Genomic DNA, 144179 nt, shown 5'->3' with positions numbered 1-144179 from the left:
CCGACTCCTGCACGTCGTCGACCTTCAGGGACCACGTGGCTGCAGAGACAAGCTGCACCTTTCTTCCTGTTTGCACCCGACATCGCCTGGTACCCACCTGGTGCCACGCTGGTCACTGGCTAGTGACTGTGAACACTGTCCCCTCTGCTTACAGGTCTTCTACAACTCTGATCCACTCTTGGATCCACCGCATCCCTTCCGGACCGATCGCCTGCAGCATCTTTGTCTTCAGGCTCCATTGAACAGATAGAAGAAACCCGACGCACTTTGAGACCTATGCACCCGCTTCCTGTGGGTGAGGTAAAGCTGGCACTCCGGTGCCCAAGTGTAGAGTATCATCTCTAGTGTCTGTGTTTCCAATCTTGAGTCCATAGTCCATCCGGAAGATCCTCTTTGCAGTAACTTTGTAACTTTTACGCACCCATTGAAAACCTATGGGAGCTCGCGAGTGACTATTTGCTCTGCACATGCAACCCGTGGACCTCCTGGTCACTAACTAAAGTTAGCTCCTTGTAGGCCCAGCGATTCTAGAGGCCCTAGGCCTTTTCCCTTTTCTGTTCGTGGTACTTATACCACTATTTTAGTATATGGTTTGAGCGGCCACCAGGGCCTATCCATATAAAGTGCAACTTCTGTGTATTCTAACGTATTCTTGTTTAACGATTTGTGCTCCTGTGCTCATAAAGAGTCTAGGGGATACTTTGAGAAATAAATACATATATATTTTCAATATATATCTGTGTGGTGTCCTTTCATTGGTATAAAAGGGGGTTACATTTGGTAAAACAGCCGGCTTAACACGTTTCACGAGTTTAGCCTCAAAGACTGCTTAGCCTGCGCTACCACTAGGGCAGCTAGTCCGAAAAGGTTGACTTACAACCACACCATAAGGGTTGCTTGGCATGGTACAAGGTGGTCACTTTAACTAGTGAACATCATATACCAGGCCAACTTCTCACATTGGTGAGCAGCGGTTGGATTTGAGCTTGCTGTGTTTTACCATTGTAATCTCTTGGTTACCAATTGAAAGATCACATAGGTACCTGTAGGTACATATAAAACAAGATTAGATATACTTAAGTTCTACTGAACTTAGTTGTTGTAGAGCAAAGGGAGTAGCACACCCTGACTACAACTACTAGATAGGTTTAGTAGGCAAACCCAAGTGTAGGTAGATTGCAACACATCCACCCACACTTAAGAGCAATGGCTGGGGCAGAGGGGTCCAATGTACCCATCTCTGTTGAGAGTGACCCCCAGAGGGCATCATCCATCTTTGCTACCCTAAACCAAAATGAGCTCAGGCAGTTGGCAAATATCAGGGGCCTTAAAAAGCCCAAGAATCCTACTTCTGCTGAACTCAGAGAGCTTTTACAGGCTGATGAAGATCAGAAAGCTCTCAGGAAAGCCTCCCAGTTAGGCCCCTTAGGGACAGGAACAGGAGGCCCCCCTTCTGAAGATGCTACTGAAGTACCCCTTTCCAATGGTCATCCCTTAGAGGAGAATCATACTACAGAGGAGGAAAGTGGTGGGGATACAGAAGGTAGTGAGGATGAAGGGAGAACTAGCCCAGTGCCAAGTGTTATACGTGGCCCAGCTAACTTAAGGCTATTGGGGACTGACAATGGGATCACCCCATTAGATCTCCCCAGTGGACTTAACCAGGGGGCTGGAAGGCAAAGGAATCACTCAGGTGAATCTAATGCTTCTCATACCTCTAGAGGCTCTCAAAGTCACTCCAGGAGAAGGATGACCACCCCTCAGAGGAGGGAGCATGAGGCCAGAATGCAAGAAGCCCAGCTGAGGATCAGGAAGTAGGAGCTAGAAGTAGCTCTGATGGAAGAGAAACTGAGCAAGGCTAGGCAGCATAAAGAGAGTGGGTCTATACCCACTGGTGGCAGCATTGTCCCTAAGGACAAAGATAGGGTCTTTGATAATAGGAACCTGTCCAAGGTTGTGCCCCCCTACAAAAGTGGGGATGACATCCACAAATGGATGACTGCTCTTGAGAGAGCCTGCAAAGTGCAGCAGGTTCCTGAAGACCAGTGGGCAGCAATCTTATGGCTCTCCTTTGAGGGGAGAGGCAGAGATAGACTCCTCACTGTTAGAGAAGAGGATGTCAGAAATTACAGAGTCCTGAAGAGTGTCCTAGTTGATGGGTTAGGCTTAACCACTGAACAGTACAGGTTAATGTTCATAGACACCCAAAAGACACAGACTCAGGACTGGTCTGAATACATTGAATGTGCCACTAAGGCTTTGGAGGGTTGGTTGCTGGGAAGTAAGGTATCTGAATATACAGGATTGTACAATTTGATGATGAGAGAACAGATTTTAAATAACTGTCAGAACCAGCAACTGCATCAACACTTGGTTGACTCAGATCTGACCTCTCCCCAAGAATTGGGAAAGAAGGCAGACAAATGGGTCAGAACCAGGGTTAAGCAAAAGAACCAGAACCAGGGCCAAGGGGGTGATCAGAAGAAAACAGACCAAAAGGGTGGAGATCAGAAATCTAAAGACCAGAAGTCTTCAACAGGGCCCCAAACTAGTACTAAAGAGGGTGGGTCCCAGCCTAAAGGGAAGAAGAAAGAAGGTCAAAATAAACCCTGGTGCAACTCTTGCAAGAATACAACTCACTGGACTAGTGATTGTAAAAAGGGTGGAGCCCCCAACACTGTTGCCCCTAAGGCACCTGCTCCCAGTACTACTGTTAGCAGTGTTGGTCCCCAGACAAAGGGTGTGGTGGGAATCACTATGGGAACTGAAGGAGATTCTGACTTAGACAGAACCCTGACACAGGCAGTCCTGATCTGTGATGGGGACATTGATTTGTCCCTGACTGTGAGCCCCAGTAACCTGGGCAAGTACAGACAGACTCCTTTAATTAATGAAAAAGTGGCTCAAGCCTACAGGGACACATGTGCCAGTGTCACCATGGTGACACCAGGCTTTGTGGACCCTGGACAGTACATACCAGGTGAGAATTACCTGGTGACCAATGCCAGCAATCCCACTACTTCACATAGAGTGGCAGTTGTTAACTTCTCATGGGGAGGGGTAACTGGCCTCAAAAGGGTTGTGGTTAGTGCAGACCTCCCAGTAGAATGTTTGTTGGGCAATGACCTAGAGAGTTCTCTATGGTCAGAAGTGGAGTACAGGACACATGCAGAGATGTTAGGTATATCACCACATGTCCTTGCTGTGACCAGGTCACAGGCCAAAAAGTGCCTTACTGAACCACAGGTCTTGGATCCTGGAACAATGGACCAAGCACCTACCAAGAAGAAGAACAGGAGGGTCAAGGCTGTACCTTCCCCCCTGCCTCAGAGTGATGATCAACCTTCCCAGGAAGCTGATCCAGAGAACCCTGAAGGAACTGTCCCTGAAGAGCTTGAACCTGATCAGGTTGAGTTTCTGGGGACAGGGGGACCTTCCAGGGCTGACTTGAGGCAGGCTCAGTTATCCTGTCCCTCTCTTGAACCCCTCAGACAGCTGGCTGCTGCTGAGGCTGCTGGGAATGCTCAAGGTACCCATAAAGTGTATTGGGATGATGGGCTCCTTTATTCAGAGGCTAGAGACCCCAAGCCTGGTGCAACCAGGAGGTTGGTTATACCTCTGCAACTTAGGGGCTTCCTTCTTACCTTGGCCCATGATATTCCTCTAGCAGGACACTTAGGCCAGAACAAGACTTGGGACAGGCTTGTCCCTCACTTTCACTGGCCTCACATGAATGAAGATACCAAGGAGTTTTGTCGCTCCTGTGTAACCTGCCAAGCCAGTGGCAAATCAGGTGGCACAACAAAGGCCCCCCTAATACCACTACCTGTGGTGGGGGTTCCCTTTGAAAGAGTGGGGATTGATATTGTGGGTCCCATGGATCCCCCCACTGCATCTGGGCACAGATTTATACTGGTGGTAGTGGATCATGCCACCAGGTATCCAGAGGCAATTCCCCTTAGGACCACTACAGCAACTGTTGTGGCCAGGGCCCTGCTGGGAGTATTCTCCAGAGTGGGGTTTCCTAAGGAGGTAGTTTCTGACTGAGGTACCAACTTCATGTCAGGATACTTGACAGCTATGTGGAAGGAATGTGGTGTCAACTACAAGTTCACCACCCCTTATCACCCACAATGCAATGGGCTTGTTGAGAGGTTCAACAAGACCCTAAAGGGTATGATCAAAGGATTACCTGAAAAGCTCAGGTGAAGATGGGACATCCTTCTACCCTGCCTTCTGTTTGCTTACAGAGAGGTCCCACAAAAGGGGGTTGGCTAAAGCCCCTTTGAATTGTTGTTTGGGCACCCTGTAAGAGGCCCACTGTGTTTAGTGAAGGAAGGATGGGAGTTACCTCTCAAAAAGCCTAAACAAGACATAGTGGACTATGTACTTGGTCTCCGCTCCAGGATGGCTGAGTATATGGAGAAGGCATCCAAAAACCTTGAGGCAAGCCAGGCCTTACAGAAAGCTTGGCATGACCAAAAGGCTGTCTTGGTTGAGTTTCAGCCAGGATAGAAGGTATGGGTGTTGGAGCCAGTGGCCCCAGCAGCACTCCAAGACAAATGGTCTGGACCCCATACAATCCTGGAAAAGAAGGGAGAGGTCACCTACTTGGTGGACCTAGGAACTCCCAGGAGTCCCCACAGGGTACTCCATGTTAACAGGTTAAAAGCATATGTTGACAGGGCAGACATGGGCTTGCTCATGGCTACAGATGAGGGACAGGAGGAAGAGAGTGACCCTCTCCCAGACCTGTTGTCTCAGAACCCTGAAGATGGCTCAGTGGAATGAGTGACCCTTGGAGGCAACCTCACTGCCCATCAGCAGACTGAATGTAGACAAGTTCTACGATCATTTCAACACATGTTTTCCCTAATACCTAGCCAAACTGACTGGTGTACCCATGTGGTGGACACTGGTGACAGTCTGCCTGTAAAGAACAAGCTTTACAGACAACCTGACCACGTCAGGGACTGTATAAAGGCTGAGGTACACAAAATGCTGGAATTAGGTGTCATTGAACCCTCAGAGAGCCCCTGGGCTAGCCCAGTGGTTCTGGTCCCCAAACCTCACACCAAAGATGGCAAGAGAGAGATGAGGTTCTGTGTGGACTACAGGGGTCTCAATGCTGTCACCAGGACAGATGCACACCCTATTCCAAGGGCAGATGAGCTCATAGACAAACTAGCTTCTGCTAAGTTTTTGAGCACATTTGACTTGACAGCTGGCTATTGGCAAATCAGATTAGCTGAGGAGTCTAAGGCCAAAACAGCATTCTCAACCCCAGGTGGGCACTACCAATTTGTGGTGATGCCCTTTGGTCTGAAGAATGCACCTGCCACCTTCCAAAGGCTGGTGAACCAAGTCCTTACTGGGTTGGATGACTTTTGTGCAGCATATCTTGATGACATTGCTGTCTTTAGCTCCACCTGGGAGGATCACCTGATCCACCTGAAGAAGGCTCTTGAGGCTCTGCAAAGGGCAGGCCTCACTATCAAGGCTACTAAGTGCCAGATAGGGCAGAGTAAGGTTGTGTATTTGGGCCACCTTGTAGGTGGAGGCCAAGTTCAACCACTGGAGAGTAAGATACAATCCATCAAGGACTGGTCCCCTCCAACCACCCAGACTCAAGTTCGAGCTTTCTTGGGCTTGACTGGGTACTACAGGAAGTTTGTTAAGAACTATGGGTCCATTGTGACTCCTCTTAATGATCTGACATCCAAGAAGATGCCCAAAAAGGTTCAGTGGACAGTAAGCTGTCAAAAGGCATTTGATGACCTGAAGGAGGCCATGTGCTCTGCACCTATCCTGAAAAGTCCTGACTACTCCAAAGAGTTTATTGTCCAAACAGATGCTTCTGAGTTGGGTGTGGGAGCTGTGCTGTCACAACTTAATGTAGATGGTCAAGACCAACCCATTGCTTTTATTAGCAGAAGGTTGACCCCCAGAGAGAAGAATTGGTCAGCTATTGAGAGGGAGGCCTTTGCTGTGGTGTGGGCCCTGAAGAAGCTGAGGCCATACTTGTTTGGCACTCACTTCAAGATTCAGACCGACCATAAGCCCCTCTTGTGGCTAAATCAGATGAAGGGTGAAAACCCCAAACTGCTTAGGTGGTCCATTTCCCTACAGGGTATGGACTTTACAGTGGAGCACCGGCCAGGTACTGACCATGGGAATGCAGATGGTCTCTCCAGGTACTTCCACTTAGGACATGAAGACGAGACTGGTCAAGGCTAGTTTAATGTCCCTGCGTTTGGGGGGGGGGGTTGTGTAGGAGAGTAGGGTCTGCTATCCTATGGTCACCCCAAATTTTTGCTTTTTGCTTCACTGGTTTTTGACATATTGAGGCTGTGGGCCTGCTAATCAGACCCCCAGCCTGCTGTTCTCTCTACTAAATTTACACTATGCATCCTAGGTGCATAACCAATTGGAAGTGGATCACCCTGTCAGCCCCTGTACCAGTGTACACTAGGTACCCAGGGCATTGGTGTATCTAAGGCCTGCCAGGGGCTGAAGCATGTATTATGCCACCCCAGGCTTGGCCTAACAAATTTGACACAACTGGCTGATCACTCAGCTGGGGTAAGTTGGTGTAACCACCTCTTACTTAGGTGTAGTATACCTATACCTAACCTTAAATGGGACACATGTTAACCTATAAATCACTCCTATGGCAGGCCTTAACAATCCTGAAGGCAGAGTGCTTGGTTCCATGTGAGATGATGCTCTGGCATGAGCTGAGCCTGTCTGCAGTGGTCGGAACAACTTCCTTCTACCGTTTCCAGATATCGTCATACCATATACTCTTAAGTGCATTATGAACCTCGCGGTTAAATGCTATCTTTGGTTTGGCTTTATCAAAACATGTCGAGTAAGGTGTCATACGAATTGGAATACTAACCCCTCGCCAATTCTGGCGACGGGGTTAGCATTCCACCCTTCTAGAGGAACACGACATGTACAGTACCTGAAACCCGGGTAAAATCAGACATAGCCTCAGCTCCACAAAATGGATGCTGCCACCACAGACACAAGTCTGTCCTCCTGCTGCTGGGAGTCCTTCCAGCTTGGGAGACGTGGACAAAGGGTTTCCTGCCAGGGGAGGTGCGAGCACCACCCCAGACAGGATTTTGTGTATTGGTCAGGTAGGGCTTGAAAGAAACCAGACATGCCTGAGGCTCACAAGGAGCCTCGGTGCATATGCCAGTTCAATCTGGTCCTGGGGCACACCGGCCCTGGACCTGGGGCGAGCTGGACAAAGGATTGGGGGTGTAACCACCCCCCTTCCTGGTCCCACCCTTAGGGAGGGACCTAGCAGGTTGTCCGGCCCCTAGAATCCGCTTAAAGGTAGGAGCTGTGTCCTAAGACTTCAGACATCCTGGAATCAACTTAACTACAAGAAGAAGACGGGAACTTCGACGTTCTGTCGCACAGAGGACTGAAGCCAATCTCCCCTGTGGTCAGGGAGTGACCACCTTGCTAACGCAAGCACCATCCAGCGAATCAACGTCTGCTTTGCCGCCGCCTCCCGCCGGAGCCCGAGCCCAGAGACTGACAAGACCTAGACCTCCAGACCTCTCACCGCCCGATCCACAGTCCCTGAAAAGCAGGAACCCGTGGAGGCACCGAGACACGTGGAGCCAGCCATCTTGAAAAGACCACGACAAGCTGCAAGCGCAACAACCGAGGCTCCCTCCAAGTTGTGCTTTGGGATCTGAGAAGCCCAACACCCGAGCAGCATCTGCACCAAAGGTGAGCCCTCCAGCATCTCCACGATCTGCGTGGGGCCCTTCTGCATTTTGCCACTCGACGCGCCTAACCGGTTGCTGGCCCGCTGGCTAGTGGTCATCTTGGCGACGAACTTCAAGAACTACACTGCTGGTCTGGTTGCTCCAGACTGGCCCTTGCTCCCCACCAAAGGAGCAATCCCTCTGACCTTGCTGGTCAGAACCATCAGCTTACTTCGTTTTCCACAACAATTGCTTTTGCCAAGGCTTGTTTGCTTCGATCAAGTCGCCGACACCGCCGACAGCGAGAGCCTGCGTGGGACAGCTCGTGAACCGACTCCTGGACGTCGTCGACCTTCAGGGACCACGTGGCTGCAGAGACAAGCTGCACCTTTCTTCCTGTTTGCACCCGACATCGCCTGGTACCCACCTGGTGCCACGCTGGTCACTGGCTAGTGTCTTCAGGCTCCATTGAACAGATAGAAGAAACCCGACGCACTTCGAGACCTATGCACCCGCTTCCTGTGGGTGAGGTAAAGCTGGCACTCCGGTGCCCAAGTGTAGAGTATCATCTCTAGTGTCTGTGTTTCCAATCTTGAGTCCATAGTCCATCCGGAAGATCCTCTTTGCAGTAACTTTGTAACTTTTACGCACCCATTGAAAACCTATGGGAGCTCGCGTGTGACTATTTGCTCTGCACACGCAACCCGTGGACCTCCTGGTCACTAACTAAAGTTAGCTCCTTGTAGGCCCAGCGATTCTAGAGGCCCTAGGCCTTTTCCCTTTTCTGTTCGTGGTACTTATACCACTATTTTAGTATATGGTTTGAGCGGCCACCAGGGCCTATCCATATAAAGTGCAACTTCTGTGTATTCTAACGTATTCTTGTTTAACGATTTGTGCTCCTGTGCTCATAAAGAGTCTAGGGGATACTTTGAGAAATAAATACATATATATTTTCAATATATATCTGTGTGGTGTCCTTTCATTGGTATAAAAGGGGGTTACATTTGGTAAAACAGCCTGCTTAACACGTTTCACGAGTTTAGCCTCAAAGACTGCTTAGTCTACGCTACCACTAGGGCAGCTAGTCCGAAAAGGTTGACTTACAACCACACCATAAGGGTTGCTTGGCATGGTACAAGGTGGTCACTTTAACTAGTGAACATCATATACCAGGCCAACTTCTCACAGTCTGGTTCAGCTAACAGTTCAGGAAAAGACTTTTCAACTGCCAGTTCATCAAGACCCCCCCTCAGACAGAGGATGTGCCGTCAAAGGCTCTTGCCGAGTCTCAGTACTCTGTGCAAACTCTTCTTGCTGTCTCTCAGTTGTGGGTCCACTTCCAGAAGAGGTACTGTCAAATAATCGAGAGGACTCCGACTATGTGGGCTGCATAAATGCAGTTAGGAAGACCCCCATGCTTAACAGCAGTATTCGTCACTTGGATGACCTGGTACGATACATGCCATCTAGGCTCTAGACTTAATTTCTGAATGTGTTTCTTCCCCAAGACTCAGTTGCCAGGACTGAGGTCATGGCACTGCTCTAGACGTGGAGAGGCTGCAACAGCTTCAACCTGACTGTACACAGAATGGGCCATATCAGCTAGTCTCTTGCAATAGTCATGAATCATGTCTTCTTTAATGTTCGTAAGCACATTTGCGGGAACTGCAGTAAGTCTCATTGCTCTCCCCATGATAATATTGTGCGGGGAAAATCCTGTTTTTCAGTCAGGAACACTATGAAGATATCAGCACAATTGGTAAAGCGTCTGGCCACTTAAGAGGTGTTGATGCACACACTTTGGCCAATCTGGCTTTCAACATTCCATTCACCTGCTTCACAATGGCAGAAGCCTCTGGCTGATAACTGTAATGTAATCTCTGTTCCACTTGTAACGTTGCACACAACATTTTCAGGACCTCATTGAAATGAGTCCCTCAGTCTGACTCCAGCGATGGCGGGAAACCAAACCTACGTATTAAGTCCGTCAACAATAACTTAGCTACTGTGAGACTGTTATTTCTTCTGGTCAGGTAGGCCTCCACCCAACACAAGAAGATGCACACAACCACTAGGACATATCTAAGCCCGTTGTACACAGGCAATTTGATAAAATCCATCTGTAGCCTGTTCAATGACCCTCCTGATCTTACTATATGACTTAATGCCACTGGAGTTATTTTCTCTACATGTATCTGTTGACACACAACACAGCTGTGGCACAATTCTTCAGTTACCAATCTAAATCATGTATTAAGCCAATGCTGTCTAAACAACCAGACCATGGCGTCCCTCCAATAGGAGCCGATCCATGAAAATGTCTTGCCGTTGGGGATAGCAATAGCATGCTGTCCGCGAATACTGGTCTTCCATCTACAGAAACCCATATATAATCATCTATATTCACACATCCTGCTCTGATCCAACCCTGCTGTTCTGCCTCTGACACTTTGTCCTGCAATCTCTTCACATCCTCCCAAATATCAGCTGTTGACAATAAAATGTTATCATTGGTCTCACCTTCAAGTTCATTCATGTATTCACCATTAAATGTTCGTGACCCAGGAGCACAGTATTGTGCAACCTCATCAGCGTAACGGTTGTCCACTGTCACATTATCATCACCACTGCTGTGAGCGGGACACTTCACTGGCTTGAAGCTCTGCCTGCGAGTGCATGACGTGAGACCGCCCGGGGGAAGGTTCAGGTGCCTGCCGTGCTAGAGATGGCGTGCAGGGGATCGGGAGCATTACTGCCGCCCGTCGGAGGGCTCATGTGCGTAGCGGTGTAGTCTTACACCAACAGAAGATGCTGAGTGCTGCTGTGGCCTGGCAGGAGGAGGCGGAGCCAGGGACTCGCGTGGCTGGTGCTGCAGTGCATCCCGTGAAGCTGGAGCCATGAGCAGAGTGAGCACCTGCAGAAGAATGGTGGGGGTAAGGAGAGGAGGTGGGGGGGCTGCCATAGGGTGCTGTTCTTTTGTTACTTGTTTTGCAGGCACACCCGCGGTGACAGGGGACGTCGGCAAGCCTGGGAAAAGGCCGGCAAGCTGGGTGCTGCGGGGACATACTTGGCGGCCTCTCCCTCCCCTCCCCTGCCCTGCCCTCAGGAACGGCTTATCTGGCCCACTGAGAGCTACATTACTCCTCTCTGTGCCGTGACATCGCCCTGGGGACCCCAGTACCAATACGTTGCCTCACGTCCCCCCATAAGGCAACAGGGGCATGATAATCCTGCACACTATTTGGCTGAAGTGAGCACCCATCTTCTAACCACACGGTGGTGGTGGGGAGCTACAGGTGTGCGCTGTTGAGACTGTCTACGAGCACGCGGGCACACCCCCTGTGGCCCCGTGGTGGTGGTGGCCGGCCGGCGAGCCAGGTGCACCGTGTGGGTGCCAGGTGGCTCCCTCCTCTCCCCTTTTACCATCAGGATCGGCCATTTTGGGAGTGGAGGAGGCAGCCGCCTCCCTTTCCATTAAATCACAGTTGGCTGGCCCCCTCCCCTTCCCCTGGCACAGCAGGGGCTCTGTGGCTCGCGTCTTACACATCTGCGGTGGGCATATAAGTCTACCCTGCGTGGTGCATCCCCCGAAGATCAGTCGTTGGGGCAGGCCTATATCGCAGGGTCAGGGGGGCCCAGCGACTGTGGCATGGGTCATAAGGACCCCAAACAAACCACCCTCTCTTTCAAGCCACCTGGAAACATGGCAGCCACTAAACAACCAAGCATGGCAGAGGGGGGTAAATCCTCCACTGCTGAAGTGGGGGGCCTGATGACGTCCTTACGGAATTGAGGGCTGGGTTTCGGGCCCTGGATACACGCTTTGATAGTTTGGATAGGAGAATGGAGGTATTGGGGGCCCGACTTGACAACCAGGAGGGTTGCTTAGCCACTGCAGAAGGGAGAATATCCGACCTAGAGGATGGCACAGCTCAGACCACCAGGCAGCTGGAACGAATGGAGAAGCTCCTCAAAGCCGTTTCAGTAAAGAATTAGGATTTGAAAGCTCAGGGCACCGCCATAATGTTCGAATTATGGGTGTGCCCGAATCTACAAACACAGGGCAGCTGGACCGGTTTGTGGAGTCCTTGTTCACCGGCATGTTCGGGGCTGTGTCCTTCACCACAACTTACATAGTGGAACGTAACCCTGGCTGCCCGTCGAGACCGATCATCGTACATCTTCCTAATTTCAGGGGCAGGGATACTGTTCTGAGAATGGTGCGGGAAAAGGGCAGGCTGGAATTGCTGGACTCTTCCATCTCCCTGTACCCGAACTTCACTGCAATGGTGCAGTAGGTGAAGAGGAAATACACCGGAGTGAAAGCGAGCCTTCGCAAGCTGGGTCTGCGTTACGGGATGCTGTATCCCGCGTGACTCAAAGTGGATGTGGATGAACGATCCGGGATCTTTGACTCCTCTCATGATGCCCAGGAATTCTGCCAGACATTCTCCTGATTTATCCTGCTTAAGGGTTACATATTGGAATATTTTGTACTGTTGGTGAATGTGTACGCGCCAAATGTTGATGATCCTCAGTTTTTTGACTCCATTCACATGCATATCACACACATGGGGGCAGACCTGATTTGAATGGGGGGATTTTAATTTATTGCTCGACCTGGTGCATGACAGTACCGCCACCACAGTGGACACAAAGTTGAGGGCTAGAAGGGCGTTACTAGATATTATCGATGGCTTTGGGCTGGTAGATTCGTGGAGATAAAGTAATAACAGGGAGGACGGATACACTCACTACTCCGTGCCACATAACACGTGGACCTGACTTGATTATTGGTTCCTGTCGCCCATTCTGGCGCTGTGGGTAACTGAAATGACAACCCTCCCACGTACACTATCAGATCACTTGCCGGTGGTGGCGAAGATGTGTGTACCACGTGCAGGTGGGGTGAAGCGCCCATGGCGGTTCCCTAATATGGCACTGAGGGATGCGGTGTTTGTTGCGGAGTTAGGTGCAGTGATCAGTCAATATTTCACATTAAATGAGGGATCTGAGACATCTAAAGCCACTCTGTGGAAGGCGTTCAAAGCGTATACTAGAGGAGTGTGCATATCAAAAAATGCGGGGACTCTTCATCATGCCAAAACACAGTTCTGGAACCGGAAAGCGAAGAGGTATTGGCTGTGCTTATGCAGGGGTATAGAGAAGGCCTGACCCAGATCAATGACAGTGAACGACTCAGCCTCACATACAATTTGAATCAAAATCACAGCTGGATTTGCTACCATGGGATAACAGGGAACAACAATGCTGCTAAAACTTTCTCAGGTCCTGCACTATGAGGTATTTATTGCTAGGCTTCTGCAAACCCATAATGGGTGAATTACATGCACTTCTCATTATCTCCTTCAAAATGCCTTGTTGTATCATTGACTCAATCACTAGAGCAATCCCAGCAATTGTTTCAGGGGTCAGACTATACTGTGGGATTCTTGAGTATTCAACATTAGGTTTTACTTTTATGCAGACAGGATCAACAACCTTTATGAGACCAATACCTTTTCCTGAAAAGTCCAAGACCTCGGGCTTTACTGTAGCCTTAAGGTCCAGTGGTAAGTCCTCAGATGACATTACCGGATACAACCCAACCTCTGGTTCTCAACTCATCAGTTTAATTCAGATAGCTCCATCATGAGTCCAGGATTCTACTCTTTTCGTAGTACAGTAGATAGTGGATTTTAACTTGCACAATAAATCATGTCTAATAAGCTCATAGTACTCGAATCACAAACCACAAACTGGTGATTCTCCTCAAAGGACCCTATTTTAACATATTACGGGGTTCGCTATTTGCAACTCCTACAACTTGGATTATTTTCCTGACACGGGTAGGTGTGTAACTTCCACTGTTCTAATAGGAGAATGGGTAGGACCAGTATCAATCAAGAATGATACTGGGTGGCCATTTATCACACCTTCTTCAAATGGACCACTCTGGTCTACCTCTAAGACTGCTCCAAGTAGGCAATCTTCCCCCACTCAGGCACTGTCATTGTGACTGATCAGAGCCGAAGCCCTCAAGCACATGAAACATAGGAAATTATTGGAACACATTCTGATTTTGGAAGAAATTCTGATTTAAATTTGGGACTTGATTAGAATTAAATTGAGGACCATTTACATTTTGCTGTGGCCTCAGGGCTTGTGGAAACCGCATCACTGGAACTTGGGGAACATTAGAATTTTGCATACAGGGTAATTACTCTTGGGCTGTGTAAACCCTGAATTCTGATCCTGGTTCTTATTCATCACACTGTTGGGATTAAGATAACATTCCTGCGTCCAATGCCCTAACTAATTGCAATAATGACAAGGATCCAATCAATGTCTTTAGTTGGTATTTTTCCTTCCAAAAAGGTTATCACCTGTTGATACTTTTTCATGACCAATGGTAAAGGGGTATGTGATATTGGATTTCTCTGAGATTCCTTCTCTGGCCACTCTACAGCCACTTTACATTCTGCCCACAAATCACTTAGTACCACAATGTCGAAGAAAGTATTCAAATCCACCCACAAGACTTATGAAATCTTCACAAATCGCTCAACCTGTATATACCATTCCACTGACTTTTCTCTCAACTTTGGGAAATCATTGATGAATGACGCAAGATCACTCCTACTCCAAGGCACATGGACATGATCTCCACCAGGCACTTCCCCCAATGGAAAATGTGAAGCACCCTCTCCATCTATTAAAGATGGAGGCTGCTTTCCCTTTGTTTTCTTTTGATCTCGCTTCTTTGCCCATCTACCTTCCCACTCATTTAGCTCACTCCATTTTCGGATGCAAATAATTAGTTCATTAATTTGCATTTACATTCCTGGAGTTCTCGTACTGCAAATGTCAATCTCATCAAAACATACATGATAACTTTTCTGCAATTACTTGGTTCGGCTTAAATCTACATCACAACTTCTGGCCAATTCAGACAATTTATCATGAGCTTGTCCTGCACATTTGATAACATCTTTACACATGAATACAAGGTTTTTCTCTTGGTAGGTATCTAATGAGGAAAGATCAAGGATTCCTAATATCATCTCGTTCAGTTCTAACTTTAGTTTGACCACATCCACTGCACACATTTAAGAATTAAATAAATGAATCATCTAGTTCTCTGAGTTAATACCATTCTGTACTACATAGGTATTAGACACTATCCTTTCTCCGGGTTTCTGTTGATAATACTCTGAGGTGAATTCCAAATAGACATGTCTAAAGTTAGCAGACTCTTCTACAGAAGTAAATACTGTATGATTCATGGTTGATGCTGTAGCGGCAACATAGGGGCTATTCACCTGATTCGGGACTAAAGTAGTACTTCCTATTCCTGGGACCACAGTAGAATTAGCTGATATATCTACCCTAGTAGGAACTGTCATAGTATGTTTTGTGTTTCCTGCCGACTAGGGTTTATACAAAGGAACTGCAGGACCAATAGTGACCAGAACAGCAATTGCATCTGGGGTGTTGGGAACAGTGGAGTTAACAGGGGCACTAATCCCTGAACGCTCTCCCATCAGATTCTGACTTGTATATACTCCCATATTTACTGGTGCAGTGGCTATTCCAGAGTTTCCACTGGCAACTGCATCATAAAGTCCCTCGGTTGGACCACATTATATGGCGGTCGACACGTTGATAACACATCTAAGAAATCATCGCTAGAATCACTATCACTGTCTTCACCTTTACTCTGTGGGTTTCCTATCTTTTCCTCCCTTTTCCCTTCCCTTTCTTTTCTTTCTCTTTCTACGGTTCTTCACACTTCAATACAGTGTACAGTCTAATTCCCTCTACTGTAGCAGTTCCCCACTGTCATTGTTCTACATCCAATCTAGCACTGGCAATTGTATGCACTGCCTTTCAGGCTCTTCGCTGATATTTTTCCTTTTGCCTAACATGCACTGCATGCTTCCAAGCAATAAGTGCTTTGAACTGTGTGAGCCTAGGAGGCGGCTTTATTTTGTACAATACTGTTCTCAAATTTTCAATGATTCTCAAAATAAATGTGCCATACGATGGAAACATCACTGCACCTTCTTTCTCAGTGATCTTATGCCATTCAATCAGCCAATTACATGTGTGAAGGCCCACATTTATAGCCATATAAGGACCTGGCATATCTTCAGGTTGTATCTTTTCCTCCTCTCGAATGGCTATTCTCACATCTCCCCTAATCAAATTTCTTAGAGCCTTAAAGAATTTAACAATAATGTCAACAATCACAAGTAGAATTTAGTTTCAAACCTTGAAATAATTTGTTGCCCACAAATCTAGTTCAGCGCAAACAACCAATAAAAGTGCGGCCCCCTATGGCGTAGTCAACCAATAACAGCGCAGAATTAACACCAACCATCCAATCCCAGCGCTGCACACTATGGTGTACTTCTCACTCCTTTCAGCGGCTCAACCCCCTGTCCAATTTTCACAAGCTTTGCAATACAAGCACAAAACAATGCCAAGCAAATTCAACAACTGTGTCTGCTCCAGTAGAGAATCAATAGTATTCATTTACACAAGAAATGGTTCAGAGCAACCCTTATTGGCCTACTCGCGCTCACACTCGAGTGAAACCTCGCCCAGTGTAGAATCACCCAGATTAGTGTCCCTTCACACCTGTGCAAAAGGACCCACCACACCAACCAGGTCTTACTCTCACACAAAGATAAATGTCCTATTTCAGTTGTGCCGTCAACTGTACCTCACGAAAGGCACCACAAAACTTAGCAGACAATTACAACACAGTGTTTTCTACACTGATAACTTATTACTGTCCCAGGATCTTAGGCTACATCGAGCCGATAACCACTTCAACTTTGCATTAAGCACTTCCACGTATGCATAACAACTTAAAACATCACCACATCTCACCACGCACTCTCAGCAAAACACCCAAGGCTAGACATAAGCAATTGTAATGCCCGACCCTATTGATACTCACTTTTCAGTTGTTACAACTGTCTTGTGAACTTCTGGATTTCTGACAATCCTCTGACTCAAAACATGGGCTTTAAGGGCTTGGATTGGGTTTGGGCAAGACTGGGCTCTCACATGGAAACAGTAACTCCTTCTGTCTCTGTCTTAATAACTAAACCATCTGACAAGCTACTATCTAACAAATTACCATCTGAGAGTGCACAGGTGGATCTGATGGATCTTTTGATTGAGACACAGCACGCTGCGGCGCCTAAGGTCCGCAGCCGTTACTTCATTGTTGAGTAAAGCACTCTACATATCTGCCCTCAGCTGGAAAGAGTCAACCATGTTGCCATGTGATGACAGATAAATTACCTTATAGACCAGCCCAATTTTCTCTTTAGAGGAGCATTCCTTACAAGGTCCAAACAGGGGTTATCAGTGCAGCGCAAATCTTCTTCATTAAGACTGAAGAGCAAATGCCTCATCCAAAGGTATCTAAAGAAAACTGTGGCTGGAAGAGAAAACTGTTGCTGTATGAAGAGAATACATCTGTTTCAAATAGCTGCAATAAAATCAGTAGGTTGACCTTTCACCAAGCCTCCCTGAAGCCCTCATGAACACAATGAGGGAAATTGGGAATATAGCCCAGATGTGCAAGCTGGTTAAACAGGGTAATGCCTGGAAAAATCCACTTAAATGAATTGCAAATAAGATGAATGACTTTTAATATCTTGATTCGAGTTCACTTAAAATATACAGTGTCCATAATCCCCACTCCTGAGGGTATAGAGTAGCTTAGAGGTAAGAACTCAGGGAACATACGCCCCTGAGGCTACCCCCCACCCCAATAAAAGCTGCAGATATGGTGAAAATGACGCCAAGTAATAAAACCTAAGAATTGGGGTTGTTAGGGGTTAGGTTGTTGTAAAAATTGAACTTTACAGCGAGGCTTCCGATAACTCCAGATAAACTTCTGCCACAAGGCCTCCACTTTAGTGAAAAAGACTGCAGGAAGGCATTGTGGGATACAGCAAAAAAGATACAGGTACCAAGGGAGGATGATCATCTTAATTAGGTTACAGTGCCCGATGAGTCCCAGACAGAAACAATTCCACTTCAGGAAAATGTCAATGGTGTTTTCAAAAAGCTTCCCATAATTATTCTCAAGGATCTCCGGGTTTTAATAGATAAGATAACCCCCAGATAAACCAATGACTGGACCTACCTCCCATCCTAAACTAACGGAGCAACAATACACAAAATCTGGGTCTTATCTGAGTTTAACGTATAATCGGATACCTCCCAAAATGACTGGGCTGCTGAGACTACTGCTCTTAAGCCACTTATCGGAGACAGTCACATCATCCGCATTTGCCAGGATTTTAACCTCATAAATGTGCAGCTTCAGTGGCTGTATCTCTTTTGATCACTTAGGAGATTGGATAAACGGTTAATTGTATAATGTAATAGATGAGGGGAGAGAAGGCACCCCTGCTCGGTACCCAGGAAAATATTGATGGAATCTGATACTAGACCAGGGCTGCGGATTCTAGCCTTAAGACCAGCATACAGACACCTAACTCTGGAGACAAACATTAAGCCGAAGCCCGCGGACTCCAAGACTTCCCAAAGGAAGGGACAAGAGACCCGTTCAAAGGCTTTCTCTGCATCCAGACATATCATACAGACTGTACCACCACCAGAAAAAGCCATCTCCAGAGCCGAGATTGGTGTATTACCATGCAATGCTGTGTCTCCTGACCAGGGATGAAACCATGCTGGTTTAGATCGACCAACTCCAAAATGATCACCGAAAGCCGATAAGCAAGGACGTGGGTATATATCATAGCATTGGTGCTGATTAAGGAGGACACAGTAAATATAGTGTCACTTGTAAGTACATAAGGGCATTTCTGTGACGTGTAAGGGTGGAGTCTAAATTGCACTACTCCAAGATTAACCCAAGATTTTCTGGGGTGTCAAGCAGGGAAACAAACATTGCAAAGCCAGTAGGTTTCGCCTGTGGGAGAACTAATGGCTTTGTCAATTTCCTTTAGCCATGTTGTACAACAGCATGGCTGCTGTGCACTATGGCTGAAAGCTAAAAGAAAAAGTGCTATCACACGGCCACCGCTGGTGATCCATTTTCTAGTATGGGACTATTCTCTGTCTTTACAAAAAAAAATTATTAATTGTCGACTGAAGTTCACTGTGTTGGCCCCTGTGAAAACTATTTGGGAAAGAGCCGGGCCCCCCGTGTTCAGGATAAATGTGCCCTGACAGGGAATAAACAATAAATGGTAAGAGAACACCTGGGCACGGTGGATTACAACTCATGCGGGCATGATAAAATAATTATCGAAATACTGATCTCAATTAAAGCGACCATGGGCATCAATATACTCCATTAATAAGCGCCAATAGCGTTTGATGGCCCTACAGTTTTAACTACAAAGAAGTTTCAGCATCTCTTTGATTTAGACACCGGATCTCTCAGCTCATCTGCTACGATATACTGGCTGTCATCATCTCCCTCCGCTTATCTCATTATCACTTGGACTGTTTGGAATAGTACACAGCCAATTCAAGCCTCAGGATAGAAGTCAGTGCACTCTCCTGCTATTATGCACTTTACAAGTGGTACTTTGTGACCCTTTTTCCTCAACCAGTAGGAAACCTCTAGACATCTTTCAGACCAGTTACATACAGTGATTTCCGACACGGAAGCCTGATGAAAGCATTGCCGAAATGCGCGTAGAATAACAACATACCGCCAGTTTCCACATACAGTGTTCATCCATTACCAAATTGTTGAATTGTGATCATGGATTCGATCATTGAATTACCTATTGTATATCTCTAGGTCTCTTGTCCTTTGTATATTAAATTGTGCAATATTGATTCATGTAAGCATAATACTGAATGATTTTAATTGATTTTAACATTAAATGATCTGTTAGATTATTGATACACATATATATATCAAGAAATATAGAAACATATTTTTATATAAGATTCTATTTAATAAATATCTATTTTTGAATACACGTTCGACTTATTATTATTGTTTCCTGATTGATTTCAAATTGTCATGCCCGCATAAGTTGTAATCCACCTTGCTCAGGCGTTCTCTTACCATTTATGGCCCCTGTAAAAACACCACAAAAAAGACCATGCAGAACATGAAGCACAGCCACGTTTGCATCTTTTTAGCATCTTGAAACCTGTTGGTGTGACTTTTGGGTGCTCTTTTTCTGGTAAACCAGGACGGGGCATGCAACGAAGGGGGGGGGGGGGGGGTGGTGGAGGGGGCAAGCAACAAGGAGGGCTGGACAGATCTGACAAGCAACAACACAGGAGAGTAGGTGGCAGAGCAAGCAACATTGCTGAAGGAAGAGGGTGCAGGGAAAAGGAAAAAAAGTACTTCTGAAAGCGACGAGCAATGGAAGGTCTTTGTGCAAGGAAAGCAGTACTTAGGCCGTGCTCCAGGTTAAGGACAAACTCAGAAAGCGAAAGTGAAGCTGGCATTCGGTGACCAAAGCGAGGTGGAAGTGAGGGTGGCTTGAGAGTTCAAGGGTAGGTAAGGGTAAAGAGAGGTCAGGGTGACCTGTTGACTTAGGGGTGGCTAGAGTTAAAGTGTTGTAAGTGGGTCTTGAGGGCTCAGGGGTTGATAGAGGGAAATGGAGGTGAGGGTGACTTTAGGGTCGGGTGGGTAAAGGTAAGGGGAGGTGAGGTTTACTTGAGGATTCATAGTGGGTAGAGGTAAAGGGAGGTGAGAGTGGCTTGAGAGTTCAGGGGTGGGTAGAGTGGAGAGATAGAAGAGGTAAGGGTCTAGAAAGTTTTTTTGGGGGGAGTTCATAGAAGTAAGAGGAGGTTTGGGATGAGTAAATGGGAGGTGGCGGTCAAAGAGTCAGAGGGAAGGGTTTAGAAAGGCTTGTTTGGGAGATCTGAATAGTAAAAGAGGTATGAGATGATGCAAGGAGGGAAGAGTTTAGAAAGGGTTATTTCGGCGATCATAGTAGTAGAATGAGGTTTGGAATTTTGGCAGAGTTTTATATAGCGCGAACTTGACCCGAATCGGGTATCAAAGTGCTTTACATAGCACCAGTTACGTTACATGAGGAAACACATTCATTTTTGTTAGGCACGGGGAGATTAAGTGATTTGCCCAGAATCACAGGATGTTCAGCATCATTGCCGAGACTCGAACCGAGTTTCCCAGATTCGAGGTCGACCGCCCTAGCCGTTAGGCCAACTCCTCTCCTTGGAGTTTAAGGATATATTGAGAGAGGTATAGGGTGAGAAATATGGTACTGCATTGGAAAGGGTAGTAGAATGAGGTTTGAGATGAGTAAGAGTGGAGGTAGAGGATATATTGCAAGAGGTATAGGGTGAGACATACGATAGTGCATTGGAGATGCTGAATTAGAAGAAAAGCGATAAATATAAAGATAACATAAGTACATGGAAGATATATATGTATAAGGAAGGTAATATATGTAGATTTAAGTTGTAGTTAATAAACTCAGACTTTCAAGTGTTGCTGTACTTTAGTTTTTTTTTTTTTGTAATTCAATAGTGACGCAATTGCAGATAAATAGTTATGATAAAATATTTACTTATGTATGCAGTCACCTATACACCTGTCAAACATAGAATAATATAACCATAGTAATATGTACATTGGTTGAGCAGCAATAACAAATATCTATATATTTAAAACATTATTATTATACATGTTTATACAAAGCAATACATATGTAGGTACACACTATAGTCCAAATAAATGCTTATAAACAGAGGGATTTGCTGTATATTTATGTTTGAGTATGGTGGTTATGTGGGGAAGAGCCAACTCTTGAGTAATCTTCTGAAGATAAGGTAGTTATTCGTGGATCTTAAGTTTGGAGGTAAAGAGATATGGCACTGTTCTGCTCTCTATTACTCTTACAAACCAGCCCAAGTTATCCCCAAAGATTCCATTCACAAAATGCTGGAACAGACCACTGCAAAGAGCAACCCAGGTTTTCATAATGCCCCCTCTATGTCTTCCCATTTATGTCTTCGGTACCTTTGAACTAGGTTGAATGCTTCTTTCTAGTACAGTTTGGTGTATATGGTTGCACCTCAAACGTAACCCAACAGGGGCCGTATTACGCATTGTCATTGTCATTGTTTGCGCACGGCGCACCTTTTAAAAGGTGTGCCATGTGCAAACAATGCGCCCCATTATGGTCAGTGCGCTGCCCCCAGGGCAGCCGCGAACTTGCGTTGCCCCCAGGGCAGCGCATTCATGTGAAAACACGGAACGGACGCTTGAAGCCGCTCCATGTTTTCACAGTGCAGGCGGCAACCTGCATGCACTTTTAAAGGGGATTCTAGATTCCCTTGCAGGTGGGTGCAATCAGTGACTGCACCCACCTGCAAGGGGATGTCTGGGGGGTCCATAGGACCCCCTTTCTCCCCTCCAGAAGGCTGCTTTCAGAGGACCCACTCACAGTGCGCCATCTTAAAGGTGGCTCACAGTGAGTGGGCCCCCTGAGTGCTTCTTTGCTTCTGCGCCCATGTCTGTGTTATGGCGCGGGCACAGAGGCAAATCAATTCCCTCGTTTGCATAGGGAATGCCTCTACACAAAAGAGGGAACGGCCCCTGATGGTAGCGATGGAGCTTTAAGTGCACCAGCGCTATTGGTATTAATGAAAGAGACGCACATGCATGCATCTGCACCCCCTTCTGTAATACTAAAGTGCCCTGGGGGCACACAAAACGGTCGCAAGCGCCCGTCGTGCCCCCGGGGAACTTATTGTAATATGGCCCCAGATTGGGAATCAAAAGCAATAAGTATTATTTTTTGTTTGCAATCTGGTCTAAGAGCTGATAGTTGATGCTTGATGCCTAGTCACAGTTCTGTTTCTTCTTTGGTGTGAAAAACATAAATGCTCCTACAGGGGAGGTACAGTTTAGGATAGATTCTCTGTCTGCGTTGTCTTGTGTGTATTGTTTCAGGATAATATTTTCCTTAGCTTACATCTTTCATAGGGAATCATTGCACCTTGAATAAGGTGTGTCTGCCAAATGTAGTGTGGTGGGTGGACATCTGCTTTTTCATCAAACTTCTCGATACAATTGGTAGTATTTCATTTACTCTTCTTGAACAGCCACAATACCATAGGACTGGATTCCGCAGTTGTAAATGGTTATGTGTCCACAGTGCATGCTGGAGTTTGATTAGAATAACAAAATTTACCACAACGCATACAACAGAACTCTAGCTACCTATTGGCTTCATCTATATCCGCGTTGTGCATGAGCAACTAGAGTATTTCCGGTATCATCTGAAACTAAGAAGCGTCAATCAAGTGAAGGGCTATCTTTCCTGATGGGGGAACACACAAGAACGTCTGATGGTTTGTGAGACCCAAAATCCACGAGGGCCCTTCTACATAACAAACCGTGTCAGTGATTTCCCTTGCAAGCACCTTCAGAACAAGTGCAATGAACTGTACAATATGTGTGGTTTCAGAGCCCATCCACTGATGATTACAATGACGATTACTTTGCTGGCTCAGATGGTGCAGCAGTGGTTCACCTTTGACAACTTCTGTCGAGCATTAAAAGAGTGGAAGGTCATTCCCCCACTTAGACCTGGCGTATAGAGCCTGATTTAGAGGTAACATGTCTCTTCCAGGTGTTAAACAAGTGTGGAGAGTTTTTAAGTAAGCATGATTTCTCTTTTTTGGCAAAACATAAAAACTGACAATTTGTCCACTTTACAAAAGTGTACCAATGATACTCCTCCTGCACTCATTTTTGGTTTAATTCTGTGTCTGAGCATCGTGACTTTTCCCTCCCTAGCCCTAAAATGAATTCCCAGCACCAGCAAGGCGAGGGAGTTTGTCTCATTCACACCAACATGCCTCCATGCAAATTAGCCCTATCGGCAGACATGGTGGTCTTTTCCTACAAGAAAATCCCATTTATGAACCACACTGTCCAGTGTGCAGCTCCACCCACCTATGTACAATAGGCTGTTCAGTACTACCAGGAAGAATGGGGTGTTCCTGTCAGCAGTAGTGCGTCACCCTAGTTGAAATGAGGGCAAAGGTGTATAAAAGTAGTGTATCACATGATGAGTGTCAACATAGGAGTTTTGTGGCATACACGAACGGAAGTATAAGTTAGTAGCTACCCATGAGAAAGTGGTGATAGCGCCTTTGGGTGCACAATAAGTTAAAAAATAGTCAAATGATTCTGCTGCTTTTTATTTTTTCGATCTCTTGGTATTTTAGTAAAATTGTAAACAAATTGTCAGATTAGAACAAAGAACAGACACACAGCTGGCTGGATTTCTAGATAGAGGATTTTATACAAAACATAAATAAATAAATGTACCCTTGGGCAGATCAGTAAGATCAGCAAACAATGTATTTTACAGTTTCTGAACTCACTTTAGAACTCTTCGACAAAGACCACTCCAAGGAAACATGAACACACCAAATAATAAAAAGTAGTTCCCCAAGTGTTATGTGGATTTGTTACTGCAGCTCACAATCTACACCATGGGTGCCATTCACAGAGTCTCTGTAGCATATTTTATAGATAGTCACGTGAGATAGATTTACATGAAACACATGACAATTGAACCCAACATAGGCAGTGCATATGCTAAAGGATGTGACATAAACGTGCCCCTGGCAAACCAAATTTGAACTTTGTCTGATTAAGCAGAAGAATTCATGTAACATCTTGACTTCTCAAAAGACATAGCTATGCCAGTCATGGAAAGAATTACTGGTTCTTTTCTTATCTGTGCCCTCTGTTTCTTCCTGTGCCCCCGTGATCTGTGCCCCGTTTTCCTTCTGTGCCCCCGTGATCTGTGCCCTCTGTTTCTTTCTGTGCCCCCATGATCTGTGTGCTGTTTTTCCTTCTGTACCCCCGTGATCTGTGCCCTCTGTTTCTTTCTGTGCCTCCGTGATCTGTGCCCTCTGTTTCTTTCTGTGCCTCCGTGATCTGTGCCCCGTTTTTCCTTCTGTGCCCCGTTTTTCCTTCTGTGCCCCCGTGATCTGTGCCCCGTTTTTCCTTCTGTGCCCCCGTGATTCTGTGCCCTTGCCCCGTGCTGTCCACCGCTCCCGCCACTGCATCCCCTGCGGCCCCGCCCCATGACTGTCCATTCACTGCCCCTACCTCCCGCCTCCCACCTCCCAGCTGCTCCTCCCTCCCTCCTCCCCATATATGGCTGCCGCTGCGCGGTGAGGTAGGCGACCCTTGACCTTGTTAGGTAGGTCGCTCCCCCTCCACACAGCACCGCCTGTGCATCCTGTCCCTGCCCCAGCTGCCGCTGCTGAGGTAAGTTCTGTGCCCCCGTGATCTGTGCCCCGTTTTTCCTTCTGTGCCCCCATGATCTGTGCCCTCTGTTTCTTTCTATGCCCCCGTGATCTGTGCCCCGTTTTTCCTTCTGTGCCCCGTGATTCTGTGCCCTTGCCCCGTGGCGTCCACCCCTCCCATTCCCGCCGCTGCATTCCCTGAGGCCCCGCCCCCCTGACTGTCCATACGCTGCCCCTACCTCCCACCTCCCAGCTGTACCTCCCTCCCTCCTCCCCATATATGGCCGCTGCTGCACGGTGAGGTGAGCGACCCCTGACCTTGTTAGGTTGGTCGCTGCCCTTCCCCACAGCACTACTTGTGCGTCCTGTCCCTGCCCCAGCTGCCGCTGCTGAGGTAAGTTCTGTGCCCCCGTGATCTGTGCACCGTTTTTCCTTCTGTGCCCCCGTGATCTGTGACCTCTGTTTCTTTCTATGCCCCCGCGATCTGTGCCCCGTTTTTCCTTCTGTGCCCCCGTGATTCTGTGCCCTTGCCCCTGTGCCGTCCACTGCTCCAGCTCTCGCAGCTGCTTCCCCTGCGGCCCGCCCCCCTGACTGTTCATTCGCTGCCCCTACCTCCCGCCTCCCAGCTGCACCTCCCTCCCTCCTCCCCATATATGGCAGCCGCTGCGCGGCCGCGCAGCGGACGCACGCAGCGGGTGCGCCGCTGGCGTGCCAAAGGCACGCCTACGGCAAGCCCGTTTGCGCACATCCGCACCTGGACTGCGCCCAGCGCCAGGACCCCTGGCCATCGCGAATGCCACGACACCCGCCTCTGCTACGACTCCAGCACCCTCCACGCACTCAACGCCGGACGATCATGCACCTGCTGCCTGGCAGCCCCGAAGTGCACCCAAGGACCCTTCTCCTGCCGGAACTGCAGCTTCACCAGCATCCAGCCCGCCAACCCACCTACCAAAGAACCCAACCACCTCAGATGCATCCTTCTCAACACCCGCTCCGCACGCAAACACGTTGTGGAACTCTGGGACCTACTGGACTCCAACACCCCAGAAGTCGCCTTCTTGACGGAGACCTGGCAGAACCCCTCCTCGGCACCCGACATCGCCATAGCCATCCCGGAAGGCTATAAAATCACCCGCAGGGACCGCACCAATGGAGTAGGACGAGGAATTATATATTAAAGAGAGAGACCCCTTTAAAACCAAAGGGATAAGGTACTCTTAACAAGTAAAGTGCAAGTTCCCCTTGGAACGAATCTAAATAACATCTACCATATACAGGACATAAAATAAATGGAACTTTAAAAAAAAACTCAGGCTAATAAGGCAGAGGATCTTTTCCTTATGCAATTGTAATGATTTTTTATGTAACTTTAATTAAAAGAAATATTCGTAACAAGTTTTTATTTGTTGTGTAGATCTTAATTGAACTCATTAGCCTGAGTTTTTTTTTTAAAGTTCCATTTATTTTATGTCACGTATATGGTAGATGTTATTTAGATTCGTTCCAAGGGGAACTTGCACTTTACTTGGTAGGAGGAGGAATTGCCATCGTCCACAGGAACTCTCTCAAAGTCTCAACCAACACCGATGGCACCCTCAGCACCGCCGAACACCTGCACTTCCAGATCCACACCGATCCCAACACCACCATCAGAGGAACCCTACAGACCCCCCGGACCACGAGCACAGTTCAGCGACTCCATCACCGACCTCGTCAGCACACACGCCCTCGCCTCCACGGACTACATCCTCCTCGGGGACCTGAACTTGCACCTCGAGAACAACAACAACACCAACTCCTCCACCCTGATCGACAACCTCGCCAACCTCAGACTCAGACAACTCGTCACTACACCCACCCACTTCGCCGGCCACACGCTTGACCCCATCTTCTCCGCAAGCTCCCACATCTCCTTCAACCACACCACCGAGCTCCACTGGACCGATGACTGCTGCATCCACTTCACCTTCCGGAAACCCACCACGCACCACCGCACCCAACAGATGCTGCGCCGCTGCTGGAGCAAAATCACTGAAGACCAGCTTTCCACCTCCCTCGCCCGCAACCCACCCACAGATCCGACCGACACCGCCGCTCGCAACCTCAAACAGTGGATCAACGACTGCACCAACACCCTCACCCCCTTCAAGAAGCCCTCCAACACCCACACTAGCAAGAAAGCCAGCTGGTTTACCGAAGACCTCCAGGCCTCCAAGCGAACATGCCAAAAACTCGAAAAAACCTGAATCTGTGAACGAACACCGGAAAGCTACACCGCCCACAAGAATGCCACTTGCAGACACCACCACCTCATCAGATCCGCCAAAAGGACCTCCTTCAAAGACCGCCTAGAAAACAATGCACTCAACAGCAAGGAGCTCTTCAACATCGTGAAGGAACTCTCCAACCCCAGCTCCAACACCAATGACATCCCACCTTCACAAGACCTGTGCGACTCGCTGGCCACCTTCTTCCATCACAAGATCGCAGACATCCATGACAGCTTCAACACCATCACCACCCTGGCAACCACTGAGACCCCCGCTCCCACAACCACCACCTGCACCAACCGCCTGATCTCCTGGACCAACATCAACGACGACGACACCATCAAGATAATGAACACCGTCCACTCCGGATCCCCGGAAGACCCCTGCCCACACCACATCTTCAACAAAGCCAGCAGCACCATCGCACCCCATCTCTGGAAATCATCAACATCTCCTTCGAGACAACGACCTTCCCGGAGAGCTGGAAGCACGCAGAGATCAACGCCTTACTCAAGAAACCCAAGGCGGACCCAAAGGACCTCATGAACTTCTGACCCATCTCCCTGCTCCCGTTCCCAGCGAAGATCATCGAAAAGGCCGTCAACAAACAACTGACCAGCTTCCTCGAGGAGAACAGCATCCTGGACCTGTCCCAGTCCGGGTGCCGCAGCAACTACAGCACCGAAACTGCCCTCATCGCTGCCACCGATGACATCAGGTCCGTGCTAGACAACGGAGAAACCGCAGCCCTCATCCTCCTGGACCTGTCAGTCGCCTTCGACACGGTCTACCACCGCACACTATGGACACGCCTCTACGACGCCAGAATCCAAGAGAAAGCCCTGGACTGGACCTCCTCCTTCCTCTCCGGCATAACACAGAGCGTCCGCCTCCTCCCCTTCCACTCCGAAGCCACGAGGTCATCTGCAGCGTACCCCAAGGTTCATCCCTCAGCCCAACGTTGTTCAACATCTACAGGGCACCACTCGCCCACATCGCATGACGGCCCGATGTCAACATAATCTCCTATGCCGATGACACCCAGCTGATCATCTCCCTCACCAAGGACCCCCACACTGCCAAAACCAACCTCCACAAAGGAATAAAGGCCGTCGCCGGCTGGATGAGGAACAGCCGACTGAAGCTGAACTCGGACAAGACGGAGGTCCTCATCCTCGGATCCACCCCCTCAGCCTGGGATGACTCCTGGTGGCCGACTGCACTAGGAACACCCCCAACACCCACCGACCACGCAAGCAACCTAGGGGTCATCCTCGACTCTACCCTCTCCCTGACAAAGCAGGTCAACGCCGTCTCCTCCTCCTGCTTCAACGCCGTCTCCTCCTCCTGCTTCAACACCCTCCGCATGCTTCGCAGGATCTTCAAGTGGCTCCCCACCGAAACAAGAAGGACGGTCACCCAGGCCCTTGTCAGCAGTAGACTGGACTACGGAAACGCACTCTACGCAGGAGCCCCGGCCAAACTCCTGAAACGGCTTCAACGCATCCAGAACGCCTCTGCACGCCTGATCCTCGACATTCCTCGCCGCAGACACATCACACCCTACCTGAGAGACCTACACTGGCTCCCTGTCAACAAGAGGATAACCTTCAAACTCCTCACCCACGCACACAAGGCACTCCACAACACTGGACCAACGTACCTGAACAGCCGACTCAGCCTCTACACCCCCACCCGCCAGCTCTGCTCTGCTCCGCAGACCGCGCCCTCGCCACCTTCCCCCGCATCCGAAGAGTGACCGCCGACATGGAACACCTTCCCCATAAACCTGCGGCAGACCGAAGACCTTCTGACCTTCAGAAGACTTCTCAAGACCTGGCTCTTCGAACAGTAGCAGCTTCCCCCCTCCCCCCAAGCGCCTTGAGACCCTCGCAGGTATGTAGTGCGCTTTACAAATGCCATGATTGATTGATTGATTGTCAACATTTGAGGAAACTGCCTGTGAAACTAAAACACAGAAAATGCTAACACTTTATGACTCAACAGAATATGTTAATGTTGGTTTCCAGCATTGGTCCAGGAAGGGGTAGAACAATGTCAAAATGGCAAAATGGCAAAAGAGGAAGGCGGGGCCGATGCCGGTGGTCGGCCGTGCCCCCGTATCTTTCCCGTTCCGTTGGCCCCCGCATTGGCTGGGGGCCGTGCCCCGGAAGCGATTGGATCGCTTCCAGGTCATGGAAGACTCCGCCACGCCCAGGAAGTGATCAGATCACTTCCGGGGCGCGGGTGATTCCCTCACCAGGAACCAGTTTTAGCTGGTGGATGTGCGGTCCTATAAAGCCGGGGGGAGCGCGAAGGGCAGTCTCTTTGTTCTCCGCTCCCCTCGGCAGCACACCCGTCACGTGTGCCTCCTCCCTCGGGAGGACCTTTAACCTTTTTTCTCTTTGTTCCCCCCACAGCGCGTCTTCGTTTTATCCACAGTGCGGTGCGAGCGGGATAGCGCCGAAGTTGCGTGGAGAGCCAGGCATTGTTCCGCGCATCATGAAAGGCGCGGCTCGAAGTAATTTTCCGGCTGGACATGCGTATGGATCGGATCAGTGTGGGAGAGGAACTTCCCGATCGGAGCGGCTAGTGCGAGCTGGGCAAGGCGTTCGCCGGGACCAAAGACAAGCGGCTGGTGCGAGCTCACTTTTGTGAAGAGGCGAGGCCCGGCAGGACATGCGTATGGATCTGGTGATTTGGGAGCGGCGCTGTGGCTTAGTTGGTAAAAGCTGTGCCTTAGTTTGTTAGAGCGCCTGATTTTATCAGCTGAGTTGAGAGAAGCGCCATGGCTCAGTAGGGGAAAACTGAGCTATAGTTGGTTAAAGCGCCTGATTAACAACCAGAAGTCAGTTTTGTGCGGCGGGACCAGCGCGTGGGCAGCGCGATTGGGGAGAAGTTTATATTGCTAATTTTACCACGTTGCAGCGGAGCCCAGTGCAAAATCGTAGTGTTGGAGGGTCCCATTCGGCGCTGGCGATTAGTGGATTTTCGGCATCCTCGCGTCAAGGCTTACACATCGAGGGATTGCAGGACCGGGACCCGGGGGAGTGATGCGCGGCGAGTGCAATGGTCGCGCCATCGCGGTTGCGGAGCTCCAGACCATCGGGCTACCAGCGGGTGTCAGGCGTGAGCGGTATTGATGGATGCAGCCGCGCATTTAGGTGCCGCGTCAGCTGATATCGCGAGTAATTAGTAGTAGTATGCCGCCATTGGCAGCATTGCCATCAGTTTAGATTGGGGTCAAGTTACTGACTGTTCCTAGTATTTCACTGTTAGCGGCGGGCAGAGCGGCCGATTGTTGCAGTGCGGTGGATCGAAGGCGCGATGAGGAGAAGTGCCGACATCATTGTGGGCTGCAGGGTGGCTTGACCACGGGGGGGCCGAAGTGTCCATTACATCAAGCAAGAGTTAGATAATGGGGCGCGTTCAATGGGTTTTAAGGTACTCTTTGCTTCAGGACTAAGATGTTGGGAAAATAGCGCTTTTATTAAGGAGCGCTTGCTGCGAGGTTGCATCGCACGCTATAGCGAGGGGGGATCAGCCGCCGTTGCATTGAATGGATGAGCTGTTCTGTGGAGCATGTTCGCTAACAAGCGCCTGCTGGTCCTCGGGAGAGTCGCGGTGGCAGAATACTTAAGGTCTTAGACTCTTATTCTCAAGGTTGTAGATGTATGTGACAGTAAGTTAGTTGCCAGAAATGTTGTGGTTTGCTTTGTATTACTGTGCAGCTCGCTCTTGAGGGAAAGTTCACATTGCAGGGGTTATCGTTTACAGCGTGGAGGTGGGACATCTGAGAAGCCATGTTGGGGTGATGTATTCCCCATAGTGCTAGCGCCACATTTAGACGATTGTGGGGTCAGGGGCTGGGCAGATTATGTTATGAAAGCTCTGATGACTTTTGAAAGGTATTTGGTAACAAACGCGTGGGAAGCAAGGGTTGTTCATGGAACTTTTACTTTATCATGCCAATTTTCCTGGGTCAGGGGAGACGCAGCTTCCCCCAGCCTCTGCGGAGGCAGCACCAGACCTTGTTCTTGCGGTAATCTAGAGGGCAGGCAACTGGGTTCAACGCGGGGGGCACTGCAGTTGGAATGTTAAAACTACAAGTGTCAAGACACCTTAAAACGAATTAGCTATTGTCAACAATGTACTTGCACCATCGGAAGCGGTTTTTGGGGTCTGTAGCTCGTTGATGCGGGTTATTATAGCACTATATTACATGGGCATTGATGCTGGGGTATTCCTTAAATGGGATTATAAAATTTAAAGTATCTGCAGCTATGCTGTGCACTTACTATTGGCTATGATGGGCATGGCTGACTTTCCCTTCATGATTTTAGCCACAACTTGTATTTTAAGTATTACTTCACAGTGAACTTTGAGCACCTCGAACAATGGGTGATCTTTCCACCAATATTTCACGCATATGGTTCAAAGGCTATGTACAATTTATCTCCGGGGGGTGCGTTGTGAGAGCTACTGACTTTCGCCGTAACATGGGAGCAAGTGTGGGGAGGTTTCTCTCCGGCCTGTTTTGTTATTCAGGCCTGTTTTCTGGTCACTTGTGCCTTTTTTGTCATAAATGGCAGGGCCTTTGCATCTTCCTAGACTATATATGTTCGTGTATTAAGCTATCTACACAAGGAGGGTCTTGTTCAGCTGACTGACCAATGTTAGATCTGGGGGTCTCTGGTGGGCAGGGTAGGTACCACTGTCCAAGTAGGGACCCTTGCTTCTAGTCAGGGAAAGGGGGATACACTGTTAAAATAACCCCTGCTCACCCTCTAGGTAGCTTGGCCTGAGCAGTCTAGGCTATCAAAGGCAATGTGTAAAGTATTTGTATCAACACTCACAGTAACACAGTGAAAACGCCACAGATTTACTCCACACCAGTTTTAGAAAAATAAGGTATCTTTACTAAAAACTTTCACAAGACCAAATATTACAGAAAACCAACATACAATTAAAAATGATCTGCAGTGAGTGAGTGGCTAGGGTAGTGTTTAGCCCAGGGTCATATGGAATGCTCAAGTTAGGCAGCCGCAACTCACGCTGCCTGGTTATGAAAGCCCACAGTCAGCCAGCGATCACAATTTGAGCTCTGAGAAATCTTTGATGTGTGCCTTAGCTGATTCCATGGGATCGCAAACGCAGTGATAGGATTAGATCCATCATTTTATCATGCCTGTTTTGAAACACAGAGAGACGGCATTTTTTGATGCAAATACTGGAATTAGGTTCCCGGAGGGTTCTATTAAACAGCAGCATTGTGCTCAGATTCTGGCATTCCAGGAGCTGAAGTCTCACAAGAAACTCTCACTGGGCAATTTTTGTAATACACCTTTAGCGTGACGAGGGGGGCCGGTGCATCAGAATGCGATGAGCTCAATGTTACATGCCCATGCGAGTTTTAAGGGTCACATAGAAAGGTGGCAGCTGCAGGGTTTTTTGTTGCCATCAGAATGGCCAAATCATTGGCATTTGCAGTACAAAATGTGACTTGCCTTTCAGTGGCCATTCACACCTAGATTTCCAAGCTGTCATATGTTGAGGTCAGTCTTGCGAGGCGGTGGCCCGGGTGAGGTCACCCAAGCGCATTGCAACGACATCTATACATTAGAAACCCGTTAGGTCACAGGGGGGTGCAGCAATATATGCTGGTGGTTGTCACAGGTGCTCTACTTGTATCTATGCATATTACTAACTTATTGTGTCACACACTATCTCTGCACCCGGGTGCCAGAACACTGGTTCATTGGATGTCGGTGTTGTAGCACACGCTATCGGTCTGCCCTATATATACCTGATCACGCATTAGAGGTCTGTGGTTCGTCACGCGGTATCTCTGCACTCGGTTCTGCGATACACTGTACCTACCGTGAACACTTTGTGCATTTATAGTGTGTGGGATGCCCATGATATCTTGCATTCATTTTGTGTCACGCATTGTATCACAACTGTATCTTTTACAAAATACTAATCATCGGTGTTTGATTTTCATTTATGTATGGCTGGATCCATGACGGTTACATGGGAGGCGCTCCACACCACAATGACTGCAAGATGTGGGTAGGCAGGTGGACCGAAAGATCCAGGACTGGAGTGGCCTGTCACGCAGGAAGAGAGACAGCGACACCTCATCACGAAGAAGACACAACCACGACAAAAGTCGATTCTCTGGACGCCAAGTTGGAACGTCAGGCGTGTGTTTTCGGCCATTCGTATGTCTCCCGTCTAAGTAACCCTTTTATTGCAGGAAATGGAGCAGCCCGCGCAAAGCGCTTAGGTTTCAGGGGCTCCTTTTTTGGGCACGGGGGCTGCATTTCGACAGGTTCAGGGAGCTAATGGGTCACATGCTTGCTTCCATTGGCACTCCCGCCGACGCTATCATTTTACATCTTGGTGGTAACGACTTGGTGCACCTAATTAGGAGGATCCTGATTGAAACAGTACTGTCAGAGTCAGCATGGCTGGCCAGGCACTGCCCAGGTGCGGTTATTGTGTGGTCGCACATGATACCAAGGCTTCAGTGGCGGGGAGGGGAAAATCAGTGAGGGCTCTCAATCACTCGGTTCAGAGGATCAATAATAAAATAGACAAGCTGTTTAGGGTACCGAGATTACAAGTGATTGCTCATGGGTGCATAAAAGGGGACGTCTGCTACTGGCGAGATGGGGTTCACCTCTCTAGGTTGGGGAACGAGATATTCCTGGGCAACATTTTAGCTTGGTGGGACCAATTTCAATGGTGAGTATGACCTTGGGTTTTTGGGGGGGGCCTGATAGTCGGTCAACTATGCAGGCCTGTGCGGTAAGGTCATCGGTTGGACAGACTAAATTTACTAATCTTTTGGGGCGCCTTATTAAGTGGGGCACCCAGAGGGGAGGGACATGTGGCACTCACCAGACTCCAGGGGCAGTTACAACCGGTTGGTTGCAATGGTGCGGGGCCAAAGGGGGGTTACGCTTTCCATTGGCTGGTTGGCCACCCCGCACGCGGGCGTAAGTAAGCTGCGCTGTCTGCATGGCCCCTTTATGGAGTAAGTCTTGAACGTATGAGGGTTGCCTGGAAGGAAGTACTTCCGATTAAGCTGGGCCCCCTGCGCATGCGCACTCTGGTTGGGGGGCGTGGGACAAATTGGATTAAAGGGGGAGGGGCCAGCGTTTTTGCCCCTTTATGGAGTAAGTCTTGAACATATGGGGGTTGCCTGGAAGGAAGTACTTCCGGGTCAGCTGGGCCCCCTGCGCATGCGCACTCTGGTTAGGGTGCGCAGGACAATTTGGATTAAAGGGGGAGGGGCCAGCGTGTTGACCTTGCCGTAGGCCCAAAAGGAATACGCAGAAATGTGATCAGCAATATGTTTAGACTAGGATAGGAACATTATGTATTAGAGCTTGGTTAAAGTTAGGAATGAATCAAATGTACCGAATCCTGTCTTGTCATTTCTGCGTAATTATATATTTGTGTGCAAATATGTGTGTTTTGTTAATAAAATACGATCGGGGGTCGACGACCCCCTATTCCAAACAAAATGATTATATTGGTTTCTGTCACAGTAGAAGGGAGGAGGGGGCGGTAGGCCGTACCGGACCATATGGCAGGGTAGCCACATAAGATATATGAACAGTGAATTAGAAGGCAAGGTCAAAAAATCTGGCATGCTCCCAGCTCTTTCTGGCCTGTGCTTGACAACTCTCATTTACATCAACTCAAGCTGAACAACCAGTAAATTATCACATGGACAAATTAAATCACATGCATGAATTCATACTATAGATGTGCACTAGATACACCACCTCACTCTTCTATTTGAGTTTGAAAATCCACAAAGGTTCTCCACTTGATATCAATAGCAAGACCAAACCTAACCTATTCAAAATCATGTCCAAGGTACATGTAGAAGAACAGGGAGCAATGTCAGACCCATAAACACCTTTCCAAGTCTCACTGGTGTGGAGTGTGGAGTGCTCTGCTAAACTTCTCTCTCTGCTTTATTGTTGCATTCCTTGGCCAGGGGACTCGTTTCCCAACGTATAGTCCATACCCCAGGAGTGACAAAGATAGGTCTTGCACTGAAGTGTGGGAAAAGCGCACGCTCATCAGTGAAAGAGAGGGCAGAAGGTGATGTAGCAAATAAGTGGGAATAGTAGGAACCTGCCCAGTGGTGAGTCGTAAGATCCTACGAGCATTGACCAGACAACGGCAACCAGAAAATTCAACAGCTCCCAGAACAAGCTGTAGACCTTTTCTAGATGCATATGAAGAGGCCAATTTTTGTGCGGTTTGTTTCGACTTTCTGGCAATCCAAGCACCTTTATGAGTGTTTGCCTTAAATTTGGATTGTACCAATAAAGATAAACATACAGGTGCCCCCCCCCCCCCCCCTGTCCTGGCCAAATAAACGTCCTTGAAGATTGCTACTCTGTAGGAGTAATAAAAAAAAGATGTTTCTGTGCGGTGAATGTCTGCAAAATGAATACAGCAATATTTAGTGAAGTCAAAGAGTTTTGCTTTCTCTTTACTCTATTGGCGACATTTTTTCTTGGAACTCAAGTTGGTGGCAAACTTCAAAAATATGGCATTTAGGAAAAATTGACTTGAAAGCTTCGCAAAGTCAAACTGAAGTTTCAAAAATAAGTTGGGGTCGAAGGTGAAACATATTTAGTTTTAAAAAGATGGAATTGTTGATTAAAATGTTGAAAAAGTGTCTGAGAAAAGCATATTTTCATGTTTCACAGTTATACCTGTGAATTGGTGGCACTGAAAAAAAACAATTTCGACAACTTTTCTAAATTTAACACTGCCCTGTTATTGCAGGCGACGTGTGACAATATTGCATAAACAAACAAACACGCCTCCGCTCTTCAGTCTCTGGTGTCTGGTCTGGAGCCGACTCCTATGGTGGACCCATGTGACTGTCTGCCACCCCACCTATGTCATTGTCCTGCCCTTTGTCTACAATTCGTATGCCCTCGGTCACACTGTGCTCTCACGGGCCTCCCCTGTTGCTGCACCTCATATGAACAATGGTCTAATGTTTTGGTTTGTTTAAAGTCAAAGGTTTTAATATGGGTTTAATTTGGGACAGAAAGGTGTGCTGGATACAATGAACTTTACCACACTTCATTCTGTGAATGAAAGGCCTGCTAATTCCCATTCAATAATCCTCACTTCAAAGCACCCTGGCCAATATCATGCTGATGTGATCAGTTCAATTAGGAGTGGACCTTTCGTTCTGGTGAAGGTGGCGGGTCGCTCAATGCTGCAATCTAGCCACTGGGAAGAAGTTTTGCTAGGCAACGCACGCGATCGAATCCCTGGGCGGCCGACCCTTTAATCGCTGCAAGGCCTGTCATATAGGTACCATCCAGAGGCGCAACTAGAGCCAAATGTCGGGGTGGGCTACTAAATATTTCGGAGGGTGGGGGGGCTAAATCTTCCAGCAATATGTAGAGTGGAGATGCGGGGGGGGCTCTAAGAATGGGTGAAAAAAGTAACAAAGCGTCCATAACAAGTAAATGGTCTTTGAAAGACCTGTGAAGTACTCGGGTGCTGCTGCAGTGAGACGGACGCCAGACCCGCTAGCCCGGGAATCTGTCACAGCCTGGGCTGACACACACGGGAGGAAGCAGGGGCTGAGGCCCTTTGAGCCCAATGGGCGTTGCCGCCTGGTACCAACACAACTGCTCGTTAGCTAGAGCTCTTATTTACATAAAGCGCTGTATGACGGTACACAGAACATGTAGCATTAATATTAAGAAGAAAACAAGGCCGAGTTTGACATACCCATTTGCTCAGTAGAGTACGGAAGCCGGGGGTGCGAAACTGACTGCGATTTGTGAAGACAACCCTCGGGCGCGATGAAAGGGTTGTAGGGAGTGACTCGTGTGTTTTATAGTGGCGATTTCAGCCTATATGTGTCCGATATATTTATTTGTGTGGGTGAAACAACCATACAAGAGTTTACTTAGTGGGTAACCGCAAATTGAGTATAATGTTATATTTATTTAACATTTGCATACCGTACAATCCTCTGTATATTGATTTGATGCTTGGTTTTTTATGAGATGGGGACCTGTCTGTCCCCTGTGCGTCTGTCACCTTGCAATCTCAAAGCAATGAGGGCACGTCTGCAACCCTTTACTGATGCAACATAACTTCAGTTTATGTTTCTTTTCTTTATTAAAAGGGTACATTTTATTCTTAGCACAAAAATGTAGTTACATACATTCATATTTTGGCTGTTCCACTTCACCAAAACTGGGCATCCTGGCCAGGTTACATTAACACCATGTACCTTGTTTCGGTTATCTGTTAAAACCGGAAGGGAGGGGAAATAGTTTAAACACCAGTGGCTAATATTAAATTACTCTAGACATTCAAATATAAGTGAAGCTGTAAGGTTAAAACAACCACAGCAAAACATTAAATACATATGATGCACAACATATTGGCCTTGTAAGATTTTTACTAGGGCTTTCAAATACTTAATATGAATTATATCTACATCTTCTAGCTCAAGAGCTTCCCAGTTCTACCAACCCTCTAGGAGAAGGTCCTGTTGACTACCACTAATGGTTTGTACTTGACCAAGTATAATCCTATTGAAGAACAAATACTGGAATGCTGCGGAGACCCTTCCACTAGATTCCAGTTGCATGGTGGAACCGGCTATTGGTATGTATTGGTTTCAGTCATCTTTTTTATTTGATCAGGGTTACTTCCTCCAGACCTTTACCCTCCAATGCTCAGAAATCCCTACGGTGCAACTGAATTCAGTAGAAAACATTTGTAACTGGATTCTCCGCCAAGATCATCAAGCAGCACTGATGGGAATAAAGTGGATTGCTCAATTTCTTTGAAGTTTGTAACCCAGCTGCAGCTATTCTCTTGATATTTTCATATGCCCTGCTAATCCACTGGCGATTGGAAACATTATCAGAGTATACTGATGCCTCGTACCCCCCTGGTCACCTTTACTCATCCTCACGAGTTCAAACGCTCAATGAAAATGTGGAAAAAAGCTGAAATTCTGCTGCCAATTTTATGGGAAACTGGAGAGAGAGAGAAGGGGAGATCCAAGGGGACAAGATAAATGCAAAGGGAGAGTGACAGATAGGCAGGGAATCAGAGATTGAAAGAGTTGGCTCAGGGTCAGGGATGGAGAGGGGAATGGAAAGAGAAAGTGTGAGTTTGATAGAATGGGGGGGAAACCAGGAGATGAGGCGAGGGAGGAAGACATATGATGATCAATGGCTCAAGATAGAAAAGGGCAAAAGGACCAAGAGGCAGAGAAAGAGGGAGATACAGAAGGTTTGTGAGGGACCAAGAGACTGCAAGAGAAAGAAAGCAATGAGAAACAGGAAGCCATGGCCTGAGAAACAAGAAGAGTGAAAAACAGAGGGTTACAGTGCACAAGGAATACACAGAGAGCACAAAAGGCGCAGGACAGCCACAGAGTAGATTTGATGGAATACAGGAGAAAATTCAAAACAGAGACTTGGGTTCAAATGTAAGATAAGCCCGGCAGCACACATTCTTAAATGCATTCTCACTTGCCTGCTTACATTAGTATATGGCGAGGTCTTGTCAGATGCTGCAATGCCATATAAGTGATAATTAACAATTAACAGCCACATACCCCGGCTGAGACTCCATGTGCCAGCTACAGCCACTTGTGGATGCTAATAGCAGGTGCAGGAGTATATAGCCACCCACACGCCTTTTGTGCCCATGTACAGCCTCACATACACAGGCGCAGTTTCATATGCATAGGTACTGGCCTAATCTGCCATGTTACTGCATGATATAGACCGGTGCGGCCTCATATACCCAGGCACCAATGTCTATACCCAGAAAAAAATATTGTATCCCATGTACTGTTTCATCAGCCCAGAATTTCCACATAAGAACGTCTATGCATCGCATGCCATCACTGCCCCACATGCCAGTTCCTACCTCTACATGGTGGGGGTGATACCATATTTCAGGCACTGCAACTTTGTGCCATCGCAGCCTAGTGTAATAAGCCACGTATCACACATGTCCAAGAGCAGTCCTCCACAATGCCCAAGTACAGGGAGCATGTACAAGAAACAGAGTCATATGAGCACCTGCTTCCACCCTATGCAGCAAATACTGTCATATGCTCAGGTGTCTTATTGTAGGTCAGGTATACCCAAGGTGCACTGGCGCATATAGTAAAGAACAGACAGTGGCATTGCACTCACACCAAACTCTGAGAAGACGGCCTTTTGGTGGCGGAGGATCGAGCATTTTGCAGACTCTAAATTCGCATTTGGGGGTAAAATGTGCATTTTCGCCAAATTATGTATATTATGCGAAATATCTTTTGCGGGTATCCCAAGTACCTTTTTTCCACATGAGTGTAACTTGCATAAAAAAAAAACGTGAAAAACTGGCAAAAGACCAGTTCAAGGAGAAAATGGTCTTCTTTGAGGGAAAAGTTTCTTTCTGCAAAAATTCTACTTAAACCAGTCTCCCCAGTGCAACAAAAAAACACATGAAATTTCGCACATCTCCAGCAACTCGAAATGCGTAAATTGCGCGAAATTACACCGATTTAGTAAATCTGTTACTGGGTAACATATGTCCAGCTCGCAATAACTGCAGTACTTCTCTTTCCCCAGAGCGTGCATTGTGTGTTGCAGTTTGCATTGGTATAAATGGGGTCATCTGCGAGGACCTGTTGCGTGCACCGCAAGTTGAATATTATTATTACACCAAGGAATGTGCATCTCGTGCCAGTTGCAACCAGCTATGCCTAGACACGACTTTCATTTGCCAAGGTTTATCTTATAATGACAGGCGCCGCCAATAACACTCCGAGGCCACATTGATGCTAGAATGAACACTGTTCAGAGATGTCAATATAATAGCATAGCATAATCATGGCATAACATACACTCGGGTAAAGCAGAGTCCAGTCTTTGAACAATATAAAGCTGGGGAAGCCAGGAGTGAGGCCGGTTGACAGATACAGTCGGAACGAAAAAAACAACCTGTAAACGTCGAAAATGTACTTAGTGTTTAATTGAAGGGATTAAACCAATTGAATGCACCATTGACTTTGGTGGGAATGGGAAACAAGGCCCAGAGACAGAGAGAGAGATGGCGAGATTTGTCCCAGATCACACCATTAGGCAATCTGACTAAAGACGCCGGGGTTAGACCCTGAGTCTTTTTGATTCCAGAGGGGACAGACACCTCAGCACCATGGTCGCTCCCCCCTGCCCAGAGAGCGCTTGGTGAGTTTCCCAGGGATTCAAAGAGATGAAAGGCAGATAATGGGTCAAAAGAGGGAAGCAGCGGGGGTGTTAGAAAGAGGAGTGGCGCGGGGGCGAGCTAAAAAGGACACATAATTACTGAAAGGCTGGAGGGCGAGAGACAGATACAGATCTGCTATGGAGGGCGGCATTAAGGCGAAACCCAGGGAGCGGGAGAAGAAGCCAGGTATCCTGAGACAGAGAAACCGAGAATGGGTTTTATCTGAGGCCTGTGCCGACATGTCCCAGAAACCGAGGCGGCTTCTGCGCCCTGCCCATGAGTCACAGCCCCAGCCTTCACTCAGAGGAGCTGCGGGAGAGCTCGGGGAGGCTGAGAGAGCGCACGGCGCGCAGGTGCAGTGCAGCACGAGAGTATGCATACACCTCCACAGGGGCAGCCTGGACGCCATCTTGTTACCCTGGCTCTGTGTGACATAGCACTACCGGGTTATAAATCTGTGCCATACCATTCCATTATGCTAATTATATGTACATGAAATATAGCGATGTAGCATATAACACACTACATAATGGCACTCAAGGATTTGTCATATAGAGTTCTAGCAACTATCAATACATATTATAAATGTATGCATAGTGTATATATCTTTGAGATGTCACCCGCTTTGCCACGTTGAGTGATTCTGGGCACATATTTCACCAGCGTCGGGGCGTGAAGGCACGGTACGTGCAAATATTATATTAAAAAATGTTTGTGCAGATGGAAGGCAGGCTTGAGGATGGGAGGCATTGGTTATGGAAGCAAAAACGGAAGGGGGAAGCATACATGGATTGATTTGAAGAATAAAAGAAGGGAGGTTGGATGACGAGGAGAAAGGAGAGGATGGGAAATTGGGAAGACGGAATAATGAAGGGAAAGCGAAGAAAGATCGCAGTGAAAGAGTAAGGAGGAAAAATAGGAGACAAGAATAGATGAACCGGGATGGAAGAAGAAAGTAGGGGGGAGGGAGGGAGGAAGGAAGGAAGGAAGGGAGGGAGGATTTGGGTAATTAAAGTGGAAAGGGAAACAAGGAAGAGCGATGCGGAATTTTGAAAACGTATTCGCTGCGCCACCTTGGCCTGTTGTATTCCAGTCCAATAAATAGGTAAAAACCTGGAGTGTTTTGATTATGCAACTCGAAACCTGAACAAGACGGCGCTTGTTCAGTAATTTGACTTCCACCTCACAACCGCGCTCGTGTCTCAGGGCACTGCTACCTCTTTTTAATAAGAAAGTACCTCCTCCTCCTCCTCTTGCTCACCTCTCGCCCCCTCCCCTAAGCCCGGCCGGCGGCGCACGCAGGGTTAAAGGCTGCACCTGCCGAGGTGTACCTGTCTCGCGGCACCTGTCGCCTCAGCCAATCAGAGGGCGCTCTGCAGGGAAGCCACCTGTCAGCAGAATACCTGCACAGCAGCCTGAGCGGCCGATGTCTATGCGGAGCAGGAACAGACGAGAGAAGACACTGCACTGAGCCGGTCACAGCCTGGGAATGCCGGGGAACATGTCCAACGACCTCGAGTAAGTGGCCTGTCCGCCTGACTGCTGCGCACGTGTGCTTTCATTGGGGACTGGCCTTCGCCGCTCGCTGTTTAAGGTTAAGCAGCCTTGGCTGCCTAGGAAGAGGGCTTTTTATGTGATATATATATTTGGGACAGAAATCATTTATTACATTCATTAATGTGACGTAGCAACGTGTAAATTATAATGAGTGCGTTTAGTGTATATATGTGTATGTCTATTTGTCCATATTTATTTTATTCATTCACATACGTGTGTATTATCTGACCTTACACATATGCACCTATATTTTCACCCACACGTGAGTGTAGATTATTATTTACTTAAGTGTATGAGTACCTTCCCATATCATGCTCGGTTGTCGTTTTTTTGTGATCTTACATACATTGCCTAGACAGTCCCGGAAAAATACACACATGAAATATATAAACGGAAAAATATAGTGAGCCAAGTCAGTGTATACCTTAGAAGATAAACATTTGCTATATGATATTAATACATAGGCACAAAACATACAGTTACCGAAAGTTCGCACGCTCACGCACAGAAATGGCCTTTGATCCATGTTTTCTGTGCCTAAAACATCGCTAGGAAGAGTTTGAAAAAAAAATAGTCACAAACATGGGTGTTTTAAAAAAAAAAAGCAAACATTTGTACGATTTTTTAATTGTTTTTAATGAAGGATATTTGTATTCAGTGGCTGCTAATAGTTCATTGAAAGTCTCTGCCCAAAGCTGTCAAGGCCGGACATTAAAGTGTCAGTGATTTTTGTAAATCTTCCTGACTCTGAGCCGTGTGCTTGGAGCATGTGCAGGTCGGGGCACCTGCTTAGTGCACCTGCCGAGTGAGTGCCTCTGAGCATGCATCACCGGCTCGCAGCGCTCGCTTGTGAAGGCATGTTCAGGGCTCGTGTCCCCACATGCCTCGTGCTGACACCGAATACTAGGTTCAGGAATCCACCCTCACACCTCGGGCCACTTCCATGCGTGCAGGGAAGAAAGAGGGCTGCTCCCTGCCATTTAGAAACAAACTGTATTTATTCGCCAGACTTTTGGTGGCGTGTGTCGTCTACTCTGGGGATACAGAGCGGATCCGCCAAATTGAAAGTTAAGACAGCCACGTTGTATGTTGTGCAGTTATGAGCATTTCACGAAATGTAACTTAGTACAAGCTTTGAGTACCTTAGTGGTTCAGAGCACCTGCTGCAGAGACCTGGAGTTCAGAAGGTCAAACACAGACGAGTTATTCCTTCCTTCGGTGACAGTACATTGAGGGACATTGAATTGGTTTTAGCGCTTAGAGACTTATCTGATTGTAGAATGCGCTATGCAAATGTGTAAAGCGTCGCAATTTGGAGCTGGGCCGGATGGACTTTGGGCAGACATCGTCAGGTATTAGGTTTTTTTGTGTATTGGTGTCACTGCCTGCACACACATTTCATATGTAACAAACATGCACTGTGCAATGAACTGCACACATATTTCATATGTGAGCTTGCCTGTCAGTGATTACATCCATTGTGCAGTATTACTACGGGGTACATTTTTCATACTCTGAGTGTGCGTGTGTACTCGCTTACACAAGATAGTTGTCAGTGGGTGCAATTGATATGTGTATGTCTGTGTGCCTGTCGTTGAGTGTACCCTCTGTTCAGGGGTGCAGGTGGTTGTACAGACATCTCACACACAGTGCACGGCGGTGACTTGACCAGGTCTCCTCTCAATGGACTATACCCTCATTTCGTGTATGGGTCCCGGCATGTCACTGTTTCCGGTGTTACATAGTTGATTTCCCATGCAGTGCACTTACTGGCACATTACTGAGCATGCTCTCAGTGCAATAGATTGTACACACATCACACATGTGCCGCCTCGGGCTATTGCACTAGTGCAGGTTTCCGGTTACCATATATGGAGCGTGGCTCATACACTGCGCCTCACGTGTGTCAGGCTCAGATGTGGGCTGTGGTTTCCACACACCAGAGAGGGTGGAGGGGCGCCTGCGTGTGCTGTACTTAGAGGAGACGGGCGTTTAACCATGCTGCGGGTGTCCCCTGAGCACTCTGACCCGATTACCACTAGTGCAAACTTCCAGGGACGCGCGCAAAGATGTCCTCGTTGAAACCCTTCCCTTCTGGGCGTGCCAGGAACCCTTTGAACTCCCAGTGTCGTGTTGTAAGTTAGTTACACGCTTGTGTGTGTGATTTATCAATAGTTAATCCACGCGTCCCTGCTCATCACAAAGGTGGAATGTACGACTGCTGTTTTCCTCTTCATGTGTGACACAACCGTGAACCGCGCATATGTGAGACTTCACTGAATCACAAAACACTGGAAGCTCGTTTTATTGTAATCTATTATTAGGCTGGCGGTGATCACTGCGTCTTAAACTAGGCCCCTATGCAACACAATGGTATTCTCTGGTCGGACAATTTATTGACACTTCTTGTAGCAGCCACCCGTCTGGGGTGCTCATTTTGATGCCTGTCAGCTGCAAATCAAAGTCTTTGTGATTGTTGAACAGCATTGAGAGAGGTGATGGTTGCAGGACCCTCGCTCACAGTGGCACTGATGTTACACAGAAGCTGTCTTTGTTCTGGATCTCTGCATGAACTCTCTGACACGAAGATTATTCTTTCCACGTTTCTGCTCATGTGGCCACTTCTATGTTTAGTACAGCACCCCTGCCCTGCTTAGCCTCCAGGGATGCGGCCTGTCACAGGCATGTGTGGGTGACAATGCATCATGGAGGTATCGCGCCATGAAGTAGCGTAGGGGTATTTGGCACTATAATAAACATAGACGTGGCTCCCTGCGGGCCCATGTCTGGGGCACCCGCTCTTGCAGTGTTGTGTGTGCATGTCACGGAGGCAGAGCCCGAGCAGCACACAATGCACGTGTGGCGTGCACCAAGCCTCCCGCAGTGTCCCTGTGGCCCCTTGGGTACCGTCTTTAGCTGTGTCCAGTTTGCACGTAGAGGTGTTCAATGGGGTGTGATGGGCCAGAGACTCTCTTAGCATCCAATGTGTACATCTCGTGTAGAGAGCCTACAGAAGTGTCTGGTGTGCATATCATGGTTAAAGGGCAACTAGCAGCGTCCAATGTGCCTACAAGACGGGCAAGGCCTCTAGTAGTAGTTAATGTGCATTTTGAAGGCAGCAAGTCTACAGCAGTGTATACACACGTCATGTGTACAGAGTATTTAGAAATACCCACCATGCATTTCACGCGCATTGAACCCTCCTCAGTTTCCAATGCGCCTTCGTGTGTGCAGCTTATAGCAGAATCCATCCCGCATCCATCACAATGTCCCACCTACATTTCATACACTCTGACCATTGTCACCCTCCAATGTGCATCCGCTTGTTAGAGGCTGCGATGCACCCTTTCACGGGGCAGGTTGTAGGTAAGCATGTGACGTCATGTGTATGCTGCAATATTCCGTCACCGCAATTACGTGCTGCGTTTTCTTTTCACTGCTTATCATACGCCAGAAACTGTCACATTGTGACACGTGGGAACCCCTGAAGTCCTTCCCGGGTCTGCTGCAGGTGACCGAGTCACAGCGGGCGCCATATTTGCACGCAGCGTCAAGGAGGCCAGAGTGCACTTTTCTGAGGAGGGCGGGTGACCCAGGCTTGTAGGGGCTGATCTGCCATTGTGGGCATCCACAGAACAGACATGAGCGGTCGGAGGTGGAGGGGCCGGAGATGTTCACATTCAGCTGTCAGTCTAATTTGTTAGGAGGGTGGACGGCCAAACCCACATGAAAGCACTATTTACCTCAGCCCAGCAGGTGGGGGACTTTCATATGCAGCTGACAGGCGACGGAGATTCCCTCTCCCTGGTGAAGAGGCCCGCGGAGAAATCAATGGCAGCAACAAGGGTTCCAGGGGTTCCAACGCGCGCCCTGAAAACGGTCTTCAGCCCTAGTTTGGTAGTAAAAAGCAGACACATTTGGGTGGAGTCAGTGGCCCCCTCACAAGTCACAACCCTGGAACCCGGTGTGACTGCACCTGCTGCACTCTAGCTAGATACACCCCTGGAAGAATTTCGGAGAGTTGAATGACTCTTCCTTGCACCAGCAGCCTCTTAAGAAATCTCTCAATTTAGTGCTTTGTCCAATCCACTCCCACAGAGGAAGTCAAAGAGTGCAGGCAGCTATCTACAAGTTAATATATGGCAAATATACATTATTTACCCCTTGGCTAGTGTGAAATTCAATGAATATGAGTCATTAACAAAGAACAGGATGACAGTCCAGGTTTCAGCCTTTTCTTGCAGTATTAACAAACAAAAAAATGCCATACACATTGATCAATAATAATACATTCTGCGCCTCTCTAAGAAGTTTGTTTACTTGCCCTTATAAACATTGTCAGAAACTGCTGGCGCTGCATCTGGGCGGAGCCTATTCCGTGACGGGCCTAATCTCACTGCCAAAATTCTTTCCCATGACTGTGTTTGGACGTATTCCTTTTCGACCAGATCATCGGTCCCATTTATTCTGATTTTCTCTTACCCCAGAAACCCTTCAAGGTGAGACCAAGAGTTAAGCGCTCGTCGCTGACGTGCGTTATTTGCAAGTCACAACATCGAATCAGACAAGCCCAAATCAGCCATCCATCCTTCAGTGGTTGACAAATTACGCACAGAACCAGCAGAAAAGATGTATAAACAATCAGTTATTATTACATATTAAGCGAAGACAATATTAAATCTAGACAGCAGGGTTCCGCTTGTCGTGTTCATTATTTTCATGACTATTTTTCATTCTTTTTTAAAGCTCTGCGTGTCTACTTTTGGTTACTTCAGAGCGCTAACACGTTTGTTGTTATGTAATCCTCTTTTATTATCTAAAAACAGCCCGGGGCCCTTCAAGAGCTGGCGTTTACTGCCAGAGGCGAGAGCAGGTCCATCTTTAAAGGCCATAATTGCCGGCCACACAGTCGTCAGATTTCGACAAATTTCGAGTCGAAGATTTTCAGCTCCAGAGGGCGCGGCGCTTGGGAACTGGGGCTGATTAGGCGCTAGTAATGTAACCGCTTTGTATGAACGGGTAATCAGGGCAGATTTAGAGAGGGGCCCACCCTAAACACTGCAGAGAGACAAACACCGCGATGGGTCGTCGCGAGTTTACGGAACTGCTGCTGAAAACGCGCCCAGAGATAATCTCTAAGCAGGACCAGGCTTGCAAGCGATTGCTATCCGAAATCCGAACACTTTCGGATACACCTCAAACGTCAACCCTTACCAAATCCAGGGTTTAAATACGCAGATCTGCATTTTACGGGGTTGCCTGTGTGTATTCCTCTCAGTATCTATGCCTTGTGATCATTACGTCATTGTGGCAGGCCCGACCTGTGTACCAAGATGGCGAGGGCGTCTTTGCAACGTTTTTGGAGTTAATTTTCCGTTTCCAATCCCGTGAATGATGCGTTCAAAAAAACACAATATGCTGGAGAGGTTGACTTTAACAAAAACGCGCGAGTTAATTTCGCCCAAGTCCAAAATGATTGCCATGAAAGCAGTGCATTTCATGCACTTTTAGCCAAAAAGCTCAGCGCCCCGCGCACAAAATGCGACTTCGACACGGCAGCAGAGAGAGGCCAGAGGAACTAATCTTCACTGCCTCTTGGCGCCAATGATATAACAAGGGCCACACAGTAATTATGTGGCAGGGGAGGACAAAATTATTTTTTTATTTATTTTATCTATATAATGCGTTTTTATATAGCGCGGACTTTACCCGAAGGTGTCAGAGCGCTTCACAATAGGAGCAGTAATGATACATAAGGAGAAAAATTACAAGTGAGCATGTTACAAAATCAAACGTTACGTTCCATGAGGCAATAGTGGCATTTGTGCAAGTATCAGGAGCAAATAAAATACAAGAGGGAGCAAACGATACGTTACAAAAGGAAAAAAGTGACGTGTGCAGGTTACAAGAGCATACAAAGTACACAGAGGTCAATAAATGGCAGACACTCAAAACACTAAAATAAAAGTTACGTTACATGAGGCAGTGGTGGCCGTTGTGCAAGTATCAAACGCAAACAAAATACAAGAGGTAGCAAACGATACGTTACAAAGGAAAGGAGACGTCTGCATGTTATACAAGAGTACAAAGTACAAGTAGAGGTATACTACTGCACTAAATGGCAGACACTCAACACACAAAACCACACTGGGAAGGTACTTCTATAGGCATGGAGAACAGAATTTCCTATAAGCAGCGCTGACTAAAATATGCAGCAAGAAAAGGCACGTTATGTGGCGTGTTTTACCGTTTTTTGTGACAACAGGTTTACGTGTTCTGGGAAAAGGTTTTACCTCATTAGCACCAGTTTAACACTGAAGACACCGCAGTAAGAAACAGAAAGATGACCAGTGAACATTTTAGGAAGGAAATTCCACTGATTTTTTGTGTGAAAATGTGCCGACTCAGCAGCAGATGGTGCATTATGTAATGGAGGAAATTCAAATTCAGTTTTTGCAGCCACAAACGTTCCTAATTCCAGTAGCCCTGCATATAACAGTCTGCCTCATTGTGGTGAGAAATTCCACAGAGAGGACCATCCCATTGGTTGTTGTGTTGGTTCAGTGTAGTAGCCCTGGTGGTACCCGCCCACACCTTTGCACAGCACAGCCCTTAGGAAGAGGCTAGTAGGCATAACTAGTCGATATTCTAGTAAGTGCAATACCACTGGAGTCAACTGGGGCTGTGGTAGAGTCAGGTGCATGCCGGAAAGACGGGCATGTGGTTTGTTGTGTGGGGAGGGGACCAGAGGCAGGGCCTGCGGGCGGGGAGCGGGGCGCGGGCTGCCACGGAGCCGCAAGGCAAATGATACGCGCCACACACGTGATGCAGTTGGAAACCTCGCCCCCGAGCGGGCTGGCTCCCTTTATTGGATTCCGCAGGCCACGCCTGGCCTGCGGATGACGTGCGGTTACACAGCGTAAACTCTAGACCGTCAACCATTACATCGTTGACTATTTTACAGCCACCGGCCTGCTACGTAATACTCTAGTTTTGCTAGAGCCAGTGCCAGGCTTTCCTTGTTCGAAACCTGTGCACTTGTTGTTTGGTAAGTGCTTGCATCCTCCGTTCTTATCTGCACTGTAGCATGATAGGTGATGAATCTGTGGTGTCTTTGTTTGCTCGTCATGTCAATTGTTTGGCTCAGAGTGACAGAGTTTGCTATTTCTTAGTTACTGGTTTTGTTCCAGTTAATTCTTGCGGTCAGCTCTGGTGCAATGATTTGACATTTCTAAGCTCCAGTTCCTTTTACATCACAGCGTTTGTGAGACCATTTTTCGTCATCTGGTGCCCTCTTGAGGCCATTTGTGGTGGCACCATAAGGCAGCGGCCTACGATACCCTATATGTAGGCACAGTCACGCTTCTTGTGGCATGCGTGACATATCTAAGATTCGTCTTCTTTTTCTCTTCTTAAAAGAGGGTTGCTGTGTCTGTCCGCCTCTCTTCCCCTCAGCTGGTCCTCCCATCCCCACGCCTTCTGTATAGTCACATTGTCTTGGCTCTCTCAATAATGCCTTTATTGCGCTGTGAATGCAAGCCAGGAAAGCATGGGGTTGGCATAGCTGTTAGTGGCGAGGCTTCTAGTTACTGCAGGCAGATGAAGAACAAAGTGTGACCACTTCTGAAGCAATCAAGGGCCTGATTTAGAGTTTGGCAGATGTGGGCATCGGGCGGATATCCTTACGCCCTATTTACAGTATATACACATCTATGCGCACTTTAAGTAGGGCAAACAGGACATCCCTCCCTTTTTGGCGGATGCCCTATGTCGGCTGAACACTAAATCAGGCTCCAGGCCTTTATAGTGATTTTCTAAAGGAATGACCATGCCTGGGGAATTATTTTGTGTTCAAGAGTCTTGTGAAAAGTGGGGGGCTTATTTAGAGATAGTTCATGATACAAATTGCTTCCTACTTATTGCTGCTATTGGCACTTTAGGAGCTTGACAGGGGTTTGAAGTGCTGAATACATGCTACAACACACTGCAAGCCTTGGTAACTACTTTGTGACTACTGTGGTTTTACGAATCTAAAGATTATTCTTTTAAAAGTAAGCTTGTCTTTAGATTTTTCTATGTTTCGGTAGTTCTTTGTTAGTGTCTGTCATCAGTCCCTGTGTACCAGTGTGCTGCAGCCTCAAGACTATCACAAAGTCATATAAAAGTGTAGTTCCCATCACAGGGATAAAATATCACATGATGTCATTTCCAGGGATGTCACCAGGAGTCAAAGGGCATGGGAGGTCCTGCATGTGAGGTCTTCTCAATTACCCCAAATTTTTCTTGTGTTAAATTCCAGTACTTGTGATAGGGGTTTGCCTTCTCTGTATGCTGAGTGGCCATGTAGCTGTATCCCGAAAAAAGGTTTGCAGCAGTGCATTGAGTAGATAATGAAGTGTATGAACCCACCCAAGACAAAGGATCATCAAAATTTAGACTAGAACTGACTAAAAACATATTCTGCACTAATGAAGAAATACAATAATAAACTTCCCCTAATAATAATATAAAATCAATTCAATAACCTTTACTAATCCTCACCTCAATCCTACATTAAACACAACCCTCACCTCAAGCTTCAGCCTCACTACTAACTTCTCCTCCTTGAATATCCAAGCAAACCTTATCTGCAAACCACAATGATGCCAAACCTAGAAGTGATTACATAGACATAAAGCAGATTATTTAGAGGATGGCAGACCACCAGCATTGCCGTAAATCTGCTGCATTGTCTCCCTCTCTACCCCCCCCAAATTAACCATACCCCCTCAACCGTTTTAGAGGTGGGGGAACTGCAGTTTTTTTGATGATGAAGCCTCAGCTGGCTCTGCCATGAGAAACCTTTAGTCTGTCAGCCCATTGGTCAAAGTGCCTTCAGGTCATAGTGACAGTTGCCCTGCCCTATTTATGGCAGGGTGACCATCAATAGATGTATGTGCCCAGGACCATCATGAGACACATGGAGGTTTTGTTCTGGGATTTTGCTCAATGGCCACCAAGCGCAGGGAGAAACCTCCATGTTTATGCTTGTAGAGGTATTAATACAGCACAAATGTAACCAAAAAGCAGCAGTCGCGCTGAAGGCTTAGAGATTCCCGCAGGCAGGCGGAGATCTCTAAATAGAGCAGATTGTCTTCAATGAAGAGAGTGGAGGCCATGGCCTCTACTGACCTGGCAGGATGGCGGGAATCTCTCTAGCCACAAAAATACATTTTAAAAGTCATCTCACAAACTACGCTGACCACCTCTTAAATATCTTTTATACCTTACGTCCTTGACCGGAACAGGGAACAAGGCCATGAACCTTGCCTTCGGTGGAAGGGTATAGAACTCTAAGGTAAATCGCCATATCCTGAATGTAGGTAGGATTTAGGTACTTATAAAACATAGCAATGAGTTCGAAATATCTGTATCCAAACTACTTTGTGCCGCACGTTCTGGTTTTACACTCAAATTGTACATTACTGCCTGTGATAAGATATTCTGCATTGGAAGAGGGAGAGTACATAAAATAATCTCTATCCACCATGGGCGAGTAGGAAAAGGACAGAGCCTACCCTTTCCTGTCTCCCTAGCTCTTTCTGCCAGCTGCTTTACATGAGAGTCACTGGAAATATCTGCATCTGTCGAGGGGAACCATATGGTGTCCCCTCATGGGGTCGCAGTATTTATGTGTCATTTCAACATACAGGACGATGGAGAAAATTCCCTGGACATCCTTCTACTTTGGCAGGTCTCAGGGGTGCCTCTATTGACCGTAAACACCATCCACATTTAGCAGAAGCCTGGTGTAAATGTGGGCAGTGTTTGCACATCACTGCCGATTGTTCGGTGATGATCGGGGGCACAGTCATATGTGCATTGAGGCAACACCATTCACATACCGTCATGCTCTCCAATATCTGCCAGGGACCAGTGGTGGAGTCTCTCTCTGGTGGTACTTGCCTGCCAAGGGAAGATTCTGCTGGTGAACACACAACATTCCATAATGGATCAGCTCTAATTCTCAATGGTACGTGGACCTACCATTGGCACTTGGTGACCACTCATATATACAATGATGCTAAATCCAAGCATCTTTTAACTTAAAGTCAATCTTGTCCAGACATGACCAAAGTGTGTATTTATTATCTACCTGTTGTCATTTATTCATCAGAACCTGAATGAATGCTTCTGGGATCAATGCTGGTCAACTAGTATATGTCTTATATTATATGATTCTGTATAGTAATTGTTTGCCAAGTACTTGGCCACTTAGCTCGGTGACAGATTGTTGCGCTTGTGGGTTTTGCACATGGAAGGGGATCTTTTTGCCCAATCTAGGGCGAGACGCCATGGAGGGTTAGTTTTGCCTATAGAGGCTTTCCATGAGCAAGCCATGCCCAATATAGTGAGAGGGGCTTTGTGGCAGATGGCAGGTTTACCTCCCAAAGAAAACTGGAAGTGTGGTCCAGTGGTATATTTATATTAAAGACATGCAGTGCCCCTTCTACATTTAAAAGAGAAAAAAAACATGACTTCGCAACATGAAAGTAGTGTGCCTACAGGGCATAATACTTTTAATTTGAGAACACCCGCTTTCCCCCTGTAGGACTGTAAGCCTGTTCATGGGATGGTGGCAGAACGTCTCAGTAGTACTGTGTCCTCCAAGGTACATACTACTGTTCACTGAATATCTTAGAAGTGCTGGTGTGAAGGGATTGTGCCAGTAGTTTGAATACCTTCATGGGGTAGTGTCGGAATCTCTCTGCTCTTCAAGGGACTTGCCCCTGACTTCTCTGTATGGATGGGTTCCTCTTCAAAGGTTTGTAACAGCTCTTCTCTGTAAGACCACTGATCTACTCCTGGGAAGGTGTCATCAATTCTCTGTAGCAATGGTTTGTTTTGTGATTAATTGAATCACTCCTTTTCTCTCAGGCGGTGTTACTTTCCGTGGGGTAACATCGGCGCACCTCTGTAGCGCGGTCTTGCTCTACAAAATGTTTTGCTGCATTCATTCCAAGCATGTGAACCTATATTGGGGAAAAAAAATCCGCACTTCTCTGTCTACAGTAATGCTTTTCAAGATCCCGCATTGCACTTACCTGTGCAGACGGAAACTTTTCCCCACATTCCAAGCTGAGGTGTGAAGGATTAAGTACTATTAACCTAATATTATTAAATTAAATATGCAGACTTATCCGTAAATTATTAAATGTGGGCAGATATAAAGAAGCTTTGCGGTATCTACTCTGTAAGAAGCTTACTGATGCTCTCAGAGTTCCGCCCAATGGGATGCAAGCCTTCGAGAACCTAAATGACCTGACAATTGCACTGCTGACTCAGCCACCCTAAGTTATGACGTACACTGAGCGACAACTCATAGCAATTAAATGATAATTAGATGCAAATTGTGTCTGTAAACTATTTGGAATGTGCAAAGCGATCACTAAACACCATATTAATCAGCGGATATTAATGTCAGCGAGGGATCATCACGCAACAACGTGATAATCATGCTGAGCGGCTCGCAAAGGGTTAATGCGAAGGCCTCCTCCTTGTGGTTTTGCGGTCGAAACTATGATTGCCAGAAGCAAATTTCTGTGCAGCAGAAGGTGTGTTAGTAAAGCTCAACTGCACGAGGCGTGGAGATACTTCGGCCAGTAAAAATCACAAAACAATACGAGGTGCTGACGCTGCATGGAGGCAGCATGTTTTTTTTTGTCTTCAATGTCTTTCAGATAGATTTACTATTTTGAAAATAGCATCCCAGTCATTGCATCTTAAGATCTACGTGAAGGAACATTTCCTGTTTGCACCTAACATTATTTTAAAGTGCTTAAGAGACTAAGAGCTTGAAGTAGCAAAGTGGCTCACCCACTCTCTGTATGTGGAGAAATGGGTTGTTACATAACAGACTAAGTGCTATGCAGCAAAGCATTACGCAAATAGTGAACATTAAATTGAAAGTATAGGGAAAAAAATGGGACATTTACGTTAGTGCTGGACTATTAATCATATGTCTAAGAGAGCAGAATTCATGCTAGATAATTAGAATAGCCACACAACATAAAGGTACGTACAATGAATCTAACTAGAATTCATTCACATAGTCAACAGTTAGCATCTTGCAAGGGTCCGACCCTTATGGCCCTGCATTGGACATCTTTAGTGGACCATAAAGTGGGAAAACCTTTCTTGGAAAGTGAGCATAGACCTACTGTAACTGTTCTGTGTTCACCCTTCCAGGATCACTATATGCATATTTTTGTGAGGACTTGAAGTTTTGTGTTTTACTTAATTATTTGTGTATTTTAAACTCTGTCTGCTTTTCTGCGCTTGTGAATCTTCTAACTCCCTCCACCTTTCTCATTCTGCCTGCCTGCCTGGCTGCCAGTCCACCATGCTGCTTTTCAGCGAGTCTATTGATTAGTGTACTGCCTGTCTACCGCATTGCTTTCTTGCTTGCCGGCGCTCTGCCTGTATATTGCTTGCCTTCCTGCCTACTGCCTGCCCACTGCTTGCCTACCATCCCCTGCCAGCCCATTTGTCAGTTTGTTTACCTCTCTGTTTATTAGTATTCGCTGTCTACTGGCTCTGTGTCTGCCTATCTGCAGCTAATCTGTCTACATGCCTTCGGCTTGCCTGCTGCTTGTACTTTGTAAAGTATTCTTATTTGCCTGTCTTGACTGTGTGCGTCTCCCTGCTCTTCCACATGGTTGTCTTTGTGCCTACTTCTTATATATCTGCCTGCCTGATTCCACACCTGTCTCAGGGTATCTTTTTTATCAGCCTGTGTGCCTGTCTGCATGTGCTTTTTCTGCCTGCTTTCCATAGTTCCTGATTTACACTTACGCGGATGGGTTACTCCTTCACAAACATGACGGATTTCCTGTCAGTATTATTTAATCCTATGGCACTTATATTAAGCCGTATGTATGGAATATCCACCTCGTTTGTAAAAGCATTACTCATGGGACTAAACATGGGGCTGCAGATGTTCACCTTCCTCTGCGAGGTCACTCATGCTAATGCTTTTCATGAATATTGATCACTGAGCCTTCTCCAGTTGAAAAGAAATAACTTTCATAATAACTTGTTTTTGGTTGTATAGTGTTTGCATCCACACTTTGGTAAATTCATAGCACTGCAAAGGACAGATGTTACCTTGATTCCAATTTGCAGTGCTTGCTTGCACATTTTTACAGTTTCATAGCACTGCAAAGAATAGATGTTAGTTACCATGTTTCCAATTTAATGGTACCCAACTTATCTACCTTGATATAAAGGCAGAGTAGGCCCCTAGAGCAGGGGTCTTCGAACTGGGGGGCAACCCCCCGTAGGGGGGCCTTAAGTGATCGGGGGGTGGAGGCAGGCTCTGGCCAAAAGAAGCATTATGCTGATAGCAGTGCTTTGTTTTAAGTGGTGGTGAAAAATGAGCGGCAGTAAGCCCCTCTGTAATGGGCCATCGCTAGCTTCTTTTGTCATTTGTATCTTAGCTGGGAAAAATGGCAACAGAATTTAACTGCAATGTTTAAATATGTCTCCTGTTTAAATAATATGCAAAAGAAACAATTGATGGACGAAATGCTGAACAATGTAAACATTCACCCCCAGTCACACGGATCTGGGTTAAATCCATCATTCATTTGCTCACCACACCACCCCAGTTTGGACCCAGCCATATGTAAATCAGTCTTGACCCTTTTCCTTGTGGGAACAGTCCAGCCCATACTGCCAAGCCAAGTCCTCCCTGGACCGGAAAAAGCATCCTGGGACCGGTTTTAGGGCATCACCCTTCATCAGCCAGGCTAGCTTGAATCCAGTGGAGTAGTGGGCACGGGACCCACGTCTGGGCATACCCTTCCCACTTAGGACGACATATGCAAAAGAAACAATTGATAGACGGAATGCTGGACAATGCAAACATTCACCCCCAGTCACAAGGATCTGTTTATTTATTTATTTATTTATTTTCTTGAGTTTTATATAGCGCTGGCTAGACCCAGAGGTATCAGAGCGCTTTACATGAGGAGAGTTACATAGGTTACAAGTTACACATTGTTACAGAATGTACGTCAATTACGAGTTACATCTGTTGGTTCATGGTGAGCAGAAGGGTAAGGGGGTAATGTAAAAGTAAATCCATCATTCTTTTGTTCACCACACCACCCCGGTATATATATATATTCTTAATGTACACAGATCTGGATCTGAATATAGGCATATTTCATTGTACTGTATCGGCAACGCAGGTGTTTCAAATCATGTGCTCCTGGAAGCTCTGTGTACACTGTTTCATGTTCACTGTGGAATTAGGTTACTATGGTTAGAGTTGCGGTCATTTTAGGACATCAGTCGTCTAATTTGTACTTTCACCAGCGCTGAAGAGGTATACTTATAGAGCTTAAATTACCCAAGGAAGGATGCACAGGTGATGAGTATTCATTGTGCCGTGCCCTTCCTTTTTAGGTCGTGCTTACACGACTGCACTGTCTATTGCGAGGCATATTGCAGCTTACAATGAACATATCATTCGAGAATGTTATTTTGTTAAATATATGCTTGGGTGTTGTGGCCTAATATGACATTCTACACAGGATTATCCCTTTAAACCACCCATTGTTAGTCTCCAGGTGCCTTGAAGTCACAACACTGGCATACTGCTTCTCTTGTCATTGATTCACTCCCTCGATCTCCCTCACTCACCCAGTAACCCTCTTCTGCTCTCTCATTCACCCACCCACCAGTTGATTAATGCTATCATATCCTCTGAAAAACTCCCTCATTCACTCACTCCGCCACCCTCTCACTCAGTAACTTACTCATCTTCCCATCCACATTCATAAGCGGCGCTATCAGATGGGTGTTCACTCGCCAACATGACACGTAGTGGTGGCCATAGGTAGCGTCATATCATGCAGTCTCTTAATTTTCACAAAGCACTCCAGTTGTTGAAGTGAGGTGGTACCCTCAATACTGGTGCCAGCAAAGGATCCATGGATTGAATGGGGATGGGATCTGACCCACCCTCAGTAGGTGGTTCCAAAGACTATGCATAATGGCACTATAGTTTACCTTATTGCTATTCCAGTCCCACATTCAGGCTTCTATCGTTGACTTTCATTCAGGGGCTACTTGCGTAAAGTTAAACAGGGAGAGTGCTCGAAAGTGTGGTGCTCCCGAAGTGGGCTGAGGAGGAATCAGTCACACCTTGGGTAGAGCCTTCGCGAGCCCAAGGGGAAACGCATGCACTAATAAAGCCAGAATTCATGCTAAAATGCAGCTGCTAACAGGAATGCCTGTGCTACAGTGACAGGCTTCACCATGGGAGGCAGAAGCGGCACATTGTTGCTGCCATGTTTTTTTTTTACAGATTGGCGTGTGTAATATTGGACTCAAAATGAATTGAGCTAGAAAAGCAGGCAGGGCTTTGGCGATTCTTCTCTCATCTTTGTCGAGCGCCTCCATCAGTATCCTTTGGCCTCCTCCAAAGGGTTAAACGACAGCCGTTTGAAGACTATTTCTCTATACCACCTAAAGGTTGTGTAAGTTATCTGTGGTCGCGAGCATCCATCCATTCATTCTGGGGGAGAAGAGGTGGGTGAATGTGACCATAATAAAAAGACATAGCTTTTACGCACTGTTGCGGATCACCAGCCCTCTCCTGCGTCCCCACGACAAATTATACATCTGTTTATATACTGAGTAAATAAATGTATGTTGTGTACATACGTTCACCTGAAACCTACCCAAACAGAACCTTAATTTCGAGGCGACGCCTCCCAGGACCACCACGAACCCATAAATATTTAGTCTTTGTATACTGGTTATCCTGTTACCCAGACCAGTCGCTTAGCAGCCGCCCATCACAGGGGCCATTAAAAGGCGTTTGTATTCAAGGGGCGCCATTTGTTAACAGGTTGCCTGACAGGCAGCTTGTATTGTCAAGCCCCTGTGTTTACATCACCTGCCCGCAGAAACGACACAGCAAAGGTGGTCAACGACACGTTTCAAGCTCAGTGAAGGGGGAGGTGGGGGGACGCCCGGTTCCCGCGACGCCTCGATAACAAACGCAACGCAGCAGGAATTCCCATGCGCAATTACACGAAATTAACCATTTTTCCCTTCTAGCCAGCTACAAAATGCATGAGCAAGCGCCTGTCAGGGCACACACCCTCGTCAATCACACGGGCTCCAACAGCCTCGCCCTCCTGTCATGCTCGCATTTGTGTGCCTTCACCACCTACACACTTTTGCAGACAATAGATATCTTTTCATTGCGCTGATCTCTTTCAGCGGCCATCTACTTTCCTTCTTTGCACAATATGGCCTAATTCAGCTTGTCCAAAGGCGGTTAGCACTCAAGGGGCCCGGTAGAAGCTCCCTTCGTTCAAGTGCGGCAATTAGTGTCAGCTAGAATAAATCAGCATGCAGAGCGTCACATTTCACTGGCAGAGTGATTTTGACCTTGGCAGGCCTGCAAGGTCAGCGAAGACCCTGATGTTTGCCCACCTGTGGAGGGACACCTGCTGTATTTAGGGGTATCTACTTGCGTGGCGTGGTTTTGTCAGAATGTCGTGATCACAACATCATTATACAACAATGCCATGACTTAAATATCTTTTACAAGAATAGTGTGAAGGTACATTTATATAGGTAAGCATCGTTTTACTTACTATGTATGCTCCTTATATATGTACCTTGATGATGTATATATCTTTAAAATATGTAATTGTGGAGTTACAAATAGTACCTCTTAACAATATATACTTACTTTGGAAATTATTGAGCCACAATATTTTATTATAACAATATTTTTCCCTTGATATTGTGGCATACTGTCCCCGGTAGAGATCGCTTTAACGAATCAGCCAATGCGGAGGATACACTTTTGTCAGAGTCGAATGCCAAGCGGGCCACCATATTGCTTTAGCCCAAGGAGAGGTCTCTTTGTTTGTCATCAACACTCCCCCCCCCCCACAAAAAAAAAAATCAATGGCTCTGGCATGCATAGAGTGTTCTCCCTGTGCTTAGTTGCCATTGTTTGTGTATCCAGCATTGGGTTTTGCTTGCCTTATATGAGGGAACCTGAAAAGGAAAATCAGGGGCAGTAGAGCCACCCTAAGTAGGGTGGTGAGACCTCTACGGTGACCACGCAGCCCAGGGAGAGATGGTCTTCCCAGTCATCCCAGAAGAGTAGATGAGGCTTCAGTGTCAGAAACTTGACAGTTCCAGTGCCTCTCAACGAGACAGAGGAACTTTGCAGTCGACATTTTCCCTCATAAACATCCAAGAACTTTTCTACACTTTTAGCGGGAGAGGCTACTCCTTCCTGCTTTGTTGCAGATTAAAAGAGATTGGCCCATGTTTGTTATTAGTTTGAGGCTCTATGTTCACTTCAGATAGGGTGTGCAAATTTTCAAGGCCAAGATGTAGACATTTCCAATGGGAGGAGGGTAACTAGAAATAGTTAACCTTAAGGTAGCATTCAACTTAGGAAGAGAGGTTTGCCCATAGTGGGTCTGGGAAATCAAAGCGAACGTTGTCACATATTTTTCGAATCTGGAAGCCAATGAAACCATAATAATCTGCAAGACATAGGAAAAAGACTTGGCCATCCTGAACATAAACAGAATGAAGGGTAGCAGCTCCACACAAGCTAACCCAAAGATACGCAAGCACCAGATGAAATATCTGGTCTCCATATCTTACAGGTGCCTGGCTCCAAACTCTGAGCTGGTTTCAAATAAGCCATCAAGTGTGTTTTGGTCTTCGAGTGAGTATAGTTTATTTGGGGTATATTGATATATTTGCATACTCTGTTCTTCACTTAAGGCTATTTCTCAGGGTGTTTTGTCCTTGATCAACCAGGCTCCATGAAAGAGTGCGCTCTGGGTGCAATTTTAGTGCAATCTTAAACCTTGACTACATACAAATACTCAAACATTTACGTAGTTTGGAAGGAGATGACTCTTGCTAAAAGAATTGCCAATGTGACTCAGTAGAAGGTAGAGATGTAACACTTTCTTACTATCACTGTTGGAAATCCATAATAAGCAAGGGCAATATCATAGCCATGAACTTTGCATATATTATAATTCCCACGAATACTGTGTATTGACAGTACTGCTGGCCAAGAGTCATCAAACATCCCATCCAGCAGGGTTGTCAACTTGGTCTTGAGAGCTCGGCTGTATGCCCATTTTTCAGGATATTTACTTGCAATGAATCCAAATCGAACCTATTTACATATTATTCAGTAGTTATCCCGACAACGGGTTCAGATGTTGCACATTCTTGCATTATAAAATACTTGTATACAGATCATGGGTGCAATATTCTGCATGTTCACTCAGCTCTGTGCTGTTGTTAGTGGTGGGCTAGCAAAACATACAAATCTGCCTGAAATGAACATAAATATCTTAATTAAGAATAAAAACAAGAGAAATAGAGTGCAAGACAGGTGCCTTTCCACTTGACTGAGTGCATGGACATCTAGTTTCTTTGGCGTCTGATCCTCTTTCAACACCCCTAAACATATACCCAGTGCGAAGGCGGTGTCGAAATGACTGAAGAATAGCAAGCAAAATAGACATCTCAACGGGGTCACCAAATGTCAGGCTCAAAAAAAGTTAGAAAACAAACAAGCTGCACCCTTGGTGAAGTCATGTACAGCACGGCGAGGCATTGTCGTCTAGTAACAACAGAGACCCACAGCCGAGCATGACTGCTTATGTTCTGCTCCCTCTCCCTGAATACGCTCTTTCAGGCACGAAGCCGCACAGGAGTGGGACAAAAGCAAATGCTGTCAACCACAAAGTGTGTGGCATATTACCTTGACAAATGCCACAGGAGGGAGTGTGGCAGAGTCTGTCTATTGAAAAGCAGCTAACCACTACCAAGACGCTGTGCGTGACTGGTCACCACTGCAGACTGTCGGAGACGCCAACCCTCACAGTAAAATAACAACTTGATATTTAGGGACAAAAGGCATGGCTCTGATGGTTTAGTCGACTGTGTAACCACTGACTTTGCTGAGAAGAAATGTGACTTTTGTGATATAGTTCCAACTTCTATATTACAAAGTGTGTGTTAGGCTGAGTTTGAAATAAATGGAAGCTAAAGAAAAGTCTTGTTTTCTTCTCAAAGAAAGACCTAGGGCGAGGAGTGTGTGCCCCGCTCTGTGTGGCCGTGGTCACAGTGGGTCTTGGACATATGGAGTGGGCAGTGCCATGGAAGCAGCCAACTAGGAAACAGATGGGATGAATTGCTGGTTTTAATTTGCCCTCTGGATCACACTGGGGCTTTGGAGTGGGCCCTACCCCCTTTTCAACCAATGATGGATGCTAAACTAAATGATTGCCTGTATGTAGGGAGAGGGAGAAGGACCCAAAAAGAAAGAGGAAGTCTGTTAGAAGGGTTCTGTTAAGGAGCATGGGGGATAGACGTCTCCAATGACCGCAATTAAAAATAATTGCAATACGTGTTCTACTGAGCGACTTCACACATTAACCAGATTGATGTATATATCAGAATATTGCAGTCAGGTTGGGTAGGCAGAGCAGCAGTGGCCGCCAGCGGCAAACAAAACTGGTGGGGCGAATATTTAACCCACTGACAGGCACTGGTAAAAAAAAAACAGCAGTGCCCTTAGGCTCGGTGTCAAAGCTCTCAATCATGATCTCTCAATCATGATCCGTTTTAATCAGTGTTTATAACGGGGCCTGATTAAGAGCTCTGAAGTTGAAGCTGAAGGTACTGCAAGTTTCTCACAGTTCCTATCAGTGAGTTAGTTTAAATTAAAATAAAGAAATAAAGATTAACTTACCTGTCTCAGCACTCAGTGGCTCCTCCAGCACAGGCCGCAAGCTTCCAGAGCCTCGTCCAACTCCCCTCTACCAATCCTGGCGCTGCTCTTATGCTGCTCAGGCGTCATGAGTGCAGCGCCAGGATTGGCTAGAGCGCCCTGGAAGTCCGGTGTGCCCACTGTTCCCTCCTGCTGCCAGCCCCACCCTCTCAGGCTCGGCTGCTTGCCTGAATGAAAAAAAAATAGTAATACATTTGTTTTATTACCATTTTATTTTTCATTTTACCCTGGACTTTCAGCGGCAGGGCGACGCTCATTTGCTCTCATGGAGGTACCGCTGCTGCAGGGCAGCCCACTTATGGTTTGGACCTTCTGTTTGTTTCTTGCGGGGACTGTTCTGTTGCAGCTGCTCCCCGCTTTCAAACTGTGTGGGGCTTCCAATGGGGCCCCGAGGACTGGAGCTGGAAGCGAGTCATCAAGCAATGTTACCAGGGACATCTTAAGGATTTTGGGGGCCCTGTGCCAAACGTATTTTGGAGGCCCCTGTTCGGATAATGAGGTGTGCTTTCAATATTGTACCCCAGCAGCTGCTCACTGATATCACTGCAAATAATAATCTCTCTGACATATGAATATATGAGGTCCTGTATTGATCTAAAAGAAACGTTTTTATGGCTGTTGCATGAAACATATACACATCATTTCTCTGCAAAATGTCTATAAAAGACTCCCACACATCATCCACATTAAAAATAAATGAAAGGAAAACGGTATTTGAAATAATCTGTTTAAGGATTCATCAGGGTTATTAGGGCAAGACTCTGCAGAAAAGAGCTGGCTCTATCATGGGCCCCTTAAAGGCTGGGTCCCTGGGCCAGAGCCCACTATGCCCACGCCTTAAAATATCTCTGCATGTCGCTATTTTGTACTGGGAGAATGATGGGCTACAGTGCATGGAGGCAAAGGGGATCAGCCCTGGTGCTCCTCAGGCGTCTCATAGACCTGACATCAACAACCATTTAAATACAACTGAGAGGATGGCACTCCCTCTATGATTGTCTTCCTTCTTTCATGCACGAGTGAAGGTGGTCATTATGCCATCACTGAATTTCCCGCTTGTTTCACCAGATTTGTCTTCAATGCTGCATATGCAAAGACGGCTTGTCGCAAGAAGGTATGAGGAAAGACCTGAGGGCCATAAGATATTGTGGTGTTTGTTTGTAATTTCATGGCAATCAGTGTATGGAAGTGTTTGTAGTCTTAAGAAAATGATTATAATTTGTAAAGAAAGCAAACAAGCCCACAAAGAAGTGCGGCCTGTGTCTTGTGAGAGAGAGTACAAACGGAGAAGAGCCAACATTCACTGGGAAAAAAAGAATCCGTAAAATGGTATTGGGCCTCGTACTAAACCCCCTTTTTTATGTGGGGGGACTCTTTCTGATTCTAGAAAGGTATTTTGTGAATCATTACAAATTGCAATGAGAAGGGGAAGTGAAACAATGTTTCTGTTTCTGTTTCTGAAGGTAAAATCTAATTGTAATTTCATCTATATAGCGCTTACTACCCCTGAGGAGGTGTTGAAGCGATTTTCGGCCAGTAGCATGCTACCCTGGAACCCCAAAAGGATTAGTGGTGAATTAGTTTAGGGAAATATGAAATTAATTTGAGTGGTGGACAAGTGGGTTTGTAATTTGGATTGAAAAAGGATAGTAGAGGGATAGAAGAGGGAAGGGTGAATGCTAAGATGCAGTCTACTGACCCTTGCAGGCCGCCATCCCTGCATGTGCAGACCATGCTCAGGGCATTGCAAATTGCTACTTTTGTAATTAATATTCATCAGGCCGGTCCTTTTGTGACTTCCCCTGAAATTGTGCATTTTGCAGTGTGACCTCTTAGCACATAGGGGGCACTGCAAATTGCAGACAAATGTGAAAACTTGGTGCTGGCTGCTTACTTTGCCAGTCTGCAAATTGAGCATTCAGGTTTCCAAATGGGTCTTAGTAGATTGGGTCCCGATCTTTTGTAGGGACTTTAATTTCACTGCAAATGGATATGTACAAGTATGGTATATCATGAAATTCTGTGCAATATACTTAATATCAAATACCTGGGAACGGGATGGGGTAGAGGTAGAATAGCAATCAATTATATGCTATTTAACCAAAATAAAAAGTCCACATTTAGATCTCCAACCTTCTCTCCAGTTGGAGCTGATCTCTAGAACTCTCATCGAACATGTGATTAACTTCTGACAACAGGTAGTACAAGAAGCACTTCAAAAAAATGATTGATCTAGAAAAGATACAGGCCTTAATCTAGAATTACATTTTCACTTTATGTATTACTGTTGGGCTAGCGAAAGGTATGCATCTTTTATTCCAAATAAATGCATGTTTCGAAAAAGTAAAACTGGCTGAAAAGATCAAAAGTGGAGAGGTGATCTACTGGCCAACATGCTGACCTGGTAATCTCTGGGTTTTACTTCTAGCTCTGACTCTGCAAGATTCTGGGTAGATTGTGAACGAGAATGGACCAAATGTACAGGGTAGTCTCTAGTGCCGTCCCAGTTATAATGACTTGGGTCATGCATTCTGGGCTCAGCTGGACTCCACACACCATGCCTGTCTCAGTACGGCGCTACGCTATGGCTGAAATAACCGCACTAGAAGATACACTGTTCTCTATAAAGTGCTTTGCTGCTCTTTAGAGTTAGGCGGGCACTAAATCAAGTAACGGTGGTGTATACTCTGTTAAGTACATCAGCACCTCACAAATAGATGGTAGGAACCAATGAACATGCAATTCTGATTTTGTTGAGCATCTCTACTGCATAATCCAATGTCTCATTTGTAAGATCCTTCTGTTGCTCTTCTCCCTAGTTTCCGACCTGTCATGCTGCTACAGAACGAGAGCGCAAACCTCCAGAAATACGCCTACACCGACGACGAAGCCTGGAAGAACTACCTTGAAAACCCACTGACGGTTGCCACCAAGGCCATGATGAGGGTGAACGGAGATGATGACAGTGCGGCTGCTTTGAATCTTTTATTCGATTATTATAGGGTAAAGCATTTTCTTATGCTTCATGCTGCCGCCTTCTTTAAATATGCTTTGGATTTTCCCTACTTCCCTGTACTACATAGAGGTCACGTTTAAGAAGGGACCTCATGCATGTCTCAATATAAAGAGTGATTCCAAAAGTCATTCCAAAAATGAGCTGTGGCATAGATATACATTTTTACTTATGTATTTATAAATATGTTCTCCACATTGGCGGAAAAATGATAGTCGGATAATCATGATCTTTGCAAGACTTTGCTTGCATAATGAAAGCTTTGCACACCTCTAGTGGGAGGGATATTTCTCCTATCCCTGCTCTGTCCACGTAAAATACATCCTGCACAATGTTCAAAGAGACATTTATGCTTACAGAAGAGGACAGGCAATAATTAGAGCATAGAACATCATCGTCCTTTAGCGAATCGATAAATAGAAGAACAATGGCTAGAAAATGAGTCATTGCTTCAACTTACAAGCCACCTTTAGAATAAACAATCGCCGTTAAGAGAATAATTGTTTCCTGTTTGGTTGTATTGTTTATCAACGAGGATGTCCAGTTATCATCGATCAATGAGCAAGTGCACCATGTACACCCATCCATATTCAATTAACTTTCCATAATATGTATTTATTTATTTTTAACCAGTTTGATTGACATATTTCTTAGGTGCGTTCGCAGTCACTGACTAAGTTTTTAAAAAAGAATACACAATTATTTTAGTCTGAATGGAAACATTCAATCATATGTTAACCTCAATTGTACACTAATATAGGATTTTATAATTTAATTTGTGATTCATGCATTGTACTTATATACAGGTTTTTCATTGTCAATTAAAACAACTTGCCTTTTCACTGGGACTAGCTTTGGACAGCTAAGGGCATCCAAAGCTTTGGGCAACTAAGGGCATCAATTTGAGATTCTTTAAGTTGTTATTCCAATGAAAAAAGCACAGCACTGTTAGAAACTAACATAACAAAAATGGACAACAAAATTGTTATTTCATCTTAAAACCATATGTTTTATTCACCATTGCAAAAAATGGTAATAGACTTTGCTTTATTGAATCAGGTACCCATGGTTAAAAAATATGCCATGCAGACTCTATTTATGAAGCCGAAAGCCATGTTATAACACGTATGAGTGCTAGGAAATATTCCTTGTCATTATTATTGTAAAATAATTACTTTGCATGTGCTTGGCTCTTTATTAGCCAAAAATATGATGCAGTGGCAGTGTAGGGCATTAGACACAATGAGCACAGAGGCGGCGCCTTCAAATGTAATTGCCCTAAGAGAAGAGTTTGGATTTGTTCCGACATCTAATGTTCAACACCATATTTTTAGTCCCTTGATGGATCGAGTAACCCTTAAGATGTTAATCGAATGGGAAACATCTACCTCCACCTCTGGAAGTGTCCATATTTACTTGTTTGTCTTCTATCCTAAGATGTTAGGACATATTTTACAGGTAATAATGATTTTTTTCCTCCTTAAAAAGGTTCCAAAGGAAAAGCGAATCAATATTCCACCTGGGCCAGCTGGACGAAGCGAGCAAGTGAAAAGGTTAGACGATTCTTGATTACAGTTTCTCCCTACGTATTGTAGTAACCTTCTCAATCAGATCTTTATATGTTCTCGAGTCTCATGTCATCAAAATGGATTGTCCCTGGAGTGCTCTTGCTTTTTTGTCTTTCCCTGAAGCCCTTGTCTGCTGAAATCGGATGGTTATATGATAGATCACGCTTAGTATCCCTCCATTGATTTACTATAGACAAATGGTCTCAAGTCAATGCTCAGCAGTATTCTCTTCTATCGAAGTGAAGAGAAGTTATTGGAATTAGACATTGGTCCATCTCGAGTGGAAGTCTTACCATCCGAATGTTTTGATCCCAGATACGGCTAATGGATTCTGTCTGTACACAGCTTGTGTGTACTCTTCAGGGATTAAGTATACAAGTACGCTGGCAGCCTTTCTCTGTACTTGTTACCCACCACCAGGACTGTTTGACCAAAGCATGTTTGATGCCTTTAGTTCTTAACTGTCTTGGAAATCTTTCTCATTACTACACCTCTGTGAGAAAGTGGAAACAAAGATATATATATTGCACGGTTTTAAATGGAAAATAAAACAGCTAAACTAACACTATACATGAATGGGTAGGGGAATGGGAAAAATGGGGCGAGACGCAAGCAGTGATCTGGGGTTAAAGTTGGTATGCAACCTCTCTGGATTATAACTTTTCACATAATTCACAGCAGCCTTATTTCGCTTCTTGGTTAGGTAAATGCCATATTCAGGTTCTGTACATGCACATGGGTTAAAAGGTCTACATTATATGTCAAGATAAAAAATAGGAAATGAAAGGAAATAAGGGTGGCACATACAAGGTATCAGTTTAGGGTTTCCTGCTGACCGTGCATAGCCAGGAGAGAAGTAAAGTATCATGAATGGACAACAGTCACTTATTTGGCATTTTGCAGGAACGAGAACCAGAGTTGTGCTTTTCTGGTGGTCATTCTATATTTCTTACAAAAAGTTCAACATTCACCGGGACTATGGCCTATGGCCGTGAAAAATGGCTCCGTTTTGGGGAGATGCAGGAAGCATGCTTTGATGACAAGGAAAGGTGACGTGAGGTTCTTCTTTTTGCTTTGCTTTACCCTGTATTTTACGTGATTTATGGAATCTGTGCTGATGTCCTAGCATATCAGTCCATCAAGGTCAGCAAATAATCGTGTTACCTTGAGGCTTGACATTTCTTGGAGATGATGTGACCTCTCTCTGCACCTCATTCTGGTGTAAACTTCTCTGCAGCTCTTTCAATTCCAAATTCACTTTCTCCCTTTCTAGTTTTTTTCCTTAAACCTGGCTTAGACATTTGTTGCACCGTGTCTCCCATGGTTCATTTTGGAAAAGTATAGGCGTGCTTCAAATTAGACTAATACATTTGTCATGGATCATGCCTGAGAATTTTTTGTATCTGATTGAGTGCATCTAATTTTTTTACTGTAATGTTACTTGTGGTTCAAGTTATTTTAATGACCTTTTCTTGGGGATCACCCCTCAGCTCAGTCCTTTCTTCTCCTGTTCATTACTCATCAAGTGGCCTTCCAGGAACCCCAATGATTTGCTATACGATATCAATATGGGTACATTGACTACAAGGAGATACATTCAACCTGGATTAAAAAAGAGAGTGTAATGGGCAGGGTTCCAGGTGGGGCTACTTATTCAAATATTGTTATCTTTACATCTGTGGTTGACTTTGGAGGTATTTCTCTAACTTTGTATATATGGTTATCTTTGTAGGAATTTCAGTAATATGGACTATGAGTCGGATATTTCAACTTTGGAAAGTTCTGCGCACATCATGAAGTTTTTAGCTGAGAACGCCTCCATGACGCAAGAGTACTGTGATGGACATAAAAAGCAGAGCCTCTTGGGCCTGGATTACCTCTTCAGCTTGGATAAATCTATCCCCCCACCAAGCACGAGCAAGTTAGATGCAAACTCCACCGATGACTTCATGGACTCTTCTTGCAACGTTTACGAAAAAAACACTCTGAACTCTCTGTTTGAGACAGTACATGTGGCTCCCTCCCAACAACGCTGGCAGCCAGATAGCACATTTAAAGACGATCCGCCTGAGGTAGGGACTTTCTTTTGCCTGGATTGCAAGCTTAGGTACAAAAACTGTGAATCCCAATTTGCTTTACCATTTCATGTATGTGTCTTACCACTCAAGGCACATATGGTTCGAAATATTCAACACTTCCTGCATTTCTGGACATTCTACAATTTCTGTAATGTACCCCTTATCCGTATATTATGATTTTTCTATATCATTTCCCTTTTTTCTAAAGAATTAAGACAAGAAAAGAAAACACCAGGCAGCATTCGACCACTCTATACCTATAGTGTTGTTTTATTGATGTTGACTAAACTATTAGCGAGGATTTACATGAAATGTTGTTTTTAGCTCTGGATTCTCTAAGGCAAGATGGACAAAGGCAGATTAGGGATAGTTCCTAGGAATCTAATTTGTTGATGCTATTTATGACAGAAGCACTGTAAAGATAAATGCAAGGACTTGCAATTGTGTAGGATACAGAGGAGTCAACATATGAAACACACATCACAGGCATCCAAAAAACACTTCAGAGGATTCAAGCGTGTTCAGTGATGGGGTGAATCTAGAAGAAGGGTTCTTTATTGAGACCTCCAGATGTGATGCTTTAAAGTATGCGTGCTCGCTAACCGTCATTGACCACCAAATCTAGCATACAGCTTTTAGAATCTCCACAATGATTATTCATGACACATATAAATGCAACAAATTGCTTATTTGCATAGCCATCATGTACCCAAACACCAAACTCGGTGCAGTCCTTGAGGACTATAAACAAGTACCTATGTGCTGCAGAAATGCCAGCAAGGTCTCTGGCGCGAGGAAGAGGCCACATCTGCATAAATGTCATCGGCAGATGCACTAAGCAGCTGTAGTACTGGTGCCTTTAACACAAAGTCCAAAATGTGTGCGGAGGAAACGCAGTTCATCACATTAGTATGAAAAGCCGGCGACAAGGATATATTACAATGTGAATGAAGATAAAAATGGCCATATATCCTAGGCCTAGTTCTCATAGGTTTCGTGGATGTATACATTAAAAAAGTTGACAAATCAGTTTTATAAATCCTTCATGGGCTTGCACTTCAGTTCCTCTCAGGTAATAAAACATCCCACCACAACACCCCTGAAACCCCCAAGACCAAATTAGCTCAAGAAGTGGTGGGGTATGGAGGGGTTTGAGATCCAGGAGGTAAAAGCCGATGTAAACCAGACTCACAAACCATAGGGGTGCTCATTATCTCCAGGAAAAAAGAATATAATTCCAAAATATATTCCTAGAATATAAAGTAATGTTCTCATTAGGTCAGCAGATTACCACCAAGTGTGAGATTATGGCACCATAGTTCTCTACTAAAATTCCCAGGTCTGGCTTGCAGATTATTCAAAAGTCCACACAAGTCTGTGTAGCCTACTTATATCTATTTCTATTTTTGTTTTTTTTGCAGTCGCTCATCTTTCATGACATTCTTCGAACGCAGGCTGAACCCACCTGCTCTGAAGACTACATTCCCTCAGGCACAAAGAGGTTGGTTGAACATAACATTTCTGTGATTGAGGTATATCCCAGTTTACACTGGGAAATGTCATTCAAAGCTGAACTTCCTGGGCTTTCTAGATCATAGTTTGTTTTTGACAGAACTGAATTATTAATGCATTCATGGTGTTCATTCCTTTACAACTGGTTTAGCCAGATTGTGTATTTCATGCTCATCCTGGGGAGAGTGAATCCCTTAACACTGGCGCTCATATTAAAAATGTCCTGTGAATACTGGTATGGGTGTAGACTGAAGTTAACAACCACATAAGTATTACAGGTAAAGTTGTCGTACCCCATTCATTTTACCACATGCATTTCTGGGGACATATGCTCAAGGACAAACCTAGAAGAAGTTGCAAAACAATAATTCCCAGAATAACAGAATAACATGGAAACCACCGAATTCCGGTGATAGTCTCAATTCAATAGGGGTCTATGTGGGATTGCTTATTATAATCCATGCGTAGTTGTGCATCCTGGAAATAGCACTGTCGGTTTTGTCAAAAATATTGGTTGCAGTATTATTGCATTGCTATTACTGCAGTATTTGGATTGTTGGCCTGAGTATTTACAGAACATTCTCTCTTGGTATCTTCAGGGATTTTGAATACACTCTGGGCTCTCCCAAGGCGATTCATGTCAAATCCGGAGACTCTCCGATGGCATACCTCAACAAGGGGCAGTTCTACCCCGTCACTCTCAGAACAACTGGAGGTGGAAAGTGTTTAAATTTATCTTCGAACAAAGTGAAGGTAAGGCATTTTTGATACCCATCTGCACACATACACACACACACACACACACACACACACACACACACACTAAAAAGAGGATTGGCAGCCGCTCACTAGTCTGAGAATGAATGTGCTACAATGTTTGCAAATGCAACACGTACAACATTGCTTCAGAGAAAGAATTGGTTTGTTTGCATGTATTAAAATATATATATGCTATTCCTTAGCAGTGCTTCTTCTTGTGTCAGATCATTTTCATAGACTCTAAGATTGTACCAGCAATGCACTTAGCCAGCCAATTCTGGATTTATCAACTCCGCCTATTTTCCAAGTAGGTGGAGCTGATCTGTCCAAATAGGAGGACCACCATTTTGGAACTTTGCTCCAATCTCCAAACGGCGTCATGGCCCCTCTGCCCTATGTTCCCATGGCTGTAGGTTTGGCTAGCAGATCTACACCACATGCAGCTCTACTATGCATGGGTATCTTTTTTGTAGCCCTTTTCTTAATCCTGCTATGTTTATCCTAAAAGCTCTTGTTGACCAGAGGGCATACATGCCAACATTTAGTAAGAGGAAAGTGGGAGAATTACAAAAAATAATCGGGAGACTGTATTTCTCCCATTGACTTCTGTTGTGACCGAATTGGGTCTGTTGTCATGTATGGAACTGCAACTGTGCTGCTGCAGGATTGGATATTAGAAATGCAAATATATATATTTTTTTCCCTTGCCTGTCAGGAGCACGGAGAAAGCGCTATGACAGGCAGAGAGAATGTGGCAAAAGAGCAGGATACTGGCAGTGCACACTCCGAGTCACACAAAACAAGTCCCTGTCACCAGATGCCTACAGAGGAATCAGGATTTTGTATGCAGGAATCGGGAGGCAGTAGACTCGCCTTGAAATTGGTAGTCTCCCGCCTCGGGAAGGGTGGCATGTATGAGAGGGCTAGAGTGCTGCCTTCCGATCCCTGCACTCGTACCCAATTCAAAATAAAAAAATAATTGAAGAGAAATTGTGGACATGTTGAAATTTCATGGCTTTGCATCTCAGCTAGTGGTAAATCTCAATCTTGTGCCTCTCATTGCTACCCGATAACTTGTCTCGAAGCACGTCATGAAGTGACTTCCACATGGAGCTTAGCGATCAACAGTGCAGCAAGTGCAGTGGCACTATGGTCCTCTGCACCACAGTTATAACTGCTGTTTACTACAAACCTAAGGCCTAGGGTCCTATTTTTCTGGCTTGCATTAGCATACATGCCAATAGACTCGATTCAGGAGAGAGACTACTGTTTTTCGAAGCCAAAAAGGACTTTATTTTAGCTGTCTCCAGCCTGAAATTGCATCTTCTTCGGTAGAAGTCAATGAGGAAATTATATTCTACCGATTTCTGTTTCAAAATGTCCCACTTCCCGGTCCTAAAATGTTGGCATGTATGGCATTAGTGCCTCTGTCACTCTTGCTAAGTCAATATCATAATCTCCCTCCCTCACCCCCACTGTCTTTCCCACCGTTCAGTCTTTCTCTGTACATCTTATTATAACCTTGCAAACAACCTAAAATATTATGGTGTCTGTGTAAAACCAGCCGCACTACCCAGAGTTACTAATGTCCAACTTGTATATTTCGAAGGATATCACAAAACAGATGAGATTCTCACCATAGAGACTGCTTCTTATATATTTGAGTGTAAAGTTTTCACTGGATGAATAGTGTATGTAACTTGCTTTGTACTTAAAAAAAAAGACACTTTAATGATTACATTTGACTTTCTCCAGTTGACAGTTGGGGAAGGGGGGGGGAAGCAAAAAAAGAGCGCCGGTTTGAAACGGTGGAAATCCCCACTACTTCCGGGTCATGTACACAGCAGTTCTTGGGGATTCCCCAGCCTGGAGGACGTTTTGCATTTGCGCAGCCTATTTCCCTAATTGCCTAGCTCAGCAGAAAGTGTTTTCTGAAAATACAAACAATAGATAATTCCCTGAGTAATCTCAGTGTGTGCGATCGTTCATTTTTATCGAATTGTAATTACATTTATAAAGTGCTTTATACCCATGACAAAGTGCCAAAAATCCCTCATGGGTGGATAGCAGGCTACACTGTGGGGGAGTATTTTCTTGGAAGATGTAGGAAGCATTTAAATGTGGGTGGTGGTGACCAGAGTGGTGTTCCTTTCCTGTCTTTGGTCACTGTAAATAGGGCTGTAATGGCAGGAAGAGGCGTGGGAGATACGATTTGTTGTTACGCTTGGTTGAGTGGATCTCTACAGGGTCCACATAGGATTGACAGAGAAGCAGCCTATGGAATGCATGGATACAGTCAGCCACTGTAAATTATCTCAAGAGACCACCCAAGAGACATGAGAAATGACCGACAGGCACAAAGGAGAAAGGGTACCCTAGTAAACCCTTTTTAGGCATTACCAGGGAGTTATAGAAGAACAACCCTTGGGAGTGCACAAGCAAAAGGCAGCAGGATAAATGTTGTATGGGGCAATGCAGGAGTAGTAGTGGTGGTGTAGTTTCGGTGCGAAATTGTTACAGTAAGCCTGGATGGATGCCCTGTAGGGTACATCCAGGAGTAGCCCACAACATTCTCTTTAGTTTCCACCCAGGAGCAAGAGAGGAGCAACATACGGCCATGCGCTGGGTACCGGCAGCCTGTGTCAGTGTTTTGTGGAGTCAAACAGTGTGGGACCTGGTTCTGTAACAAACTGGGTATCTGCCATACCCCGTACTAGTACTGTTGGCAGTAGGCTAATGTTCCTGAAGGAATCTAATTGGCATGCTGTGTTAATTGAAGACAAGAAAGGGTTAAAGGGAGGAGAGTTGTAAGATAAATGTTAAGGGATAAAGGTCCAGGCATTTCCTAACCCCAACAGGTGCGAACAGGAAAGATGACAGGAAGACACCCTTACCCTCTCTGATCCGTACCTAGCAACGTAGTCTGGATGCCCTTGGAGGAAGGCTTGCGTAGGTTCAGGGCAGAGGGTGGAATGGAAAGGGATAGGCAAGCAGCTATAGATGGCGCCTACAAGACAAGGTAATAAGACCAGGACAGGTATGGGGAAAGGCCAGGTGATGGGCTCAGGCTGCAGGAAGTCTGATTGGTTAACTGTGACCAGGAAATGACACAAGCTTGTGGAAGCAAGGGAAAACACAAGCAATCATTCACAGCTGGATATCTTAAAAAGCAGACTCTCACTTTCTCATGGTATCAGGCAATCACAACAGTATCAATTTTTAAATACTCCAGGGAGCAGTCTGCTCTAAATTGTAATTCATCACATTAAGCAGGCGGGGGCAGGGATCTGGCTGTTATCTTTCCCTCACTGTGAGGAGATCAAAATGGCCCTCACATTGCGAGGAGTAGATATCAGTCCTTGGGAAGAGGACCAGGCCTTGTGGAAGGAGCAGGTAATGTGCTCAGGCCACGACTAGGAAATAAGACAGGCCAGGGTAGGCAAAGAAAGAAACATTACAAACAAACAGTGACATCAATATAATGAACCTCAGATTAGTGATGTCTGGCCAGTCTCAAAATTCACTCAAAGACACGGATCCATTGTTAAAGTTCTTGACAGTTCTTGTTTCTCCACTACCCGCATGTCGAAGAAATTAGGGTCAAATTAGTATTATTTGTATTTAAAAATAAGTTGCATTTTTTACTTAATTCTCGTTTCTCTGGTCCACAGAGCGTTGTTATGGTCGTCTTCGACAACGAGAAGAATCCAGAGGAGCAGCTGAAATGTTGGAAGCACTGGCACTCGCGGCAGCCCACCGCCAAGCAGAGGGTCATCGATGTTGGTACGGCGACCTGCTGTAAATGCACGTCTATTAGATTAGTGAAAGAAGCACTTACATTTTTATCATTAATTTGTAATAAATATCGCTATGTACAACTACTTTAAAACTGGAATATGTTACACATCTAGTCACCTTTCATAGCAGAGCAGAGAGCTACTTAAGTGGAAGGTGCAGCGCTCAGAGATTGCAGGTCACAAATTGAAATGCCAGAATGCTTCACTAGTGTGAATAAAATGTGTAATATTGCGTGGCGTGACAGTACCGCTTATTATTCAAGTGCGAAGAGGCAAATCGGTTTGTGTTGTTTGCTTCATCAATGGTCTTTATTTTTATTTTAAGACACTTGAGTACAAAAACTATAAAACGTGTCTTGTTGAGCTAATGATAGATGTTACTCCCCATCAATTCAGCACATTTGCATATAGAGTATTGGTTATCTTTTTTAGAGACTGACCATTTTGCCCTGTGTTGAATATGCATAGTGGTCTGTCAGCTGGACCAGACATTTCCGCGCCTGCTTCTTCATATTCATTAGCTAGACCGTCCAACCCTGTGCCGAGTCCTTGCTGACAGAGTCCTGCGTGAGCGAAAGTCCCCTCTAAGGAAGGAAATAAAATAAAATGGCGGCCATATGACTCGAGCAGCAATGAGGTACTGGCTCAGTGCCCCCGCCTCCGGTGAATGATGACCTCAAGCTTGTAGGTACAGCGCGCTGTCACATTTGGGATGAAATCCAATATAGGCAACTTCCTTATTAGCCGCGTTGCAAGCATTAACCAGAGCAAAAGCTGCGATTGTGCGATATGTTGCAATCCTTAAATGCGCCGAGCAGCATCCATTGAGTACATGACTCAGTTCCTCATCTAGGCATGGTGCAATACATTGCCCGATAATAATGATTCAGCTCCTGCTAAAGGACATTGTGGCAAGGGCAGTACCATCTGCGCAGGAGCAGAGGCGGCTGCATCCGCCTGCGCTGGCTTTGCAGTGGACACAGGGGACTAGACCAGAGACTCTTCAAGGCATGGGCAAAGTGGGCCCTGGTCCAGGGCCCCAGCCTTTCAAGGGGGGCCTGATAAAGCTGGCTCAGTCCTGTAGATAGTCTTGTCCTGATGACCTTGAGTCATTCTTAAACAGATAGTTTTAAATACCATTTTTCTTCAATTTATTTTTAGTGTGAGTGACGAATGGGAGTCTATTACTAACATTTTGCAGAGAAATGTTTGTTTTTCAAAACCCTGTAACATCTATTAAAAAAACTTGTTTTAGATCAAAACAATTTGGGAAACCGGAGGGGGGTCACAAAGATTATTTGAAATAATATTAGTGAGGTGTTGCTGCATTATAATTAGGGCTCCCGGTTTTATGGTATTTATTTTTTCTACATTTCCGTCTGTATTTATCCATATTTATTTTTTGCCAATTTTGTCTGTATTTATCCATTTCTATTTTGTGTTTTCTGTATAAATGAAGCTGCAATGGGTATTTTTCCACATTTATTTGACTGATAAATGAACATTTGCATTTGAATGTCCAAAAGGTTTCAGCAGTATACAGTGCAATAGCATTATCTGAAAACACTTGCATTGCAAAATAGCATAAATAACTATAGATCTGCACTTAATTAAGCTTAATTAGGAAATGTATTGTCTTTTTTTCATCTGCCCTACCTCTCAATCTGTACACTTACTGACCTGGCACTCATGATTGACAGTAGAAAAAAACATCCAAAGAAGACATTTTTTCCGTATTTAAAAATAAATACAGACAGGAAAAAAATAGTTTTCTGTCTGTATTTATCTGTAAAAATCACTATCCATGAATATAAGATCTTAACAGATTTATAATTTGGACCAGTGTGCCTGTGCTGTGTGCAAACAGGACATGAAAGAGCTGAAACTGGATCATAAATTCAAAGCTGGTTCAAACAGTGGCCCCCAAAATCCTTAAAATGTCCCTGCTTTCCACGTGTATAAAGGCGTAAAACAATCACTGAGGAAAGACTTATGTCTAATGCACATTTTAAAAACGTCAGAGTACAGGTTCGCAGAGTTGCTCTCTGAGCGCCTGACCAGATTTTCAAGAGTTGCTCTTGAAATACATTTGCAAACAATTAATGTAAATGGGAATTTTTTTACATTTATCCTGAAAATATGCGATCAGCCTTTGCTGAATACTTCTAATGTAGACCTAGGACGCAGCACTTGACAGCATATGCAGCATTAACAAACTACAACTGATTAGAATGCACATATCTGTCACAGAAGTTAAGCTGGTCTCAACTCTCAGTGAGTCCTGTAAGGCTTTACTACAACAGCTTACACACATCAGCTTAACTTCCCACACCTCCCTAGACTGTCTCTGTCTTGTTTTGCTCTCTTTAGTCAGCATTACTTCTCTAGTTTATATCCATGGCGTCAGCATGGGTCATTCGGGGGCAAATCCATGTTGCGTTTTCCCACTATCCACATAAGGTATTTTTACATACAACAAAACTAAATGGGAAATAATTTACATATGCACTGGTTATCCAAAAATGTACCATGGGTCCGGCTCTTCAGGATCTGCTCTGGACGCCCAGACACTATATGATTGGCGACAAGGGCTTAATGCTGCCTTTGAAGCTTACAGATAGCCTATCACCGTCAGCGTTAACTCCCTCTACAGTTTCATGTAGCTGTGACCATGTGGGCCATTCAAGCATTTTAGAATGCCTTAAACATTAGTGTATTCATTTACATTTTAAACAATCAAAATCTGCAACACAAACAAGCATTTTTCACTTCTGTATATCGATCATATCCTATATTTGTCATTGTCATCAGGGTCACATAGTCTTGGGGTGTATTTAATGTGCCATCTCCTTTTTCCGTATTGTCCAATGAAAGCTCATTTCAAGATATCTGGTGTAACTGTAACTTTCATGTCTTGATTTCAGCTGACTATAAAGAAAATTTCAACACAGTTCAGCACATAGAGGAAGTGGCCTACAATGCGCTGTCTTTTGTGTGGAACATTCACGAAGAAGGAAAGGTATGCAGAAATCAGAGAAAAGATATTTTGATTTGCGCTGATGCATAATTGGTGGCCATGTAGTATCAGAGACTGTTGAGTCTGTGTCCATGTTTTTAGCTGGTTTCTATTGACCAGGCCTTGTTTTGACTGTTTAAGGTTAGGAGTAGGTTTTTTCTCAAGTTTTAAAGGGGAAACATCCACTCAAGCACATCCCCCTGCACGTTCTTGAAATGGTCAACTCTTAAGAAGTTATTTCCTCTTCCGGAAACCAAAAGTGTAATGTAGTGAAGCAAGATGTATCCCAGTATCTAGTAGCCATTTCAATCTTGGCAATGTCAATTTAAGGCCTAGTTTGCCCTTCGCCTGTTACTGTGACTCTTGCTGCAAAGCCCAGGGATTAGGCACTCAGAGCTTGGGATGTCACTCTTTCCAAACCACCCACAGATGCAGGACAGCTCTGTCACTAGTGCTACTTTCTCTTCACCGCGGCTCTCCTTGTAAGAGACACTGGCTGATGGAAATGATAAGACAGCCTCAAGGTTTGACTTGGACAGTTGTCATTTGCAGAGATGCCTTTCATGGTGGTTAGCGCCCAGAGGCAGATCATCTTTTTTACGACGCTGAGATGTCGATAAACATCGAGGAGGCCAAGCTGTCAGAAACTAGACATGTCAGGCATGTCGCCCCGCACCCGGGGGCAGCTCATGACAAATGCACTGATCTAGCAGTTAAGAGAACCCTTGTCTACAGTGTGGCCGGGGGCCCTGGCCGGGCGTGACTGCAGAGAGAAAAGAGAGGGCGCTTTCAGCAAAGGCGCCGGGATTTGGACTCAATCAGAAATCGGCATTGCACTTGTTGCACAACCCCCTTCCCACCTCCTTCCCACAGTTAAGATGTACAAAAAACAGAAAAAGAGTCTCTTTCCGGGTGGAAGGTATGCAAAACAAAACGCTAGGAACCATGACTTCAGAAGACAGGCATTTTCCCCTTACACCTGTCTTCAAGCCTCGAGCTTTCTTGGAAGATTGCTCAATGTCTGGTGGGGAGCAGGAGGAAATGAGCAGAGAAGTGATGGCCTAGAGGAACCTGCACAGGTTAAACACCTGAACGTGCATTTCTGAAGCAATTTCAGAGCCAAATACACGTTTTTTCAGAGCTTTGCTGTCTTACTGCAAACTTAGATGGGACTTATTCCTATATTTTGAGTAAGACCCACTTATAGGAAAAAATATTTTGTGACCGAGCCCCCAGGTTTTATGCAAGCAGTGAACTGGCATAAGTTTTTTTTTTCTAAACCTTTGTAACTCACCATTCCAAAATTTGTATCCAGATAAAAAGTAGATTTCGAAAAACAATAGGGGTTGTAATTTTGCCTTTGCGTTGCATTGAAATGGAGTAAAATTTAAGAAGGAAAATGTCAATAAAGCCAATTTTGCATTTTAAAATCAGGAGTCTCTAGCATAAATTCTGAGCATGCATGCTAACCAAAATACCAAGATTATATGACCCTGAACCACAGCTTCATTGTAGAATTTAAGTAAAAGCGAATGCAAACATGTTCTTAAATTGTTTTGATGGCTGTTGATGCCTTTGGCGAGCAGCTGCATAAAAGGCAATTCGACTTTTTCAGCACCAGCACAATATCAAAGTAAGATTTTGCTGACACCAGGACAAAGTTACATGTCACTACATACAATTTACCTCAAACATTTGAGGCCAGTTCTCAACAGATTTTTCAGGCCTCAGTTGGATAGCTCTGAGAAAAACCCTAATTTAGGGATTCACACTACTTGATAAGCTCTTAATTAAACGTCTTGGAAGGCATGTGCAAATCCGCATAAAAATATTAGTTGAGGGAATATGTATACATATATTCACCTCCCTTGTCTGAAGAGGCAAGGCTAGTTCTTGAGTTACACTGATGGTGGCAAAGACGAATGAGGAACACTTGTCAATGACGTGCATAAGACAATCCGGATTCCAAGCGGCATCATGTCATGCATGGCCCTTTCAGACAGTCCAGGCTATGCTTTTCATGCACCACCACTTTCGCTTCTTATATCTATAGGTTTACATTTATGAGTGTAGGTCTGGGGTTAAAGATCTCAGGGTATGAACAGCTGTAGGGTAAAAAGTCAGAACCGACTGATGTGGGCAGCTATGACCCAAAGAGATTATAAAAGCTGATCTAGGTTATAATTAAATCCACTCGTGCAGTGTAATGCCAGCAGGAATCCAATAATGGAGACAAAGCAATATCCTAATCCTTCTTTGAAGTAAACATAATTTCAAATCACTATAGCACGGCTACCACATGCCACTTACCAGTAGGGTCACTTTCTACCAGCCTCGATGCCCACGTCTGGCTGCAGAAACCTGAGCCCAATCCTTCGCACAAAATTGTGAAACTACAAGTCCCAGCATGCACAGTGTTGTTAGAACTGGAATTTGGTGCATCTCATGACACTAGGTTAGTTGGCAGCTAAGCTATGCAATTTTTTTATAAAGTATGTTTTTTTTAGACCAGAGCATGATTCAGGGAGTGTTGGAAAACAGAAACCCCAAGTACATCTAAAACAAAAAAACAGAGTCAAGGAACGTATACTAGAATCTACAACGCAAAAGACTAAAGTGCCTTATTCTTTCCACAGATGTTCATTGGAATTAATTGCTTGAGCACCGACTTCTCCTCACAAAAGGGCGTGAAAGGAGTCCCCCTAAATCTCCAGATCGACACTTATGACTGTGGCACTGGGACCAACCGACTTGTGCATCGGGCCGTCTGTCAGATCAAAATATTCTGTGACAAGGTAAGAACCAATGATCGCCCTTCATGTAAGAGCACACGAGGCAAGGGTCAATCAAGAAAAAGATTTCAAGCTGTCCCATGTCAGTGGCTCATAAAGAGCTGGGATTATGATGAGAAAAGAAAAACTACAAGTGAAGCAACTTAGCTGAACCAAGTAAGAACACTTAGCGGATTCCTGGGACCTGTGATTAGATCCTTGAGTAACACAAGAAGCAGAGTTTTAAATCCCAAAAGGCCTGAAAAGGCTTTCATTCTTATGAAGCGATAAAGTGTCTTTGACTGGAGGAAAACAGCAAGCACTCTTTATAAAATACTTAGTCATTATCCCATGCATCTGACATGGGACAAGTTGAGATTTTTACAAGAATTAGAATTGAATTTCTGTTTGTGACCACTCCAAGATGGCAGGTCCCCGGGACACCTTGATTGAACAGGGCCCGCCTTCTGGTTGGCTGGCGTGCCTACGACTTGGGTGTTCTTGCGGTGTGTGGGATGGGTTGAAGGGTGTGGCCTTTGTAGGGGTCTACAACAAACGGTGTTCGGCCTTTTTGCTGACCACCTCCTCGCCCCACCCCGCCCACCTCTTAGGAGGTCCCGCAGCAAGGGCAGGAACTGCTGCAGCTGGCCGGACGGATTGCTTCTTTCCCTTCCCCTGTCTCCACCAACTCTTATGTCTTTATCGCTCTTGCTCTGGGTCAAAGTCTGATTTTGAAAAATAAGTGGCGGACCTCGAGAATGAGTGCAGGTGGGCCCCACTTCAACCACCTGCTGAACGTGAGCACTGAGTGGACCTCATGAAATGATTTACATGCCTGCAACTTGTGCCACAGATTGTGGGGGTGAAACCCCTTGATAAATTGTTTACTTAAAAACCAGATTATAAGAGATTTTTTTCTCCCATAGCTGCCAACAAGGGACCTTGTGGTAAGAAACTACTTCAACTATACCAAACTTGTGTGTAAAAGTTTCATTCTGAGACTTCTAGTTGTTGTTACATCCACCACATGAACTAACATATTTGAGCATTCAGAGCCCCATTGGCTATAAAGCTAAAATGCCTATGTTTATAAACGTCATGGGACCACTTGACAGCTGCGTTAGTTCAATTTTATTCTCGCCATAATATTGATGGTATTCTGTATTATTCACCTTATGAACTTCGCTGTTTCCCTACATAGAGTAAAATATTAAACCATTCATACCAGGAGAGGGAAATGCGTCTGTTTATTGAACATCTTCTAGAGATGTGTCTGTTGCTTTTGAAGGGATAGCCACTAAGTAGACACGTGCATTTTTGTTTACATCTTTAGCCAGTCCACTGGTTTTGTCAACCGACTTTTGCCTTCCAAACCCTTGTACTGTACAAGTTTCTCTTAAAAAGTCCGGGCTTAAAAACCCCAGCGTGCAAAACGATGTTAGCTAGAAAGCCAGCACTGAATGCAGATGTCGCACGTGACAGGGAGACCTTTGTCAGCCTGTGTGTGACTGTATTCGGAGTTTTTGCTGGGCGTCATTGAATGAGCAGGACTAGGCGGCTCCTCGGGGAAAACGCGCACAACAGCAGCGTCTGTGCCTTTGTTTCTGGGGTGGCGTCTCGACGAACGCTGGGGAATGTGTCCTTTCTGTGGCAAGTGTTCTGGTTGAAAGGAGTGCCCCTGGCCCGGCCCTTTGTTAATTTCAATCTGTTAACAGAAATAAACACGCGGTTTCTTTGCATTGTCTTTCGTCTGCATTAATTAGTCTGCTGGAGCCCATGATCCCTTTTCATGTCTCCCCTCCTTTCATTTGGTCTGCATTGGAAAACCCGCTGAGGGGGTGTGGCCTGACCCCATGCAGAAGAGACAACGCCCCCGGGCCAGCTCTGTGGGCTGTGCTGGCACACATGATCGCACTGGATACTATCAGCGAGAGGACTGTGGAATACATGTGTGTTCATCGCGGATGGCACCCACATCTTTAAAATGTGATTTATCCATATGGCTCGCTTTAAAAACGTATGAGTTTAAGTTAGAACGAGGCAGGGTTACCATCTCGAAAATGTCTGTGAATGTTTTGTGTCAGTAGCCGAAGAGGGTCTGTACTCGGGCCTGTACTGCAGGATAGGCAGAGGGTGGGTGGCTAAGATGGAGTCTGCCCAGGGTCTTGTGTGCCACCCAGGGAGGTAGAGGTAGGAGGTTAAAACCTTGGCAGGGCAGAGTCAGTCTATCCTTAACATCCACAGTGCCACAGGCAAGGATATAGCCACAAAATAAACTACCCACCACTTGTACCATATGCCAATGCCACCGAGTCAGCAAGCAGGTCAACCAGCGCTGGTTAGTTCTTTCCTTCTCTCTTTGTTTTTTTTATTTTCATTTAATTCTATCTTTCCTTTTTTCATTCCAAATTTCACATCTGCTTTTTTCATGTATTTTTTTCTCCGTGTACTCCCTCTTTATCACATTTCTTCATTTTTTTACTAATTCTTTCAATCATGCTTTCTTACCATCCTTTTCCTCCCTTTATTCTGTCTTCCTCTCCTCCTTTCCCCATCTATCTCTTCTCTTTCCTCTCTCCATAATTTGTCTTTTTGATCTCTTTCTCTCATCCTTCTTTTTTTTCGACTTGCTTTCCTACTGCTCTTCTCGCAATATTCTTTTTCCTTTCTTCCTTTTCTCTCTCCCTCCATCATTATTCCTTGTTTCTCACCATGTACCCTTCTTTCATCCCTTTTCCACATTAATCATACATTTCTCTCCCTTCCTGCCCCCCTTTATTTCTGCGCTCTCTTCATCCATTTGCTACTCTCCACCACAGCTTCATCATATTATTCACTTGCAATGAAATTAGTGGGCTTCTGTTTTTGTGTCAGTGTTTCCAATAAAAGACAAAGGAGCCATGAACAACAATGTAAAGAATTGATGTCGCATGTACCTTTCCAGTGCTCCCATCCCATGCTAAAGCTCCTAAAGTGGGGGGGGGGTTCATGACGCCACTGATCCCATGTCACGTGTGACACCCTCCACTGATGCAGGTGTTTTAGGTATTGGCACTTGTGCATTAATTCACCTGTCTGCTGTACCACAAGTCGGAGCAGTACAATTGCCCCGCTGCATCAAAGTCACTGGCAAGGCTAATGGCAAAGCGCTCAACTTACCTGGTTCGATGCGTGGGTAGGCCCAAAGTCTGGGTTTAGTCTTTGCGCAGAGTGGCGGCTGGCATGTATGGAGGGTGGTAGGACAAAAATAAAAGTAAAAACTAAGTTACAAAAATAATTACACTTTCTTTCCTGGCACAATGTCATCCTCGCTTGGTTCTTTTCCAGGCAGACAGGCTTCAATGCAGGAACCAGGAAACTGCAGTGACCAATCCCGGCGCTGCTCTCATGCAGCATGAAAGAAGTGCCAGGATTGGAGGGAGCGGCCTCCTTCGGCACGCCTGAGGATACTGGAGCCCTATGCTGTCTCTAACCTTGCTGTCATTGACAGCTGGGTTAGAGGGGTTTAAATGCACATTTCTGGCTGGCCGTCGTAAGACGGCAGGCCAAAGAGTCATGCGCACTTTAAACTTAAAGTGCCCTGCCCATCACTGCTTTCTGCTGCTGCCTGACTGGCAGCAACAGAAATCAGAAAGCCCCACCCCCTGTCCTGACGCTCTGCTTGGGATGGGGTACTGAAAAATAAAATGGTACTGAATGAACTTTATTGCCATTTTATCTTTTCATCTCTGGGGGCAATTTAGTTAGTTGGGCGATGCTCCTCTGCCTTAACGGAGGAGCCGCCCCGTCTTTGCTTGCTGGGAGTGGCCTAATTTTCTGATGGGATAAAAGAGGAAAGAAAAAGTGTATTAACATAAAACAAGAACCTGGACAGGATGAGCTGCTCGCACATAGTTCATGAAAGCCTGAGGGCTCTGCAAAAAATGTATAGATAGAAACATCAAAACAGAGTTACATTTAGCGTGGGGTGGTGGGTGGTTTGGGATATTTTTGAAATCACGGGTGGCTCACAGAAAAGAGCAGGCACCGTTCATGACGGTTCCTATTGACAGAGAAAGCTCGGTTTACGAGTGGACGAAGATTGAGTTTACAATGATTTTATCGGCACAATCCAGGACAGACAGAGCCTCATAATTTGCAGGGCTGTCTCCATGGCGCTGTCATTAAATTACAGGTTTCTGCAGCCCAGGGCACCGGGGAGATGAACTGATAAGAGCATTGTTTTTCCCAGAAAAGTAAAACCTCTAATCTGCTTTTTACTGTTGTTTGGTTTCCTACCGAATTCACAAGACATGCAGTGTTTTCCTTACTTATTGGTTTCCCTTCATAAACAGTTACAAAGTATTTGGTTTATACAGCGCTATTAAATGACCCCAGACCATAAGCAACATTTTGAAACAGCCAAGGCTTTTTAACCAACAACGAAATGCATTGTGGGACTTGTAGTTTTGGATTTAACATTGCAATTAAAAAAAACTGTTTGGTCAGTGCTGCTGGCTAAAAAGCCAAGAATGGCTGTAGGTATCACACATAACATGGTGCCACTTGGCAGCAGTGTTTGTGAGCGATAAGTCACCTCACCACAGTCGATATAGTGCTGCATGAGTTCAGTTTCGAAAGCCTTGATACTTAAAAAGCTATATGTTGGTTAGTCAAAACGAATTTGAGTAGCCTTTGGGTTGCTTTATGAGGTGACTACACGACAATAACAGACAGCATTGTTGGTCCTGTGTTTTCATTTTACACATAATTTTTTATAGGCAGGTTATTTCCATTGAACTGAACAAAAACAACTCCTAGAATGTACGGATTTGTTAAATAAATGCCCATGACTGGAAAAAAGGGTCAATTGTGACATGATCCAAGCATCGTCATATGGCAATTCAGAAATGCACCTTCAAAATTTGTATTCCTTCTTTATTCTCTATATTGTATAATCAGCTTACATTTGTGGCATCATCGATTGGCCATGGAGTTAAAACACTCAGGCTTTGCAAGCTGGGATTTGTAGGCACATAGTTTTAATGGTAAAAGCAAAACTGAAATTACCAGAATGCAAAGTTTTGGTTGCAAAACTACAAGGTGAAAGTGATACACATGACATCGGCCTACTTGGCAGCCATGCACTTAAAAAAAAAAATGTAAAAAGTTTTATGCGAAAACAACCGGCCGCCTGAACTTGTCCTTTTGATGCTGTTTTCTTTTGTTCCTTTGTGTTTCCTCTCTTGCCATAAGCTGTCTTTTTTGATAGATAAGCTCTTTCTCGTGCCTAGTCTAAGATCTAAACGTGAACTGGGGTTCTCTTTCTGTGACAGGGGGCGGAGAGGAAAATGCGAGACGAAGAGCGGAAACAGTTCAGGCGGAGAGGCAAGTGCCCAGACTCCAGCAACAAGGGTGAGTGCAAGATTCCCAGCTAGGTGTTCCATGATGAGTAGTGAGCGAGAGCGCGCACAGCTGGCCACTGACCCCTGGTCATCCGGGTGACTTTTAGCCAGTCCTGTGTTTTTAGCCCGCTGCTCTTAGCGTACAAGCACATGCAGGCCAGTGGTTGTAATGGGGCATGAGTAGCGTCAAGCCCCCGCATGCATAGTGCTGTTTGTTGAAAACTCAGGATTGATTCAAATGTACTCTCGTGATATGGAAACAGTCAACATCTATGCGAGGGATAGATTGACCGTAGTAATAAAACATATTACGCTAATGGAAAGGGCCTTGGTGCACACAAAAGTAGTCATTGTAAATTCCAATTTATATCCACATTTACTTGTAATGCAGGAGTATACCTACATCGCGATATATAGAACAGATTTTTTTAATAAAACATAGATACTGATACATACACCCATATATGTGTATATGCATTCAGATATACATAGACATAATGGGGCATCACTATACAAAATGTAGACTCATTTAAATACACGTATGTGCATGCACATTACAATGTCTATATACATAGACATATATATTAATTGTGTATGGTATGCATTTACAAGCATTGTTGTATGCATAGTGGAGGTCATTTTTTAAAATATTTTTTGTTTTTATTGTCTTGTTCATACTATTGCTGTAGATTGTTGTGCTGTGAGTATTATCTTCTGAAGCTAAGATGAGCTGAGATGGTTCACAGTCGTTTTATTTTTGGCTGTTACAAATTCCATAGTACAGCCGCTTGCACAGAGAAAGATGTAGTGCTATGTGTTTTTTTCTTCAAAGCTGGGATTTTGAGACTATGTGCCAGTCACGAGCGTAGGTTCTTGTGTTGGGTGCATTTTGTGGTTTTCTTGAGAGCTCTAGGCTCGAAGGGGTGTTTAGTAAAGTTTCGGAATTCACCCTACACCGACGTGCCTTAGTGTGTGCTCTCCGTTCATTTGGTCATAGAGAATGAAATTTAGACAGCCATTTGGCCATCTTCCAATGCCACCAATGTTGATGTGACTGTGTGATGTGAAAACTGATCAGAACCTACCGATGACACTTGTGCGTTTACTAACACTACTGCTTCATTTCACATCACATTCATTGCTATCCAAAGTGACGCTCATGGATTTGCTACACCAACCATACGAAAATAGATTTTATTTAGAATGGAACCATACCCCATTCTGATCCAAGACAGCGAAAACCAGTGACCCCTTGGGTCAGAGTTAAATTCTTCTAAGCTCTCAAATTTCCTAGGTTTGTGCTGGAGTCGCACAGTCACTCCATGTGTTTACTATGCATTCTGGGGTTTGTAGTTCTATAGCCCACCTTTTAACATCAGGACAGTGAGTTCCACAGCTCATGTAAACGTCTGGAGTGGATAAGCTACTCAACGCACCTAGGGAACTTGAGAATTCAGATGCTGCCACTATTCCTTATTCCTCTACCTAACATGAATAAAAGCAATGAACCTAATCTGTCAGGGGGCGCGGATGCATTATGGCAATCACAGAGCACACAAGTTTCGCAGGTCCATGAGTTGGTAGCACATCTAGTCCAGGTTTTTGCTTTGCATTCTGGGACTTCCCATCCAATTTATCCTATTCTAAAATCAGTACTACAAGTCCCAGGATGCAAAGCAAAACGACTGTCCTGGATGAGCTATTCACGCATAGACCCTGGAAGCTCTCTTCACCCAAATCCTGATATGCTTGCACCTCTGAATATTGCTCGAAGCACATGAACACCTGTCAGCTGATGGAAAATCACGCCGTGCTCTGTGTAGGCAGAGCTGCTCACCCAGGCACGCACACACGCTCCCTCTGCGTGTCTGTCAGCCCTGCCCCGCAGCCAGTGAAAGGAGGCGGCTCGTCAGTACACAAAGAGGACAATAAATGAGGCGCATTACGCCTCCATGTAGTGTATCACGTTAATCTAAGGCGGGAGCAGCCGCGCCACACGGCTCGGGTGCACCGCCTCAGTTTACACCTGCCGATATCACCGTGTCCCTGTCAACGCGGCCCGGGGGGGGTTTCGATCGAAGAGCTCGAGACATGCTGCATTGTTTTGATTCCTTTCCAAATTGCGGCGACAGCTAAAATGAGAATGATGTGTCTTTTTTTGGGTAGATGTGAAATCATCGCTGCTCGCCGGCTATCGAGGGAATGACATCACGTACCTGAGGCCGGAAGCCGACCTCGAAACCCAGCCCGTGCTGTTCATCCCCAACGTGCACTTCTCCAACATGCACCGATGCGGCGTGGTACGTATCCCAGGGACATTTTAAGGATTTTGGGGGCCCTGGGCCAAGCATATTTTGGGGGCCCCTGTTAGGAACAGTTTTGAATTCATGATCCAATTTCAGCTTTTTCATGCCCTCTTTGGCTGGGTCATTGAAAATGCACATGCGCACTCGTCCAAATTCTAATGATATTTACATGTAATATTCAGGGATAGTTATGTGCATGGGCGTAGGAAGTGTGGGGGACGCGGGGATATATCCCCCCCCAGATTTTGGAGTGGGGGGACACGGGGGACAAGGGTGGGGGGGACGAGGGGACAAAGGAATTTCCCCTCTCCCTTCTGTTATCGCAGGGCCATTAGCACGCGAAAGCGCTACCTAATGGCCCTGCACTTGACCTGCCTGGAGTCAGAGGCCACCCGCCCTCTGCCTTTTGTTCTGCTGCAGGAAGGCTCAGCCGTTCTGGGAAGGGCAGAGAACGGAGAAAAAATAAATGCTGTCTCTTTTCCTTCATGGCAAGGACCGTGTCCACTACTCCTGATCTGCCTCTGGCGGCTGCCCTCCTCTCTTTATTCCTCCATCTCTTTCTGTCTCTGTCTCGCTCCTGCTTACGCGCTGATTTCAAGAGGCAGCTCTTAAGGTACTCTCTCTTGCCTCTCCTTTTCTTTATTTGTTCCCCTGTGAAATTGATCCAAAAAAGGCTGAACACTTTGGCTGTAAATGTCCTCATTTTCAGACCGTTTTCTATTGAAAAGAAACACCTCGGAATGGAGAGAAACAATAGTTAAATACCTAAGTAAAGCAATACAGAGTGGACAGCAGAGAGGCCAGACTGTTATTCACACCCACACACATTAGCACCACTTTACAGAGTTTGCCAGTGAAAGCGCTACTTTCTTTTTATCTTCTTTCTTTGAACAACATTGTTTTCCCAGGGTGGGTAAGTGCGCCATTCCTAAAGGGACTGCAATACCTGGTTGATGGGTAGAGTGGAAACGTTTAATATGATCGTTTTCAACTTTTTAATATTTTAGCTTATAAAATGCGGCTCTGTGTTTGGGGATGTGGTCTTTTTTAAACCAAACTGCATAAATTTTGAAAGGATATAAGCAATGGACATTGAAAGGGGTCCCTTCCTGGTCCTGTAGCCATGTCTTGAACTTTTCAGGCAAAATCACTTACTGATTTCTGAATAATGAGTTTAAAACCGTTAAGGTAACCATGTTTTTTTCCGATTACAGTTCACATGCTTTGCTTATTCTTGCATTCCCTATGAGTGTTTGCTTTTTCCAGGGTGTTATTCATTTTTTTTCAGGCAGCATTTTACTGTTGTCTAGTGCATAATTTGAATTTAGTCGCAGCACAATTGAGTTGTGCTGAAGGCAGTGCGAGTTTCTCTCAGTGGGGCAGTATGTTGTTCAGTGTGGGAGAGAATGTGGCACTCTGGCCAGAGCTGCTGAATTTGGAACTGGAGAACCATATTCAGACCTTCATGACCAGTTCACCATACCACACTCCTCCTGACAGAGCTTATTCTGATGCTACACCTTAGAAGGCCCGATAGTCCTTAGAAGCCCAGGTGTCTTAGCACCCGCAGGTGGACCTGTCCACCACAATCCATACTGCAGTTCACTTCCAGTCTTACGGGCAAGCATATGAAGAAGCACATCCTAGATCGACAGTGAATCTGTCACTGAGGTCACAAGACCCTTGAGGCCAGTCCACCTCACCCATTGGTACCTCCATTGGCCTTTTTCCAGCACTAGCAGTGCAACTTGCCAGGGGTTGGCAATGTAGGATTTGCATGCACACCAAACTTAGGGGGTGATTATAATGGCAGTGGGACCGCCACGTCACCCCGTCGGTGGCGGTCCCACCGCCATTGGTGACTGCATCACAGCCCGCAATATTACAATGGCGGGTGGTTACCTGGCGGTCGGAAAGACCAACCACCACGCACCCGACGGGCTTCTTGAGCCCGCCGGTGTGGTGGAGGGGCTTGTGGTTCCTACAATGCTGGTGGTGCCTACCATGCACCGCAGCAGGGATTACGATGTCCCTTACCCGCCAGCTTATCAATGGCGGTTCACCTGCCATGGAAATGCTGGCGAAAGGGACATTGGGGGCCCGTAGCAGGCCCTTTTACCCCTGGCCCTCAGACATGGGTCCTGGGGGGCATCTATGATGCCCCACAACATATCACTGCACCATGCGGCAGGCACCGATATATTTAACATGTTCCTTTTTTTTTTACTTTGCGGCTGATGATGCAGCCAGCAGCACCTGCTGCAATGTAAAAGATAGGCACTGCGAACACCGTAGTGGCAGTCGCATTGTAATGCCTATCGTGGGGCCTCCACCTTGAAGGCCAGCGGTCCCATTCCCTGATTCGATGGCGGTGGTACTGAAGTCCGCCTGCCATCGTAGTCAGCCCCTAAGTTTGCATTTTATGAATATGATTCAGCGGGAAATAAATTGATGTTTGCAATTTAATTGACTTTGGTTGGCCTCTTATCTATGAGATTTCCCTGTTGAATGTGCCTTTACATTATACATTTTTGGTTGTATGAATTGATTGCATACTACACTCTCATACAGGTATTAATTTGAGTGTCATTAGGAGTGTCTGGGACCAATTGTTTTCTTAGGAATTGTTTTCTTTACTAACCTTTGCAAAGGGCCCTAAACTTCACAGCAACACAAGTCACATTTATTTTAGTAATTTGGGATCTGTTTGAGCTACAAAATTGTTTTGGAGGAAATCGTTAGATTATGCAGCAGATGATGTATTATGTGGCAAATATGATACAGCCATAGTTAAGTGGAAAACATTTTTCCACTTAATTTTGCCCCAACATTGTAGTTGATCAATTTGTAAGTTCCCCAAACCCAAAAGTCGAGTTTGGGCACAATTTGCATTTTAAAAGCACAGGGCTACTTTTAAACTGACCTCAGGCTTCAGCAGTGCACACATGCAAGCGCAGAAAGGGCTGCTGGCCTCTAAACTGCCATGCCCTATTATATTCTAGGGACTTAAAAGTGGTTCTAATCCCCCTGCCCTATTATGTACTAGGGCCTTATAGGAGAGGTCATGCCAATCATAGGGGTACCCTAACCCATAGTGCACCCTAGTGTATGTAGGTGTTTTCACTGTATTTTTAAGTGCCTCTTTCAGAATAGCACTGGCTTTAGGCAGAGGCCAGGGTCAGTCAGTCAGGTACCACCAGTACCAGTCAGCAAAAAGTTGGGGAGTGCCCAGGGCGGCTTTGCAACACTAGAGAAACACAAACTCAGAATGTAGAACATAACACCATGGTTGGGGGGTTCTCTTCAATAATCAGAATTGATTTCTATCCTAATGAACCCATTTTCCAACATTAGGATAGGGAAAGACTGGGGAAAAATCACAACGTTCTAATCTATACAGTCAAGTTTTTATGCAGCTCTTTGATGACGGTTAATAGCTCACTGTTCAATGTTAGGATTTTAACTTATAAACTTCAAATACCAAAAGAATATCTCAGACAAAAGCAGTAACTCACTGACCTATTGAATTAAAACTTTCAATAGACAAGCCTTCGATCTCTCTCAAAAAAAGAACATTAATCACCAAAGTTATCTTCACATTTTTATTGTTGCCTGAAAATTGCTGGAGACCAGGAATGCAGCAGCAGGTACTTTTCAAACCCTAATGCACTTGCAAACACGACGCCCCCACCCTAAGTCAGCGGCCTTTGTTTGCTTTGTGCATTAAGATGCAAGATTCATATATATGTTTTTTTTAAACATTTGGTCTCATTACTATATGAATGTAAATAACAATAAAGCATACATGCAAACTGTGACTACATGCCCGCTTTTCTCAATATTTCACTCCGAAAGTATGCGATCGTATTTGTTTAACGGGCGGTGATTTGTATAGGGTCACTGGAAAGTGCACAAGGTTGTCCCTGTCCCCCCCAGAATTTTAGTGTCTCCTACGCCCCTGGTGATGTGTGTTTTCAATATTGTAACGTAGCAGCTGCTCACTAATATTACTGCAAATAATCTCTGTGACACTCTCCCATTTCTCATATGTGTGGTTCTGATTTGATTTTATAACTTGTTTATGGCTGTTGCATGTCACATTAACACAACTTTTCTCTACAAAATGTCTATAATAGACACTCACATATCAATCACATGGAAAATAAAGCAAAGGAAAACGGTATTTGAAATAATCTGTGTAAGAGTTATTCAAGGTCATCAGGGCAAGACTGCAGAACAGAGCTGGGTCTGTCAGGGGGCCCCCTGAAGGTCTGGGGCCCTGGGCCAGAGCCCACTTTGCCCCTGCCTTAAAACGTCTCTGACGTATCCCCCTACGTGTGCACCGATGTTGATATGTCGTTATGTCCTAAAATAAACGTAATATCGCTTCGCATTCTCACGTAACTATCCAACTCCTTCAGAGAACACTAAAACACCACACGACAGAATTCACCAGCTATGATCGTCCCGATTTCTTGTAAACAACTGCGAGTTTTAGCTCAGGGCTGTCACTCAGCGACTATTAATGGGGCAGCAGGTGCGGTGGCACCGGGGACTGGATTATTGCTGTATTTTACTTGCCAAAGAGCAGGGCTTTAAGTGGGATGAAAAAACTGGAGGGTTTCTCAAAGGGGCGTGGCCGACGTAATTAAGGGTGTGGCTTAAAAACAAGTAAGCTAAAAATCTGTGTTTAGCATAGTGTGCCGCCCATCTGGGGTTTTGCTATTTCTGTCATTGCATTCAGATATATGATACAAGTAAGATTATACATACAACAAGCCAGGACTATTGGCTTTGTCAATGGTGGTTCGTTGCACACGATAAATAAGCAGTAACTATGGCTTTGTTGTATATTACTTTGAAAATGCTACTGTGAAAGAACTAAGACGAGTCTTTTTGAAGTTAGATCTAAAGCTTTCAGCTGTGGTACTGCTGCAGAGTTGAGGTTTATTTTTCACCATGAGGGAAAAAATGGAGAGCCTGATAGGGACCTGTCTCAGCACCTGCTTTTAAGAACTGCCGGGGCTGAGCACCCGCAGGACCTGGCCCACTGAAAGCCCTGCTAAAGATCATTGAGAGGTGCCTTTTCCTTGCTTCCTGGTTCGGACTAGCCTATAGGGCAACCAGGCAGTGTCCGATAGGCTGGTCTGACAGATCAGTGTATGGGACTTTTTTTTTAGCAGTGTGTGGGTCTGTTTTATAGCCAAGTGAACCGTTTTGTAGTGTTGATTTCCCCATTAATATTAACACAAGGATTGCCTGCAGCAAGCACAAATGCATGCAATCGCCCATATCATGCAAAATATTGTTCAAAACTGACCTGATTTTCAAATGTGGGTCCCTTTCTTTGATCTATCTGATTCATTAATGGGGGCACATTTATTTTGGTGCATGGGCCTATTTTTGTCCAAGTCCAACCCTTACTTGCTTCCACAAGCACCCTTGCCACACCAATGCCTAGGCCCACGTTCAGGGCTCAATTATTCTTTAACCTGACTTATGCGCTACAAATGCCAATAGATAAATACATATAAGTTTCAGAACATACATACTGAAAAGCTTTAGAAAACGTGTGCTCATCGAGGGGCTCGGTGTACCGGAGCCACAGAGCATGTGTACCTGATCCGCAGAGCAGGGCGCGGCTGCAGGAGCGCACCCTGTTCCTAATACAGGAATCCCCAAACCAAACAAACCTCTCTCTTTAAAAATAACATAGAAGAAAGAGCCTGAAAAAGAAGAATGCAGGTCTGAAAAAAGAAAAAGCAGTAACACGGGAAGGGTTTATTGGGGAAACTCCGCAAATATTTAACAGATGCATTAACTGTGACTAAAAAAGCATATTTTATTTTCTTGTCCTATTCAGGTACTCCCTGCTGCTCAGGAGGAGAACGACAGGTACATTGAAATGAATTGTAATTGATAATGCATTCTTAAAATGCTGTACTTGTCAATCTTTACTTAGTATGTGTACATATTAACTTCACATATAACTTCAATTATGGATTGGAATTTAGTAGAACAGCAGTATTTGTAGAATGGTCATAATAGTGATTTTATGCTCACCTGCTAAAGTGGAATACAATGTTTTTTGTGTCTGTGTGTGTGTCTGTGCTAAATGCACATTAAATGACACCCACTATAGGCAGGGCCACTGGAATTATGCTGCAGGAAAGGATCAAGATATGTTGCAGGCACTACATTATGCAGCAAGAAAAAGCAAATTATGCGGCATAATGTGGCACGTTTTTTGATAATATTACTTCATTAGTTCGTCATTTTTAAACTTGGTAATAATGTATGAGCATTGGTTGCACTTCATTAGAACCAGTTTTACACCCAAAATTAGATTTAAGCAACAGAAAAGCGATCAGTCCAGCTTTACAAAGCGCCTTCCACTGCGCTGCAACATGTCGCTGTATTTTATTAACTTTTGAACCAAATGAGCTAGAAACAAATATTTGGGGGTGAAAATCTGCAAATTATGTGGCAGATGAGGGATTATGTGGCAAATTCGGCAAATCTATAATAATGCTAAAATCACCACAACACACAATTGCATTATTCCCGGGGCCCTGTCGATAGGTGAATACATATTAGCTCCATGAGGTGAAAAGAGATTAGAGTATGAAGTAAAATAGCAACCAATTCTAAAAAATGTAGATGGGGACTTCTGAGGCCACAGTCTGTAGTGGGACGGCAAACATAGAGCAAAAAGAGCTTGTTGATGCTACAGCACAGATACACGTGCCAATGATAAGAGTGGGTTCCCGCATTGCTCGATGTAGGGGCCTCCCCAATCAAAGTGTCTTCATGGGCCCACATCACTCCCCTGGATATAACACTCCCACAACCACAGCAGCACGCGGCATTCAGGACTAGAGCCAGGCATGAAACGACCAGTCCACATCGCAGGTCGGCTTTTTAGCTACTGACCGCTGTTTGACCATTCCTGACCCAAGGGTGCGTTTAGGGTCTTCTTTCTTGTCCATTTAATAGAGACAGTCTGCGTGGTACATAGGGCCTAAAACCAACCAGTAGCTGTGCAAATGGTCTTTTAACTTGTTTTAAACTGGTTTAATGAGGCAACCAGGTGTATATGTTTGGGTGAGAGTTCCAACTTTTGGAGTTGTTGTCTGAAAAGTGGCATTACATCCAAGAGCTTTTTTTGTACTTTTTTTTGTACTTTTTCAATTGATTTATGTCTTCATATTTTACTATCATATCTGTTGTATATCACCATGTCGCACCAGAAATATCGAGCAACAAAAATATCGAAACCATTACATCAAATATCACTTCGTAGTATAAATATATTTACTATTTTCAAGTCCACATCCACCTTCCTAGACTTATCTTGCAAAGTATCGGTAAGGTCGATATTGTGGACGCAATATGTTTGTAGGTCGATATTTCACCAGCTAGAAAGTGATGGAACACACTGGTATCCATATTGCTTGATGTTATTTGTGCAACTCTGTATTAATGCATGAGCTGATTACTAGCTGTTTCTGATAGAGCTGTATTCTGTATTCTCAGGTTATCAATGAAAAGAAGCTGCCAGTCTTTCGCCAGTGAATATGACCCGTCGTCGTCCAAGCAGCCTAAGGTGGATCTTTCACAAAGAGGTAATTCTTTCGCCGATCACTCCCACTCCACTGCTAGAGCCAAGCTGGTTTTATAAGCTTATAAAAAGCATTTCTTGCTCAAATCTATCAAATAAAAAAGGGGCTGGATGCTTTATAGCGGCTGAGCAGGGGTTGATAGTCACTAAGGAGTCAGCCGCATTGTGAGTCAGGTTAAATAAACACACTTAGTTTGTTTACCCACTTGAAAGAACCTTTTCTATGAACTTATCCGCAAGTTCAACCAACCAGCCATGCGCCTTTTGTTAGAATTTGTATGGCTTTTCATGTTTTGTCGTGTTGGAGGCTTGCATAGTGCTAAACTCTTCCTGAGGCCGGTGCAAACTGAGGCTGGGGACCAGAAGATGGAAGTCGATTGGTGGAGCGATACAGGGAAGGAGAGGGTATAAAACATAGTTTACAAAAAATAAAGGGAACCTGCCTGCGTGTTGACCCCACCATTGGTAATTTGGCATTAATGTCACAGGGCAGGGGTGGGTAATTTTGAATGTAGTGCAGCTCCAGAATGACACTATAGATTCTAATGATGCCCCTGTTTTTATACGAGTTATCTTAAAGGGTGACTCCTCGCAGTGGGCACTGGAGTCAATGGCTAGTGAACAGAGCCTATGGGCCACATTTACAGTCCGAACGCAGGCAAACTTAATTATATTTATCTTCATATTTTGAAGTAAGGTGTTGAAGTTGGGAGAATGTTTTTTGTAGGGTTCTCTATGTTGAGCGGGGGTTAAACGCTGTCAGTCAAGGAAATGGGGAGATTAGGCATGACCCGGAATTGTTGTGGAAAAGCTCCTGTTTCCAGTGGAAGGGAAGAGAGCCTGGGAAGGCGTGTAGAGTGATGGCAGAAAGTTCAATACGTTCAGACCACCTTTGGGAGAATGTCAGAGGGTATGGTTTGTGGAAGTAGGTGTTTGTGGTATATGAGTGTTAGTGAGAGAGATTTTGAGTGGGTTTTACTTTTTTTGGAATTCAAGTCTCCGAATACATGGAGGATTTCATATAGTACAGGTCTGTCCAAATTGGGCCGGAGCATCTCCAGATTGTCAGGATAACCACTGTCTATGTAATTAATTCTAATTTAGTTTATTTGTTTATGGTATTAGCAAATTTGGATATCAGGACCATCTGCCACCGTATCTAGATTAACAATGGGAAACTTGATCTAAATAGAGACCAATGTGTTAAAAGATGAGGGCAGTGCTATTAATCAGCAGTCGGCTTTCTTTGCTAAAATGCTCTGAGAGATGGACAAAAGACATTGGTTTGGAAAAGCTGATCTGTCACTCAGCGGCTAATGCTGGACAATCTCAATCTGGTTAGACACAAACCTTTAAAAAAATGTTGAAGCTTTATGATCAGTACCAGACTCTGAGTGTCGAAACAACATAACTTCTTTGATGCTTTCAAAGTTGGATGGAAGATAATTGTTGGGAACAAAGTAAACAGTGGTTCTGGCCCTCATTGGCTACTGCTGGCCAACCCGTATCTAGTCAAATATAAATCTCTCAAAAGATGGTACACCTGATGCATGAATATCGGTCCATGCTGGCTCCATCGCTTTATGCATTGGATGAAATACAATGATTTGGAACAGTAGAGCTGCCCTCATAGGTCACTGTTGTCCAATCATAATTTACATAGTCACTAATGTGCCTTAAATATGATGCAAATGTTAACTGGCATTGGAGTATTGTGACTTCAGTGCTTTGAAAGTTAGTGAAAAGAAGATGGTTTGGAGGAATAACCTCAAAGGTCAGGCCATTCAAATTCAAAATTACCCAGCTTCCACAAATGCTGCAAAGAATGAGTTTCTTCTGATCAATGGAGAATTGACCATAATTGCATTTAAAGAAATTTGCCTACTATGGTTTTTGCAGGAATTTAAGATTTTTTTAGTCCCAAAAGGCAGGATCTTCTAAATACCCTCTTTCAGTCTCTGTTTTTTTTTTGTAGGAGCCCTTAAAGAAATACTTCAAATATTGAAATCCTCCTCATGTGGTACTAGGTCATTGTTTATTGTGGCTTCACTGGTTTGTGAACATTTCTGTAATTCTGATTGTTTTTGCCCAAATGACACCTGGGGGTTGGTTGAACACAGTCCACATATGACACCTCACCGTAGTTGTGAGAAGTGCTTGAAAAGTGCTCATCCTGCCCTGTTTCCTTTGACTCGAAAGAGTCAGAGGCAGCGCTCAGTGGAATGAGCATATATTGTCAATGCACTTGGTTTTTCCACAATCATTCACGGCGGAGGAGAGGACTAACTGAATACTCGAGTATTGGACAGGATTTGGGCTTAAGCAGCATATGCTTTGGAGAAGAGAGCTTCCTTTCCTTGGTCATCTTGACGAATAAAACAGCACAGTGATGGGTCAATAAAAGGAAAGCAAATATCTGCCAGAAGGCACACAGAGAGTGAGACAAAGCCCCCCATGAGCAGAACAACCACTAACCCAAAGATCATATTAGATCTGTTGTATAACTGTACTGTCTACCCGGTTATTGTGCTCATTCGCTCCCATTTATTTCTCCTCTCTTCCATTCTCTCTCTATCTGTGAGCCTCTAGCTTTTTTCTTCAGGTGTCCTCTCCCCCTCTCTACTTGCAAGTCCTTCTTCTTAACTCCTTTTGTCTCCTAGAACCCTCTTTTTTCCCCAGCATTTTCAACTTTCAAGCTGTCTCCTTGACCCCCTCGATCTCTCTTTCACCATTTGTTTACACCTTCTCTTTCACTTTTTCCTTCTTCTCACTTGTTTCCATTTTTTCTTTCTTTCCCTCCTGTCTTTTCTTTCTCTTATTCCCACTATTTCTCTCGCATGAACAACTTCACATCTTAATAAAACATGGTATTTATTTTAAAATCTTCCAGCACTGATCTCTGTTACTTTTATTATAAACAAAAAATGCTGAAATCCTTATTTTTATTTTGTTAGTATTGTTGTATGTACGTCAAGAATCCGAGGAAGTATTTGATGCCTTAATGCTGAAGACGCCGGACCTTCAAGGGTTAAGAAATGCTGTAAGTTTCACTAACAATAAGTATTTTGTGTGAATGGCTCTGCATTTCTCAAAAGTGTTTATGTTTAGACCATGATCCTAAATGAGAAACTGGATATCATGCCCATTCACCTCAGTCAGTGGGAATCCTACGAAAATGTGATGTTTTAAATATCCTACAAAAATACAGTGGCCAAATATTACCCACCATGGTATTGTGAAGGTAAGTACGTTTACGTATGAATAGATGTGCTCTTCTTAGTTTACCGTCTATGTACTGTGACAACTTATGCATTGTCAGGGCACAGAGATGTGCAGATAAAAACAATAAAGCTGTGTCCATTTACCTTCACTGTATTGTGGCAGGCTAAAACATTTTTGTAAAGGATTTTTAGCCTCATAACCCATCGAGGCGACATCAATTCAAGGCCAAGATATGACGTGCTTGTGAGATTATAAGTTAAATGCGAACTGATTCTCCAGGAGGTTTAACTTCTAGCTGCAGAGCCTATAGACGGCCCAAATACTACAGTATTTGGCCTGTTAAGCACATCCTACACCACGGGATGGCTTCTTGGCACTGAGAGAATGGGGTCAGAGATTCTTAGCAGAACTGGGTTTGCAGTAAATTCTATTTCAAAATGAATACTGTGATAAAGAAATGTAATACTGAATACGATGAAGCCTTCAATACTTTACAGTTTTTTGGCAATAATGAAGGAGCAGCTATGAAGAATGCCAAAATGACCAACATTCCTAACACCATCTCACTCTATCCCTTATAATAACGCTAACTTTTATCCCAAGCCCAACTCTAGCTATTCTAACAAGAATGTTTAAAGTTCTGTTAACATCTTAAAACCTGTCTCTTCTCTGCTTAGTTTGCGCTGGAGATTCACGAGGCTCTTCAACTATACCTCTCTGTGTACAGTACCAAGGGACCCTTTCCATTTACTGGTGGGAGATGGATAGATAGAGGGATAGATGGATGGATGGATGGATGGATAGATAGATAGATAGATGGATAGATTCTTTACAATGAACATTAAAAGAGGAATTTTATCATGGATCTCCATAAGATTGGGGTATAGTCGGTCCCGTTGAGAAATCTTCAGAAATTCCATGCTGGGCAAGTGTCTTCTTGCTGTGAAGAAACACTGGCAGTGACCGTGCCATTGGGCTGTGGTTAGTACATAACACAGATCTGGTGGCATTTCACAGTTTCTGCCTGGCCTGGGAAGCCACCATCATGGCTCTGGCAGCCATGTTCTTCCAAGAGCTGGCCGGCCCTGTGTCCTGACATCCGTACAGTCCTCTTTCAGTCTAGTCCTATTTCGTGGAAGTTCTATGCTCTGTGATCTGAACTTGTGAGGTTGATGTTCCATTAGAAATCAGTATAAATGCAAAAATACACTAGTGACTTGTTTGATCTCTTATTTATTTTTGTTAATGCGTTTTATTTTCGTTTTGCTTTTCTTTCTGTAAAACAATTACTTTCGCTTTATTTCTTGATATCGAGCTGGGCCCCTCGTCCGGAAGCATAGTAAAATCCGTTTAAGTTCTTAAACTTCTCACTAGGCACATAATCACGCCAGTGGCATAACGCAAAATGTATGACGCCCAGTGCCCCTCCCACCCCAGTATCTCACAATTATTCACAGGCTTTGCAGTTGCACTGAACTGGGGCCCTTTGAAGGGTTGGGGGCCCCCTGCACCACAGGGGCCTGTGTTACGCCCTGTAATCACCACTGAGGTTCCTCATGTTGAAAGTAAGCTGACGCATAATCAATGTAGGTTGGTAATCGAAAAGCCTGAGTGGATGTCATTGGGTAGCTCAATGAGCCGGTTCTTTTTTAATACATTTGTACCTCCCGTTGAGTGGGAAAAAAAATGCACACGGGTGTGTATGCCAGGACCGTCTCAAAGTATTATTGTGCACTAGACGGTACATTTTTGTGATCTTCCCACCCTCAACCTTTGCCCTTGCAATCAAAACATTGGAGGAATTGGTGATGCTTGTGAGCTCCCGCCCCTCCACGAGGCAACACCTCAGGCGACCACCTGTGTGGCCCATTCAGAAGGAAGGCCCTGTCAAAACCTCTGTGAGGGAAATCCTATTTTTAGTTCCAGCATTTCCCGAGCAAACGCTCAGAATAAGGTCAACGGCGATGATGTCATCATGGAGCTTTGCACGCTGCACCCGAGGAGGATGCCCGAGAGCAGCGTTTCTTTCTGAGGTGTACTCATTGTCAGAGATTTCATCGTTAGATTTTGACACAAAGCAACAGCGAGAAATGCAGATCGAGTGAGAAGAAGATAGGAAAACGGCGGCAAAGGGAGATGGCAGGGATGAAGAAAAACTTGCAAGAGATAAGGAGGCAGGAAGTGCAGGGGGGGGAGAAAGACGCATGAGTGGCATTAAAAACTAGGCAGGCTTGGTGGCATTCAGCAGCGATGGCCGCAGGGTCCTGACAAAACCTTTGGGCCGCTGTACTTATTTATTGATTTATGTTTTTAACTCATGCACTGCCGTGGAGAACTCCACTGTGCGCCCTCCCTTTGAATGTTTTCTTACTTCCACTAAAACCTCGGCCTGCGTGAGACGTGAAGAGGAAGGCTGCGCAGCTTTCTGTTTGTTTTGGAAGCTTCCGCCATGTTGTAACTGCCGGCCCGCATGCTCGCCCCCGTGATCCTTATCAGCCCAGGCTCTGACACAACGGACTCCGAAAATCAAAATACAGACAGGCTTATCTGATGACAGCCCGGGCCTGGCGCTTTATGCATTGGCAGAAACATTTCCTAAGTGTATGTTTTTGGCTCCAGGGATGTAAGCACACAAAGCCTTTCGTGCAGGGGGTTAACGACGGACCAGTTCCTTAGTGGAGTCTTTTAAGAGTTAATATTGCTACCCCTAAGTTGTTGCTTGCGACCCCTGCGGCCTGTTACTCAACGCTGTGTTTTAACCAATCTCACTGGTTATCAGTTAAAGTAACCATGACATTTAGCTTTTGCTGGCTGTAGCAACAATGATTGTTAATAAAAAAAAATCATAGAATGGCCCATCTTTAGGTCAAGGGTCACGTGATGTCTCTTCCTGTCACATCTTCAGGGGCTGATGTATATGTGACAGCATTTCTGCACTGAAATGCCCACCTGAGATGATGACAGAGCAAATGCTAACTTGAAGAACGCAAATGTATATCTCCAAGTATGAAAGTTTGCTGGACTTGTTTCAAGAGCTTTGATAAGCTTGAAATGTAGAAAAACCTCTGACCTAAAGGCCAGGTCGTCAGCAGCTGCATGAGACCCAAAACCACCTGGAGCACCAGCTGAACTCTGGTCTAACTAGCAATCTGTGCTCCAAGACCTTTGACCCAAACCCCAAAACAATAAAACAGAACGCGCTTGCTGGGGGACTGTTTCGCTAAACAGGTTTGTTATCTTGACCCCATCATCTGTAGGCCGCATTCTCACAGCAAGTAGGTCAGTGTTTAGAACAAGGTAGTTGTCTGGAGAGTCTGCTGGTCTGTGGAGTCTATGCGAGGTGAGAGTGTCGGCCTACCTGTGGATGACTATGCCTACAGACAGATGAACCTACGGTAGCAGCTGTGGTGTAGTCAGGGCCGGACATGCCATACCGGGCATTGAGTGTTTTGCCCGGGAGGCTGGAATGATGGAGGCCAGTTTTGCAATGGTGGGGGCCGGTTTTGCAGCAGAGCTGCAATATCGGCCCCCAATAACAAAAGCAGTAGTGCACCAGACTTGCATAGCTGGTTGGGTTTCCGCAGACCTCACTCTGTAGGTTTTGAACCCTAGAGAATATAATGATGTTTTGATATGGTAGTTCAACCACCATCCAACCAAAACTGCCACCCCCAAATCGGCGTCACTGGAAAGAGCAGTTGTCTCTTCAGTGCGGATCCAGGCATTCTGTAAGAGATGCGGCAAGGGAACAAGAATGGTAGGTTCACCGAGGTCTCCTTCTAGCTGCAACCCGTGTGATACTGGGCATGACAGCATGGCAGGAACTGGGAAATACCATACTCCCCAAGGTGCTGGGTGCAAGTTAGCAATGCAGAGAGCAGAATACGCAGAAGAATGGTGAGACTGGGACACAGAGGAAGAAACACGGGGGTACGGTGGGACCCAGGACAGGATACACATGGGACAGGGCAGGAGACAGAAGAATAGGTAAAATTGTGATACAGAGAAGGAGACGCATGGCCATGCTGACAAAACAAACGGGACACATCAGGCAAATGGACCAAGCACCTGTATGGTGACACTGGTGATGGGAAGAATTAAATACAAATGTATCAATGCATTCTTTAGAGAAAAAGAAAGTCAATAAAATAAGTGACCAAAAAGGAAAATTTAAAATAAACCAGGGGCAAAAAGAGTCACTGGAACCAAGAAATAGTTTCTTTCATAGGCTGCCAATTATTGGTATTTATGTATCGGGTACATTTTAAATTAGCGCTGACAAACCATGCAGATGTACTCCATACCAGACCTTACATGTGGAAGTCTGATGCCTCCAGGAGCTGGCAGCATGCACCCTGAAATGATATCCACGTGTCTGCAGGGCTAAGACCCTTCCAGTATATCTGCTAACTCTTCATATGAAGCACTTTCATTAACATGCTCAGATCACAAAACTACACTTTCTTCTCCTGCAGATTTCAGAAAAATATGGACTGCCAGAAGACAGAATTCACAAAGTGTATAAAAAGTGCAAACGAGGGTGAGTAAATTCCCATTTTCATAAACAGCAATCCAAATTGATTGAAAAATGTGTAGTTTGTTATTTTTACGTGAAAATACAAGTGCTTGCCATTCAGTTGGTTAACATCCTTGAGAGACATTGCAGTTGACCAGCTGTGAAAAGGTAACCTCTTGATGAACAAAAGGCACATGGGATTTTGGACTGGTAATATTTGATACATTTAAGAACATTTGCACCAAGAGACCTCATTTGGTAACAAAAATCAGCTCTTAGATGCAACTAAAATAAAAAACACGTTCATCAACCATGGTTGTGAAGATGTACTAATACTAATGTCAGCTATCGGATCCTGCGGACACCATTTGTTACATGTCGGCCAGAATTTCCACCAGAGTTGTTTTTCAAGGCACTACAAAGTTGTATGTCAGCAGGGCTTCAATTAAGACCTTTTTGGGACATTTTAAGGACAGAAAGTTAAAAAGCAACCACACATGGAAGCCAGGAAGTCAAAGACTTTCATAGATTTCAGAACATAGTGTTTAGCTGTGGAGTTTTTGGCTCTTATTACAAGGGCCATGCAATCACAGGTAAACCATTAAGAAGCAATATTGTTATGCTTTAGAAGTTATTTGAGGCCAAAATGATAAGCATGGAAGTATTTAGGCCTTTATATAAAACTGAACAAATAACATAGTTTTTTGGCAAGGAATTTCACGAGTACAGTTAATGGAGCACTGATTTCCAGAAAAAATCTATATTAAAACACGTTATTGTTAAGTATTCTCATAATTAACTCACTTATAGACTAGTGTGAATAATGTAAATGTAAATTTGATACTTGTATAGCGCACTACTCACCCGCAAGGGTCCCAAGGCGCTTGTACGAATACCGCTGTGGAACCCATCCTGGCTTTCCCTGTGAGGCGTCCACTCCTGGGCACCCCCAAGGTGGAGGCCAGGCATCCTTAGCGTTGTGGGGGCCATTGTGGAGGTTATGCAAGCTATTGCCCAGAGTTGCAGAGTGGGACTCCATGATTGGAATAGGCACCGAGATGAGAATTATCAGGTCTGTGGAATTTTTGAGCCCAAGACCCGCCGAGGCGGGGAATTGAACCCTGGTCCCAGGCTAGACCTCTGCATCAGGGTCTGCCTCTCTAATCATTGAGCCACACTTCTCCACATGTAAACGTAACATTTAAGTGTTAGTTACGCATTTGCTAGTAAAATAGAGAAGTTACATTGCATGCTTTATCTTCGGCTCTCAGTGGCAGCAGCAAGGGAATTGTGGCTGACAGGTTACTGTCCACCCGCAGAGTGCGTAATATTGCCTTCTACGCATTGTGTGCCACAAGTCCTTATGGTGGAGTAAGCGTCCCATCTATTAGTGCCCCACAGCCTCTGATACACATGCAAATGCATTCCGCACATTCGTAATCAGAGTCCCTGCTTGCCAAAAGTTCACCAAAGCTACTACAAATGTGAGTACTAGAGCAAGAATAGTAAATGATCCTCTCCTCAAATATTCCTATGCCTCTTCTTCTAAGTCTTGGGTCAAAACATAGCAACACGAGTACTTCCCAGAGGCACGGACAGGTGGGATAGTGTCCTCGAACAGAAATCCAGCCTTTAATGCGTCCTTAGCAGCCTGTATTGTGTAATGTCTCTTAAAGGATAATGGACTGATCCCTTGGGCTTTAGGGGATTTTATTGGAATCTTATTAATAGTCATTGTATCTCACCCAAAGCTGTAAAGTGCTGGTACGTTCTCAAAATACATTAATGCAGAAACCCGCAGGTGGCTATTTCACCCCCAAATATGTGAGGGATTGAGTAGGTTGGCCTACGAAAATCCCTTTGACCTTTGCAAAGGTTTGGAGGCAATTTAGCTGGTATGTAAGTAAACAGGTTCCCAATCTATCATGTCCACAGGAAGCCTCTTTAATGGAACCTGGGTTGCTTTTTTCCAAAATAATTTCCTCAGTTTTCTTGTTCACGTATTGCAAACGCTACGTCTTTGGAAACACAAAACAAACATGCAAAGTTAACTTTTTAAATCATGTATCTTATTTTCATTACAAAAACATAAAACTAGCAGTGACATAAAACCATTAAAAGGCAATGCACTGCAAATTGATTCATGAGATTTTTTTCTCTCTTTGTGTTGCTATATTTCCACAATGTTGAACAGGTTGTTATAACGTTGATTGATACTTTCAGGAGTCCATTTTTTAAAGAATTGTTCCTTAAGAAGAAGGGATGAATAATTTGACTATTTTCATATTTTTAAGCATTCTACGAAAAGATGCAATACAAAATTTGATTCATGTTAAACATCGCATTTTCTCCACTATACTATCAGTTGTTTGCTTCGTAGTAGACCTTCTACTTCAGTGTTATTGTCAAAATGAGATTTACTCCCAGAAAAACTCATAGTTTACTCGTGCATTAATTCATCTTTATGTCGAGGACCTCTATCCTTCTCATCTTGAATAGTTATTCACATGACTAAAATGATGCTGTGTGCATTAAAATAAATAACAGATATTGTTTTCAGCCTTAATGGCAGTTTACTTTGGTGTCTTTAGTTCAGTGGTAACACCACATTAAAACCCTCTGCAGGCTGTGAGTCCTTTGATGTGTGGTTGCGGAGGAGGCCACCTTCGCACAAAGGCCATGGTATGGACTTCCGCCAAGGATCCTTCAGAAAGAGTGCCCTGTTGTCTCCTAACTGGAAAGCAACAGACGGCACAGCATGCACTGCTTCCCATCATCCTTTGCAAGAAGAGCTAAAAAATAAAATAACCGATTGTCCTGAAGGACCGAGGCTCAGCTCGGTGACGGTGAGAGGTGGGCTGAATCATAAGGAAAAGAGCGGATTGGATGACAGACCCCTCTGTAAAAGCTCCCAGGTGGGTGCAGAGTCAGTTGGGTGCCAGGCTTTACCTGACATGCTACTGTCTCCGCCCCAGTCCTACCAGGCCTCCAGAGGCACAAGCCTGTCATGTACCTTTCCCCACTTCCAAGTAGATCCGTCTACTTTTAAAACTCTTTGGCATCCAAGCATGCAGCTGTGCACAATCTAAAAGGGTTATCCGGCAAGGATGTCCTAATAAGTCTCAAATCCCAAGCAGACAATATCAAACAAAGCCCATTTTGGGATACCTAATGCGATTGTCAGGGATGCAGGACTGGGGAAAGAGAACTGTCTTTTTCCTATGCCGGACGGCCACTTTGATGGGTTTAAGGCACTCTCCTGGACTTGTGTGTGCTGCCTAAGCGCGTGGGCACACTGTAGTGGAGCTGACGGCTGCACCGCAGCTGCGTGGGCTCGAGAGGCCCTGGGCAGAATGGGTGCCTGCCAAAACGAAATTAAAGCAAGGACATCAATAGCAGGCAAGTCGCGGCTTTGCCTGCACACGCCAAGAGCGGGTGTCCTTTGGAGAACTTTTGCTTTTGTGTCCCCGCTCCTGCACAATGCTGTCCATTCACCTCACAGTGAAGGGTTCCAAAAATGTGGTATTTCTCACACATGGTTGTCAGCTGCCAGACCGCTTTTGCTATCAGTGCTGTTGTGAACATTAAGGCATTTTCTTACCTTTTTTTCTACACACCTTTAAGGCTCGTCATCCTTCACCCCCCACTTAACAATTTTAAATAGCGCATTGAGTGTGCGGTGTCTCATGTCAAGCCACTTTCTTGCCAGTTTGGCCATCATTATTCATTTTATCTGTGGTGCTCTGCAGCGTTAACAAGGACCCTGTGTTGCATGGGCAACGAGGCCTGTTTAGTCCCCCCTCCCTATGTCTTAACCAGGAACCTCAGAACGGGTGCATAGAATTTGTCAGGTTACCTAACCAGACGGTACTATGTCCTTCCCGCCTTACTATCACGGTGCCTGAGATCATCCTCTAGGAACCTTCTCACCAATCAACAACCAAAGCTATCAATCATAGGCAAAGCCAACTGGTTTTACCTGGACAAGACTGCAAAGTGTAATTTTTATTGATTTATTTTTGCAAACACACAATAGACTTCAAAAGTAATAAAAAAGTAACAATACAGGTGAATAATGGCTGGTTGCATATGTTTGCAAAACAAAAAGTGCAAAATAACCCATTGCAAAAATGACTTTGGAGGAAAGTGTAGTAGCCAATGGATTAAAGTGGATTCTTTTTTAGGTGGATGTGTACATGGCAAAATGCCACCCCTCACATTGAAGAGATCCAATGGCTGAAGTGGACTGACCCTTCGGCCCATTCTGTATGCAGAAGCAAGATGCAAGGGCAGAAAATATATATACACATACACAGATGAACTCCGTATAATATCCAAGTTACTATAATTTCTAATTGTGGGAAAGGACCGTGATATACAAGAGGCAAAGCTTGAGTGAGTCATGATGCCCCATCCACTCACTCAACAACGGTGATAAATAGCATATTAAACTCTGTCCATCTGCAAACATGGTTTATGCCATGGAATTTTTTTCATGTGTGTTTGTTTTAACAAAAGGTATTTAACCAAAACCAGGATGCAAGGGGTTAATGTGCAGCAAGGTAAAATCTCATTGAAGAAACCTAGTGACTTTTAGGAGAGATGCTTTTCTGTGTAAAATAATTGCTACTTGTAGTCTGTGAGGCAGTAAAAAGTATTTTTCTTCTGTCAATTTTGCTGCACTGTGGAATAAACTAAAATTAGACCTTTGCACTGTGTTAATAAATATGCAAATGTGTGTTTATTAGGACAGTTGCTCTAAATAACATGTTAGTGGGCCAGTTTTAACTGCTGTATGGCATATATATATATATATATATATATATATATATATATATATATATATGTATATATATATATATTCACTGAAAAAGGTTAAAGTAATGTTATAGTTAGGTGAATTTGTCAATGACAACATTAACATTTTGAACAAAAACAAACACAGAAATTCACCAGTTATAGTTAGCAGCACTAACTATAACTTGAGCCCTCTCCATGACCTCACATATTACATCACTCGTTACATGTTCTATGACATCATTTATGGCACTACTGATGGCATCTCAAATTACATTATTGATGACATCATCCAATGAGTGTGCTAGTTTCTTTTAGAGTTTATGTAGTGGTGGGTAAGTACCATATTACTTGTCAACCTAATTTTGTACAACATGGGTCCAGCTAATGGATGAAGTGTTTACAAAACACATCTGCTCCTAATGCACCATAGGTGTGTAGAGGTATTCAATTCATTACAAATCTTAGTATTCAAAAGTAACTCTGTGTGCAGGTGACAGTTAATGACTTGTGTTCATTATGTCCCAAGTACGTAGTAGGTACTAACTTTTGTAAGCAGCCATGAGTTATTAGACAGAATTGTGTTGGCATGACAATTTCTACATAACTCAGAAGACTGTGCACTAGATACTAACCTATATACATGTGGTTGTTTTGTGTGAGAACATGGGCTATCTGTAAAGTTTTCAGAACAGTATACAGGGTGCAGGTAGTAGGATGTTTAGCACCTTCAGATCTTGGTTATTTTGAGCAAATAGTGTATTTTTTGGCAACTGTTTCATAGACTGTACACTATTTTCAGTAGATACTTTTTGATACTCTGCGGTATGTTTCTTATGAAAATGTCACTGTTTGCAAACAGGTATCAAGTAAACTCTTGCCATAGAGTAAGCACTGTCTAAAGTACCCAGTTCTCTATTTATATCAACGTCCTTTCTCAATGTAGGTTCAGTGAGTTTCAGGTGTTTCATACAGATAAAAGCTGTCCGTAGTAGGTAATTTGGGCTGAAACTGACATTCACTTTTTTTAGGAACTTGGCTTTCTCTGTTGTATACATATTGAACACCATACTCCATGAGGGTTTCCTATATATCTGTGATTGATTGTTAATGTGAACTATGATATCCGTAGAGTGTATGGCATAGGGTCAGTGTTGCACATAATGCATGGTTTCTTTACCTAAGAGAGTTGTGTCTGATGGCAGTAATGACGGCTGATATTCTCATGAGCTATGTTGTACTTACTGTCAGGCCTCTAATGCCATAGTAATTTATAGAGCAATATACAGCAAAACAAACCTTGGATGATGTCATCAATGATGTCATCAATGATGTTATTTGAGATGTCAAAAATTATGTCATAGAACATGTCATGAGTGATGTAACATGCGAGGTCATAAGCTGTGCATGATGGGGGTGCAAGTTATAGTTAGTGCTGCTAACTATAAATGGTGAATTTCTGTAGTTTTTTTCATTTCAAAACGTTAATGTTGTCATTGACAAATTCATCTAACTATAATGTTACTTTAACCTTTGTTTTTTTTTCAGTGAGCTTCTAGGGGTTTTCAATGTAAAGTAATACTTAATTACCATATGTAAATTAGCAAATTTGCGGTAAAAAAATCGCTACTCTCTGGGGGATGAAGTTCCCTTGGATGCTGAGGGTCCTTGAGGGCCAAGAATCCCTCCTGTTACCACCAGTAATTCCCACACAGCGGGACTGCTGAGACCTCGTTGGAGCCCCCCCCCCCTTTCTCAACCTTTCTGCAAACACTCCTCCTGCCGTATTGCTGGTTGGGAGATGACATTCCCTTGGCTGCTGAGGGTAATTGGGGGCCAAGAAGCCCTATTGTTACCACCAGTACGTCTGACACAACAAGATTAATGAAACCCCTTTCGCAGCTGGATTACTGAGATCTTGTCAGAGGCCCTACCCTCTTACTCCACCACTGTGCAAACATGCCTCTTGGCATTACTGTTTGGAGAATAAAGTGCCCTTTGCTTTTGCAGAGCAGAGTTTACCACCCACCCCTCACATAAAGGTGAGAAACCTGCAGAAAGAGGCAAAATAAAGGTGAGAAACAAGCAGAAGGAAGCAAAATAACAGGCAGAATGAGCAGAAAGAGGCAAAATAGAGGTCAGAAACGAGCAGCAAGAGGGAAGATAGAGGTCAGAAATGAGCAGGAAGAGATACAATGCACTGCTTATGACCTCACATATTATATAGCTCATGACATGGTCAGTGTCATCACTGTTGATATCATTGATGACTTCTCAAATGACATCACTGATGACATAATCTCCAGAACCACTCACACACCCACTCACACCCCTATACAACCTCTCATACACCCACTCACATACTCACACGACCACTCACATACTCATTCACAGACCCATACAACCACTGATACAAACACTCACTAACTCATACAGCCACTCACAAAACCACTCACCTACCCATACAGCCATGCACACAGCCACTCACAGACCCATACAGCCACTTATACACCCACAAAACCATTCGCTCACCCACTCACATACCCATACATCCACTCACATACTCACTCACACAGCCATACAACCACTCACATACCCATTCACATACCCACTGACACAACCACTCACTCACCAGCCACTCACACAGCCACTCACTCACCCATACAGCTACTAACAGAGCTACTCACTCACCCATACAGCCACTCACACATCCATTCACTCATCCACAAAGCTGCATAGATACCAATTGACACATCACTACAATAACTCATGTGTACACTCAATCATCTATACAGCCACTCACTCAAATACTTTCTGTGAAAAACAGCCACTCCCTCACCTACCCATACCCCCAGTCAAACAGCCATTGGCCTACCCATACATCCACTTACAAACCCAGTCACTCAACCATGGAGTCATTCACACAGCCACTCAGTCACCTATGCAGCCACTCACAAACACACTCATTCACCCATAGTCACTCGGTCACCACAGTCACCGATACAGTCACTCACACACACACCCATGCAGCCACTCCCTCAGTCCCACAGTCACCCATACAACTACTCACATACCATCTTATTCACCCATACAGCCACTCACACACTCATACAGCCACTCAGGCATCCACTCTCACACTGATACAGACAGTGTCAGTGCCACTCAGGTGATATATATTAGAAACAGTATCACTCATTAGTGTTACAAAAAGAATAGTAATTTATCTAATGCAGTAGCTTAGTATATATTTTTAACTCTCAGAAACGTTTATGAAAAACACTTACAGGATGATGTTATAACTCATGTCATTTGAGATGTCATCAGTTATGTCATCAGTGATGTCACTGTCCATGTCATGAGTGATATAATATGTGAGGTAATAAGCAGTGCATTGCGGGGCACAAGTTATAGTTAGCTCAGGTAAATATGCCTACTGAATTTCACTGGTTTTGTATGAGTGAAATCTGAGCCTAACTATAGCGTCCCTGTAACCTTTGTTTTTTCAGTGAATGTATAAATATATTGCGTTACAAGTGTGGAGAATCCACAGTCATAAAGATACTACACTTAAAATTCCTCTGAATTTCTAAAAAATCGTAAACTTACACAAAAATATACCTTTACCTTTGTGAATCGGGTCCTAAGTGTCTCATTTCTAAAGAAATGTTTTGATTTTGACATCTGATATTAGTAAAGCATGTGTGCTCTAGGATTTAAAGAACTCTGTGAGGCAAGAGTCTGGAGTAATGGCAAAGACAGCCTACTGACAAATCACCCTTACCCTATAATGTAGATCTATCTTGATTGTATGTATATATCAAGATATATGTATATATATGTATATATCAAGCTATATATGTATATATCAAGATTTATGTGTATATATCAGGATATGTCTATATTATAGGGTAAAGGTGATTTATATCTATAGGAAATAGCATGATAACCACACATAATGTCTCACATAATGAAAAGAACATAAATACATATATGAAGAATCCATAACAAAGATAACAAATAAATAGGGACATTTTAAGTCTCTTGTCTGTAGATCACAAGTCAGTATTTTCGGCAGAGGGAGCTTGGATATAGTGAAATCCAGAGATTTCCCTATGAGTTGGTGCCCCTAAGAGGCAGCTAGAACTAGGGCGTGGTCAGTCACATGCCAGGCCATTGTGACCCTAGCATGTGCACGCACTAGGTCGCTCACAAAGCCTGAAAAGCTTTACCTTGAATGCTATTTAAACATTTGTTTTGCTGAAAGACTAGTAAGACCTGTGCAAATAGACAAGGTGTGTGCCCTGTGCAGGACGCTCTCGCTTTCATAGCAATCGGAGACAGTGTGCGGCCAAGCCCCATTGTGCTGTCCAAACGGAATTACTATTCAGGCCAGAAGGAAAAATTGAGACTAACTGTGGGTGTATCATTTAAAGAGATGTAATTGCTATTTTCAACTCTGATTTCTTAAGTACCTGGATGAATCACCTAGCACGCCAATTCACTCCCTTAATTTGAGGTGGAGGAATTCCAGGAAATGGCAAAGTTTATTTTCATAAATCCTATACAGAAAGTCTTCTGGGTGAAGACCGATATGATCGGCTTTGCTCGCATGGATGACTGCATGATGGATTAGTCGGCCATTGTGTGCTGTTGGCGTAGGCCCAATTCCTGCTCTTTCTTTTCAAGTAAAATGAGACAAGTGAATTCAAATGACGGCAGGTCACGCATTGTGCAGGGCTGTTGCTTCAGGTGACAATGCACTCATGGCAAACAGCCGCTCTAATAGCCGTCATGAGTCCCTGCCAGCAGGTGTTAGCGGGTGCTCAAAATGGCGACCATTGAGTTAGATTAGCTACATTCAGCGCGTCCTCCTCTTTGTCACCTTTGAAAATAAGGTAAGGAGATCTGGGGAGGCCACAGATATTTCTATGCTTGCCTGAAATACTAGCGCCTACGCAGCCCAAGACTGAAAAAAGCATAATGGCTAGTGAAGCTAGTCATTCGAGGTTTCATAGAATAACATCTCATTTCAATACCATGGTTCCTACCTTCGAGGGCAATATAAATTATATCTCAGTTATTATCCAATTAAAAGTGGATTAGCTCGGGTGCACGTAAGTAACATGCCAAGCTAGTCATCATGCAGATTGCATGGTTGTCAAGATTTGACACCTTGCTTCCGGCACCCATTGTGTGCCAGCACACATTGTGGGCCTGATGAGGTAAGGTTTAGCTGGCATGATGGTTCAGCAAGTAAAGGATTTCTGTATACATCTAGTGTAACCTGTGTTTCCTTTGTTGAATTCTCTCAAGGCCAACAGACACTTTCTTCCTACAAAGGTTGCTATATCGAGTACCATTAAACTGGATAAAAGTAACACCGTGTCCCAAATTACAAATCGAGTATACTTTACCTATTTTCACCATAACTAGGTGCACTCCACAGACACTGGAGACTCTTCACGTCAGGACTCATTGCTAGTAGACATGGTTCAAGGATGCACAGCACGGCTTAGTTTAGGAGAGGTTTGGGTTATTCGGGTCAGATGTTTGTTTGCTGGGGTAAGCCATGGGTGTGATTGACATTCAGGGTCTGGGCCACTGGACTGGAAATGGCTCGATCGCAGATTCAGTGGGAGTTTCATGGAAGTGCAGAATGGGGTGGGATCTGTGGGCATCCACTGTACAAAGTCTTGACTTCTCAGTTTGAAACTAATAAACATTTTGTTCCCAAAAGAAAACTAGGTGCTCTCTATGTAGACTGGTGCAGTGCTGCAGGTCACAAACCAAAATGTGCTATCCTGAACGCAGATATTTTGGCATTTCTTGAGGAGAGCTTATTAGTGAATGACAGAGCTGCTGTTTGAAACAATGCCTCCGTCTTTCACTGGAGGCTGACTGGCCTCTGTTTGAAGAGAGGGAAAGACACTGTGTCATCCCTGCATGGTGAATTTTTTGCAGTCGTCTTCCACCCATATATACTGTTAAAAAAATTAAAGTCCCGATTTGCCAAGGCAAACTTACACTTTTGTGTAATTTTACAATTCTTTGCAATCCACAAAGGAATGTTGCAAAAAGTATCTTTGCGACTGTCTTATCTTTTTATGTGCAGAATCTGCGCCACAAGTGCAGGGAATCCACAGTTGTAAAGTTACTACACTCAAAATTCCTTTGTGAATGGCAAAAAAATCATAAAGTTACATAAAAGTGTAAGTTTACCTTTGTGAATCGGGGCCCTAAGTGTCTCAATTCTAAAGAAATATTTTGATTTTGACATCTGATATTAGTAAAGCATGTGTGCTCTCGGATTTAAAGGACTCTGTGAGGCAAGAGTCTGGAGTAATGGTAAAGACAGACTACTGACAAATCACACTCACCCTGTAATGTAGACATATCTTGATCCATGAAGCTGCCACATAGGTTGAACCACTTAAATCAAAAAGAGCCCAACACTTTGAAACTGAATCACTCTTGAGTACTTTGTATTTTCAGCCCCTAGCTCATGAACAATATTAGAGAATTGATCAGATCATGGAGCAATGCATAAAGAAAGATAGAGTGTCCTGTAGGGGATGTACATAACGGGATAATACCCCAACTTCTAGTGGCATCATCTCCACGCCAGTGCTCTTTCTCACCCCCGATGTTCTTATCCTGTCTTCAAGACTTTAAATAGAACATTTAGCCTTCCGATCCCTTACTTCTGCTGCTTACTTGGTTGCAGGAGGCGTCATGCTGTTACACGTTTGAAAAAACCCCTTCATTGTCTTTAAAGCTGTTCTGTGCTAGTGTTATACCAATGTGTAATGGTTTTAGTATTGACTTGCAAAACATCTACTCCACAATATCGACTATCAGCCGCGGTCCGTGCAGGTAACAGTGGTGGGGCCGCGTGGGGGGTATTTCATGGGACGATGCAGAGGGAAAATGAAATATTTATTTAACTTTCCCTCTGCATCGTCCTCGAAATCCACCCCACGCAGCCCCAACTCCCCACAGCTGTTACCTGCACGGACCGCGGCTGTCGATTACCACCACATCATCAAGGTAAGTAGATGTAGTCTTACGAAAAGTGAATCGGTGCCTCCCTATATTTAGTCAGTATTTGTGTAAGTCGATAGTAAAACCATTGTATGTACAACTTCTGGGCCCTTTTGTAAAATAGTCTCTTTTTCCCAACTCCTTCATTTTACCTGACACAAGTCTTTATCAAAAAAGTAATACCAGTTACCCATAGTTTCTAATAAAAAGTAGCCACATTTTTAAAGATGGCTGCTTAGCCACACAACTGCAGCACATGATTTTAGTCTTGATACAATTGGTTCCTATCAACTTGGTTGCCTAATGTTCATCCAGAAGATCCAGCAAATGCTGGAGGCCGATTACGCTACCATCAGTTTTTATGGTGTCATCCATGTGTGAGGGAATTGGATGGGAAAAGGTGGGAAAAAAAGTTTTGTCCTAAGAAACATAGATAAAACGGAAGAGGGCTCACACTCATCTATCACTGAGAATGGGGTGTTGGGGAGATAGTTCACAATTCTTAAAAACCAACAGACAATTGCAGAATGGTAATGTTTTCAACTGAGTTGTACTGAGTCGCTCCTTTCAATATGTGAAATGATACATTTCAGTAGAATAAGTACTTAACATTGCTAAAATATCACCTAAAAATAACTATAATTTTAAATCCCCACCTTCTAAGCCCTGTACCATTGTTTTTTCTTTTAGAATTCTCGTCAATATGGATAACAACATCATCCAACATTATAGCAACCACATGGCCTTTCTGCTTGACATGATGGAGCTGGAGGGAAAAATACAGATCACACTAAAGGAGCTGTAATGACGCACCGCCTGCATTTTTGGACCTCTTAACACAAACTCTGCCAGCTGTGGATGAAAGGCAAAATTGGAACGGGCTAAAACCTCCGACGCCAGAAAACCTCAGCCTTTTGCTTTCATGCACTCCCACAGGCGCGGTGCCACCCAAAGACATAATGGAAGTATTCTGAAGCCGCTTTAACAAAGTGACTGTGGAAAAGCACACATGCAAAGTTTGCATCGCTGGAGCGCATGTTGATTTTTTATGTATCTTTATTTTTTTTATACATTTTGTAAAGGCGAGCTGTTTATGAACTTTTGACTGTTCTGGGGAAACCTATAAAGCAGTCGTGAAAGCGGATTCGGAGAAACCTCCCATTGAACCTTGATAACTGAATACCTTTGTTCCAGTGTTTATTTTGGCCCAGCAGACTGTGGTTTCCCAACTGCGCATGCGCTCAGCCTCCTCATCCCGGCTATGGAGTCTCAAGATGTTCTCCCGCGATGGGCACTTTCAAAAGTCTAAAGAGGGACCGCCTTCACGAACTACAAGCGTGGAGCACAAAGAGTTAAAGCAGAAACTGCGAATTAGCATTCTAAAACTAGTGGCATAGCAACCGCTCGGATGGGGTCAGAGGGGACGTGTCTCAAAAGCTATGGTGTCCCATCCGAGCCATTCTTTCGCGCATTATAACCACAAAGCTCATCCATGTTTGGCTGGAATCTGCCATGGTTTCATGTGTTGCATTTCAGGAAAGCAACATACTGCTTTGTTTTCACACAACCTTTGCCATATGTTCAAAAAGTATGACACAACGGGCCTAATGAGTGTCGCCATTGGGTCGCGTTTTTGACCACAGAAACCTAATGTAATGTGTTTACACAGGTATCCTGAAGGATGGTCCAGTAGGTTATGTGACCCGGAAGTGCATAATCCAGCCAGAAGGGAATATGGCTGTCAGTCAACGCTAAATGCATATTGCAGGGCCTCTTGCCCTGTGACAGCCTGTGAAAGCTCTTAAGGGCACGTGCAACCCTCCTATATTGCACAAAAAAGGCCGACATGATCAACTGGCTGTTACATTCCCGCCATCCTAACAGGCTACAGGTTTTTTGCAACACTGTTTGATACATTTCTAAGCATCAAATTATTTTCTGTGTGTTATGTTTGTGTTATGTGTGCTTCTTTTTTATGTTTTCCGAAAAAAACGCTGCATTTATGTCATTTCAAAAATACCATTTTCAACTATGATATTATTTTCTATTTCAACCCATATTTTTGTACATTATGTAAACTTGTTCTGTAATAAAGGGTATAATATGAAACAGAGAAAATTGTACTTACATATTGTTATTTAAAAAGTTAGGGTTGTTTACTTCTAGGAATTCCTTGTCGTACATGAAGCTACCTTAGTATTAACATATTTGAGTGGTGTAAATCAGGGAGGCTAAATTCACCCTAACAGGCACTATTGGAGGCGGACATATTTCATTACCAGTTTTCAGAATGTGAAACACCGAATTTAGGTAGTAGAGCGAATCACATCAATTTTGATAAAGCTTTAAATATGTAATTATGTATGTAAGTATGTATTTAAGTACGTATTTACATTACCGTTCTTGACCCCTATGTTTCTGTCACTTCTCACCCTCGAAGCCGTGCTTAATTTGAACCGGTGGTTGCAGGTAGGGCACATCAGTCTTCATTTTTGGGTACCAGCACTTATTTTACCACATCAGACTTTAATTTAGAGCAAGAAAGATAAAACCCCAAAAGAAAGCAAGGAGGAGGAAGAGAAAGACAGAAAGCATGGATGAAAAAGAACCTGAAAGAGTGAGATAAACAGGCAGGGAGTATGTGGTGGTGGAGGATAGAAGCATGAGGTGGTATCATGACTGTGCAGCCTTGTTATCCTCACCCCCCAACATTCGATAGCACCGGCCACGGGCTTCTGGCGAAAATTTTGGGCCCTGTACGTAACCTTTTACAAATTAAACACTGCCTATAGAAGGACAGAGTTGTGTGGGGTTATAGTGATAGTAAAGTCTATCATTTTTTTAGTACATTGATGCCATATCACTCTGCTAGAATACAGCCACAATCCCACACAATAAGATCAGTGCTTTGTTAAAACAAATCTGTGCAGGGTCTAAAGTTTTTCTTAAAGCCCTTCATCCTGCGCTGCAGATGTGCAGATGGCCGGGTTGCTGAATATCATGGCTGCCAAGTCTTCATTCCACCTTATGCCTACACCTTCCACCAGTCGGCAACTCCTGTCTCTTTAGATGACTCATTATCCTACTCTTGAGGGTTCTGTTGCATACCTGCTTTCTCCCTTTGCCACTGTTTTCCTATCTTTTTCTTCCTCCTTATTTCTCCCTTATCAGGCTCTCTCTCTCTTTCCCTGGGTCAAAGATGAAAAGTAAGTCCAAGTCCAGAAAAATATGTGCCATTTCTGACCACAGCCAACCACTGGCACAAATTAGGCCAACACATACCACAAAGCAAACAATGATCACGCATTTTGACAGCTAAACACAAAAACAATCTGGGCCGCTCCCTGTGTTCTGCCAAAACATTTTTAAATGGGACTCACTGGTGCCTCCTATAGCACAATGATTCCCTTTTACTGGCTAAAAGACATGGGAAGAGAATTACTAAGATTTTACATGGTGTTTGTGTCACAAAAGTGACGCAAATCAGCACAAAATCTTTTTTTCTGATTTACTTTCCAGTGCTAAACTTGTTTAGCGCTGGAAATAACATGAAAGTAAAGCAACGTAAACCATAGCGCTGCTTTGAACTACTTAGCGCCAAGGGGGAGTACCATGAGTGGAGCATGGGCGTTGCCATGCAACCACCCAAGATTTCTGACACTAAACCCTATTTACTAAATAAAGTCGACAAGGTATAATATACAGTCTAGATTAAGCTGTTGAACTGGACCCGTCCTCTATGATTAGTGCAAATACCTAAAACATTCGGGTGAACTTTGAGCTGCTGCTGTTAGCCGAAGCGGGAATTACCCCCTACCAAGTGAAATTTTCTACCTGTAACTGTAACAGGCTCCTAGAACTTCCTTGTATGAAAATGTAAATCTTTGGGGCCGTTATGTGAGACTAGGTATGATTTATTCATCCATCATAATCCTAAGGAAAACATTTCAGATGCTGAGGCAAAGCCTTTGTGAAAAGTTCAGCCGACACAGGTTTCGCCATGGTAAGTTGCAGCATGAGGCTTTTTCAAGGCAACGCATATATTCTCTTGAAAAGCGATCTGCTTTAGTTCCCTCTCGTTCGCATTTCTGTGAATTGACCTTATTTGGGATACAATCTCTGCAGTCCAAATGGGCAGCAGTGTAAATCAGGATGGTGCCTCTGTGTAATTGGTCACAGGTTTTGGCAGGGGCGGAGAAAAATGCAGAGAAGGAGAGTGAGAGAAAGAGTACGAGTCGCTATTACCATCCCTCCCTCTTTGCATTCAATATCTCTCTGGCTGTTGGTGGTCCTCTGGATGGTGGTTAAACAGAAGGTTTGGTGTTACTCTTCTAGTAAGAAGAGCCTCCTTCGGAAGCGTAAGCATGTAGGGACAACTCTAAAGGTCTGCTGGAGAAAACATAAGAAGCCAGAGATAAGTTGTGTGCAATAGTATTGCACGTCACCAGTGTAACTAGCAGGGCAAAAGGTCACTATGGAGCCTACCTCATATCCACCTGGAGAAGAGACCAGTTGGAGAAGGTACACTACCCAAACCACAGATGGAGTGAGCAGACCCTAATGCAACACTGAGTTTATAGTCAGTGAGAGCGAAGTCCTCATCTGAGAGCAGAGCCTACTGGGTGTATAACCCAGGAGAATCAGGAGCAGAAAGGTTGCTGGAATTATGGCAGATGAGAGATGGATGACATTCCTAGGGAGCAAAGGCCTCCTTCAATGTATCACTTTAAAGAAAGCTTGGAATACCGGCTTGCATGAGTCATGGTAGCATAACAAACAGAGTCGAGATGGCCGCTCTGCCTCTTTTCCGGGTTAACTGCAGGTCAAGAGGCTGAATTATCAGTAGGATTGCCTGCCATGGCCCAACCTTGGTTCTGTTATAGGTTTGGGCTTCTGCAGTGTGGGGCTGGTGCAAAAATGTTTACTTTGGTTTCCAATCAGACACTGATAGCAAATGGTTCATTTGAGATTGACAACTGGATATGGGGCACAGAGGGGGGCAGAATCTGTCCGATAGGGCATGAGAGAGCGATGGTTTTAGATGATCAGGTGGATCAGGTGTTTTTTGGCTCGCCAGTGGTTTATCATACAACTGCATATGTATTGCCATCTCAGTATATAGTCATTTGGAGACTGCAGTACCTATGCACGCATACAGATTGTTCTGGCTGGAGACATGGGTTTGCACAGTGTGGCTATGAATGTGTGCACTTGCAATCTTCTTTGTAGACCCTAAGGTTGATAGTGTAAGACTTCAAATAAATCTCATGGCTGTGTCACTGGATGAACAGAAGGAGATGCCAAAAAGTGCTGAACAGCACTGAACCTCTCAGGAGGTGGGGAAGGGGCGGGGATTTCTTGTAGCTTCTTTGCAATTGTTGGTAAAGTAAACAGTGCTGTGACAAGTGAGCAAAGTCCAGGAGGTGATACTGGAATGTTTCCCTTGACAGAAGCACCGCAGCCCTGCCTCAGAATGACAGTTCATGTTAGGCTAAACCTGCCCTGACAATGTCCTCGGGGGTCTGTCAGGCAGATTAATGATCTTTGAAGGCGTGAATCACAAAGCTGTTATACAACATTTGTCGACTCACACATCGAATCTTTTCACCAGTTATACTTCGATAGATTTCAATTATTTGTTTATCATTAAAATTAGCTTACCCATCAGATAAAATGCAGCTTGTGACGTAGAGTATTTGAAACCGGATTACAGGATCTCCATGTTTTGGTGTTAAAGTGGTTTGCGTCTTCATTGTAGGCACTATCTGGTGGTCACACTGAGATGTGTCAATGGTCCTCACTGGCAGCTTATCCTGTCAAGTGTAGGCCCCCAGTCTTTTGCTGCGCTCCAGCTGCCCCTGGCTGTCTGCGGCACACAACAAAGGCAAGATGAGCAAAGTACTCCACAGCTGATGCCAGTTGTGTATGTGTAGTCCTGCAGGGGAAATGGGCATTCAGCACTTTAGAGCTATGGTAGCCCCAGTTTCTAGAGCATCCTGGCACCAGCTCAAGACTGTAATGATGCGCCCTGGTAGGCCTACTACACCCTCTCTAAGACAAGACCATCTTCCTTCAGTTCAGCCTTGCAGCATTGACATTCAGTAGATCACAGACAGGTCATGTCTCCTGGACCGTATATGAGTGGCCCGGTGGGATCTCTTCAGGCATTTCTCCTGCAGTGTCGAACTGGTTTGAAAATCCTGCTGGGGCTTATTTTGATTTCTAATCTGGTCCTGGGTCTCTCTGATTCATGAAACCATCTAAAAAATCAAGTTAGGTAGTAAAACTCCCTTACCATGGACTTCCCGAAGGCAATCTCCCAAAATTAAGCAATACACAGCCTAGTTCCATACTGAAAAACTCATAGACACGCCCATGTTCACCCATCCAGTATCAAAGCAGAGCTCTCTACTGTCCCTCACTTCCTTTTTATGACAATACAAAGTCCCATTCTCACAGGGACTGAAGTGTGCTCTCGCTATGTTGATAGTGTCAGACACACGAGTTGTGAGAAACATTTACAAATAGTAGTCCCTCTTTCTGTTCCCCGAAGTACTGTCATCCATTGACTCTTTTGTCAGTTCCGAGGAGACATCATAATGGAACTACTTGCCTGTCTCCGGCATCTTCAAAACCATCTGCATCATTTATAAAGCCATCACGACGGGCACCCATGCCTATCTCACTGACAAGCTCAGTACCTCTGGTAACACTTGGTACACCCACAGTCAGGACAGCATCAGACTGAAGACAAAGAAGCGTAACAAAGTAAAGACAAGGAGGCATCAGGCCTTCTCCATTTATGCACCCAGAATCCGGAAGTACACCAGTACATCCATCAGAACTGGCCAACCCTGCTCCTTATGAAAGAGTTAAAAAAAATACCTTGGTAAAGAAAACTACATAAGATCGAAGTAGTAGTCCACCTCTAGTTTCAGAACCCTGCTTCCCTTCAACTCCCCAATCAACGTTTGATTGATTCCTTTCCATTAACGGTGTACAGTCCTCCACTGCGTTTTGACAACATTTACGCCACACATATAATGTAGACATGTATACATTTCTGCTTGAACCAATCACCTGACAACAATAATTATATGCAAAGTGAAAGTGAAAGTAAAACAAAAATTATACAAAATACATGAAAGACAATAATCAGAATTATTTTATAAAAAATTTGCCCAGGCCAGCTCTTAAGTAGCTTTCCACTTGACACTGATAAACTATTTCACTACTTCAGGATTTGACAAAAGAACCATAGCACTGGCATGGAGGAATCATATAAAACCTCACATATGATGCATCATCGGTTAGTACCACCCATGCCATTCGTCATGCCCAATAAACTATTGTTGCTGGTTGTGACATCAATTCCTGACAGGTCGAGTCCTTGAATCTCCTGCTCAAGCAGAATATTACTTGATTTTTTGATAGGATAGGAGTGTGTCCAGAAACTAGAAAAATAAGTGTCCATAATGGCATAGCCTCCAAAGGAAAACTATGTGACACATATACAGGGAAGAAAAGTTGACGTGTCAGGAATGTATAGTAGCACTTCATCCGCGTATAGAGAGACAATGTTATTAAGAGAGTCTTTGTGGATTGCCCAAGGAATAAAAAGTTAAGCGTCATGCAATAGTTTGATCACTTGTCAATAAGAAAGATAAATAAGGGGCATCTTTCTTTGCGGCCTCTACTGAATAACGAAAGGTTGTCAAAACGTGTAAAGAGTGTAGATTCTAACAGTGATGCCACCACACATGAGGCAGATCAGCATAATCAGTTCTGGGCCAATCCCAAGGCCATAGTTGAAGGATGCAGAACACAAAATCCCATATAGCCAATTTAAAGCTCTGTCTCTGCTCAAATGTGCCAATCCCTAGTGAGTGGAAGGCAGAGGAACTAAAAGTGGTAAATATGGCCATGATTGCAGCATCAGCCCAAAACCTGTGGAAACGCTGCACATCTAAAGAAACACAGCATTTGAAACCCATGTGTACGTAGATTCAACAGGTGAACCGGACCAGTGCCTCTCTCTGTGTATTACCAGAAGGTGACACCTACCAATAAAATATCCTCAGTGTAGAACAAGGACTAAGAGGTCATTCTGAGGCCAAAATCATCAAACGCCTGTTGTGCCTTCAGGGTGATATGTGTAATAAACCCCAGGTGTGTGAGTGCTGTTCATTTTGCCTTTTTACTCTGGGTTTAGCATTTTATGGATAGTAAAATTCCCAGATATCTACTTCATGTAGCCTATGCCCTGTTTACTAGGGGCTGGATTGGCACATAGGGAGAGGGGGGGGGGGGGGCGAAACGGGCATGTGTTCCCACTTTTTGCATCCCCAGGGCACTATGGTATTACAGAAGAGGCCCCTTCTGTGATATATATAGCACTGGCGCACAAGTAGTGCCAGCGCTATCTTCAGAGGGCATTCTCTCATTTGCATGGGAAATTACTTTACCTTAGGAGGTGCACTCACTGCACCCGCTTGCCAGGGGATCTGTAGCCTCTCCTGAAAGTGCAGGCGGGTTGCCTCCTGCACAGAGTGGCTATGAAACAGCCTTGTCATATTCCACTGACTGCGTTGCCCCCATTGCAGTGCGAGTTTGTAGCTGCTGTAGGTGCAACACACTCATTGTAATAGGGTGCATTGTCCCTATTTGCACCTGTGCACCTGCTTAAAGGTGCGCCGTGGCGCAAACAAGAACAGTGTGCCCTACATGTAACAGGGTCCCAGAAGATTATGTGTGGATTCGGATGCAGACCCATGAGCTGATCTGGAATGTCTTGAAACATGTCCCGATCGCTGTGCCCTTGGTTCCAACCATTCATCATCCTTTACACGCCTAGCATCTCTATGTCTAATTTCCAACAAACCTCTGTTGACACCACAAACATTTACCCCAAAACTAAATATTTTTGGGACAATTAAATATAATATACATTTGTTATTGTCAAAGAAGTGTAATGAGTTTCTTAGGACTTTGTGCATGGGTGCCCAAAGTATGTACAGAAGGGCCAGATCCATGCCAGATATTCAGGATTTTTAAGTAAAATAAAATGACATAAATATCCAATGTTTTTGTACTTTTTTATCTTATATTTAAATCATGCCAGTAAGCTTTCAAACAAGAATGTTAAATGCAGACTTAATAATTCAACATTAAGCACTTCAACTCCTCTTCAGGGGTAGTTAGCGCTATACAAATCCAATTGCACTTACACTCAGCCCTTTGATTCTCACCACTTAAGTGTTTTCTGCTGTAATCTTTAAAATTATTTTAAAATTCTATTTAGCTGACCTGTGAAGCATTATATAGAAGCAGATTGAAAAAATCAACTTAGTTCACAAAAATGACAGCGATGCTTCAAGATAACAGATCACTATTGCTGCCACCCCAACCTCAATCAAATATAATAACTGACATCAGTTGCTCCTACTTCATCAATAAAAACCTAGCTACATCTTGCACAACATTGACTTTACCAACAACTCGCACATGGTACATTGACATCTCATGCCCAGCTGGCGCTTCTTGGAACCTTTCACCACAGACTCCATTGTTAGTATCTTCAACTCATTAAATGCGAACTTCAAGAGAGCGATCAACTCGCTTGTCCCTTAATAAGCCACATCCATCCTCCCACAGCACCATACTCCTGTCTCCCGAAAGATACCTTCCCCTCAGCATTAAAAAAAAGTTCAGACATCCTCTCGATGAGCTCTCCAAATTCTTTCCCAGCACTCGCCTCCAATTCTGGGGGAAATCCTGGAGGATGCAGAAGAAATCTAGCTGCAAAGTTATTTTGATCTTCACCAACATGCTAATTTGCCTTGCATTTTTAGTACAGCTTTCCATCATCCTGGACCTTCTGAGGATGCTTGCAGGGTGACAGAAAACAGACACAGTACCACTGGAGGGAGTTTCCCCCAATCTTTGTTGGGCCTAGCCCGAGGTCATATGCAGCACCATTGAGGTCAAGGCGGGCTTTAGCGCTTGTGGTGCCCGGTGCAACAATCTTTTTTGCTGCCCCCCCATAACCTCCTGCTCAGATTCCCTCACTACCACCTGGCAATAGAGCCCCTCATCTCTCCATAGAACCACCCTCACATTCATTTCATTTGTTATAAAGCGCTGGTACAGGCTACCTCTACCAATCCATTCAGCTATCCACATAAAATACAGATCTGTTCTCTGCAGCAGGCATATTAACCCTCTGTGCTAATTTATGGCGAGGCAAAACTGCCACTAGACAAACCTCCAACCTATCTCTGTAGCAGGAACATTAATCACAAGAGTTATCTTGACATTTTTATTGTTGCTGCATGAACTCTGTGTGCACAAGAAACTCTGCATCAGCTGCTTTTAAATCGTAAGTTATTGCGAAACACAGCGCCCCACCTGAGGTCAGCGCCCCCCTCCCCTCTCCAGGTCAAGGCCCAGTGCGGCTGCACTGGTCCCACTGCCCTAAAGCCGACATTGATGGAGGTGACATGTCATGAAGTTCCCGGAGAGGTCACAGGAGAAAGACACCAGAACCATGGATTTACCACTCATTCATTCATTTTGCATTGAGCCAACCTCGCTTCTTGGTCACAACTTCACACCGCTGTCCAGACCACCATATCCCACACATACTCGCACTGTAAAGATGAAGCTAGAAAAAGTTAGGAAACTTTACATTTTGAACGTCCAGCTGCCATCACAAATGATGAATCACAGAAATTGGAATTGCTCAAATATCATTCTTTGACTTCTTCTGTTAATGTCAGAATCATCTCAAAGAAGCTTGCCATGTGGAATGTCTTGATAGCTTGAATAATGTCAATTCGCACTCCATTTATTGATTCAGACTTCAGTCTGCATTTATTGTGCATTTACTCACTCTGCAAATTTATACTCTCTTTTTGACTTCCCATTTTGGGATAAAATGAGAGATTATTCATCCATGCATTTCTAAATTGAAGTTTATAAACCTATATTCTACAGCTTCTATGGTACTCTCGGAATTCCATCAGGATAGCTACGAAGTATTTATTACCAAAACCCAGCAAACCATTGGCCTCGTTCTATCTAGCTCAATAGTTGTACATTTCGAGCTTGAAACATTCTTTATGATTTTGCATCAAAAGTATGACATGTGCAACTTCTAACTCCCACTTAGTGAATGATTCTAAATGCATTGTCTGAACTATATATAGGTTAAATCTGTTGGTGGGAAACATTTATTTTGAAAAGTCACCGTTCGAAAATATATATTTTTTTAACAAAAATGCTGTTTTTATTCATCTCACCAAAAGCAGGCACTTCAGCAGCACAAAATAATCATCATTACATTATTATAAACATCTCACCTGCTGGAAGTCTCCCGTTGCTATGTTTCTACTCTGGACTTGTAGCAGAGAACGCAGAGGAACCGCTGGCCTCATCCTATAACTCCTTCTTCCTCCATCCAATTTCATGTGTGTGTCCTGAGACCCCTCAGTCCCACACCTCTCTTTCCTACAGGTTTGTCTTTGAAGCAAACAATGAATTTGAATGACCCCAAACCATAGTAAACATTTTGGATGTTTTTAAAGCTTCTCTTTCAAAAACGTATTTCTTAATAGAGTGGAGACCTAGGCTGACTGTGAAGCCTGCTGTTAAAGTTTGTCCAACATCCTTCTAAGAAGTCCCTTTGTTTGCTTGCTTGACACTGAAGCGAACCATACAAGTCGTGACATGATTTGGGGCACTCACCAAGAAAGGATATCTTGGCAGTGAACTGACATGAATGAGAGTGAGTTGTATTTGCAAACTGAATATATTGTATTGCAATTACATTTTTATAGTGCTTTATACTCCTAAAGAGGCACTGAAGCTCATTGGGGAATTGGTAGCAAATGTACCTTAGGAGAGCCCTTCACTGGAAGCGTGATCAGCAGTGCTTAATTTGAGCTGGTGGTTGCCTGTGGGGGCCCCCAGCTCTCATGTTTAGGGAACCAGCAATTATTTTTCCCCAAAGCATGAAAGGGAAAAGGGACAAAGCAGAAAGACGGAGGAAGAGAAAGGCAGAAACCAGCAAAAGGGACAGAAAGGGGTGGGGAGTGTTTGTTAGTGGATTTTAATAATGCCTGGGGTGGATTCGAGACTACACAGCCTTGGTATTCGGTCCGCTGACATTTAATTGCACGCCTACTGGTGTCTGAGGAGCTCTTTGGGCACCAGCACTTATTCTGTTGAAAATTAAACACTGGTGACCAGAGTGGTGCTCTTATTCTCTCCGTAACTGCACCTCGGGTGTAATGGTGCAAGGAGGAGTGAGTGCTCATATTCACACATTATTTGCCTTCAAGAGTAGTCTCTATAGAGTTCACCAGAGTGTCAGAGGCGCAGCATGCATAGGATGCCAACATGTTTTATATGTACCCCCTGGAGCAACAGGTGAGCCGTGTTGAAAGATCTCTAGAGGTCTCCCTGGAGGATTGAGGTGTAACAGAGATGCATGCACAAGAGACACGTAGCAATACTAAATGTTCTTTAGAGAGTGCCCAGGGAGACAGAGGAAAGGCATACAGCAATGCACTGGTTACAGGTAGCCAAAGAAGAAGCTTTAGGAAGACCAGCCAGAAAAGAGGCGAGTGACTCAATCAATCAATCATTTCTAAAGCGAAGCACTTTCATCCCATAGGGGCATCTGGGCGCTGAGGTTGCTGTGTCTGCGCAGAAAAGCCAGCGCTTGAGTTGCTTTCTGAAGACTGCTAGGGAGGGTGGCGTTCGGAAGTGTTGGGGGAAGTCATTCTAGACTTTGGCGGTGATGTAGGAGAATGTTCGGCCCCTGCTGCAAGTGCGATGAATGCAAGGGACGTGTGCAAAGGCTAGTGAAGTGGAGCGCAGGTGTGTCGAGGGAAGATAGAAGTTCAGCTGAAGGTTGATGAAGGAAGGTCCTTATTTGTGGAGGGCTTTGTAGGCGTGTGTGAGCGTCCTGAACTGGCATCTTTTCTGGACAGGGAGCCAGTGGAGGTTTCTGAGGTGGGCAGAGATGTGAGTATGGTTAGGGAGGTCCAGGGTGAGTCGGGCAGCCATGTTCTGTATTGTCTGGAGTTGTCTGAGGAGTTGGGTGGCGATACCAGTGTAGAACACTTTGCCGTAGTAAAGGCGGCTGGTGACGAGGGCTTGTGTAACGATCTTTCTGGTATTTACTGCGAGCCATCTGAAAATCTGTGTGGAAGCAGGAAGAGGAGACTGCATTGACTTGTTGTTTCATGATCAGATGGCTGTCCAGAATTATGCCGAGGTAGTGAGTGTGGTCAGTTGGTGTGGGTGTTGGTCCGAGTTCTTCCGGCCACCAGCAGTGGTCCCAGGCAGAGGTGTTCTTTGCAAAGATCAGTACCTCAGTTTTGTCTGAGTTCAATTTGAGACAGTAGTTTCTCCTCCAGTCAGCTACGTCGGGCATGGAGTTGCGGAGGTTGGTTTTGCTGTTAGAGGGGTCCTTATTAAGCGAGAGGACAAGCTGATTGTCGTCTGCGTAGGGGATGATGTTGAGTCCATGGGATCTGACAATGTCTGCGAGGTGGGTCATGTAGATGTTGAACAGAGTGGGGCTGAGGGATGATCCTTAAGTCATGCCGCATATGATGTGAATCATGAACATGCACTGGTTAAAGACAACCGCAATAGATCTCAAGTAAGGAGCAGCACATTATTATACATCATTAATTTCAAGAAGTCTTAGAAATTGCTGTATGGAGTCCATCTGAGAATGACATGGTATTGACAAGATGGGTGGTGTTCCCAGGTATATGGTGTTGACAGTAGGGTATTGCTATGGATGAATTAGTAGGAATGGAAGGTTTGATGAGTTGGAGGGGCAAAGGGGTTAAGATGAAGATGGACATGAGATGGTCAACTACAGGTTCTGGTCCATAGCCCTTTCCTGGCCCACAGCTAAAATAGGGAAGGTACCATAGAAAGATGCCCTTCATCCGGATGCCCAATATGGATGCCCAGGGAGAAAGGGCTAAATAAGCTTTAAGGAGTAAAATCATAGGTAGACAAGGGCGAGAGTCACAGAGTTTCCTAATCATGTAGCCTCAATCATACCATTCAACAGTAATCAGTCCCCAAATCAATCAGGTTATAGGGCGGGGTGAGGGTAAAGAGAATTAGTGATAGAAAATAACCTTTAAATAAAATCAAATAAAAAACAAATATTGGCAAATTCAAAAGGACTGCTTTTTTTGTTAGGAAACGTGTTTGGTAATAGTTGTGCAACAGTATGCAAACAGTCCCCAGATGTACTAGAAACAAAACTCTTTTAATACATCAATATCTTGGTCCCTTTAATGAGTAGCCTGGGGCATTGACTGTCGTGTACTGAGTGTGATTGCATTTGATGGATCAAAAATGCAGAGCCATGTGAAAAAAAGTGAAGTTCAGTTTTAAGTATAGAGTTCTTCGGTTGCTGGGCCACTCCTTTATTTTTATATTTTTTTACATTTGTCAACGTATTCCATATTGCATACATATGTGCAGAAAATTGCATACATGCCAAGGTCAGAGCTATTGGCTTTGCCAATGCTTGTTGTGCTACTCACTCTGTCACTTTCTGATGCCAAGAGGAGGGTTTAGCTAAGTCTTGCAGTCAGAATACACTTAGTAATGAGTGGTTCCTTTGATTTATAATACCAGAACATGTAATAATAACCTTCTAATTCCCTGGTGTGCATCTCCATTTTCTGATGCCTGCCAACTTTCCCACCCCGTTACTTGATCCTTACATATTCTACTGGGGTGCTTAGACATGATCTCCCTTAGATCCCAGATGCCCTAATTCCACCCTCTTCTGCTCTCCTGCTTTATTTGCCAGAGACACACATCTAGTCCTTGTGGAACACTATTGGTCAACTCTCAGTTAGCATGATGCTTTATGTCCAGAGAATTCAGCAATACATTCAAGAATAGTAAATAAAGGAACATAGTACATTTTGTGTTTTTTATTTCTGGTGTCGAAAACTTCTGGAGATCCGAATGAAAAATTCAGATTGTGCTTTGTATAGAGCTAATGGAGAGAAAAAGGGTTGGAAACAGATGAGTGGGAGAGGGACACATCAATTTAAAAAGACTGAATTGGTGGGAAATCATCCTGACAACTTCCACCATGAAGAAATGGAAATTATTTAAATGACACAAGAATGTGGTGAGATGCAGAGTTTAAAAGTTTAAAAGGACAAAATCACAGCCAATAGGCCAAATTAATGTGGGAAAATATGGTTCATGCGATTTTAATATTTTTTGGGTTGGCAGTTTCCAAGACCCCAGCTAATCTAGGAACCACCTTTCTTGTGACCCTGTCGTGGAGCCATCCCCATGCACACAGAGCTAAAGCATCCAATAATTATCAGAAAAGGGCGCTCAGCTTATGAAAGCATTCTGGGCCTATACAAATTGTGGAAATATCATATACAATGGCTCATAGCACAGAGGACCAGCTTCGCTAGGAGTGTCAACTGGCGCTCATGCAAGGCACAGGGGTTCAAATGGCGGTGTCGATCAACTTACCTGCCCTATAAGGTTTTAGCGCAGAAAGCTAACCGTCACACGAAAGCACACATCTTCCGTGGCTGGCCCTTTTGCAGTTATGTTCATGTTAGAATTTGTAACGGATGGTGTACCTGAAGTACAAATTCTATGCTAAACATCGCTGGCAGCTCGCCTTTGTACCATAGCACATGGCTGAGCATGACACTGAGGGGCATATTTACAAGTCCCTATCGCCACCACAACGTCACTAAAAGTGACAATAGGGGCTTTGCCTTATTTACAAGGTAGCGTTAAGCTACTTAACGTGGCCCAACACTGCCTTGTAAATAAGGCCCCCTTTCACGCAGTACTTAGCGTGAAAGGGGAGGGCAATGGGTGTTGCTGCAGGCGTTCCACCTCAACACCCATAGATTTTGATGCTGCCCCCTATTTACAAGTGTGGTGTAAATTGGAGGCAGCGTCAAAATTAAGGCCATGGAAAACCTGGTCTTCAACAGGCAAAATGAGGAGAAATGCTTTATTTCTCATCGTTTTTGCTGCTTACATGTGTGCTGCGCTGTGCAGCATACATAGAAACAGCAAATTGCCAATGATTGATTATGTGCAGCAAGGTGACCCTTCCTTTCACATAAAGAATATCCCCCCCACAAAAATGCAGTTTTGCAACTTCTATGTGTGCTGTATTAAGCAACACACATAAAAGTTACATACCGCCATTTAAAGATTGTTCATATGCACGAAGCTGTCCGGACATGAACAATCTTCCCCTGCACCCAGACACCCTTGCACTATGGTGCCTGCATTGCTGCTAGGCGTCTAAGGTTAGCGTCAGTGCAGGGGGAAACGCAGGGCTGCACTATATTATTGTAAATATAGTGCAGCCCTGTGTTTCTGAAGTGGTGGAGTGCAGCGTTAAGCCAAGGAGGCTAACGCCGTGCTCCGCCACTTCGTTGTAAATATACCCCTGAGTTTTGGACTGGTGTGTCTTGCACTCTGGTACTGCCATATGGGCCATTTTGAAAGTGTGTGTCATTTTCTTTAGTCTACTCACACCCCTCGGGACCAAAGTAATGTTCCACCCCCTGGCTCTTCCAAGCTGGCCCTTCTGGCAGGATCAGAGTGGCAAGCTGCCTGATTGGTCAGCATTGCTGCACACTAGGCTGTCATAGCACGAGCGCCACCAATGACACCGTCGCCTAGCGATTCTTTGTAAATCTGATTTGCACATTTTTGTATCATTCGTGCCGTGTAGCACTGCGATTTCTTACACAGCGCTCCTCAGAGTGAAAGTTCAAGATAGTAAATATGCGGCCAAGTATTTATTATTGTTGAACAACGATTGTGGAGCTGTAGAAAACTAAACCTACAACCATTGATTAATTCCATGTAGTGGCATTTATGTGGCACAATGTATAAATTTAAAGGGAGCAAGGAGGAATATTAATATCCGACTGGGTAAACCCTGCTAGCCCAAAAATAGAAAAAAATATTAGAACCCAGATCAGACAGCAGATGTATAAGTTACTGTTGGACTTGGCCCTTTTTCCCTGAAATTTTTCGCTTTTGTGGGAAATCGCATGTTAGGTCAATGGAAATATTGAATACTGTTCAAAGATGTACGCAGAGGGAGATTTCCCATTTACACCTAAATCTTTTAAAATGGATGCCATAGCTGTGTGGTTGTGCCGTCTGACTGAGCTGGGTTAACAGTCTAGTGGTTATTTCCCAGCCACCCCAGCTTTTGGAGGGAAGCCTGGCACCCAGGGTGCTCAACCCCTCCCCCTAGGCCAGTTGGAACCAGTTTTCCCAGACGCTTCTAGAAGCGTCTGGCACTGTCTGGTAGGTGGGGTGAGGGGCGTATAAAGGGCGGAGATGGGCTGCCATGTGCTCAGTCAGAGGGTGGACCTGAGAGAGAGGGGACCTGCTGCCAGGGGTTACCACCACATGGGCCTGTGTGCTGGGCCCTGAGCTTACCTACACCCCTCTACTGTCCACAGGGCGAGGGAAAACTATAGTTGGGGCGATGCTGACCTGGAGGAACCTCCGCAGGAGTTTTAGGCAGTAGGGCCTAGACAGGGACCTATGCCACTGGAAGTGACAGGGCCTAGGTGCTGCCTTTTATGTTGAGTGAGGGATCCTGAACTAACCCACTGATCTGGCCCGGCGGGAGGAGAACCCAGGGACGACCGGCAGAGACTAATTAGTCCGCCTTCAGCCACCAACTCAACTCCCCCCTCAAGGAACCCTCAACCAAGGGCGCAGGAACCAGCAAGCGCCTCATGGGACCCTGACTGCAGTCCCGGAGGAAAGAGAGCGCGATATTCCAGCTGCCGGCGGAAGGAGAACGCTTAATTTGGTGGGCGCTACATTTGAATTGACTATGCCCTGCTGGTGAGTGCTGCAATCCCAGCTGCCTGCCCCCCTCTAGCTGGTTTTGCTACTGGCGTGTGGCCTGCCGCCTCCCAGCCTGCCTGCCTGCTCCGAGCTGGGGCGTCTCTGAGGGAAAAAGGGGGCGCTGAGCGCCAAATCAATCGCCACCCCCCGCGCTGCAGGCCAACCCTTAATTTCTACCCCCCCCCCACTGAGGTGGACCTGAAAAGCACTCACCGCTGCGGCCCGGGGCCGGAAAGAGTACCCCCGCCATCACCGGGGCCCGCGGAGAAGCCCGGGGCCTCGTCACTGCTGTCGCAGCCGAGGTAACGTGGCCCCCAGGGCGGAGTGGGCCGCCGGAACTCAGCGAAGGCCTCGTTAGGCCTGAAGCCATCCAGCAAGGGCCGCGCTAGGCCCGGAAGCCAAGGCCTGTGTCACCTGACGGGGGCGGACTCTTCAGCGCCGCCTCTGCCGCTTTGGGATTCGCGATCTGGGCCGCGCCCCCGCAGGCCGCACTGCCATTGGCGGCTGCGGGCGCGCCCTTCCCGGAGTCTGGAAGAATCCCCAAGCCCCACATCGGCCTCATTGGCCCGAACACCGCCGGGCGTCGGAGGCGGCTGGCGGGAGGGGCCCGGAGGCGCGAGAGCCCCCGCCCAGACGAGGAGCACCGGACAACCCGGAAAAGACCTCCCGTGAAGGTAACCCCCAGGAGAGGCGGGCGGAGGGCCGGAGAGAGGCCCTGGAGTCGCCCCTTCCCCGGGGACGTTTCTCCGTGAGCCTGGCGGGCCCCCACTGACCCCGAAGAGGGAAGAAGCTGGTCCCCGGCCCCCGGGATTCCCGCCCCATGCCAGGCTCATTAACTGTCAAATTCGCCGGGCATTGTGGGGTGCAGAGAGTCCGCCCAAGCTATCCTGGGGGGGAAGAGATAGAGGAATTGCCCCACGCACTGCTCTAATGTACTGCCATGAGTAGCGCCTGGACTCTTGCCAGGTTAATGCTTTGAATACTTGCCATACTTAGCGCTTGGAGTAATTGCCAGGGGCAGCGCTCTGATTTCCTGCTCAATGATATGCAATGTTCAGCGCTCTGATTTCTGGCTCAATGATATGCTTTGTGCAGCGCTATGCTTAAGGGCCATGTTTTGAAGCGCTATTGATTGGTTATGTGCAGCGCTATGTTTATATGCCATGTTCTGAGCGCTATTGAATTGCTATGTGCAGCGCTATGTTAAAATGCTCCATTTGAAGCGCTATTGAATTGCTATGTGCAGCGCTATGTTAAATGCTCCATTTGAAGCGCTATTGAATTGCTATGTGCAGCGCTATGTTAAAATGCTCTATCTGAAGCGCTAATAATTTGCTATGTGCAGCGCTATGTTAAAATGCTCCATTTGAAGCGCTAATAATTTGCTATGTGCAGCGCTTTGCATAAATGCTGTGTTTGACGCTCCCCAGGATCGCCAGGTGCCGCGCTTTGCTGCCATGCCAGGTTTTGATGTTTTAATGCTTTTGATGCTGATGTTGATCTAGATAAAACTGATTGGCTTTATTCAACCTACTGGTGTGGTGTCAATTATTGCGTGCGTTTCCTGTCTCAGTGGATGTGTGTGCTGTATGGTCACTTTACACGTAAGCCTTTGGATGCCTACCTGCTCGAGTCACGCTACCCCCATAGGGCCTGGTGACCCCCGGTCCTACAGTTACCTTTCTAATAATATGGAGGATGTACTAGTCCTTAGAGAAAGAACAGCTGCACTCAGGCGATGTGAGGGACGATGATCAATTGTGTAGTCATTCTTTCTAACACAGAAGAGGAAAACACAGGTGGTCTTGATGATGTGACTGACCCTTACTGCCCGGGTGGTGCTTCTTTGAGGGGTACACACACTTTTTAATGTGTATTTATAGGGAGAATGCTCTGTCTGAAACTCCTTACCCTCTCTTATCCTGTGGGTTTTTCTTTACTCCTAGGTCTATATTAGACTAGCAGCAGCATCCTTATTATTAGTAAGGAAACTTACACATCGGTTATCTGATCTGAATTGCGGCATTTTCCCATTTAGGAGGGGCTCGATGGCACACAACTCAAGTTCTCGGGAGACAAATGAAGATGGTTTACATCAAATGGGGATTTGCATCTTAGAATGACATTACATTTCCCATTTTACATTCTCAGGTACAGGGAGATTATATGATTTCCCAAGACTACAAAATCAAGATATGCAGCTACAATTACTCACTTTGGAGTCCATTGATTTCTCAGTCTTGGATGTGGGGTATATTGCTCTATAGGTGCCAGGCCCTGGTTATTTACTCGTTGTATTATTGAATACCCTATGTATCTGCTTAATAAAAAAAAAAGAATTAAAAAAAAGGCGCCTGGCCCTGCCTTCAACACTTGATCCCCGTTCTGTTGACATTGGTACTAAGAGGTAACCAAAGTTTGAAAACCAAATATTGAAAAATGCAAAAAAATGGTCGGGCATTTTTCAAAATTTCCAGTTTTATAATTAAGGATAGGTGACATTAGAAAACTGTCAAGATCCCCGAATCAGTCAGCTTGATTCCATTGCTTGGAGAGCAGTGTCTTTGCAGGATGACTAAGCAAGCATTTGCAATGCAGTAGATCTCGCATTTACGAGAGTTTGAGCTATTGTCATTTACAATGGCAATCGCTCAAACTCTTGTAAATGGGAGACCTATTTAACTTCAAAGAAGCAGCCACCATTGTACGGGGCTGCTTGAAAGTGAAAGTGGGCATGGCGAGGAAAGTCGTGCCTGCAGTAGGAGAAACCCATTAAAGAAAAGAGTGCTTACAGACTAAATAAGACTTACCGTGCCGCATCCAAAGTAAAAGGGCCAGTCGCCATGGGAGGTTACAAATGCAGACAAGGCGGTACCAAGGAGGGACTAACAACCCTAATAACGACTCGCAAGCCACCGTTTACGAAGGGCAATGACACAAGCAAATGAAAAATATGGGCGGAGAGTGGGCGGGGCTTCACTGCCAAACGTCTCGCAGGGCAGTGCATGCGCGCTGACTCAGGCTCGACCTAAAAACAGAAGAGCCCATTCACAAAACGTTTTACACAATTAAGCAAAATCAGTATCTGTGCAGATGTACACTAGCCTGGGCTTTGATGGCAGTCATCCAGCATGCATTCCACTGGGAAAATACTAGAGTGGCAGAATGGTCAGTCTGACCCTGACACTCACAACTTCCGCCGAAAACACCGTCAAGTCAACCAGATGTGTGCAATTTTTCACTTTTCTTGAATAGTGGCGTTACCGTGGGAGTGTCAGGAGAATCCTGATTGCAAACGTTGTTGCAAACAAAATAATATATCAGTGGTCTGCAGACTTTTAAATTGTGATAAGAGGCTTATCATGAAATGCTGGAATATTTTGTTAGTTTTAAAGCGTCAATATATTTTGAATTGCTTACGTTTCCCATTTGATCATGCTGTACATGCGTTTCTGCATATCCACCAAGCATAAATGTTAATAGTAAACAAACGCAAAGGCATAACTGTGGATTTTGACTAACATTTGTAATGTTTCACACCCTGTTTACACAGATAAACTGACACGTAAAAAATGATACCTAGAAAAAGATAGCTGTGCAGTTAGGTTTGGAAATGGCATTGAACGCCTCCATTTTTAGTGGTTGTACTTATGGAAACATTTTTTAACATGGGGAAAAAAGAGGAAATGAAATTAAACTAATGTTCATTTGTACATGCACAACATCGAATTGTCATCTTATAGTGATGAGAGAAGGCACCAGCCAGCAAAGCGGGCTGAGAAGATGAAACCTTAATTGGGGTGAAGAGACTGGCTACACCTCTTGCGATCAAATATGTGCCCCATCCAGGCAGCGGTGTGCGGGTAGGGGCAGTACAGTGAGAGTGCACAAGAATTCTATGAAAATTCAAGGCACTTAAGGGCACAAACCAAAGCAGGAAGCTGCAGCCAATGGCAGGCCATCTGTATTCAAAGTGGCCTATGGGGTCACTGCAGGGCAAACTTTAACGCCCTCTGCAGACTGCAGACTCCAGCAGGATGCGAAGCAGTCTCTTCAGCAGACCCCCCCCCTAAAGGGGAAGATGGAGAAACACAGAATGTCAATAAAACCCAAGTGATACACAAGAGTAGGGGACACAAGGGCTTGAGTGCCGTGTGCCGGATGTATGAGAAGAGGGACTGTTCATCAGGGATGGCTTGCAAGTTTAGACATGTATGCAGGAATTGCAGGGGGGGCACAGCCAGCGATTGCAAGGGCGGCCCGAGGTAAAGTACCCCCATCCAGTGAAGCAAATTCAAGCGAAAGGTGGAGATATGGCAGGCCTGGGGACAGGATCACCGATTTCGACACTGGCACTCACAAAATACAAAGACATTTACCAGAGAGAGGGAGAGGTCAGAGAACTGCTGGGGGGGGGAGGGGGGGTTCAGAAAGGTTTTCCCATTCCAAACACAGGACCACTCACTTGCAATACATGCAGAAATTAGAGATCGGCTGCTGAGCATCCTCAGGTTGTTAAAGACAAGATCCGGAAGGAGGTAAAGATGTGAAGGGTGGTGGTCCGAATTCATAATGTCCCCATTGGGATTAGTTCCAAAAAAGGAGTCGAGTCATTTCTGATTAGTATATCATCTGTTGCACCCACCAGGGGAGTCAGTGAACAGCGGGGTTGTTAACTATGCCAGCATAGACAATGCAACACAGTGGACCACCAGATTTTGCTCAGGAGACTAGAGGAATCAGAGATAAAGGGAGGGGCCCTGCGGTGGATGACTAGTTTCCTCTTTGATCGTTCCCAGACAGTTAACCTGTACCTTATCGATCTAAGACCAAGAAGCTGACCAAGGGAGTACATCAAGGTTCTTGCCTAAGCCCCACCCTATTTAATATCTATGTCACTCCCTTGGCCGATCTTCTAAGGACATATGGGTTCAAGCCAATATCATATGCGGATGAATCCCAGCTTACCTTCTCTTTCGACAAATCCTCAGCGACGGCACAGACCACTTTCTCTTCCGGCATGTTAGCAATATCTCAGTGGATGTGTAACAACTTTCTGCATTAAATGCTGGGAAGACTGAGATTATGCTCTTCGGAGAGGCTGCATTGCTGTGGACACCAGAGTGATGGTCAGGGGAGCTGGGTGTCTCTCCCGTCCCAAAGACATCAGTAAAAAACGTAGGGGTTAGCATTGAGCAGAGCTTGAACATGAAGGAGCAGGTGGCCCACACGGTGAGCTCTGTATGTGCTGAGTCTCCTGAAACGAGTATTTCCTTTCCTTACAGACTCTCCATGGAAGACTCTCATTCAGATGCTAGTTTTTAGTTGACTTGACTACTGTAATGCTCTGCTGGTCTCGGCTAATGAGGCCTCGCTGGACTGCTTACAGGTAGTCCAAAACACAGCAGCTCGGCTGGTATTAAACGCCCCTTACAGATCACCTTCGATGCCGCTGCTTCAGCATCTTCATTGGCTTCTGGTGCGCAAACGAATAAAATTCAAGGTTTGATGCATCGTTCATAAGGCGGTGTTTGGTAATGGTCCAGCCTACCTTCAGGAGAAATTTAACCAATATACTCCCCTTAGAGATCTTCGATCTGGCTCCAAATCCCTCCTCAAAGTTCCCCGGATTAACAAGTCAAGGACAGGGGGGAAAGCTTTCTCGTATCTCGCTCCCCGGTACTGGAATTTGCTCCCTATTACACTGAGGCAATGTTCGGACCATCTTCAGTTTAGAAAGTCCTTGAAAACTTTTCTGTTTTAGACTCCTCTAATAGTGCCAGCACTCTCACGTTTTTCCACGAGCGCAGAGATACCCCTTCAGGGGTGATTCAGGCGCTATACAAACTTAATATTAATAATAATAATAATTAGTCCAACAGGAAAGGGAGTGCTAATTGATAATGCGAACATATAATCTGCAATCTGATTGTTATTAGTGAATCAAGAAAGCTTTAGGCTGCTCGATATCCCATTTGAGAATAATTTTTTTTAGTGATCAATACCGTTCTACAGGCTGCTCGGTGTCATGCTCTTAATTTGAGATGTTTAGCACATTCCTGGAATGGGCACCGCAGCAGCAGCACCCAAGCGAAGATAAACTTCACTACCAGGGCAACTTTTCTTTTGTGCACCAGCCAGCCTCCCACCAGTGACCTCCCTACTGAAGGCATTGCTGAACGTGGCACCATAACTAGGAGTGTCCTTGGTGAAAGACAATACTGCAGCCCCAACATCTCGATAATAGTACTGCAGTTAGAGATAGGCTTGACATAGGAGCTACGTAGACTTCAACAGAATACTTTGGAAATATTAAGGGTTGCAATCTCGAGCATTGTTGGAAAGAAAAAAGTCATCTTATGTGACATTCAGAGGCTGCTAGGCAAGTTGAATTTTGCAGCAGGTGTAAGCCTGTTCGGAAGGTCTTTTGCAGGTGTTTAGCCTGGCGGACCAAATGGGGGACACAGGCAAAACAACATCACATCTGCATGAATGCTGGGGTCAGAACGGACTTAATATGGAATCGATTACTCACCGATTTCAATGGCCCTCTGGTGGGAGGGAGTTATGGGTCTCCTCACAGTAATTCGAAGTTTAGGCAAATGCAGCTGGCATGGCCATTTTAGGGTCAGCACGTGTGCACAAAAATGTCAGACAAGCTGGAAAGGTGCAAAATTGGAGGAAGGCCACAGCCTGTCAAAGAGCTACTACGTGAGATCAATGATGAAGGGTTAGGGCAGCTGTAAGCATGGCAGAAAGACACAAGGCTCCACATTGAGTTCAATAGATTAAGATCCTTAAAAGGAATTATGGGGGCAATCGGCCAAACACACAATTTGAGGGGATGATGTTTATTAGGGCAGCGTTTGCAACAGAATTATCAGGGGCTTACAGAATAATAAAGTTGGAGCCCCCTCCAGGCTAACAGCAGGAGATGCATACCTCGGCCCAGAAGCATCTCATACTGACGTTAAGGAGATTGAAAATGGACCAACTAGGGAGGGGCAGGTAGACCCGTTTAGACTACATTGAAGGACCACGCTACTGCCCAGTAGTCTCTTGGAAGCATGCATGACCACTACACCTACATTGAAGGACCAAGCTAGTGCCCAGTAGTCTCCTGGAAGCATGCATGACCATTACACCTCTGGGGGCTCTGGCTATATTCAACTGGAATGGTGTGGGAGATAAAGTTGAAGATCTGATAGCATTCCCAGATGCAGACAAGAACCTGTAGAAAGGACTTATGAAATGCCTAAATGAAAGATTCGATCCAGTCTTCAAATCACCGATTGCTGCTACACGTGGTGAGTGAGTGTTTAAATGTATCTATTGCTTGCGCTCTTACCGTTGTTAAAGTCTACATTTTTCATAAAAATTGACTTTTAATTAACGTTGAAGAAAATGTGCCTGACATTAGAAAGTGCATTTAACTTTGTCTTATCCATAGAAGAGAAAAGAAAAAATATATAAATGCTTCTTTAAAATACGATAGATAGTTCATGTAGCTTTAAACCGTAGGTGAAGATGCTTTCTTGAACATGTAAGAATAAACGTGCAGCTTAAATAAGTAGTAGGCACTCATACCTAATGTGCTTTTACGACTAGGCCTGAAAATCTTGTTTTCGACTTCTGCTTAACATTTAAATAAACTGCCTTTTAGAACTGCTGATCTAATCAGAATCCTATACCACAATTTCAGAAAGCTGCACAGCAATTTCAAAATCCAAGCCAGAACTTATTGCAACAATCCCCTTTATTTGAAACTTATGGTTCTGGTTCTGATAATTTCCAATGACAGTGCCTGAGAGGGGAGGGTGATTGCATACTTGACGCAGTCTTAGAAGTAGACCAAAGTGGCCCATATGTACATGCTGAGGATTACGGCCACCCCGTATTGTTTATCAGCGATACAGGAGCTACCTGTTCTACTGTAAGAACAGTGGAAGTCCCAGACCTACCGCTCTTGGGGAAAACTATCCAAGTAGTGGGAGTTCCAAATAAACAGATACTGAATCCAATATCAGAGAATGTCCCAGTAAAAATAAGAATGGCAATACGGAATGGAATCCATGTCATGAACGTATTGGCTGCATTGTAGTTGCCATAGGAAATTACTGTAGTTAAATATCCAAGTCACCAGAATGGAAATGGATATGTTGCCATGGGCAACCGATACGCTGACTCATTTGCAAAGTATTGCGCACTGTTGGCTTGTACTTTTAATGGAGCTTTCAAATGTGAACCTCAGGAAGAGAGTTATTTTGCCATGTTGATGAAAGTCACTGACACGTGGGACGAACCGAAATGAGGAAAAGAAAATGTGTCAGAGGCAGAACAGATTGAATGGGTAAGAGGAGGATGTAAGAAGGATGCCAATGACATTTGGATATCAGTCGACGGAAGTCCAGTGTTGCCCAATAGCTTGTTGTTTCCATTACACAATATTATCACTGGTGCACACACTTGTGGAGAGATGCCATGGTGAGAATATTCAGATAGAGTTGGTACAACCCCAGGTTCAAAAGGTTTGTAGAAGGGATCTGTCACATGTGTGTAGTATATCAGCAACTAACCACAAGGAAAAGAACACGTCACCTTGACACACATAGTGAGATCAGGTTGTCCCTTTAACAGGATGCAGATGGATTTTATCGAGATGCTTGTACATAACGGGCTGAGATATATCCTGGTGATTGTTTGTATTTTTTCGTGCTGGGTGGAAGCCTACCCGAGTAGAAAAAATTACTGTCTGACTGTAGCCAAGTTGTTTTTTGTGGGAACTGATCCCTAGGTACGGCATGCCAATTTCTCTTGAGTCAGATAGAGGAACACACTTCAACAATGAACTGATGCAGATGATTTGTATAGCCTTACAAAGTGAGCAAAGATTACATTGCAATTAGACTGGAAGCACCAAGTATCATGGTACGATTGAATGGTACCATCAAGTCCAAGTTGGCAAAGGTGTGTGCTTCAACCTCCCTAAAGTGGCCAGATGCTTTACCTTTGGTGTTAAAGAGCAATCAAAGTACCCCAGACAGGAAAACAGGACTATCACCACATGAAATCCTGGTGGGCAGGGCAATGAGATTACCAGCTATAACTGCAAATACAGCAAATGCCCTTGTGTATATTACAGACATCATAATCTTGGATTATTGCAAAGAATTGGCTGACATGGTTCGTTCTGTCTCTCATCAGGTATCAGCGATCACACCAGACTTCTAGCAAGAAACGTACCACGACCTCAGTCCCAGAGATTGGGTCGCCATCAAGAAGCACGTCCGGAAAACCTGTCTGGAACCCAAATAGAAAGGCCCCTTCCAAGCAATCTTGACTACGAACACTGCTGTTAAGTGTGCTGGAGTTGCAAACTGGATTCATGCCTCACACACCAAAAGAGTGAGCAATCCAGAAAAAGTGGCTTTGGTCTTTGATCCTGAAAGAAGAGCTTTGGTTGTTGCACTGCCAGAAGAGAGCCCACACAGACCAGCAGCACCAGTGCCACAAGAAGAAAGGGGTGAAGTTCAGCAAATGAGAAGACACGTGCAAGTGCCTGAAGTAACACAAAGTGGCATTGAGATCACTAACAAAATTAAAGTATAGATTGGAGCCCAAGTTGAAAGTACTCAAGGAGTGGTGTGAGAAGACGAAAATGACCCAGGCGAAGCAACAAATACCAGAGTAAGGAGAATAAATAGGCAAGCAGTTTGGCCAAAGATCTATGAAATCAAGAACCCAAGGAGGTGTAATTCAGTAGCTCGGATTCCAGAGCTCATACCTAAAGTAGACGAAACAGACAAAGAAAGTGATATAGATCCAAATCAACAAGTAATACGGAGATCCAAAAGAGCATGAGTACCACGCCGCAAATACCCTGCACCTGAATGGTCCTATTATGCGAACACTGGTCTGAACGTTAAACTAGAAGACTTGTGCAATGGCGAAATCTGAACTATTACAGGCACGTTGAAAGCCAAAAGACAACGCAAACCAATTTGAACATGTTTTAAAGTAAAAATAAGTTGGAAAGAAACTCTGAAAATTGATAGGTGTATTGTTTTAGTTGCTTGTTTTACAGAAGATTAATCTAGGCCCGAGAAAAAGCTACAGAAGAGTTAGGGATAACGTTTTAGAAGAACACAGAGTAGATTTAAGAATTGTCTATTTAGAAATCTGAACCTCAAACAAAAATGAGGAGATCACTAACTGTATCAGAGCAGCCATTCAATAAAACTACTAAACTAAGCTTTTGTGTGACTCGTAGAGTAATGTGTTGCATTAGAAGTAAGTGTAAGTGTATCTGGGATCAGTTTTTGTAATAACAGTAATAATAATCACTATAGTACTAATAAGGTTTTATTTGACACCTGAGTCAGAGCTTAAATGGAAGGAATCTTGCTAATACCCACCTGACCTTAGAGGAAATTCTCTTAGTTATGCCTTTGTAAGTTATAAAAAGGATGAATATTCTACTAACATTTATTCTAGGTTAGTTCAAGAATATACTACTGATATGGAAGCAAAGGACTGCTATGTTTGTGCACACTTACCCACTTGTGTTTCTTAGGAGGTTACGCACTCATACCTTTGTCTTATGCCGTTTCCTGTAATATTTTACTATCATTAGTCTATAAATGAGGGCGTTTGAATACTTTTATTCTAATCATAATTTTGTACATTCTGGAGTACCCTTGATAGAAAGCATGATTTTACAGCCACAAGTAAAAGAGATGGACACAGTCTAGTATTATTTCTTTCCACATGCACCTATAGATAGTGTAAAGGCGAATAAAACAATTTAACCTGTCTAATGCGACTTGTAAAAAAGGCATGCATAATGGCTTTAGAAGAAAGGTCCATTTAAATGACAAAAATTT

General features: G+C 44.8%; 1 protein-coding gene across 1 annotated transcript; it reads left to right on the top strand.

Annotated features, from left to right (window-relative positions):
- The first annotated feature begins 41919 nt into the window (after window positions 1-41919).
- On the top strand, window positions 41920-117492 carry GRHL3 (grainyhead like transcription factor 3). Its single transcript, XM_085647852.1, has 16 exons — window positions 41920-42085; window positions 64793-64976; window positions 66475-66539; window positions 68287-68626; window positions 70054-70133; window positions 70744-70897; window positions 74575-74686; window positions 77625-77719; window positions 80353-80511; window positions 85803-85881; window positions 88038-88171; window positions 94041-94072; window positions 95714-95802; window positions 98753-98838; window positions 103496-103560; window positions 116065-117492. Exons 1-16 carry the CDS (start codon window positions 42057-42059, stop codon window positions 116177-116179), a joined length of 1818 nt encoding a protein of 605 aa, XP_085503978.1. The 5' UTR covers window positions 41920-42056; the 3' UTR covers window positions 116180-117492.
- Window positions 117493-144179: the final 26687 nt, after the last annotated feature.

The sequence above is a fragment of the Triturus cristatus genome, chromosome 3_2 (genome assembly GCF_964204655.1).
Source record: "Triturus cristatus chromosome 3_2, aTriCri1.1, whole genome shotgun sequence".
Classification (NCBI taxonomy): Eukaryota; Metazoa; Chordata; class Amphibia; order Caudata; family Salamandridae; genus Triturus; species Triturus cristatus.
The sequence above is the reverse complement of the archived record's forward strand: the minus strand, read 5'-3'. Positions and strand labels throughout refer to the sequence as shown.

Coding starts and splice junctions, on each gene's coding strand:
- GRHL3 (XM_085647852.1), top strand. CDS start 42,057: ATGCCGGGGAACATGTCCAACGACCTCGA. Junction 74,687..77,624: donor GCAGAGGGTCATCGATGTTG/GTACGGCGACCT, acceptor TCTTGATTTCAG/CTGACTATAAAGAAAATTTC. Junction 85,882..88,037: donor CCCAGACTCCAGCAACAAGG/GTGAGTGCAAGA, acceptor TTTTTTGGGTAG/ATGTGAAATCATCGCTGCTC.